The sequence below is a fragment of the Haliotis cracherodii genome, unplaced genomic scaffold (assembly GCF_022045235.1).
Source record: "Haliotis cracherodii isolate W230 unplaced genomic scaffold, xgHalCrac1.p SCAF_33, whole genome shotgun sequence".
Classification (NCBI taxonomy): Eukaryota; Metazoa; Mollusca; class Gastropoda; order Lepetellida; family Haliotidae; genus Haliotis; species Haliotis cracherodii.
In genome coordinates this window covers 2,766,508-2,910,686 of record NW_027266290.1, presented here as the reverse complement: position 1 = coordinate 2,910,686, position 144,179 = coordinate 2,766,508, and the positions used below count along the sequence as shown (strand labels likewise).

Genomic DNA, 144,179 nt, shown 5'->3' with positions numbered 1-144,179 from the left:
TTTTACAAATTATAAACGTTTGTACCAAAATATTCACGCGTTTTAAACCCACTACCTTTTTGCAAAACAGAATTATTATTTTTGTTATGAATTAAACATTGAATTCGTATGATTATGAAAAGAGTTTCATAGCTTTTATTTACTTGAAAACAGTGCAGTAGTCTTTGAGTCATCGTGTCTCGAAAATGCTATCCAATTCTTGCATGCAATTATGTCCAAAAATAACACTCTTGCGGTAAATTCAAGTGAAACATCACTTCACATACACCGAAATGACAACCAGACGTGCAGTTTTAAAAAACACTAATTAATATTTATCCGTCATAATGTAAAATGTTGTATGAAGCACCAAAAGTGAAACGCGCACATGCACATATTTTTATAATATGACTAAGATAGTGTTTTCGCCCATTGTTAATTACTTTCGCCATTGGATTCTTTCTTCTTCTTCTTCTTCTTCTTCTTCTTCTTATTATTATTATGATTATTATTATTATTGTTGTTATTATTATAATTATTATTATTGTAACCTTGCGCACAGAACGTTTTACTATCAATTGCTACCATTGCTGCAATACTGTAAAGTGTATTCACACTCACTCTTATAATAAAAAAATATACTCATGCATATGTGTACACGTGATCACATATTTCTTAAAAAGGCTTAAGAGCAAGGGAGGTGGCTATAGGATTTGCAAAATACAATTATACATACGCAATTTGTGAAGTCCATTCCTGATAAGAACTTCCATGATAGTGTCCAATATAGACTGACATAGTCTATGAAATCTTATATTACACAGCATTTTCTCAAGAAATCCGTTTTGGTTTTTTTAGAGCTGACTAGACTTGCATTTGTATAATCTGTACAGGACTATGTCAAATACTTGAGCACACGTCATTCCACGATGTTATGATTATAAAACACATGGTTATATAAAAGCAAATTATGTCACCACAGTTATAATCATATAAACGTATAGATACAATATTTGAGTAGCACCGTAATTATTGAAATATAAACACTTTTTATACATATATTAAACAAAATAAATTGAAATTTGAAATTCCGATTCATCCACGCATCCTTGGTTTTGAAACATATACTTTTAACATAGCTGAAAATACCAGTACTTGTAAAATTAGTTATTGTATTATCGTATATTTTCTTCTATTGTCGGGAAAGTATTCAGGTGTAAGTCATTAATAAGGGGGTAAAAATATGGTTGCAGGTGATTGTGCAACTATTGAACCTGAAAATAAAATGTAAAATTTGAATTAAAAATCAACCAAAATATTCGACCAAAACAAAATATTGATGAATTGACAATCACTTCTATTAAAACGCTGTAAGCAAAATTATTCTACAACATTTAGAAATCCAAGATTTGTAAACAATCTAAATATTTTATTTGGAAAATTCATTGATCATTGTGTCTACCTAAGATTATGGAGCTAACATTTAAACTAAACTATAGCATCCTATCCTCAGGGAAGATGCGGATGACAGTTCGTGGAACCGTTACTGCTGTACTGTTGTGAAGGCACAGACTATCCAACAGGAGGAATAGAAGATATTCAAAAAATGGCAAGTAGGACATATATGTTGTAACCTAGTACTTAACTCATGCTAAAATTTGTTTTTCAACCTTTCAACGCATCCGTAGGGATAAATTAGCAGATATCATTATTATCACTGTATCAATGATTTTTAAGACTTAAGCATGGCAAAAGAATATGTAATATTCCTGAAACTAAATCTAATGTTATTTTTGTGCTTTTATGGGAAAATATACCGAACAAATTACCACGTTATATATCCGAAAATGCGTGTTTTCCTATATTTTTACAAGCGTATTTTCTCAGAAACGGATTCATTTTTTGAAAACCTAATGTACGAATTTTTGTTGGCGTTTACAAATTTTCGGCACTTTATGGGTTTGCGTTCCCTGGAGTATGCTAGAAACAGATTCAACTAGTGAACCAAATACTAGCTTCCCTTTATCACATATTTGAAGGTGTAACATGGCTTGCGGGAAAGGTCAGCATCGACGCTGTTTTATAGCAATAGCAAACATATGTTCATTTCTCGAGTCTTTTGCAAAAACATCTTCATATCCATAAAATTTGCGATAGCTGCAATAAATCGTTATCGGACATATCCCCGCCGACTGAATCGTCCAAGAAGCTTTTACAACTTCTTTGACAACTCTTTCACAAACACGATATCCCCGTAACTTCCCATACAGTATTCCCGTTACAACTTCATATGATGATAAAACTTGCAAATTATTATCTACTTCAGCAATAAAACCTTCCTGCTACGCCATCGCATTCGCTTGACTCTCTCTGTGAAGAGAGCCAAATAGATTTAACAGAAATGATGTCTATTTCTTACTACGAGGTAAATGGGCATGCACTGTATCCCCAGCACGTGATGATGGCGTTAGGGGGGCGGGAAGGGGGAGGGGAAGGAGGAGACTGTTCCAACAGACCTAACGCTGAGTGACGAATCCCGTAAATTGGACACGTGATACCTGCGCGCGCCGCCTTCTGACAGAACCCGACTGTAAATGCCTTGGTAGTCGTGTCTCGAACCCTCCCGGACCACGCAGGGCATGTAAAATCACATATTTCACGGTTTAGCTCTTCCTAATAGCCTTGCCACAAGTTTATTGTTTCGGCTCGTTACTTCAATATGTTTTAGAGCTTAATAGACGCTCCCAGCTCGACAAGTGCGTCCCTGGCGGGATTTAACATTGTTGAGAATCTTCAAGTATGTTCACAATGTTCACAATGTTCACTCTTCATTCTCCCCGTCTTTCTGTGATATACTGATATCATAAATATACACCTACGTCCACAAGCTATGCCTCGCACAGAATGGTGGATGAATTTACTGGCGAATTTCACACGTTTTGTAAGACTGACACGAGTGCTCAGCAGGTGCACTGGATTCTAACCCAAATATTTTCCTTTTAAATAATTTTCAAATAGGGTCAGTAATTCGTAACGTTACATGTATGATATTTTGTTAGGAACGCTGCTTTGCTTAACGTATTCGGAAAAGAATCTGTTATATTTCAACATAAAACCTTTTCGAAAAAAACGAAAGATTTTGAAACGTTTAGCACAGCCATGACATACACACGAGTGGCTTGACATTTTCCTCCGAATCCCCTCACCACATTTCTCTTTATACACATGTTATCAAACAAAGTTTATTATATAATCCTACTTCGCAGCTTAAAAGGAAATCGGAAGTTAAGTATCAACTCCACTTAAATCCGTTTTCCATTAATTGATCCTTTACAAACATGCCCAAGAATCAAGAATGTCTATTGTACAGAACAACATCGTAGTGCAAGGTACAAACTTCTAATTTTGGAGTAAATATAATTGTAAACATAAAAGATATTACATGTTTTTAACAAGATACATAAAGATTTATATGCATCATAAACTGATTGATGAGGTACACGTAATGAAATAAAGTAGTGATAAGTTGTCACCATGTCACAAAACGTTTTTGTAAAAGTTTTGCTTTTACAGAAAATGAAGTATATTAAGTAAAATTCTTTCCATAACATCAAATATGTTTCAAACTAAACCAATATTATCTGTTCCTGTTTATTCAATTTTGCAAGATAAAAAAATGTTCCTCTACAATATTGGTAATATGACCATATCATGTACGCCAACATATTCGTTCCATTTAGTCTTGTTTGTGTTTGTTTATGTCCATGTAATGTAGCAAGTTTTGCAATCTGTCTCAAATATGGGATGTTCCTTGCAATAAATATTTTATCTTATCTTATCAATGGTCGATTTTAATCAACACTAATCACTATTCAACTTGAACTCCATAACATCAGAACATTTTATAAACTTTTTGTGATTAAATGTTGGTAACATCTGTGCAACTGATTAGGGAAATCAAACCTTTTCGCACATTCGTTCAAATCAAACGATTGGAATTACTTTTCAAACTGCCATCATATCAACAGAAGGAAGCGGTTTCAGACAGGGCACCTGCTTAGAAATACCACCCTTGCTGAAGAAATTGACTTTCCATTCGACCATGAAACTGCAATCTCCTCTTTATCAGCGTTAGTTGACATCAAACAGGCTGAATAACAAACAGCCGAGTTGGTATCCCACCAACCATATCTAAAACCACTCGTATAAAACGATACGGCTATGATTGCTCGAATACCGTTTGTGTGTTCTACGCTTAAAATAAACGTGCATGTAAACCATATCCTTGTCTTACTGTTATAACTACTCATCCGCATCGCAACACAATAAATGACAGTTGTAGTAAATGCTGTTTATATCCTGTGGCGATTTTCCCATGGATAAATTCTATTACATGGTCCATTTTATCACTGTCGTTCTGAATACTAAGTTATATGAAAACAGACATCTGGTACGGTCAGAAAAATATAAAACGAGTAATACGTTAAAAACTCCAGTCATGCATTGCGAAGCTGTTGAAAGGGATACTTTTATCAACGTGGGAAATGATCACATTCCCACACTGTAGTCTACCATGTTCAGTTAAAATTCTTTCCAAGCTTTAATCTCAAAAATGTTTACAGACGAAGTTTAAGGTGAAATGACATATTACTCATAATTAGCACGTAGTTCATATTTGTTTAATATTAAATTTATTTTAAATAGTGAACGATAAATATATTTTCCTTTGAAAAGAAAGTATAATTATTTATTGCGTCGACTTATTAGTTTCAATGCCCACGTTTTCAATCAACGAATTTCACAATCTCATAATTTTATTGGGTGCTAACAACTGTGAATGAAATGGGTAGAACCTTGGATTTTGTAAATTACCGGAAAAATAACAAAAAAGGTTCGGCACCTTTCATAGTATTAATTGTCTTAAAGCAGCGACCACATGTCAGCGACCGAGGAATATGGACGAATGAATAGATCGACAATACTTGTGCAGTTAGCCTGTGTTATTCATTGTTAAAAGACTTGCATTACCATAAATAAATAACCAATCGATGTCAAAAAACATATTAATGTGTTTATGTTTACACAAAAGTATAGATTGTTTGCATTTAATGCTACTCAAAACAGACCATATTAAATTGTTTCGTTGACATAGCGTCAGTGCAACAATGTTACTGTGACAAGACAAAACCATGCTACATCAAATAATCTGTATTTGTAAACATTAATGTAGCCATTATTTTGACGAACAGTCAATTTATAGACTTTAACTTTTTCTAACCTGTACTCCATTATAGACTTAGCCTTGCATACAGCGGAATGCCGACAAAGCGACCTAGACCACACGGCGTTACACATCACCTTGCCCTTCTCTGTCATCGGTCTTGTTTTAGTATGGACACCTACAGTGACCCTGCGACGGTACACAGTTTGCTTGATGGTGTATAATAACGAGCACAAGTGAAGAGTTGACGTCACCGAGCAGATACATGTTTTGTTTGTTGTTTTACGTCGCACTCAGCCATATTCCAGCTATATGACGGCGGTTTGTAAATAATCGAGTCTGGACCAGACAATCCATTGACTGATGTCTTGAGCATCGATCTACGGAATTTGGATTTGATGACATACATCAACCAAGTCAGCAAGTCTGACCACCCGATCCCATTAGTCGCCTCTTACGACAAGCATAGTCGCCTCTAACGGCAAGCATGGGTTGCTTAGGACCCATTCTCTACCCAGATATGCAATAGTTACAGAATATATGAGCGGTCGGGTAGCCTTGTGTTTAAAACATTCGTTACTCATCTAGAAGGCCCTAGCCCGGGTTCCATTCTTCATATGATAATAGTGATCGTGAAGGACGCACTTCTGTAGAGGCTAAACAGAAGAGGTTGCGCTACTTTGTGACGATGTGGTCTGTTCAGTACGTACTGTTTAAAGACAAATCTCTTGCACAGGTTCCTATGTTAGCAGCATGTTCGTATTGTCACAAGGCAGTGATGAGTAGTAAAAAAGCATTCTTGACAATTCAAAAATTGCTTTAATACGACAGGTTTTATAGAATGCAAAAAATAGCAGCAAGCCCTTGGGTAAGCAGCGGATGGTTTGTTTTGTTTTGTTTAGTGGAGGTGGAGACATTTGTATTGTTACTAATAATTTATAGCTGATGGATTTTTTGTTTCGTTTTGTTTAGTGAAGGTGGAGGTAGTGACCTTTATTTTGTTAATAATAGTTTTATAGAATTCACAAAATAGCAGCAAGCCCTTGGGTAAGCAGCGGATGGATTGTTTTGTTTCGTGAAGGTGGAGGTAGTGACCTTTATTTGGTTAATAATAGTTTTATAGCATTCACAAAATAGCAGCAAGCCCTTGGGTAAGCAGCGGATGAATTGTTTCGTTTTGTTTAGTGAAGGTGGAGGTTGAGACCTTTATTTTGTTAATAATAGTTTTATAGAATGCACAAAATAACCCCAAGCCCTTGGGTAAGCAGCGGATGAATTGTTTCGTTTTGTTTAGTGAAGGTGGAGGCAGAGACCTTTATTTTGTTAAATTTAATATAGAATTCACAAAATAGCAGCAAGCCCTTGGGTAGGCAGCGGATGGATTGTTTTGTTTTGTTTTGTTTAGTGAAGGTGGAGGCGGAGACATTTATTTGGTTAATAATAGTGTTTATAGAATTCACAAAATAGCAGCAAGCCCTTGGGTAAGCAGCGGATGGATTGTTATGTTTTGTTTTGTTTAGTGGAGATGGAGGTGGAAACCTTTATTTTGTTACGAATAGTTTTTTATGGAATGCACAAAATAGCAGCAAGCCCTTGGGTTAGCAGCAGAAGGGTTTTTTGTTTTTTTAGTGGAGGTGGAGGTGGAGACCTTTATTTGGTAACTAAGGGTTTTATAGAATGCACAAAATAACAGCATGAATAAACAGAGGACAACTGATTTTGTGGAGATGGAGATGAAGATAGAGAAGGTGTAGATGGTGAGGATGAATGGTAAATGAAGGACTAGATTCCTGTACACGTGTTAGTGATGAAATATAATAACGACCACAAGTGAAAAGTTGGCGTCACCGAGCAGATATATATAGAATACTATACGAGCTGACGTGTTTTTGAAACGCGTGAATAGTTGTGGTCTCTGACTCGCTTTCGCTCGTCAGAAGCCACAACTATTCATAAGGTTCATAAAATTGGTTTTACACGGGAGCGAGTTAAGTATTTTATTTATTACTTGCCATTTATAACGTTTTTAGAATTATACTGTTAAGTATGAATAGGCTGACACTTACACGATCCACGGCATAGTCCAATTGAGTTTAACAGAATAATACTTCAAACACGTCAAAAGTTGAAACGTATGAATTTAATACCATGCAACGGTCCACCTTTAGAATTCACAAAACTATCGTAGGGCTAAGACTATTGCAACTCACATACTTTAACTTAGACCAACGACTGTCGTTGCGATCGCCTTGTGGAACGAGCCTTGCACCTCAAAGTTTACAATAACGTCACAATACCCGATGACGTAATTTGAGGAATTTTGTTGCAAGATCCATCGGCGAAACAATGCCATGTGACGTCAGCCTCGCAACACGGTTGCTGGGGTCATCGAGTGTGTATAAGCTCCTCTCAGTGATCTATCAACTCCACAAGCAATGTCGTTGAATAAGCCAAGGAATGTTGAGAGCTTTCAATATTTGTTCGCGAAACGTGTTTCGAGAGTACATAAGCACGCGTTTTGGTATTACACAATGTGTAATACAGCTGTATGTTAATTAAACGGGTGATCTCTTCACGGGCAAGTAATAAATGTAGATATGCAATAGTTACAGAATATATGAGCGGTGGGTAGCCTTGTGGTTAAAGCATTCGCTTGTCATCTCAATGGTCCGGTCTCCATGCTCCATATGGGTAAAGTGGGCACGGGTGGCCCAGTCGTCTAAGGCACCGCGATTCGCTGTGCAGAGTTGCGTCCCTTGGGCACGCCAGAAACCTATGATTGTGGGTTCGAATCCCGGTTCGCCCCGATTATAGTTCGAGGTTTGTCAGCACCATACCCGTGCTCGTGGGTTTCACAGAAGTGGTAAACGTCGGAGACCTGCATCACTTCGAGCTTTCCTCCCACATCAAGCTGACATCAAACTCAACTCAATCACTCACCATATGGATACAAAGCACATTTCTGGTGTCCCCGCCTTAATATTGCTGGTCTGTTTTAGAAGCGGCGTAAAACCATACTCAATGACTCAATGACTACAGAATATGTATTATTCAATAATATATCTGGGTATATCACCGTGGGGAAAAGCACTAAGATGTTGCGTTTTTCAAGTGGTACTTTTATGCAAAAGGTCTTACTCGGTACATTTACAGTTTGTGTTATATGTCGGGTCCAACATCAGCCACGACACAACGGAAACAAGCAACAACTGACATCTTCTAAAAAAGCACACACTAAATGTACAGTAAACTATGTTTATAACGAACACGCTTATAACAAACTGTCGGATATAACGAAGTGTTTCTTGGTGCCGTCCATTTTCTGTATAGATGTTGTACATATGCTTATAACGAACTACGGTTATAACGAATTAAAATTAGTGGTCCCTTCGAGTTCGTTATAACCATATTTCACTGTATGTTATTATTATTAATTAGCTAAAAGAAAGTTTCAACATGCGACAGGTTATCCATACAAATAATCTAAACACGGAAAGTGCATTGCTGTGTGGGAAGACGGCAGCTTTAAGAAGTCAGCTACCTGCCAACAATCTTATCATTTGATTAACTCCGACTTCCCAATCATTCGGACAAAATCGTAGAGGAAGATCCGCGAAGTTACGATAGTCACGTAACAGTGTAGAGAAGATCATGCCAGATCAGATGTGGAACAGAGCACTTCCTTGATGCTTCTCTATTCATCACTAATTGTTTTAATTTCTTTTAACTCAAGGCCTACATTCACTCAGATGTGTGTCAGCAAGTAAAATGGGTTCATTGTCTTGATGACGCACTAAGATGATGCGATATTTACGACAAATTATTCTACAGTTTTTATGTATCCGTCATCATGTACATATGAGCGTATATCAGTGTCTGTCAATGCATCGCCGACATTCGTAAGATTCATAGTACATATGCACTTAGATCTAAGATAATATAAAAGATTTATTTTTTTTAATTTTTTATAGCTGTCATCGGTGATATTAACGTCATTGTCTTATACCCAACCGTGGCGTCCAATTAATCATTTGCAGTTATTTATTTAATTATTTGTTTAGTTTACAGATGTTTACAAACATCACTCTGCCGCTGTCTGTATCAACCGCCACCATCTTGAGCGCGAGGAAGGGAAGGTGTTCGGAGCAGGGGCTTCGGTACAAGCCCTGCGTTAATGGCTAGTGTTCATCACACGGTGTTACGTTACAACGCGCACGTCCGAGCGACTGAGGGACGTTTAGCTGTCGCTGCAGCTACGATACGAAGCACCTGGAATCCCTTACTCAGCGCCTATCAGGCCCATACCTCCCGCTCTCCATATTTCATTAGCAATGTGTAATTTATCAGCGATGTCAAAAGTTAATATGGGCTGATAAGATCGAGCTGGTAACTGACAAGCTCCCAATTCCACTTGACTCGAAGTGATACTGCCAAGGGGAGATCACTCTATTTGACAAGAAGGCAGTCAGGAAATCCCCTAACATGACAGCGGGTGTCAAAGTTCCCATGGTATCTGATGGTATGTTTATGTGACGTCACATATATCTCTAAACAGCTGAGGTTGTCATTTCACAAAGACATTTTCGCTATTGTGATTTGGTGATAGTATCCCGAAAACGCCACAATGGCAGAATTATTTGTTTTTCGGTTAAAATTCTAAAAACAAAATCCACGATAAGGAGCTTTTTGATAAGGATTTTCTTATTCTATTATTTTCAGAATGCAAGTTTTTTCGTTCCCAACTCGAAGACATACAAAAGATATGCTAATATCTGCCTATTGTTTACTGGTGCATGCATCTTATTCATTGAACCCTGTTAATACGGACAGTACAGTTTGCAGTACAATCCGGTTTAACAAATGGTGTATGGAGTAGTATTTTAGTTCTGGGGCGACTTGGACCATTGAAGGACTGTTTGCGCCCTACACATCAAATATAGACTTGCACAAGTCTCTTAGGTAATAATCATTAGTTTATATAATTTCTAGATGATATAAATAATAACTACAAGAAGTCCCTATAAAAGACTATCGAACTTTCATCTATAAGGATAGAATTACTATAAACCCATGGACTTATTCATTATATACTTGGAGAAATGCTACATCAAATGCAACAAAAGAGAGTAATGAAAATGTGTCGATTAACCAATCTGCTTAATTGTTTAGTGTATTTTTTAAAACCGTTAGTAAACACTATTTTTTCTGAAAATTAAGTACTCTTTCCATTTAAAAAACAGATCAGATAAAAAAGGAAAACCGTCAAAATACACCATTCACAAAAACTCAATGCACAATGTATGTATATATAACGTATCACATTTTCCCGATGCAGACAAGAAGTCTTATAGTCTGGGGTAGTTAGAGAATGGGTGCTGCTTTTCTCAAGTATTTGATTTCTTAAATTTAGTCTGACACGATTGTGGCCTGGGCATTCAATTATATAAATCATACAGACCCTGAAACAAATATATCCAATACAGCCCATGCAATTCTGTAATATTTGGCAAGTCTAGATTACGGCAGTATCTGAATAAAATCTCTCTCCTTTTAATTATATTTTATAACTATAATTAAGCAACTGTTTCTTCTGTAAAATATGTTCATGTCAGAGACTAGATGTTAGTCTATATCTCGGGAGTATTTATTGAATTGTATATAAGACGTAAACCTTTTCCTAGTTCACCATAATGGCATGCCCAAAGACATGCCAAAAAATATAAATGTCATTTCATTGGGGGTTAGAGGGAAATGTTGCAAGATTCGTGTAATGGCCGCTTCACACTGTCGGCAGCGATGACACCCTGTGGGTAACGAAGGTGCCACCCGCTGGGATGGAGCTTGGTTGCATACATACAAAGGGACATTACTCCTTACACATGTTTCAACGGATCAGTGCGCACTCGATTTTCATTCTCAGCTCCATGAGGAGTATAGGACCCAAACTTCCATTGAGGCGATAGACGGTGACAGTCACATCACCATCTCATCCTACCGTGGACCTTTTCCATTGGGTGAACAGAGTGTGAAGGTATTTTGTTCAAGAAGACGTCATATGATACTTCAACACTCCAACAGAAGAAAGATTATGTACCTTCTGTGATTTCGATGAAACAGAAGTTGAGGAATACTTCCTGTTGCGATGTCCTCTCTACATAGATCTGAGAGGGGAACTAAATTCATCACCCGGCTTTGCTATGCACCCACTATCGCTAAAATTACTATTAAATCCACCAGAGCACTTTGCAAAAATTATCTCTAATTTCATTCACAAAATGTTCAGGGCAAAGAAAATCTGCATCTCCTCCCTAACAATATAATCATAGCAATATTTGTATTCTGTTTTGTATGTCAATGTTTTAATTAGTCATGTTCATATTTTGTACCCTGCCCCCTGTGGGTGTTTATGTACAATAAATATTATTATTATTATTATTATTCTCCTTCTTCTTCTTCTTCTTCTCCTTCTTCTTCTATGTGCTGCAGATCCCTAGAAACCCTCAAAGGCCAAACTGTCGAACACGGTCTCCCATCAAAGGACTCACCGCGACCAACGATGCTTAACTTCGCCTGATTTGTGCTGTACACAAGACCACGTGCCACCCCAAATATGCTATTCCACCCATCGCATGATAACAACATGTACATTTTTACCCCGGTCATTGGATGAGTGTACATTTATGTCACTGGTACATGTCCGTCAGCAGCCCCCGGTTGTCATCAGGTACTGCTGATGCTCTGGCAATGATTGACGGCAATTGTTCTGCTGATGGACCGTCAGTGAGTCACATTTTCAAAGTCCATCAAACTACACGTTGTTGTCATCTGCACACGAACCTGGGTCTAAATTTCTGGGATACTTCTTCATTAAGAATTGACGTAATTTTCATATACATTTCATCACTGCTTTGCCCCTTACGACCGATGGAAACTGTATCAGCAGGCAATGGAGATGTCTGGCGATGACGTTTTGAATTTCATTTTGAAAGATTTCATTGACGTATGAACCTTTATAACATGATGAGTGAGTGTTGTTTTACGCCGCTTTTAGCAAATATTCCACTAGGCTACCCGACTGCCCCCATAACGCATGGGACCCGTGAAGATCCGGGGTAGAATAGGTCTTCAGCAACCCATGCTTGTCGTAAAAGGCGACTATGCTTGTCGTAAGATACGACTAAGGGATCGGGTGGTGAGGCTCGCTGCCTTTGTTGATGCATTGCATCGATCCCAATTGCGTGGAATGATGCTCATGATATCAATCACTGTATTGTCTGGTTCAGACTCGATTACTTACAGATCGCCGTCATATAGCTGGAATATTGCTGAGTGCGTTGTTGAACAACAAACCAACCAACCATAACGTATTGAACAGAGCTGGCACAATGAAGCTGGTACATTTCACGTCATACGATTGTGTTGATGCATCGGTTGATGGTGATGGCGAAAACACTGTCGATGATAAAGCTGAATTATTTTCTCCTTTATTGTACATGATCGTATCATAAACGAGGAAAAGAAACAGAAAAAAAGCGAAAATTTGTAAATATTGATTTTCAAAAGTAACTTTGAACTTCACTCAATAATAAATGAAGAGCTTAGAGCTAAAAGGGGCCGAAATGTGCTTTGGCCCTTTTGGCATATTATTGCAAACATAACATCTATGAGTTCTTGTCTACCTGTAGAAAAACTATTGTATGCTTTCATTGATGCGTTTTTGAAATATAGCTACTTAGAATTCTATAAAAGGGCCAAAGTCAAGTTTCTAAAAGGCCAAAGTCACTTTTTTAGATTTTGGCCCTTTTAGCTCACATTTCCGGGTGTGGTTGAGACTGGTTGTCTGAGAGAGATTTTGAAAGTTTGTCACCTTATTATCATATGTCAACTATTTCAACAAAGTTGCCATGAGTTTAAATCATTTAAAAGTACTTCAATAGTATATGGTAGTACTTCCAGTAGAAGTTTATCAATCTCACTTGTTAAATCCCATAGAAATGCCTGAGGGTAATTAAACTGCCAAAATACAGACATTGGCCCTTTCCACCCTTAAACAAATTAAAAACATAAGTTTGTTTCCTTTTTTGAATGTTTTTTTATAACAATATTTATAGAAGGCTACCCCATCGACACTAAACAACACGAGGAAGACAGAAGGGTGAGCATGAGAGTGAAACATATTCACATCAGTATAATTTGTGTTTACGGATAGGCATGTTATGCATACTTTGTAATGGAGCACACTTAGAAAATGTGTCAAATTATGATATATACACCAGAAGACACGTGCCAAAATAAAACATTGAAACAGTGATACTATCAATTAATACAGATTTAACAGGTCATCGTTGTGTCATTTGGCGGCTAACCAGGTTCTAAAGATTATGAAATCTGAAAATCTTAATTGGTTAAAAGAAGGAAATCTGTTTCCCAAACAAATTAATAAATTGTTTTTAAGATAATTTAGATAAGTTGTTTTACGGGATGCAGATAGTGTTCCCATGCACTGAGTGCCTCTTATATATAAAACTGCATTCCTTTATACTGAAATACTGTGACAGTAATTTTCGGCGTTAATGCAAATAGTACGTAAGTCTTTGATGGGCATTCGTTTTTTTCTTAAAATTTCAAGATTCTAAGTTGAAATCTCAAGATGTTATGTTAATTCCAACTTATTATCTTGAAATTTCAAGATATTTTGTTGAAATTTCAAGATGTTATATTAATTTCAACTTATTATCTTGAAATTTCAAGATACTAAGTTGAAATTCCAAGATGCTATGTTAAAATTGCAAGATACATAAGTTGAAATTTCAAGGTATTAACTTGAAATTTCAAATTAATATCAAGAAATTTCAGAACATTATCGTGAAGTTTCAATTTGGTATGTATCTTGAAATTTCAACACAGTATCTTGAAATTTCAACACAGTATCTTGAAATTTCAAGAAAAAGACAAATTGGCCTGAAAGGCTTCCGTAGAAATACTACTGCATTAGTGTATTCACGTTTATGATAGGTTAGCCTGCAGAATCTAAACTTATGAGTGAGCACGGGTAGTCCAGTGGTGTGGGCACCCCAATTCATAGTGGAGAGTTGCGTCCCTTATCCGAGACAGGTGCGCTCCTGACGGGTGAGGAGTCCTGGGTCGCCTCGTTTATGAACTTGGTATGTCAGCATAGAACAAACGCTTTTGAATATTGCCAAAATGCATTGCATTCCCCTCGCAATATTTGTATTATTTCTCATAAATAAAGCGCTGCCTAGTCGAAAACACAAAGGTTGACAACTCTCCAACACTGAAGCCTTCTGCATTACTCACATTGTCAGAAGGGATGTATTGAATGTCGAAAACCAAACCCGGACTTTCTCCAGATCAGGAGGTACCAAATCTGAGGCAGTGAGGACAATGGGGAATCGAACAACATCCTAATTGGGATGCAGGCGTGACATTTCATACGCGAAGTTCGCACATATTTGCCACAGACGTATCCAGGCCAACAAACCTGATCCTGTTCTTTTTTGATAATTCAAATGAAATCATTTATATCATTGTTTTTCTGTCTCTTTTGTCACTGATGTGATAGACAAAATTCAGGGCAAACATGGTAAATATGCGGACCTTGGCAATGCTTTCGTGCTCGCTTGCATCCAAAATACCAAGTTGTCCGACTCTCCATTGTTGCCTCAGGTTTGATTTCTTCCTAATCTGTTGACTGACATTGGGAGAGTACCCGGGTTTGCTACCGGGAACACAGCCCATCTGACAATCTGGGTAATGCAGAAGGCTGCAGTGTTGGGGAGTCTTCACATTCTCCGATAATATCTGGGTGGGTTTGACTAGGCAGCGCTTCCTGGGAGAAGTCCCATTCGCTGTTTGGGCTGCTTGTGGAGGGGATGAGCTGACGATGAACCTAACCAGCCTGACAGTGCCAGGACCACTCAAACCCTCTTTGCTACATTTATTTTAATCAGTAAATAATAATAAGAACTGTGCAGTCAAATTATTTCAATCTTCTTGGGTAAAACTACAAAACATAAATTTCAGAAAAGGTGGTATTATCTGACGGTAATGCCTGATAATTTAGATATTAGTTTCAAACATTTCAAATGAGAGTGTCACACACAGCTTACCTTCTCCAAATAATCAGCTTTAATAATTAGCTTTGACACTGAAAATATCAAGATGAACTCTAGATCTTCTTTTGTGAACTATGAGAACTAAGGACAACAAACAACACACACTCACACACGCGCACAGACACACACACATACACACATGCACACACACACGCACACAGACACACACACTCACATACACACACAAACACACACACGCACACACAGACACAGATTTACACATACACACACAGGCACACACACACGCACACAGACACACACACTCACATACACACACAAACACACACACGCACACACAGACACAGATTTACACATACACTCACAGGCACACACGCACGCACACATATACACACAGGCACACAGGCACACATAGACACAGATTTACACACACACACACAGGCACGCACGCACGCACACAGACACGCACGCACACAGACACACATATATACACACACACACACACAGATTTACACATACACACACAGGCACACACGCACACACAGACACACATATACACACACAAGCACACATACACACACAGGCACACACACACGCACGCAAGCTCACACACACACACACACACACACACGCCACCGGGTCAGATTGCGATACTATGCTTTATATTTATTCACATGGACATAACTATCGCAGTTTGTTATAGTGACACATGTATGTGTGTGTAAATAAGTTCACGCAATTATGTTTTGACTCATGCTTGTGGGTCAGTATTTAGTCATCACTTTAAACGTTTTTCTTATTTCAAAAGGTGAGTGTTGATGTACCATGGCCCAGTGTTCATTTTGAATTATTTTATGAATTTTATTTGTTTTGGTGGGTTTTTAAATTTATCGAAATCGGATGGCTGAGATTCCAATACACACTCTATCATATCTTTTTAGCATTATTGTATCAACTGTCTGTAGTCAACATTCTGGGTATGCCGGCGGAATGCAGATATTATAAGTTTAGAGAGATCACAAATCACCAAGAATTCATACGTGGCCTTTCAAAACCATTTTTGCTGTCGATATCGCCCCTGTTAATCTTTCTGAAATGCTCACAGAGTCCAGTATTTTGATAAATTTAAGGTGTATTTGATTGCGGTACATTTACAGATAAATGAACGAAGTGTATTTACGTATTGTCACATCTAATTGAATTCGGATAACCACCGTGTACGTTCGTGTACAGGATTCTAATTAATTATATTAATAGGTATCAACTTTTGACATGTTATAAGTATTATTCTTTAGAACTTATTGGGGGTAAGCTGAGGATCGTGCAGCTGTCGGCCTATTCACACACGACCTGTATCATTTCCGTAAAAAAGTATTGGGAAATATGGAAGTGACTATTTTAAAATAAATGTTTATTAATGCTATATAATTTATTGATAATTTAAGAATACTTTTTATCATACGTTACGTTTTGTTTAATAAATACATAGATTTCCAGGTTACTTTAAACATTAACTAATCTATAAAGAAATTATATGTAAAACAATCATTTCCTGCCTTTAATCCACGTTGATATCTAATATAGCCACGGCGTTGCTCCCGTGCATTCCAGAGCTGGAGTGGTTGAAGATACATACAGGTGGAATTTGTACACAACATCAAGACGTGTCAACAATTCATTTTAGTTCCTGTTAATAAGCATTGAAACAATCTATCTCTGATGTTTTGACAAGAGATATGTAATTTACTTTATTTCTAGACCAGTGTCATCCAACAAGACATCACGCGGCTTCCCATATCTGGGAGACTTCAAGATGTTGCACCTAACCGTCTCCAGTCGACTTTATCTCGCCAAGACTTCGGCTACCATCGATTAGGGAATACCGTTCTTTCAAAATGAGCAAATCTGAAGCAAAAATCTTTGTTGGAAGGTGCTCGCGAAAGCTAACCTCGGCCTTTGTAGGTCAGGGGTTACGTGAGACGTGACTGACGGCAGGATTTACGAAGAGTCGGCACTACTTTAGGGCAGAATGCCATTTTTACCGCTGATAAGGAAATGCCAAGAATATAAGTTCTTGGTATAAGATTACCTTTTATATTAAATTTGAATTTTCATTTTTCAGAACATTTCTTTGTTAATACGAAGTTTGTAGCGTAATTCTACAGCACTTCGTCTCATTCACCCATTTATTCTTGCTTCTGCGGATCCCTGAAACCCCCACGCACACATGCAAACATCCATTCCTGACTATAAAGACTAAATACCTGATCTGCGATATGGTTTGCCGGTCAACGGCCTTACATCACGTGTTTCCCCTTCTTGGCATATATATATATATATATATATTAATATACTTCACATTCGTAGCTCTTCATGCAACTGTAAAGGATATGCTTCTTTATTTTCTGTCTATCCGTACATATCTGATATATAATCCAGGTTAGTTAGTTATTTTATTTTTTATATATTGGTAAATAACTGCCGGATGAACCAAACAAGACATGGCTATTCGCTAGTGATGTATTTGACATAGGTTTCAAGGCGATATTGCATGTATTATACCAACGAGTTTCTCACTTCAGGCCAAAGTTTTCAGCCAAGTAACTTTTGTAATTTTGTGGTCAAATCCAAATTGTAGTCTTATCCTTTCTTTTCCCCGGCATTTTAGTTCGTTTGTGTTATACAAGACTAACATAGAGTCTCTGAAATGGACTAATTTACAGAAAATACAGTTGTTAACTTACAGTTATGAAATATATGGAGCGCAGAGACCTTCATTTTCAGATGATCTAGATCTAGATTTTCAGTACCTTAGACTATATATCATATACTTTCATGGGCTGTGTTGGATATATGTGTTTCATTGTCTGTGAACTAGACCAGTATTATACCATAATATATCGGGATTCGAACCTCGATTCACGATGAGCCAACGATTTAACCACTGGGCTTCCATCCCAGCCTACCGCAGACGATTGATTGATTGATTGTTGTTTGTTGTTTAACGCGTTACTCATCAATATTCCAGCTATATGACGTCGGTCTGTAAATAATCGAGTCTGGACCAGACAATCCAGTGATTGACATCATGAGCAATAGGGATGCGATGACATGTATCAACCAAGTCAGCGAGCCTGACCACCCGATCCCGTTAGTCGCTTAAAGCTTCTTACGACAAGCAGTGTCGCCTTTTACGACAAGCATGGGTTGTTGAAGACCTATTCTACCCCGGATCTTCACGGTCAACCGCAGAAGAAACACTTCAAGTCTTCGGTTTATCTTTAACAACGACCGTTGCATTTGTTTCCGTGTGAAAAATGGGCCCTCGTTATAAATATTAAGTTATTCTTATCCTTGTAAATCAACTTACAAAAATCAAAATAAGAAATTCAATTCAAATTTATGCAATATATAAGTGAAAGATCATTGTTTTGAGATAATGAATACAAATTCAAAAACAGTTTTTTTACCATACAAAGATATCTAGCGTTAACTTTAAGATGCATTCCCAATACGTGTATTGGCTAAAATTACATTTATCTGACTACCACCCCGCTACACTACCCCCACCACCCCTCTAGACTACCTCCACTATCCCACTAGACTACCTCCACTATCCCACTAGACTACCTCCACTATCCCACTAGACTACCTCCACTATCCCACTAGACTACCTCCACTATCCCACTAGACTACCTCCACTATCCCACTAGACTACCTCCACTATCCCACTAGACTACCATCACCACCCCTCTAGACTACCTCCACTATCCCTCTAGACTACCTCCACTATCCCACTAGACTACCTCCACTATCCCTCTAGACTACCTCCACTATCCCACTAGACTACCATCACCACCCCACTACACTACCCCCACCATCCAACTAGACTACCTCCACCACCCCTCTAGACTACCATCACCACCCCACTAGACTACCTCCACCACCTCACTACACTACCCCCACCACCCAACTAGACTACCTCCACCACCCCTCTAGACTACCTCCACTATCCCTCTAGACTACCTCCACTATCCCACTAGACTACCATCACCACCCCACTACACTACCCCCACCATCCAACTAGACTACCTCCACCACCCCTCTAGACTACCTCCACCACCCCTCTAGACTACCTCCACTATCCCTCTAGACTACCTCCACTATCCCACTATACTACCTTCTCTATCCCAATAGACTACCTTCACTATCCCAATAGACTACCATCACCACCCCACTAGACTACCTCCACCACCTCACTACACTACCTCCACTACACTACCGTAACCATCCCACTACACTACCTTCACAACCCCACTACACTACCTTCACCACTCAACTAGACTACCTCCACCACCCCTCTAGACTACCTCCACCATCCCACGAGACTACCTCCACTAGACTACCTCCTCACCCCTCTAGACTACCTCCACTATCCCAATAGACTACCATCACCACCCCAGTATACTACCTTCACAACCCCACTACACTACCTTCACCACTCAACTAGACTACCTCCACCATCCCAAGAGACAACCTCCACTAGACTACCTCCTCACCAACTACACTACCCTCGTTGTTGTTGTGAGCGTTGTCCTGCTGGAATACACCGTTGCCGTTGGCTGCAATTGGGAGGACGTGTGGTGGGAGAATTTCGTTGAAGTATCGTTGGGCCGTAAGATTGCCCTGGATATGGACCAAACCTGTCCTGCCATGATGAGAGATAGCCGCCCACATAATAACGTTACCCCACCAAACATGTCCACTTCCTGTACGTAGTTGTTGACGATGTTGTCGACCCAATATGACGCGTTGAACAGGACGTCTTGCTCGTAGACCTGCTGCTCTTAAACGGTTTCGTACGGTCTTGTCGGAGATTCTGTGCAGTCCGGGTATTTGGGATGCGGTTGAGGTGGCTGTGGTCGTCCTTTCACGTAGGTGGCGCAGTCGGATGTAGCTATCTTGGGCGAGGTGGTTACCCTTGGTCGTCCTAACCTTGGCCGATCACGTGTTGACCCATGCTGTTGAAATCGACCCCATAGTCTTGTGGTGGTGCTGGGCGCTACATTGAAAACCCTTGCTACAGCTGATCGGGAGTCCCATGCCTGCAAGCGGACTATGACGTTGTTTCTTTGCACTTCTGTTAATCTTGGCATGTTGTTGAACTGTCGCTGTTCGATTGACGCACTGCACTTTAATACCTTTAATAGTGCTGATGCACGTGCGGTGCGTGCAGCTCCATGGCCCTATTGTTAATACACTGGGTGTGTTTTTCCGAATCGTACGTGTTTCCCGACGAATGGTTTGCATGTCCTTGTTGAGATCATTTTGATCCGGAAAATTTGTCACTGAAACTATATCACATTAAACCTCTTCATTTCGCACCTCTTGGTCCGCTAATTTTGCTTTTATGGACAAAAATATCCGTATTGCGTTCCATTTCATTTAAGAGTATACATTGACACTACCACATTCGTTTTAACGGGGGTGGGAGGTGGGGGGGCACGGGTGGCCCAGTCGTCTAAGGCGCCCCGATTCGATGTGCAGAGTTGCGTCCCTTGGGCACGCCAGAAACCTATGATTGTTGGTTCGAATCCCGGTTCGCCCCAATTATGTTTCTAGGTTTGTCAGCACCATACCCGTGCTGACACGCCGTGATATGACTGGAAAACTGTTAAAAGCGGCGTAAACCCAACTCACCCCCTTCTTTTTCACGGCAAACTCACCGGAATCACTGGAGTTGCACTTAATTCGCTTCAACTAAAGTGCCGCGCATTATAAAAGTGTACGCATTGAAACAGACTTAAGTAACAACGCACAACCCGTGGATTTAGAAGATATACCTACAGCAGTGAAAGCACGCCTAGAATGGTATAAAATGCAATGGATCGATGCCAAACGGACTGGCGACCGATTTTCAAAGACGTCATCAGGCGCTTGACGTCATCGATGAGACGGCGAGTCTGGGCGTTCTTTGGTGCTCGTGGTTGTCATACTCACTATTGAGAAAGTGTCTGGGAACCAACTCAAGCTGATCAGGACAATACCGGCTTCTCTCTGCTCAGTACTTTGCGCTGTGACCTCCGTGTTACTTGAGAAGTCATGTGCACGGCACCTGTTGTGAGATACTCATATGATGCATGTACTATCGCCTGTGAGACCGTATGAAATAAATCACTTGCGAATAACCATTTCTTGCTTGGTCTATTTTAGCCACTTTCAAACAATGGGTGTGTACTTTCTTTTGCAGTTTCTTCAAATATAGGTTTTAGGAAGTTTGTTTGTTTGTTTGCTTGTTTGTTGTTTAACACCGCACTAAGCAATATTCCAGCTATATGACGGCGGTCTATAAATAATCGAGTACGGACCAGGTAATCCAGTGATTTATATCATGGGCATCGATGCACGCAATTGGGATCGATGACATGCATCAACCAAGTCAGCAAGTCTGACCACCTGATCCCGTTAGTCGCCTCTTACGACGAGCATAGTTGCCTTTTAGGGCAAGCATGGGTTGCTGAAGACCTATTCTAACCCGGATCTTAACGGTTCATTTAGGAAGTGGCTAGCTTAGACCGACATATACAATAAGCGGTTCTCAGTGTTTTTCCCAGATGCATTTTGCTAGTTTTACCTTATTTATTGTTTTGGTAAATGTATCTTTGAACACTAAGTATTTTAAGTTGGAAAATATAACTGGAAACACATCTCCTAGACACAGTAAGTGTCAATGACTCATTAACTGTATGCATGTTAATACGATAGAGTTTTCTTACAGTGTTGAATACACAAACATCAGTGAAAACCTATCTCATTCACACATTATGTAATTATAAATATATTTTATTTGAAAACAAATTTATAATAAAGCTTTGACAAATATAAACATGATCGCGAGCACACATAAAAATATCGTACATGTTATGAATGTGTTAATAGGGTCTCATTATAGTAGGACTTTTTCATATGTATTTGTTTTTCTTTGTAGCGATGCGTTTTTAATGTTTTGTGTGTTGCTGTAAACAGATTATAGTTATAGTAAAATGAACGAATTTAACGTTGCGGGAGTGAATATGGTTTTACGCCGCTTTTAGCAATATTCAAGCAATGTCTCGACGGGGGACACCATGAATGGGCTTCACAGATCTTCGTACCCATATGGGGAATCGAACTCGGCCCATCGCTTTGACGAACGAACGCTTTAACCACCGGGTTACCCCACCGCCCCATTTATATTTAGTTCCCGTGTTATTGATACAGTTATATCGATGAAATGATATCCAGTTTCATAGTGTTTGTTTGTTTGTTGTTTTACGCCGCACTCAGCAATATTCCAGCTATATGACGTCGGTCTGTAAAATAATCAAGTCTGGACAAGACAATCCAGTGATTGACATCATGAGCATCGATCCACGCAATTGGGACCGATGACAGGCATCAACCAAGTCACCGAGCCTGACCACCCGATCCCGTTAGTCGCATTTTACGACCAGCATAGTCGCCTTTTACGGCATATTCGCTGGAATATTGCTGAGTGCGACGTTAAACAACAAACCAACCAACCAACTTAGTATCAATCACTGAATTGTCTGGTCCAGTCTCGATTATTTACAGACCGCCGCCGTATAGCTGGAATATTGCTGAGTGCCGCGCTAAACAACAAACAAATAAACAAAGGATCCATGTTTTACTTGTCAATGAAACACAAGAATATAACATCCATTTTCTGAGAAATGTTATTCAGTATGAGTGCGGCGTCAAACAAAATAAACAAACAAACAAACACATGACAATCTGAATGCTAAACAGGGCCTCTGCATTACTGCAGTAAACAAGAAACAAAGGAAACAAAATTTGAAGTTGTATGGCTGGCTACGGCACTGACTATACCCAACTTCATCCAATCATACGCTAGTGGCCGTGTACCCGTGAAAATCCGGGTTAAAATAGGTCTTCAGCAACCCATGCTTGTCGTAAAAGGCGACTATGCTTGTCAGACGGGACCACCAACGGGATCGGGTGGTGAGGCTCGCTGACTTTGTTGATGCATGTCATTGTATCCTAATTGCATAGATCGATGCTCATTATGTCAATGACTTGATTGTCTGGTCCAGATTCGATTATTTACAGACCGCCATCACATAGCTGGAATATTCCTCAGTGCGGCGTAAAAAAACAAAAACCGCTGACTGTGGTTGGTTTCAGCTGCAAAAGACCCATGCCATGCCTGCGTAAGTACATCGCTTCTCTTCTGTTTAAAAGTTTCCATTTTACAGTGACAGTATCACATCGTCTCTGTTTATAACACAAATGGATACCTGTATCTCCCTCAGGCAATCCACTCAGCGCCCCAACCACCAAGGAATATATTAAAAAAACACTCTAGTTGGTAAAGACTGATATTTTACTGGCGCTTCGCCCAATTAACATCTCAAAAGTTTTCAAGATCGTTTCACTCCTGCACAAACCGCAACACCGGTTAATAATACTGATATTTACTGTTAATATACGTGATGTACATCATCAGTAATGTCCTAGTATTAAGAAACTCTACGGGTTATAAAGGACACGACCCTGTTCATTTGAATGAAAAGAAAATGGGGCCGTTCCGTGGCAATAGCCAATACCATCCGTCGGGACAAACCTTGAAACATAATCGGGACGAGCCGGGATTCGAACCCACAATCATAGGTTTCTGGCGTGTCCAAGGGACGCAACTCTGCACAGCGAATTGCGACGGCTTAGGCGAATGGGCCCATCTCCAAGGAATGTGTCCCAAATTGGAATAGTCTTATGATCTTGTCGTCTTAAACATCAATATAATCAATTTAATGGATTCAGTACACACACGTCATCAATACATCATTGTCTTGTATGCACTGGGTTGCTGTATTGTTCGTGAGTACAGTTTAGTATGCCGCGCGTGCAAGTTTAGCCAGCTAATCACTCCGCTAACGTTTGCTGAACGCTGTGTCACTATATATGTAATCCTCCAAACACTTAAGAGGTGACTGTGCTTGTCGTAAAAGGCGACTATGCTTGTCATAAAAGGCGACTATGCTTGTCGTAAAAGGCGACTAACGGGATCGGGTGGTCAAGCTCGCCGACTTGGTTGATGAATGTCATTGATTCCAATTGTGTGGATCAATGCTAATGATATCAATCACTGGATTGTCTGGTCCAGACTCGATTATTTACAGACCGCCGTCATATAGCTGGAATATTGCTGAGAGCGGCGTTAAACAACAAACCAACCAACCAAACACTCACATGTTCCGATTTTCGCTTCAAAATGAGTGACTGAGTAAGGTTTTAAGACTTTTTTGGCAATATTCTAGCAATGTCACGGCGGGGACACCAGAAATAGGTTTCACACATTGTACCCAATTTGTTTTGGTATGAAGACTGGATATTATGTCGGCTACAATATCAATAACTATGAGCCCAAATATTTTTTTTGACTAAACACATCTTCTGTAACAATGTATTGTCTTGTGGCAGACAATTTGTTTTCAACAGCCTGAAGCATAATTATTTGTTTCAGTCATTATTAAGGGACAATGTTTTCTTTCGATGAAGGGGGCACGGCTGGCCCAGTCGTCTAGAGCGCCGCGATTCGCTGTGCAGAGTTGCGTCCCTTGGGCACGCCAGAAACATATGATTGTGGGTTCGAATCCCGGTTCGCCTTGATTATGTTTCTAGGTTTGTCAGCACCATACACCTGCTCGTGGGTTTCCCCGAAGTGGTAAGCGTCTGAGACCTGCATCACTCCGGGCTTTCCTCCCACTTTAAGCTGACACGCCGTGATATAACTGGAATAATGTTAAAAGCGGCGTTAAACCTAACTCACCCACTCACTCTTTCGATGAAATCCTATTCCTATTTCACAATACCGAAGCGCTTGTAAAATCGTTCCCAACAAAGCCATAAAACTGACAATGTTGGTTGGGGAGGAGGGTTGTGAGAGTGTGTCGGTTTAAAATACAAGAGGCGGGGGACACAAGAAATGGGCTTCACACATTGTATCCATGTCGGGAATCGAACCCGGGTCTTCGGCGTGACGAGCGAACGCTTTAACCACTAGGCTACCCGACTGCCACCTTAAATACAAGAGAAGGTGGATGGAAGTGCTGCATGTCCGGACAAAAAATGTCCTGTGAAAAATGGAATTGTATTCTTGAAGCAGGGGCCGAATAAATATGATGTCTCTAGCAGACATTCCTGTCCTCCAAGGATATCAACCTTTCCGTCCCTTAACCTTGTCAGCCTAACTGATGTCCCCAAATTGGTGGCCAGTGAAGATCCGGGTAGAATAGGTCTTCAGCAACCCATGCTTGCCGTAAAAGGCGACTATGCTTGTCGTAAGAGACGACTAACGGGATCGGGTGGTCAGGCTCGCTGACTTGGTTGATGCATGTCATCGCAAAAATCACTTTCTTTCTTATTTTAAACAAAACGCAATTTTAGGAATGATTAGTATCATTGTTTGAAAATGTACACTCATTTTTCTCACAATGAAAATAGGAAGCTCACAAGCGTGAAAATGTCATGCGGTTATAAGGCCTTCGTTTTCCGAGCTAAACAGGCCTGAGTTATCCCCCTTAGATAAATGTGAAAAATATGAACTGATTCTATAAATAAAATGAATTAGATACTTGTGATATTTTTATTGTTTTGCCTCTGAAACTGCTATGTAAATACTTTTCATGATGAAAAAGAACAAGAATAATTGGTTTATTTTCGTGTGAACATGCCCTTTAACTGAGTATAAATTCGTTCACTTGTTTCTTATTGGTAAATAAGAGCGCGATGGTAAATTATGAACCATTTCAGTAAATTTATTATCCAAACGTAAACCAGAAAAAATAACCTCAATTTTCGAGGTCATCATGTCAGTTGCAGACATACGAACATTCGGGTTAATCTTACGTGTCACGTTATAAAATTTGCAGGTAAAAATTCATGACTCATGAATATTCAACAAATTCTAATTTCAAGTGTTTTGGTTGAATATTTACGACAATACAAATACCGTGTCATGATGGTTGCAGACGTTCGAAAAGCAAACATGGCGCGCTTAACCCGACCTCGGCATAACTTATTGTTATTCTAATATCAACAAAGTTTACATTGCCTTCATATATATGCCTTGGCGAAGTTAACGATCTTCTCAATCGAAGCATGGTTCATTTGTCATTTTCCGTTTAATATGAGAAGAGAGAAACGAAAATAAAGATCGTGAATTCTGACAGCTAATTTCAGGAAGTGCAAACGACACCAGATGTGTTGTCACAGACAGGGGTAGTCTGCTGATAATCTTTCGTTACAAAATAATTACAGTCAATTTTTAAATATTTCGCCTGCCACATGCAGAATAAACACAAATCACTACATATTATCAGTAATCACCACTGATAAGAAATAACAAAGTGATTTTCACGATTTAATTGGCGTAATTTATTAATCCGTTTGACCTTGCATGCTCCCCCGACCCGGAAACGGTAAAACTTGAATCAACACGCCACGTGCAAGTTTCTCGGTATCTTTTATTTGAACTTTTGTTGATGTATAAGGATCACCATTCGATGTTACGTTCAATATAAAGGGATATGATTCATTTATCTGCGATGTACACGCTGATGATTCTGTGTTCACTATAATAATGGTGTCCCAGGCAATAAGTCTATAAATATTGTCGATCGGCAATTATCAACCTCCACAACATGTGCGTGAAAATAGGCGTGACAAAACGTGCTGAAAAATAGAATTCATGCAATGCCGAGTATGATAGGATATACGCAGGTGCGTGATGTATATATCAATAAAATACTACATACATATTTTCAGTGTTAGTTTCTAAATAAATGAGGGATAGTTAAAGAATTTTTCCTTTTATAATATATTTAACCATTCCAGCATGATTTTAGAACAATTTCACGGAGCATTTTAAAATTTATTCCATCAATATAGAGACCACCATGATTGCGTATTGATGATAGATTTGTTAATGTTTAATTATTAACAGCTTTTCACAGCTTCTAAAATATTAAGTTTGGTTTTTTTCCACAATGATTATATGGACACTAAATATTGGTCAATGTATCAGCACAGTGTAAATGTTTAAATATCAACTATTATCTTCAGTTTAAACATATTTTATTCAACAATTATTATCTTTCACCTGAACATCAATTATGTGAATAAGTACCTTGTTTGATGTCATTTTTTAAGTTTAGCATTCCATAAAAAATAAAGAAATAGATAAGATCCTTGTGAATATATACATACCCAACTCATATGGACATTAATCTTGTGTATGAAGTGGTTTGTTTCCAAACAAAACAATTCTTAAATATAATTGTAATATGAATACGTACATTAATTTCTTGTAACAGTACGTGAGATTATGTTTGTTTAATCACAAGAACCAGGGTGGCACTTAAGCTGGTGAGATAGCTATATATTAATAAGAGAATGCTATCTTTTGAAAAAGGAATAGGGCACATATACGTACATTGACAATTCTTGCAGTTCTGTTCTGTTGGAGAAAGGTACATGGAAATATATCCTACCTTATGTATTTTTCAGGGTTCTCACCAATGAAATAATGTGTAATTAGTCTGGCAGGACTTTCCAGGTTTGTTGCAGTATGCTCAGGTGTTTGACAGTGACGCTCATACATGTCCCCTAAAGGAACATGAACCATTGTGAAATGTGATCAACAGGTTTTCGTCTATCAGCCAATGTGATGTTCAAAAATTCAAATTAAATCCAGATCATCACCTGATTTGGATCTGATATCCTTGATCATTTGATGGGTTTCTGAATATCCAGTCAGTACAGGTCCGTTATCAAGTGAAAATAGTGAAAGGAAATGTTCCTGTATACAGTAAAGTACGGTTATAACGAACTCGAAGGGACCACTAAGTTTAATTCGTTATAACCGTAGTTCGTTATAAGCATATGTACAACATCTATACAGAAACAGATCGTTATATCCGACAGTTCGTTATAAGCGTGTTCGTTATAAACGTAGTTTACTGTACATGATTACCCTTGTTAGATGTATTTTATCCTGTCAGCCAAACACCCTGACTTCTTGTCACCTTATGTGATTTATTTCACAAGCATGTACTGCTGCAATCCTGTTTTCCCTTGTATGCAATCACAGTATCAAACTTCATCAGCTGGTGTGTCACAAGTTCCACAGCTGGTGTGTGTAAAAGTGCCCTTGCCATCATGAAACAAGAAATGGCAAAATCAAAAGTATTTGCAATAAAAACACACACATATGTCTTTCCTTGAATAATCTTAGGTTTAGTGCTTGAAATTTTCAGTGTCTTAAATTATTTTTTTGTAATTTCATTAGGACTTTTCTTTGATAGGCCAACGTCAAACCATCTGACAAGTTAGATAGAATTATAACTTTAAAAGCACTCATTTCTGAGGTGTCCATACTTTTAAGATTTTTTTTCTAATTTATGGACAAAACATGAGCCGTCTACCTGAGTTTGGTGACGTAAACAAATACTAATTTTAAAAAGTGAAAAGGAACTCATCTGATGAGAATTTTTTTTATCCCATCGTTCCATTTTAAATGTGCCTTTTGTACGTAAAATGTCTTAAGAGTTTGTACCCAAACCGGTATGTGCTTTTGTACCCAGAATAATTTTGTATTACAGTTTTGTAGTTTCAAAGATACACATTTCTTTTTGTATGAAAAAGTAACTGTTATTTCTTATCACTTTCAAGTCAAAACACTTCAATTAACTTACGGTTTACCAATTTACTGGCCTCTTCTTCAGTGACAAGAATTTATTACTTTCCTATCACAATCAATCACAATTGTTGTGCCAATGTGGACTGACTTCACTCAAGGACCACGTACATTTAGGTAAGTCATATTGTGAACTTGATGAAATGTCTTATATCATAATGTTCAGCTCATTGATTGCAGTAAACATGAAAAATATAAAGATCATACAGATTTAGTTCAGTTTTCTTGGGTACAAAATCACCAAGTACTTTGGTACAATTTTGTTTTGGGTACAAAATCACATAGACCCAACATACATCCAGTCGACGTGTACCTACTTTCATCCGTTCTGAAGATTGGGGAGGGGGAGTAAACGTTTTAAAAACAATCCTTAATATTCTAAATTGTCCTTCCTGCAATGACAGACCGATAACAATATTATGTTGTTATTATGGCATATAGAGAATTTCACCCGTGGGTCTTTTGATATCAAATATATCAACACGAGTTGATAAAAGTGGAAAAACTCCGAGGCTTGCCCAAACGTGTCACTGACGTTTGTCGGCTTGTCAATGTGCCCGAAGGTTTATCAAACGAAATCATTGGCAAATTCTATAAAAATGAGATATTTTTAAACAAAGATTTATACATCGGTGTCAATAATTCTAGAAAATTAAGTTAGATGTTACAAAATTATTGGAATAGTCCTACGGGGTCACTATGCATGTGGCGTTGTTTGTTTTCCGCCGTTGCCATGATCGTGTACGTTCCATCAAATAGATGATGTTACGATTCCGATTGTTTTTCGTTTGAAATTAATTACATTCAAAGTTGCTAATTTTTAGAAATTAAGAAATTTGAGTGTTTTCCTTTCGCCAGCAAACAAACAATTATGATCGAATATGAAAAATGATAAAATTATACAGAAAATATCGGACTGCATGCTGTTCAACGAGAAGTGCCGAAAGTCAACATTGGCCATTTCTGGTATTTGTGTGCCGATAAATTTGGCCGATACTTTCTCGCGATGTTTCCTTTTTGAGGTAAATAAACTACCGAACGTTTTGATAGTTTGCAAGCTGAGCATTTATGCATACCATACGTAATCTAAAATATACGCAAAGCCTACTCGTTAAACAGTTATAGCGAGTTTCATTTGGGGGTGTCCTTCGAATATGCGCCTGTCGAATTGGTTTGCCAGTAGCATTGGGAGCATTAATAAGATGAAGTTGGTGATTGTTTTGTCGTTATTCTTGCGAGAACCTGTTTACATTAACTAATTATGTTTCGGGAGCAATGTTCGAAATAGACATCGGCCCGTAGGCCCGAGGCCGACAGATTTGTTCTCGGACTGATAGTTTTAAGTTACAGCAGGCTCTTACAGCCTGCTGTAAACATGGTAAATTAATCATAACACAAAGTACAGTAAACTACGTTTATAACGAACACGCTTATAACGAACTGACGGACTTTTTTTGTCCCGACTATTTCCTGTAGTTAATGCTTATATCGAACTACGGTTATAACGAACTAAAATTAGTGGTCCCTTTGAGTTCGTTATAACCGTAATTTACTGTACTCTGCTTGTTAACTCTTTCAACACCGCAGGACGGTGTACCGGCCACACGTAGCCACATAAAATGATAGATAGTTTCATGAACCTACCGGCCATATCATTTATATATATATATATATATATTAAATCTATCACTATTCACAAAGGCAGAAAATACGTATTTCATTTCAATTTATCATATTTATCAACAGATTTAAAATTATGAACTATTTCACGCAATGTTATTGAAAAAAAACTAGGACACATGCTTCGACAACGGGTTAATATCGAACATGTCAAAAAACAATCCAAAGATGTTTCAAGCAAATTGTAAATAAATTAAATAAAGTAATAAATCAAATCAAGAAACGTGCTTCTAAAAAAATGTCAAACTTACATCTAAGTGACGCTTTCCATGTTTTTCTGCGATCGCGAAATGTAGGTCAAATGACATCTCGGCATTTGTCATCTCCATTTTGTAGGGTTGGACACGATGTTCTTTGTCACAGGCCGTAACCCTTCATGATATGTCCACGAAGTTTCATATTTTAAACATAGGTCGCGATTTCCTTCTAAAAAACGTTCATGGTTGGCCCAGTCGTCTAAGGCGCCGCGATTCGTTGTGCAGAGTTGCGTCCCTTGGGCACGCCAAAAACCTATGCTTGTAGGTTCGAATACCGGTTCGCCCCGATTATGTTTCTAGGTTTGTCAGCACCATACCCGTGCTCGTTGGTTTCGCCGAGGTGGCAAACGTCTAAGGCCTGCATCACTTCGGGCTTTCCTCCCACATCAAGCTGACACGCCGTGATATAACTGGAATACTGTTAATAGCGGCGGTAAACCCAACCCACTCACAAAAACGTTCAAAAAGCACGACTTATCCAACGACTTTCGTCTGAATCTGAAATGAATCACACACGAGTACGGTATCCATAAATGTAATTTGATTCGCTGCCTCAGTTCATGTGCTTGATTTTGACCAATCATGATCCTTATATCAGATTAGTGCACAACGTCATAAGAAACCAATTTCTATCCAATAAATTCGCATGCTACAACGACGAAAATACTCCTGGCGAGATTATTGTAATATTATTGATGTTCAAAGCATTCTGACGATACCAAACATCGAACGAATCTTCGCACGTGTTATTTATACAAAGCTTAAAAACGGAGGTATGTTTTGAATGTGTTAGGTCATTTTTTTACTAAAACCGAACTTAATTCAGATATAAACGCATTATTTAAATAATGTGATAAACATCATATATAAGGTCTGGGCTGTACAGTTAAATCACCCACCCTACAGCCAAGACTTAGCCCCCAGTGACTATTTCCTCTTCCGGCAAATGAAATCTGCCCTACATGGAAGACGCTTCCAGGATGACGACGATATAAAGGCTGCCACAGAGGCGTGGTTAGAGGGCCAATTTGCGGGTTTCTATAAAAGTGGTATTAAAAGCTTGAAGGACAAATGGAATAAGTGTATTGAGGCGAATGGAGATTATATTGAAAAATAAAAGTGCAAAAGATATTCTACGACTTGGTCTTATATTGAAGTAGCAAAACTTATTGAGTAAAAAAAAGTAGTGAGTGAGTTGGGTTTTACGCTTTAAACAACACACGCACGCACGCACGCACGCATACATCCACACACACGTGTGCGCTCACACACACACACACACACACACACACACACACACACACACACACACACACAACAATAACAACAACAGCAAGAACAACAACGTGAACACGACACAGCGCCATTGCAATACTGCCTTACAGTTTCTATTTAGGATGTAACTGATTACAGCGTCACTATATGATGTCAACCCCAGCGAAATGTCAGTGTCTATTATCCACCGGAACAGATTTCATTGGGCGAAAAGGAAAACAGCGGTGGAAATTATATGACTGGTTCACTGAAAATCAGTATTGACAAAGAGTGTTGGAGAAAAGCTTCTATTTGTTCAGACTGACATTCCTATTTATTGATCATGGTAAATAAACAATGGTAGGATTCTGGTGCTTTGATCAACGGATGTGGGGACCACAGTGCAGAGTTGCGTCCCTCCAGCATACCAGGATCCGCTGGTCGTGGTTTCGAGTTCTATTCTTGCTCAGAGTATGATCCTTGTCCTATCAGCACCATATCTGTATGACCTGCATCACTTGGCGATTTACCTTCACATTAAAGGGGCACTGATCTAAAGCAATTCCCCGGGACTGGTTGTTGCCTATGTTATTGTTTTTCCCCCGTGAGTACCCGGATGATACGCAACGCAACTGAGCGTGATAAGAGACTGGGCTACGGTCTGCATCGACGGCAAAATAAAGTTGGCGGCAATATTTGTTTTACCCATTTTTGAACACTGATTGGTTAACCGTGATCTATAAAGATTTCGACAAAGGGCGCATGTTAATTAATTTCTTCAGCCTAAACAAATAGACAAAAAGAACGGCGGAGCTCATCGGTTGTCGTCGTTTGGAAATACCCCTGATTTATTATAGTTTATTAAAAAAAGTATCAATGCAGTGAAAGCATTTTCGGATTTCGGATTGCGTCGATAATACGATTACTACTCCCTTGTTGTCATCCACGTTTTCTGGTATAACCCTACACTTGTGTATTTGTCGTCATTCACTTGATGCTCAGTTAATGAATTTATTACAGGTGTAATTAGTGGTAGCACCACTCCGAATACCTGGGGAAGCTTCCCATTTGGCATTTATTGTGTCTGGGGTATTTATTCAATCTAAATCCAGGTTTGAAGTGAGGTGAAATGTGTGTTATGTGATATGCACGTGACAGCCCAGCAAGAGATGAATGATCAGTTGATTTACTTTTTTTTGTAAATCAGCGGATCGTTCGTAGTCATCAAAGGATTAACAGAAAATACATTGATTGATTAATCACTGTTATCTCATATCCTTGCGTGAAGTGCTGATGTAAAAACAACATACTTTGTTCAAAGGGTTAACCGATAATACGTTGATTAATTGCTCAGTGTTATCTAAGTCAATGGATTTTTTTAGGAACCGTGGACGTTATGAAAATAGTTGTCACGTGGGCTTTCTAAGCCGACCTTTGAGACTTGACACCTATGTGAAACACCTGAAACAATCTAAGTGATTAGTTGAGAAACGAACACGGCTTATAATATCCCGAAACGATATATATATTTTAAAATATTTGATTGTTACAGAGACACGTGACATCGAACACGTTTCTTTGTACAGCTGCAGACGTTTGGGATATTGTTCCTTTGTGTGGATATTCACGGATACATTCCTCGAACAAGGACGCTGCCTAAAATTATACACATAAATTTGGTAGGTTGTAATTATGATATTCGCATTTTGTTTTCCTTCATTTGCAGTAGCATTGGACAGATTCATTCTTGTTCCTCTACGTCTTGGTTGAGAAATTCTTCGATGCGAGATAGACGTTGTTTTCACAAGTCTTTTCCTTTGTATATTACAGTCAATTTGTAAAATGGGATTCTCTCAGGCAATTTATAAAATGTGTAAATTTCTTTAACGGATTGACCAAAATTGATTAAGACGATCAATAGGGCCTAAAAACATCACAATAGATTATTATGTAGGATTAGAAGCCAAACAATATAGAAATGTACTTTTCATCGTAACATTTTCAGTCTCTTGGTGATGATATTAAACATTAAAATGTTTGGAATTCGTTGTCATAATAATACAGATGGACATATTTTTCAGTCAATTTGTAAAATAACTGAATATTAAGGCATTTAATAAATTTCCTAAGTGAAAATTTTGCACATTTTGACTGTAAAAATATAAACACGATAAAATAAGCAATGCTCAGGAAGAAATATTTACTTTGTGTTGCAAGTCAAAATAGTGTAAACGAAAATCGCACAATTACCAAGCAAGTGACTTATCAAACTTTCGTCACCATTAGCGATGCTACCCACAAAGATACCTACATGTCCTTATTATTTCCAAAACTGTATTTCATTTTGTTGACCAATGTGACCATACGCCCTTATACTATCAATAAAAGTGACAAATGCGCTTACGAATTGCGCAGCACAGGTTGCGAACTACTCTAGGTTTCTGCTATATCATCCGGGTACTCACGGGGAAAAATAATAACAAAGGCAACAACCGGGGAATAGCTTTATATCAGTGCCCCTTTAAGCTGACACGCCATGATATAACTGATATTGTGTTCAATGTTAACCCCGTCATAAAGAGAAATAAAACGTCAACGCCAGAGACTAACCAGTCTCGATTATCCGCCGAAACAGATTCCATTGGGCGTAAAAGCCAAAATAGGAGTGAAACTAATATGAATGGATAACTGGGTATAAAATAACAGCACTCCTGCCATGCGATGGCGGCATGTAAATAAAACGCTTTCCATATAAAATTTAAATAAGATGGTGAAATGGGGTTCAATGTCGCGTTCACGATTGTTTCACTTGCCGGTTTTATAGTGCTAGATCACTGAGATACCATGCCGCAGTTTAACATGAATTGAGTTGAATATACTGTGCATGCATGGGTCCCAGTCAGCATGTCAGTGCAATGGTGAGTTATTGTCCAATTGTAGTGCAAATGTGCAACTCTATCCATGCATCGCAGAACATTATTTTCTGTTACTATGGTGACAAAGACTAAAGAATCCGGTAGTTTGGCATGGTTGCAAAAATCATTTCACTAGGAAAATATAATGTTGTCAAAGAAGAGGCATCTGAGTCACGGGAGCTGACGAGCAGCCTAACATAGAAACATAAAACAAAAAACCACCGATCAAACGAAAGTATAGAGGTGAGGTGGTAGAGACACGCCTTTTCATCATCAGTGGAATTTTGAATCCAACACAGCTACAAACACGTGTCGCCTGAAAGAGAGCTACAGTTAATGAACAGACAAAATAACCACATTCTTCTCAGACTTGCAGTTTTTGTCAATAAGATATTTGTAAGAAGACATATTTGACATTTATATAACCCAAATATGTTTGTTTGTTTGTTGTTTAACGCCGCACACAGCAATATTCCAGCTATATGACCGCGATCTGTAAATATTCGAGTCTGGACAAGACAATCCAGTGATTGACATCATGCATGCATCAACCAAGTCAGCGAGCCTGACCACCGACACCCGTTTCTCGCCTCTTACGACAAGCGTAGTCGCCTTTACGGTAATCATGGGTTGCTGAAGACCTATTCTAACCCGGATGTTCACAGGCAACCCAAATCAGAACATCTATTCAGATCCAATATACATATGGCGTTCCACGAAGAATTGTAACAACATGTCATTGTACTATTGTCCACATGGCCACATCATATAGGAAATAAATATGTCTGTCTGATGCTGAGGTGATGTGAAATGGTTGTTGGTTGGTTGGTTGGTTGTTTAACGTCGCACTCAGCAATATTCCAGCTATATGACGTCAGTAAATACTCGAATCTGGACCGGACAATCCAGTGATTAATATCATGAGCATCGATCCACGCAATTGGGATCGATGACATGCATCAACCAAGTCAGCGAGCCTGACCACCCGATCCTATTTGTCGACTTTAACGACAAGCAGTCACCTTTTACGGCTAGCATGGGTTTTTGAAGACCTATTCTACCCCGGAATCTTCACGGGTCTGAAATGGGGTTTAACGAATCGTTTTACAGAATTCGTTACGCGCGAGAATTGTAAATGATAATATTTAGTAAATTTAGGGTCTACTTTTGAAATTGTTCTATGTTACCGATGATATGTTATATATGATATGTCGTCCGGTCAAGACTATATGTGCAGGGGATGTATTTGAAATTCTACCATGAGAAGCGCTCGGTTCCACGTTGAAATAAGGGGCATCAAATTTTCAGATAGACTCCCCCATATTTCAAAACACTGTAGGTTGGTCTCCAAAATGTCTCTGCTTTCATAGCTCCCCCTTTTGGGTGGATTGACTTGCCTTTGCATGTGTTTGTGACCGGTGACGTCGGGGCATGATATGATTACTTTTCGTGATACTATGCAGGGAATCATCACTATTTCACATTGATTTAATAAATAGATGCTTACGATATAGTCGGAATCGTACAAATGATGAATTTTGCTTTTAGCAGAGATTTCTTATGATCATGGAAAGGGCTTGGTCGCTTTTATTTCATATCTTAATGGCGGACGGTTGACGCCAATGTCGTGGGCGAACTAATTGAGTTCTTAAATGTCATTGGTCAAAGAGAATATTCGTACTCAGACAGCCATTCTAGGGAAACAGGTAGCAAGAGACAATAAGTGACATTTGAGGTTCGTTAATTGCAGGTGTCTGGATGAGGATCAAGCATAGATACTTAACCCGCCGCCTATCACACTAGAAAGCACCAGACAGCTTGAGGGGGAATAACCAGGTACATGGATCCACTGCTCAAGCCCTTTACCCCTACTGGTTTTCAAGTTGACACTGTGATATTACCATAACACTGTTGAAAACGCTTTCTTTCACTGTTAACTTATCCCATATATTTGCCCAAAGTTTTCACCGCTATCGAGATACTTCCAAGCATGTTCAGCTGTGAAATAACCCGATAGCTTTCAGAAGATGGATGGCTCCCTTTTCCAAATATAACATTCCAAGATATTCCAGAATGTACAAGCCAAAATTGCAAAAAAAAACATCTTATGACTTCGTTTCAGAGCATCTATTTTTTTGCTTCACCTATTTTAGTTAAAGAAGAATATACTTTTCGGCAGGATACATTGCATTGAGCATTTCGTTTTCCGATAATAGTCGGCTTGAACCTAATGAGTCTACAACACATGTTCATATTCTAGATAATAATGATTTTAAAAACTTTAATTTTAAGTATTGACGTATTATTTTTGTGAAATTTTAAGACATGAATTGACAAGAAACCTCTGAAAGACACTCCTGTGTCCATCATCTTCAGCGTCATGTCTGAACCATCGATACAAATGTCCGGATGCATTCAATCTCATTAAAATCAAATCTTAGTTCTCGCTACCGCTAAACAAAGCTTTGTTTAGCGGTAGCGAGAACTAAGATTTGATTTTAATGAGATTGGGATGCATTCAACGTCCCCTATGCCCCCACTACAAGTGTAAGACTGTGTCCACTGGTCGTGCATCATTACACTGGCTGATTCCTAGTCAACCCTCCTTGAGTTCCCCTTTGAATTTCCTATTAACTGTATTGGTGCTCATTATCGATATACTGATTGCAAAATTCATTTCATTTTCTAGGTTAGTAATTGCGCAATTCTGTTTTTTTGTCAAAGTATGGCTAGTCAAAAATAATTGTTTGTAGTGCATCACTTCCGTCATATTACACAGCTGGATATTTAAAAAAATTATTTCAATATCATGAAGTTGGCATTGCTTGATAATTAGAAATCAGAATGTCATATGTCCGAACTAAACGATACTCAATTTTATATGCAAACTGTAACTAATCTCAACCCACCGTGTTGAAGCCGTGAGTGAATATTACGGGTTGATATTATGAGCAGAGTTTCACGCCATCATGCCCCGCAAGCAACCGAGTCAAACTTAATGAGATTGAGTTTCCAAGGAAACGATCTGGAAAAGATCGTGTAAATTGGCGCTCGTCACAAGAAAATAAGAATAACTTATGAAATACCTTCTTCGACAGATGAATCCCTCCTTGATGCTTTTTGTTATACAGTCTTCATCTTAAGTAATATCGGAGTTACGGTCATTAAAATTGAGCCCTGCTGATTATAAACAGAGGGCCTGATTTTGCTTGTCGAAATAGAAATTGTGCCAGTTAAAGTTGAGCTCTGCTGATTATCAACAGAGGGCCTGATTTTGCATGTCGAAAAAGCAGCTGTGCCAGTGAAAGTTGAGTGGGTGAGTTTGTGAGTGACTCGAGTGGGTGAGTATGTTGAGTGGTTGAGTGGGTGGAGTGGGTGATTCAGTAGTGAGGTTGAAATTGGTGAGTGGCTGATTTGGTGAGTGGTTGGAGTGTTCTCATTGTGGGTGCACTGAAACTGTTACTAGGGCCAAATCTACTGTCAGGCTAGCTCAAACTTCAAAAACAAGGTATCTCTCGGTCTTTTCTAGCATAGCTCTCCCTTTCAGATGGATTGACTTGCCATTGCATGTGTTTATGATAGGTGCAACATGGGCACCGGATACGAACACCTTTAGGCGATTGGATACACTTAGTCTATATGATGGTGATTCATAACACATGTTATGATACTGTCGGTATCGTACAATGGACACTGCATTTCTTCAGATTTCTTAAGATTATGGAAAGGGTTTTGTCGCTTTTATTTATCTTAATGATGGACGGCTGACGCTGATGTGGGCGAACAAATGAGTTCTTAAATGTCATTGATCAAAGAGAATATTCGTTCACAGCGACAGTCATACGAGAGAAACAGGTAGCAAGACGAAATCAATGAAATTATGTCACATTTGAGGTTCGTTAATTGCAGGTGTCTGGAAGCGGATAAAGCAAAGGTACTTAATGCCGCCGCCTATCACACGAGAGAGTCTACTGTTAGAGGAGGAATAACCAGACTTTTACAGCACATGGATCCATTGCTGCAAGCCCTTCCTTGCAACCGTAGGTTCATACGTATATTTTTACAAAATAATAATGAACACATTGATATCGTTGTGCTATCGCCCAGTCACTCTAGAGAATCATTTCACATTCTGTGTGTCGGGTAGCCAAGTGGTTAAAGCGTTCGCTCGTCATGCCGAAAAGCCGGGTTCGATTCCCGACATGGGTACAATGTGTGAAGCCCATTTCTGGTGTCCCCCACCGTGATATTGCTGGAATATTGCTAAAAGCGGCGTAAAACCATACTCACTCACTAACTCACTGTGTCGATGGGAAGTAACCAGCGGGTTTTTACATATGGTCGTTGTATGACAGTAGTACTGATGTGTGGTGTAAGACAACAAACACATATTGTTTAGACAAAAAATGGTTGAGTGGCGGCTGCTACCGGTAGACCAAAATATGCTTAAGTTTCGCTAACACCTGGTGTCATCACAGATTTTCAGTGATAAGGATAATTTGACGAAACTGATCCAGTACACGCAATTGTCTAGGACTCTGCACTAAAAGTGAGTGAGTGAGTGAGTTTGGTTTAACGCCGCTTTTAACAGTATTCCAGTCATATCACGGCGTGTCAGCTTAATATGGGAGGAAAGCCCGAAGTGATGCAGGTCTCAGACGTTTACCACTTCAGTGAAACCCACGAGCACGGGTATGGTGCTGACAAACCTAGAAACATAATCGGGGCGAACCGGGATTCGAACCCACAATCATAGGTTTCTGGCGTGCCCAGGGGACGCAACTCTGCACAGCGAATTGCGGCGCCTTAGACTGGGCCACTCGTGTCCCCTGGATATAAAAGGAACGACGTACTGACCATTCACACCCAATTTTTTAACAGTAACAAAAAACAAGATTAACGGTACAGCAAAGAGAATAAGCCGTTGGCATGATACACCACGAGCGACGCATGTCCTAGACACAAGGAGTTTTGGCTGAAGCCGAATGGCAGTCACTTCGAGACGTAACGCTGACACCAGAACACCAACATCGATGGGCTCGAACACTTCAATGCTGGTGGAGCCGAAACTGGCATAGAGGCATGTTTACAGGAGAGAGCAGATTCAGAGCAGATGGAAGAGTTTGTGTCTACCGCCGAAAAGAACGAACGTCGCGTTGTTGGTTCTAGATGTCGAACCGTTTGGAGGTCGTGGCATCATTGTTAGGGTTGGCATCTGTAGCCAAGTCATGGCGGTATCTGTAGCCAAGTCAAGGCGGTGCCTGTAGCCAAGTCAAGGCAGTAACTGTAGCCAAGTCAAGGCGGTACCTGTAGCCAAGTCCAGGCGGTACCTGTAGCCAAGTCAAGGCAGTACCTGTAGCCAAGTCAAGGCAGTACCTGTAGCCAAGTCAAGGCGGTATCTGTAGCCAAGTCAAGGCAGTACCTGTAGCCAAGTCAAGGCGGTACCTGTAGCCAAGTCAAGGCGGTACCTGTAGCCAAGTCAAGGCGGTTTCTGTAGCCAAGTCCAAGCTGTACCTGTAGCCAAGCCCAGGCGGTACCTGTAGCCAAGTCAAGGCGGTGCCTGTAGCCAAGTCAAGGCGGTACCTGTAGCCAAGCCCAGGCGGTACCTGTAGCCAAGTCAAGGCGGTGCCTGTAGCCAAGTCAAGGCAGTACCTGTAGCCAAGTCAAGGCGGTACCTGTAGCCAAGCCAAGGCAGTACCTGTAGTCAAGTCAAGGCAGTACCTGTAGCCAAGTCAAGACAGGCCACGTGATGTTGGAAGGAAGCGTCACTGAACAGCGTCACAGCCACTGATTCCTCCACCCTGTTGTACTACCGTTCTGGCAACAGAATCCCCGAACCCTGTGCCTGTAAGATAACACAAGGTCCATACAGCGTCTTGCCTTGGCCGGTACAATCCCAAGTCTCATGGAACACTTGTGGGGCTACCTTGGCTGTCAAATTAGAGCACGACCAGGCCTCCTTACACCAAGGACCAGTTAGCACCTGTAGGCTCTCCTAGAAGAATGGGGTCGAATCTCATTTCATCCCAGACGCCTCACATCGACCCGTCGTCGAGTTGGGGCGAGCAATGACGTCCGTCGGGGACATACATATTGACTGAAAGGTGTGACATTCTGAAGGATTAAAGAGTGTGATTTCAGTGTTGATGGTTGACTCATTACTGAACCACTGACCTCATCCTCCAAACTGTGGACACAGTATCATCGTCTTTGTTCTCATTCACGGCACAACTTGTAGTGATGTAAATGCGTGACTTTTAACAGTGCAGGTATCTTCCTTGACATCCATCCTGTTCTGGCTTTAGGAACAAACAATGTCGGTTGGTAACGTGTCTTTAGTTCTGTATTGCGATAACCTAAACTGCCGAGCAAAAGAACGTTGCCCAAAGAACGTTACCAACTAGATCTTTATAAGTGGTGATATTCACTAGTGTACAGTAGCGCATAAATGTATGTCACAAAATAATCCCACGACACGGATTGTTCCCTTACATGTTTCAACTTTGTCTTCAGGGAGAGGATAACACAGGCTAAGTGTTTATGTTATGGAAGTAAAGAACATTTCACACACAACCCTTCCGGAAAGCATATTGTCCGCTCCTTAGTCACGCAGGTGAATCAGCGTGAATCTTGGATTCGAACTCACGATAACCCGGATCCAGGATCCTGATACAGAAAAGGTACGGAAATCTATACGTCTATCGCACGGGCGTGATCAAAGATCTTAATCAGGATGAATCGTGGATTCGAACCCTGGAAGATGAGGGACGATACGCAACCGGGAATCATTGGGTTTTCCGTTCAGATCCAAACACACACACATGCACACGCACACACACACGCACGCACGCACGTACACATACACACACACACACACGCACGCACACATACACACACTTAAGCACACATACACACACACACGCACACAGACACACAAACACGTTCACACACACGCACACACTTATACACATACATACACACACGCACAGACACATACACAAACACACACGCACACATATACACAAACACACACACGCACACAAAAGCTTCCTCACGCACACACACACACACACACACACACATATCTCCACACACACATACACACACACACACACCACTGTAGAGTAGGTGACGCTGACACGGCGGCACGACACAGCCCCTAACAACGTAACTGTGCTGTCAAACCGAACAAACGACGACAGTTCGTCTCACTAGTGTAAATATAGCCTCCTAACGACATCAAAAACAGTTTAGAGACAAATGTCAGCACGGCTTGTTCGTCCTGCTGTAACCTAACTGATTAACTCATCGCAAGCGTTAAATACAGTTTTATGCCTTCAGAGACAGAAGCTGATACAGACTGGAGATCGGTGATGGATTATATCCAACACGGCTTACTGCCCGAGTAACATTCTGAGTGAGGTTGTGATTTGGAGTGACATTTCTCTAACCCTTTGGCCGGGCACTTGCTCGGCTACTGGGCGGATTAGCTTAGTAAGCCTCGCGTATTAGCATGTGAGGAGGCCAAGTAGCTTGGTCTCTCTGCCCTTGTGTTTAAAGCCTGGTAGACTGTGGTATGACGCTAATAGGGGTAAATGTATTAGGATTATTACGAATTCTCCATGGCAGGTTATGTAAAAGCAGTATTGTAAAAGCAATTGTTTCAACAGCATTGCATTGCATGATGGCAAATATAGATTGTGACAAATCCACGTATCGCTTTTAAAGATCATTTGCTTTACGTATTTTTCCTAAATTATTCCGTGGGTGGTACATGTATATACCCTTGGAACACATTAATGTGTATAACAAGAAACGTATTGTCGTAGGAAAGAGAATTGCTCCGACTCCCGTTTTCGTGACTAAAGGTGGTTATCTTTTTCCGTTTTTGTTTTTAACGCCGCACTCAGCAATTTTCCAGCTATGTCACAGCGGTCTGTAAATAATCGAGTCTGGACGAGACAATCCAGTGATTGACATCATGAGCATCGATCCACACAATTGGGATACGATGACATGCATCAACCAATTCAGCGAACCTGACCACCTAATCCTTTTGTCGTCTCTTACGACAAGCATGGTCGCCTTTTACGGCAAGCATGGTTTGCTGAAGACCTATTCTATCCCGGATCTTCACGGGCCCTGTCACAATGACTAGATCATGCGTTAGCGTGCTCTGCCCACGTGGATCGTTACTTATTCTGCCATCTACTGGATTGCCAGGCCCCGTGTAATTAGAGACCGCGCATATGGACCAACTCAGTTTGCATTTGGAATAACTGAATATGTTCTTATGCCTTTTTTAAGCCTCTTGGGGACACCAGAAATTGGGTTCACACATTGTGTCCATATGGTGAATCGAACCAGGGTCGTCGTGTAACGAGCGAACGCTCTAACCACTAGGCTACTCACCCCCCACCATAAGACATTGGTTGTAATTTAACATGCCTATGATGGTCAAATGACGATGTTCGCAAAAACGGCCTCACAGTTTTAACGCAGAGACGTTTTCGAGTCGGAATGGGTCCATGGTCTACCGACAACAATGGGGATCGAGGGGCAGGCTCTGTGAGGCTGATGTCGTTTTGTTCTCCGCTGGTGTCGATCATTGTTCAGCCAACACTCGGTCAAGCGTCGTTTAGGCGTGCCAGAATCCTGCGATCGTAGGTCCGAATCACCATGGTAACGATCCGTGGTCTAGTGGTAGAGCGTCCGCCCGGAGAGAAGAAGGTCCGGGGTTCGATCCCCGGCCGCGTCATACCAAAAGACGTTGCAAGATGGTACATGTTGTTACCCTGTCTGGCGCTCGGCATTAATGTGCTAGAAAAGGGACTGGTCGGCTCGGAGTCAATATACTGTGTCTGAGCGGGATATTGATGTTAAAACTGCGGCATGGTATCTCAGTGAGCTAGCACTATAAATCGGCATCAGTCCGGACTAGTACAAGCAGCCACACACACACACACACACACACACACACACACACACACACACACACGTACATGCACGTCGCTATATAAGTGCAATAATCTTGGACGCGACGTCAAACCCCAGTTCACCTCACCTCACCTCACCTCATCCTCACCTCACCTCACCTCACCTCACCTCACCTTGGTTTGTCAGCACCTTACCCATGCTCCCGTTTCGTGTTGCGCGCCGAAGGTGGGTGAGTATTTTACGCCGCTTTTAGCAATATTCCAGCAATATCGCGGCGGTGGACACCAGAAATGGGCTTCACACATTGTACCCATGTTCGGAATCGAACCCGGCTTTTCGGCGTGACGAACAAACGCTTTAACCACTAGGCTGCCCCACCGCACCATCGGTGACACGATGTCGTAAATATATGGACTATTGTTCAATGTTGCGTAAAATAATTTGATCCACTTTCATGCGAATAAGCAAAGATGACAAATATGTAAATTTTAACAATTAATTTCATATTCTAGCCATCGAGCCAGGTAAGGTACTATATAGACAATTTAGTATTAAATACTGAACTACTTGCGAGAACACGTGCATTGTAATCGCAATGAAACGTAAATGATTTCCAAATTTGTTCCATTTTACAATCGGGTGGATTATGTTTTTCGTCACTGAACAACTGGTCGTGTTGTTTCAAATCTGTTCCCATAGCATAATTAGGGCTACCTTAACTCAAATTTGGTTTCCATGGCAATCGGCAGTATTTACTTATTCCATCTCGCATGGTTGTCTACGTCTCGTCAACCTCCTGCAGTGGGCGTGATGGAGCTGGAACAGTATTTGTTCACCCTACTAGCACTTCAGAAACTGGCGTAATTCTACAAGAGACCTCTCCTCGCGTGTCTTCCGGAGCCACTCCGCGCTATCAATGGCAGTATTATCAATGCCACATGTTTTCTCTTCTCGTTCGCGATCACACGCCGACAGAAGACAGTTCTGAGATGGTCAGGTATAGTGGGTTATTAACGTCAATGATTCTCCTGTAACGGCAGCAGAATTCAAAAGAGGTCCCCGTGTGACATTTAGCCAGTATCTGAAAGTAATTCCTATCTTCAAATATTCTTTGATATTCATCACAAAGGTTGTAGAGTAATTTGTGACACTATACTGAAACGCATAAGAAACGGTCATTTTGTTTGTATAAGGTGCTTGTGACTTTGCATCAGTTAGAATTGTCAAATGTGAAAATATGGATACTCTCAACACCGTCTTCATCAGTAATTGAGTTAAATTTGACCTGTATTTGACCAGTATCTAACAAGTATTAATCCTGAATTTGATTAGTATTTGACATGCTAATGTATTACCAAACCCCTGTCTCGAAGATTAATCAAAATCCTTAAGACAATCAAGGAAGCACGTTTTTACATTCAGAGAAAGTATTTGAGACAAGAGTGGAATTATGACCCTGCGAATTCTCAAAACTACAAAGGGTTTGCTTGAATTGCTCAATGAAAAGTTCTGTCAATTCTTTCCCATCCCTATACAGCACTATCAGACAGGACAAATTTAATGGCACACTTCATTCCTTGATCTATGGGGCATTTGTCACCAAACGTGATTACTATAGTTTCATCTTCAAATCCCCAGGACAAGTTGTCAAAAATGAATGCATATGTCACGTGAAGTTTACTGACAAGGCAATAAGTGAAATACTGGAATTTCCATTGATAACATCAATGTGAGGTGAGGTGAAATGGAGTTTAACGTCGCGTCCAAGATTATTGCACTTATATGGCGACGTGCATACTCATGTGTGAGTGACTGCTTGTACTAGTCCGGACTAATGCCGATTTATAGGGCTAGCCCACTGGGATACCATGCCGCAGGTTAACATGAATATCCCACTCAGACACAGTATACTGACTCCGAGCGGACCAGTCCTTGTTTTAGCCCCAAAATGCCGAGCGCCAGACAGGGCAACAACAAGTTCTACCACTAGACCACGGAGGCGGTCACATTGATGTGAAGCCTATGTGACGATAAGGCAAACAAAGGCACATTGATGGACACAATTTGTGCCACTGTTCTTTATCTGTTTCTTTATGCATATGAATCGGGCCTTCTGCTCGGGTTGGCAAAGTAAAATATGAAATTGACCAAGAGTTTTACTGGAGCTTCAGGTGTATCGATGATCTGATATCGAACAATAATGTTCAAATATCAAGTTCGTGAACTAAAAATAAAATGTCAACACCTCATCCTTTTCATTTTTAGTTCCATGCAAAAACTTCAGAGTGACAAAACATGACTATCCTCAAGACTGTATGACAAGAGGGATGACTTCAACTGTCCAATAGTCACCCTATCATGTATGCAGAGAAATATTCCAGCAGCTCCAGTCATTGGAGGTGCAATCAGATATTCTCTTACTACGAAGATTTCAAAGTGGGTCATACGACTCTTGCTCAAAGGCCGTTTGACCTGGGTTACACCATTAAAACAAACTGTCGCATTATTAGGGGTATTTCCAAATTTGACGCATCATTTACATAATGATGTCTGCTGCAATTCCTTATTTTGACTTGTGCCATATGTTGCCGTGGGATTGTTTCAGGTGAACAATGGACTTGCCTTTGCGTGTGTTTGTGACGGGTGACGGAGGTAGGATACGCTCGCCTTTTCGCAAACACCTGGTCACTACTTGATGGTGTTTCATAAACACATCTTCATGTTGGAATCGTACAAACGACACTGCCTTTAGCAGAGACCAGGTTGCCGTTGTACAAAACAACCTTAGCGCTACGATTGTCGTAATTCTATGTTAAGGTATGGGAGTTACGATCACCTTAGCGCTACGATTGTCGTAATTCTATGTTAAGGTATGGGAGTTACGATCACCTTAGCGCTACGATTATCGTAATTCTATGTTAAGGTATGGAGGTTACGATCACCTTAGCGCTACGATCGCTTTGAACATCGCCCTACCATGAACTTTAAAGGATTTTTTCGCTTTCTTTACCCGCATATGAATCGGAATTTCTCCTCGGATTGGCAAATAGAAAAGGGAATTTGGCCACCAAGTTTAACATGAGCTGCAGGTGTATTGCTGATCGGATATTCGTCCAATGAATTTCAAATAGCCACATCCATCCTACCCAGTCCCCCTTCCTTTCTCGTTCATTGCGTCTAACGTCGTTATATGGCTGGAACATTGCTTACAGCAGCTTAATTCGTTAATTCACTCACTTATCACATGTCTGTCGTTAAGCGCCTCTCCCTTTTATTTCAGTACTAAAACGATTTGGTGTTATTTCCAATGACGTCAATATCGGTTCGAGGTGTTCGAAGCAACTTGCACTGTCAGCGAAACACGAAAGGCTCGATAACATTGCGGTAATACACATGACTGATATTTACCTCTAGAGTAAGGTTAAACGAAAAGACACCATAAATAACTTTCCAGGATCTGAAATAAAGTACGCAGAAAACCGTTCAGCGCCACCAGCACGTTTTATTGTATCCATGTTCAGGGCAGATGGACCAGCTATAATTACCCTCACCAAGCACAAGTATACGAATGTCCGGATGCAGTTGTTAATAGCTTTAACTGGTTTCTTGTCATTACGCGCAGAAAGCTTTGCATTAAGTGGTGTTTGTAGACAGTATCCTAGTTGAGGATCTGCCCGAAGTGATTCTACAAATCTTGGCTCACATTATGATGCGCAGCTTGCCACGATACTTTTCAGTCTCGCTGACATTTCCCTTGGTCTAGCCTTGAGGGGAGTAGCAACTAGATGAGTTTAGCATCTTTACTTCGCTCATCCGGCGAAAAAATGGATCTTTTAATTACTTCCGATGCCATTGATGCTCTAACAAGTGTGATACCTTTTTCCCCGAGAAGAAATTTCTTCCCAAAAGGTTACAGATATTGATTTTCAAAACCAAACAAAATATTGCTGGTCGACTTTTCAAAAATGTGTTAAGAGGGCTTCAAAATAGCCATGGCCTTTACCTTGTATTCATTCTTAATATCTGAAGGCGAATCGATAGAGACAAACTTTTAATGTTTCACAAGATGATGATCTCTTTCATAGGTGAGGTTAGGTGAGGTGAGGTGAGGTGAGGTGAAATGGGGTTTAACGTCGTGTCCAAGATTATTGCACTTATATAGCGACCTGCATACACGTGTGTGTGGCTGCTTGTACTAGACCGGACTGATGCCGATTTATAGTGCTAGCCCACTGAGATACAGTGCCGCAGTTTAACATGAATACCCCACTCAGACACAGTATACTCCGAGCCGACCAGTCCTTGTTTTAGCCCCTTAATACCGAGCGCCAGACAGGGTAACAACAAGTACCATCTTTTAACGTCTTTTGGTATGACGCGGTCGGGGATCGAACCCCGGACCTTCTTCTCTCCAGGCGGACGCTCTACCACTAGACCACGGAGGCGGTCGATCTCTTTCGACTATCGTATTTCACTTCGTAACCACGTTTCAATTTGTACCATTAATACCGGCCCCATTGTTCACTTATAGATGATCGATGTGACCACTGGTGACCAATCAGTCATATGACTAGAATCAGCTCAAGTAAGTGGGTTTGACGACGCTTTCAACAGCGTTATAGCACGGACGTTAAAAGATTGTACTTGTTATCCAACATGTCGGCAACACAGATTGACCGACTCCGTGGTCTAGTGGTAGAGCGTCCGCCTGGAGAGCTGAAGGTCCGGGGTTCGATCCCCGACCGCCTCATTCCAAAAGATATCAAAATATGGTACTTGTTGTTACCCTGTCTGACGCTCGGTATTAAGTGGCTAAAATAAGGACTGGTCGGCTTTGAGTCGGTATACTGTGTCTGAGTGGGGTAGTCATGATAAACTGCGGCATGGTAACTCAGTGGGCTAGCACTGTAAACTCGGCATTAGTCTTGTACAAGCAGACACACACACAGATACACACACACGCACGCACGCACGCACGCCCGCACGCACGCACGCGCGCACACACACACGCACACACAACCACACACACACACACATTACATTGTTTGAGTAGTTCATTGCAAGTGTATTTGGTCTGTTGAGGCCGTTTGTATATGAGTGACAGCCAGTTGAACGTGATGGTGGTCTAAATGAAATGGAAAAGAACGAGTACGGAGCAGTCATCAAGTGTTTTACATTAGAGTAAAATACTCCCCAAGAAATTTATGACCGCATGTCACAAGCTTATGGGGATACCTGCCCAAGCTATCCCACTGTTAAACGTTGGGCAGCTATGTTTAAGGCTGGGAGAACAAGCCTTGATGATAACCCTAGGTCTGGACGTCCCTCAACTTCAATCAATGACGATTCAATCAAGGAGATAGTAAATTTTATACTGTCAGATAGACGTATTGCCACTGCTGAGCTTGAGGAAGACACAGGTCTAAGCCATGGATCCACTGAAACTATTATTCGTGAACATTTACAGATGAATAAGATATCTGCTCGTTCGATGCCAAAGTTACTAAATTCTGATCTTTAGGGAAAACGATGTGACATGGCCAAAGAAAATGTAAAGCTAATTCCGGAGGATTTCGTCAAATTCAAAAGGAGATTAGTACCGGGTGATGAAACATGGGTCTACCGCTATTATCCCGAGTCAAATGGCACAATTCCACTTCTCCGACATCAAAGAAATTCAGGTCTTCAAGATCAGTGAACAAAGTTATGGCCACTATATTATGCGATGCAAAAGGTGTGGTCCTTGTTGATTACTCACAAAGTCAAAAGACGATTACCGGTGCCTGCTATTCTGATTTGCTTCATCGCCTGAGAAATTCTGTCTTAGAAAAGCGTCGAGAGATGGTAATTGCTGGAGTTCTAGTACTTCATGGCAATGTGTGTGATGACATGTATATGTGTGTGATGACTTGTATATGTGTGTGAAGACATGCATATGTGTGTGATGACATGTATATGTGTGTGAGGGCATGTATGTGTGTGATTGCATGTGTGTATGTGATGGCATGTATGTGTGTGTGTTGACATGTATGTGTGTATGTGATGATATGCTTTTGTGTGTCATGGCTTGTATGTGTGTGGTGACTTGTATATGTGTGTGATGACATGTATATGTGTGTGAAGACATGCATATGTGTGTGATGGCATATATTTGTGAGTGATAGCATGTATGTGTGATTGCATGTGTGTATGTGATGGCATGTATGTGTGTGTGTTTACATGTATGTGTGTATGTGATGACATGCTTTTGTGTGTCATGGCTTGTATGTGTGTGATGACATGTATATATGTTTGGTGACATGTATTTGTGTATGATGACGTGTATTTGTGTGATGGCATGTATATGTGTGATGGCATGTGTATGTGTGTGATGGCATGTATTTGTGTGTGATGATATGTATTTGTGTGTAATGATGACATGTATTTGTGTAATGATGACATGTATTTGTGTGTAATGACATGTATTTGTGTGTGATGACATGTATTTGTGTGTGATGACATGTATGTGTGTTTGGTAACATGTATTTGTGTGTGATGACATGTATTTGTGTGTGATGACATGTATTTGTGTAATGATGACATATCTTTGTGTGTGATGACATGTATTTGTGTAATGATGACATGTATTTGTGTAATGATGACATGTACATGTATTTGTGTTTGGTAACATGTATTTGTGTGTGATGACATGTATTTGTGTGTGATGACATGTATTTGTCTGTGATGACATGCATTTGTGTGTGATGACATGTATTTGTGTGGGATGACAAGTATTTGAGTGTGATGACATGTATTTGTGTGTGATGATGACATGTATGTGTCTGTGATGATATGTATTTGTGTGTGATGACATGTATTTGTGTGATAATAACATGTATTTGTGTAATGATGACATGTATTTGTGTGTGATGACATGTATTTGTCTGTAATGACATGTATTTGTGTAATGATGACATGTATTTGTGTGTGATGACATGTATGTGTATTTGGTAACATGTATTTGTCTGTGATGACATGTATTTGTGTGTGATGACATGTATTTGTGTGTGATGACATGTATTTGTGTGTGATGACATGTATTTGTGTAATGATGACATGTATTTGCGTGTGATGACATGTATTTGTGTGTAATAACATGTATTTGTGTAATGATGACATGTATTTGTGTTTGGTAACATGTATTCGTGTGTGATGACATGTATTTGTGTGTGATGACATGTATTTGTGTAATGATGACATGTATTTGTGTAATGATGACATGTACATGTATTTGTGTTTGGTAACATGTATTTGTGTGTGATGACATGCATTTGTGTGTGATGACATGTATTTGTGTGGGATGACAAGTATTTGAGTGTGATGACATGTATTTGTGTGTGATGATGACATGTATTTGTGTGTGATGACATGTATGTGTCTGTGATGACATGTATTTGTGTGTGATCGCATGTATTTGTGTGATAATAACATGTATTTGTGTAATGATGACGTGTATTTGTGTGTGATGACATGTATTTGTCTGTGATGACATGTATTTGTGTAATGATGACATGTATTTGTGTGTGATGACATGTATTTGTGTTTGGTAACATGTATTTGTGTGTGATGACATGTATTTGTGTGTGATGACATGTATTTGTGTAATGATGACATGTATTTGTGTAATGATGACATGTATTTGTGTAATGATGACATGTATTTGTCTGTGATGATGACATGTATTTGTGTGTGATGACATGTATTTGTGTGTGATGACATAAATTTGTGTAATGATGACATACATTTGTGTAATGATGACATGTACATGTATTTGTGTTTGGTAACATGTATTTGTCTGTGATGACATGTATTTGTGTGTGATGACATGTATTTGTGTCTGATGACATGTATTTGTGTAATGATGACATGTATTTGTGTGTGATGACATGTATTTGTGTAATGATGACATGTATTTGTGTGTGATGACATGTATGTGTCTGTGATGACATGTATTTGTGTGTGATCGCATGTATTTGTGTGATAATAACATGTATTTGTGTAATGATGACGTGTATTTGTGTGTGATGACATGTATTTGTCTGTGATGACATGTATTTGTGTAATGATGACATGTATTTGTGTGTGATGACATGTATGTGTGTTTGGTAACATGTATTTGTCTGTGATGACATGTATTTGTGTGTGATGACATGTATTTGTGTGTGATGACATGTATTTGTGTGTGATGACATGTATTTGTGTAATGATGACATGTATTTGTGTGTGATGACATGTATTTGTGTTTGGTAACATGTATTTGTCTGTGATGACATGTATTTGTGTGTGATGACATGTATTTGTGTGTAATAACATGTATTTGTGTAATGATGATATGTATTTGTGTTTGGTAACATGTATTTGTGTGTGATGACATGTATTTGTGTGTGATGACATGTATTTGTGTAATGATGACATGTATTTGTGTAATGATGACATGTATTTGTGTAATGATGACATGTATTTGTCTGTGATGATGACATGTATTTGTGTGTGATGACATGTATTTGTGTGTGATGACATAAATTTGTGTAATGATGACATACATTTGTGTAATGATGACATGTACATGTATTTGTGTTTGGTAACATGTATTTGTCTGTGATGACATGTATTTGTGTGTGATGACATGTATTTGTGTCTGATGACATGTATTTGTGTAATGATGACATGTATTTGTGTGTGATGACATGTATTTGTGTAATGATGACATATATTTGTGTAATGATGACATGTATTTGTCTGTGATGATGACATGTATTTGTGTGTGATGACATGTATTTGTGTGTGATGACATGTATTTGTGTAATGATGACATGTATTTGTGTAATGATGACATGTACATGTATTTGTGTTTGGTAACATGTATTTGTCTGTGATGACATGTATTTGTGTGTGATGACATGTATTTGTGTGTGATGACATTTATTTGTGTGTGATGACATGTATTTGTGTAATGATGACATGTATTTGTGTGTGATGACATATATGTGTGTTTGGTGACATGTATTTGTGTGTGATGACATGTATTTGTGTGTGATGACATGTATTTGTGTAATGATGACATGTATTTGTGTAATGATAAAATGTACATGTATTTGTGTTTGGTAACATGTATTTGTGTGTGATGACATGTATTTGTGTGTGATGACATGTATTTGTGTGTGATGACATGCATTTGTGTGTGATGACATGTATTTGTGTAATGATGACATGTATTTGTGTGTGATGACATATATGTGTGTTTAGTAACATGTATTTGTGTGTGATGACATGTATTTGTGTGTGATGACATGTATTTGTGTGTAATAACATGTATTTGTGTAATGATGACATGTATTTGTGTTTGGTAACATGTATTTGTGTATGATGACATGTATTTGTGTAATGATGACATGTATTTGTGTAATGATGACATGTATTTGTGTGTAATGACATGTATTTGTGTGTGATGACATGTATTTGTATGTGATGACATGTATGTGTGTTTGGTAACATGTATTTGTCTGTGATGACATGTATTTGTGTGTGATGACATGTATTTGTGTGTGATGACATGTATTTGTGTGTGATGACATGTATTTGTGTAATGATGACATGTATTTGTGTGTGATGACATGTATGTGTGTTTGGTAACATGTATTTGTGTTTGATGACATGTATTTGTGTGTGATGACATGTATTTGTGTGTAATAACATGTATTTGTGTAATGATGACATGTATTTGTGTTTGGTAACATGTATTTGTGTGTGATGACATGTATTTGTGTGTGATGACATGTATTTGTGTAATGATGACATGTATTTGTGTAATGATGACATGTATTTGTGTAATGATGACATGTATTTGTCTGTGATGATGACATGTATTTGTGTGTGATGACATGTATTTGTGTGTGATGACATGTATTTGTGTGTGATGACATGTATTTGTGTGTGATGACATGTATTTGTGTAATGATGACATGTATTTGTGTAATGATGACATGTATTTGTGTAATGATGACATGTATTTGTCTGTGATGATGACATGTATTTGTGTGTGATGACATGTATTTGTGTTTGATGACATGTATTTGTGTAATGATGACATACATTTGTGTAATGATGACATGTACATGTATTTGTGTTTGGTAACATGTATTTGTCTGTGATGACATGTATTTGTGTGTGATGACATGTATTTGTGTGTGATGACATGTATTTGTGTAATGATGACATGTATTTGTGTGTGATGACATGTATTTGTGTAATGATGACATGTATTTGTGTAATGATGACATGTATTTGTCTGTGATGATGACATGTATTTGTGTGTGATGACATGTATTTGTGTGTGATGACATGTATTTGTGTAATGATGACATGTATTTGTGTAATGATGACATGTACATGTATTTGTGTTTGGTAACATGTATTTGTGTGTGATGACATGTATTTGTGTGTGATGACATGTATTTGTGTGTGATGACATTTATTTGTGTGTGATGACATGTATTTGTGTAATGATGACATGTATTTGTGTGTGATGACATATATGTGTGTTTGGTGACATGTATTTGTGTGTGATGACATGTATTTGTGTGTGATGACATGTATTTGTGTAATGATGACATGTATTTGTGTAATGATGACATGTATTTGTGTTTGGTAACATGTATTTGTGTGTGATGACATGTATTTGTGTGTGATGACATGTATTTGTGTGTGATGACATGCATTTGTGTGTGATGACATGTATTTGTGTAATGATGACATGTATTTGTGTGTGATGACATATATGTGTGTTTAGTAACATGTATTTGTGTGTGATGACATGTATTTGTGTGTGATGACATGTATTTGTGTGTAATAACATGTATTTGTGTAATGATGACATGTATTTGTGTTTGGTAACATGTATTTGTGTGTGATGACATGTATTTGTGTAATGATGACATGTATTTGTGTAATGATGACATGTATTTGTGTGTAATGACATGTATTTGTGTGTGATGACATGTATTTGTGTGTGATGACATGTATTTGTGTGTGATGACATGTATTTGTGTGTGATGACATGTATTTGTGTAATGATGACATGTATTTGTGTGTGATAACATGTATGTGTGTTTGGTAACATATATTTGTCTGTGATGACATGTATTTGTGTGTGATGACATGTATTTGTGTGTAATAACATGTATTTGTGTAATGATGACATGTATTTGTTTTTGGTAACATGTATTTGTGTGTGATGACATGTATTTGTGTAATGATGACATGTATGTGTGTGTGATGACATATATTTGTGTGTGATGACATGTATTTGTCTGTGATGACATGTATGTGTGTAATGATGACATATATTTGTGTGTGATGACATGTATGTGTGTTTGGTAACATGTATTTGTGTGGGATGACATGTATTTGTGTGTGATGACATGTATTTGTGTTTGGTAACATATATTTGTCTGTGATGACATGTATTTGTGTGTGATGACATGTATTTGTGTGTAATAACATGTATTTGTGTAATGATGACATGTACATGTATGTTTGTGTGTTGACATGTATTTGTGTGTGATGACATGTATGTGTGTGTGATGACATGTATTTGTGTGTGATGACATGTATGTGTGTGTGATGACATGTACATGTATGTGTGTGTGATGACATGTATTTGTGTGTGATGACATGTATATGTGTGTGATGACATGTATTTGTCTGTGATGACCTGTATTTGTGTTTGGTAACATGCATTTGTGTGTGATGACATGTATTTGTCTGTGATGACATGTACATGTATGTGTGTGTGATGACATGTATTTGTGTGTGATGACATGTATGTGTGTGTGATGACATGTATTTGTCTGTGATGACATGTATTTGTGTGTAATGACATGTATTTGTGTAATGATGACATGTATTTGTCTGTGATGACATGTATTTGTGTGTGTGATGACATGTATTTGTGTGTGATGACATGTATTTGTGTGTGATGACATGTATTTGTCTGTAATGACATGTATATGTGTGTGATGACATGTATTTGTCTGTGATGACATGTATTTGTATGTGAGGGCATGTATTTTAAGCGACGATATTGATGGGTTTGCTTATCTGTTTTCCGTTCTTGCTGACCAATGCTGGTTTAAATAGACCCCAAAGAAGACACAAAGCATAATCCGATGAGGTCCTATCCTAAACAGTACATAATTATTTTGTGCACTTGACCCTGAGTAGACTACGATGTTGTTACACAAAGTTGCCTCCTATTTTATACACACACTGCCTCATCTATCAGTTCCAGGTCTGGGAATTCTACAGACAGTTCTCTTTATGAATAGATTATGTCTGCGTGATCTGGGCGCCGTTTGCCCTGTAAGTGATGGCCTAATAATATGAGCAATATTGGCAGTAACGAGGTATGTGTCTAACAAAGCGTGCTCACTTGTTGAGTATGTAAGTAGAGTGAGACCTCTTTAATCCGGACCCCGTTAAGCCAGAATCCCCGGATTAACAAGGTTTCACTTTGACATTTAAATCAGTGTGCTGCTTTGAAGTGCGTTTGAGAGATTGATAGTATTGAGTGTGATCTAAATTGCATAATTAGCACGTGACAGGTGTTATGCGTGACATGTGTTAAGCGCGACAGATGTTGGGCGTTGTTATATGACCTGTTAGGCAACGCCACCTATTCCCACTTTTGGCTGATAGATAGAGAGAAAGATGGCTGAATGGATGGATGGGTGGGCTGGTGAGTGGATGGATGGATGCATGGGTGGGTTGGTGAGTGGATGGACTGATGGATTGATGGAGAGAGGGGGGAGGGAGTGATGGGTGGATGGATGGGTGGGTAGGTTGGTGGATGGGTTGGTGAGTGGATGGATGGGTGGGTTGGTGAGTGGATGGAAGGTCGGGCTGGTGAGTGGATGGATGGGTGGGTTGGTGAGTGGATGGACTGATGGATTGATGGAGAGAGGGGGGAGGGAGTGATGGGTGGATGGATGGGTGGGTTGGTGAGCGGATGGATGGATGGATGACAGATTTTAAAAATAAAATTCTCTTGAATCCTTTGGTCTGTTTCGATTGTTAAAATATTTTAATAAAAGCGACAAAATCGTTTCCATAGCCACAAAAAAGCTCTGCTGAAAGCAGTGTCGATAGTACGATACCGACTACATCATGAGCATGTGTTTATGAATCACTATCAAACATTTCTGACATGCTCTATTTATTTCTGTTCCAAAAGGTGTGTTACTGTCCATTTGTACAATTTATTTAGACGAGGAAAAAATACAACTACTTCCTCACCGTGTAAATAGCGTATTTATTCTTTATTTGAACTGTTCCTTCAAAGGGAGAACCATATGTTTCAGGACACTTTTTGCAATCAATCACAGTACGAGTAATGATTGCAAGCAGTAAACAGTGAGACGGCTGCAGCGGAGGTGTCTAATTACTCGGACCCTCCGACGCTAATCGGGGTTGATGAACCAGGTGAGCTTCAACGTCCAGACACGTCGATATCGAGACAAACTGACCCAATCTGGAAGTCTTGCTTATAACCACGACTGTGATATTAAATCCGTGGAACAAAGCCTGTATCCCTTCGCCTGATAACGGTGATGACAATCACAGCCGATAGCTTTTCGTTCAGTCATCGCTCACGTGGGAAAATCGAAGCTGATGTGACATGCGCAGAAGGTGTGTCGTCTGCTACGGGAGCCGCTTGCGCGTGGAAAGCGAGATCAACAACGCTTATCGAAGCCGGAGGCTGTCAGTTGGAGCTTACCTGGAGCCACCCGGAGCCATCTGGAGCCATGAACAACGGCCTGAATTTGGCCTCTCGGATGTTCAAGGACTAAGGCTTCAGTTTTGAGAAGGGCAATTTCGGCCACCCGGGAGCATGGCAGGTAGGCGCTAACTCTCAGTACCATATGACGGGTAGTTGTCTGCATCGTTCTTGTGTTCTTGTATGTGGGAGGGGTGTTTCTGTCAATATTTGATTAAATGTAGCATGTGTCCTCTCTAAGTTGTGACAAGCTTGTTATCATGCTTTTCTATTTCAGCGGTCGATTTAAGGGTTTTGACGAAAATTGATAAAGCCGAAAAAAGTCATTAGGTTAACATTGACGTGGGGTGGAGTTTGAAACACCATTTTATTTTTCGATCTACATCGGATTCAATTCAAGGAAGGGTTCGACGAAATGAATGATGGCTGTGACGTGAATCTCATGTAACATCAATGCTTGTCAATTGCAATGGATTGATTGTAAGCAGAGGTGGATCTAGGGGTTTGAAAAATGAAGCAGGGTGACACATTTTACCCTAGTCACGAAAGTAACTCTGCCGATGAAGAAGTAGACATGTTAGGTGTTTGAAAAAAGGGGATGAGCTCACACATACACAACCCACCAACACCACCACCCCCACATCTCCCCCAAATCACCCCCACCCCCCAACCACGTGCACCATCCCCTCCCTCACCACCACCCCCTCACCCGCCCAATCCTCCGAGTCCTGGTTTATGCTACGCTTCACTTAGATACAATGTGATTCGACATAAGAAATGCTATTTTACTGAGATGAATCATCAGCTACATGCATTGTATAGAACTAATAAAGTGTGTATGTGATGTTCTTATGCCGCCAGTCGCCTAGATGACATTTGTCATCAGAAAGCGTGGTATTCAATGCTGTAACCGAATACCTATTGCAGGAAATGTCACTCACTTACATGCGAGAGTTTGAGATTCCGAAGACGACAATGCTAATTTTGTTTTTAAATATATCTTCGCTCATGTATTCAGTGAAACATCGTAAGTTCGCTCCCCGTCTTTCCGGAAACCCCATCTCCCGACTAATGTTGTGAACGTCTATTTGTAATAACAGGATAACACTGTTACCTATCTTTCTGACGATTAATGTTGTAAAAGTCTGTGTGTAATAAACATGACACCACTGTTACCTATCTTTCTGACGATTAATATTGTGAACGTCTTTATGTAATACAGCTGTTACCCATGATTCGTTAATCCGGACACTTGTTTATTCGGAGGATTTATTCGGGCGGTGTGTCCAGACTAGTGGGATTTTACTGTGCATCGTAATTGTGTTTATTAATATTGTATTATTAGTAATATTTGAGCAGACTTTACGATACGTCTTCAAACGACTGAACTCAATTTTGCTTACATAAATCTCAGTTTGATGGCTTCAACAAAGGTCTCATTTTCTTCGTATATCTTTGCCTTTCGAAGGTCAGCCTATAACCTTTGGTTAGAATGGCGAAATATGAAAGTACCCGTCTCGTAATTCAGTTGTTAATCCTCTGTGTTGATCGTGTCGTGTTTTTCCGCTCACGATTATCCCCAACACGGGCGCCATACGTGATCTGGTCTCCGGAACATTTATCCCTAACCAGATGACCAAGTTGCGGTTAAGGATTTATTAGATGAGAAGACGAAAGGATTTCATCCGTTGCTTAAGGAGTAAGTGGCAGTGTTGTAGCAGTTACTAAATGAGGTGAGGTGAAATGGGGTTTAACGTCGCGTCCAAGATTATGGCACTTATATTGCGATGTACATGAACGGACGTGTGTGTGACTGCTTGTACTAGTCCGGACTAATGCTGATTTTAGAGTGCTAGACCACGGGGATACCATGCCGCAGTTTAACATGAATACCCCACTCATACAAAGTATACTGACTCCGAACCGACCAGTCCTTGTTTTAGCCCCTTCATACCGAGCGCCAGACAGAGTAACAACAAGTACCATCGTTCAATACTTTTTGGTATGACGTGGCAGGGGATCGAACCCCGGACTTTCCGTTCTCCGGGCGGACACTATACCGCTTAACCAGGGAGGCGGTCCGTTACTAAATGAGCAGGTAGCTAGTGGTCTAACGGTTATTATAGCGACTAGTTGTTAGTGGTATAGCCGTAACTAGATGTCAAGAAGCTAGTGGTATAGCCAGTATTAGGTGGGCAAGTAGCTAGTGGTATAGCGGTTATTATATGGACAAGTTGGTAGTGGTATAGCCGTCACTAGATGGGCAAGTAGCTAGTGGTATATCAGTTAATATATGGACAAGTTGGTAGTGGTATAGCCGTCACTAGATGGGCAAGTAGCTAGTGGTATAGCGGTTAATATATGGACAAGTTGGTAGTGGTATAGCCGCCACTAGATGGGTAAGAAGCTAGTGGTATAGGCAGTAATAGATGGGCAAGTAGCTAGTGGTACAGCGGTTATTATACAGTAAACTACGGTTATAACGAACACGCTTATAACGAACTGACCGATATAACGAACTTATTTTGTAGTCCCGTCTATGTGTGGTATGTATGCTGTATATATGCTTATAACTAATTACGGTTATAACGAACTAAAATAAGTGGTCCCTTTGAGTTCGTAATAACCGTAGTTTACTGTATGGACAAGTGGGTAGTTGTATAGTCATTACTGGAGGGCAAGTAGCTAGTGGTATAACCATTACTAAACGGGCAAGTAGCTAGTGGTATGGCCATTACTAGATGGGCAAGAAGCTAGTGGTATAGCCATTACTAGACGGACAGGTAGCTAGTGGTATAACAATTACTATATATAGCTAGATGGACAAGAAGCTAGTGGTATGGCCATTACTAGATGGGCAAGTAGCTATAGGTATAGCCATTTCTAGACGGGCTCGTAGCTAGTGGTATGGCCATTACTAGACGGGCACGTAGCTAGTGGTATAGCCATTACTAGATGGGCAAGTAGCTATAGGTATAGCCATTTCTAGATGGGCAAGTAGCTATAGGTATAGCCATTACTAGACGGGCACGTAGCTAGTGGTATAACCATTACTATATATAGCTAGATGGACAAGAAGCTAGTGGTATGGCCATTACTAGATGGGCAAGTAGCTATAGGTTTAGCCATTACTAGATGGGCAAGTAGCTGTAGGTATAGCCATTACTATATATAGCTAGATGGACAAGAAGCTAGTGGTATGGCCATTACTAGATGGGCAAGTAGTTATATGTATAGCCATTACTAGATGGTCAAGTAGCTAGTGGTATAGCCATTACTAGACCGGCACGTAGCTATAGGTATAGCCATTACTAGACGGGAACGTAGCTAGTGGTGTAGCCATTACTAGATGGGCACGTAGCTAGTGGTATAGCCATTACTAGACGGGCACGTAGGTAGTGGTATAGCCGTCACCAGATGGTCAAGTAGCTAGTGGTGCAGTGGATACTAAACGGCCGAGCAGCTAGATGTAAAGCGGTTGCTAGATGAGCAAGCGGTTAGTGGTACAGCCGTTGCTAGATGAAAATGTGGGCCATGGTATAGTAGTTAGTAGATAGGCACGTTGGTAGATGTATAAACGTAACTAAATAAGCTATCTAGTAATGGTATAGCCGTTCCTAGATGGTAATTTGGGCAGTGGTTCGGCCGTTAGAGTGAGTGAGTTGGGTTTAACGCCAGTTATATAACGGCGTGTCAGCTTAATGTGGGAGGAAAACCCGAAGTGATGCAGGTCTCAGACGTTTACCACTTCGGTGAAACCCAGGAACACGGGTATGGTGCCGACAAACCTAGAAACATAATGTGTGGTCGTTACAGGATGAGCAAGTCTAGTTACAAGATACATACGTTGTATTAGATGGGTAAATAAGTTGTGTCATGGCTATTATTAGTGTAGAGCCGTTACTGGATGGGTTAACGTGTAGTCTTTAAACAGCTGATAGGTAAATGGATAATGATTAGTCTCTGCTGGATGGGCGGCACGGGTGGCCCAGTCGTCTAAGGCGCCGCGATTCGCTGTGCAGAGTTGCGTCCCTTGGGCACGCCAGAAATCTATGATTGTGGGTTCGTATCCCGGTTCGCCCCGATTATGTATCTAGGTTTGCCAGCACCATACCTGTGCTCGTGGGATTCACCGAAGTGGTAAACGTCTGATACCTGCATCACATCGGGCTTTCCTCCCACTTTAAGCTGACACGCCGTGATATAACTGGAATACTGTTAAAAGCGTTGTAAAACCAAACTCACTCACTCACTCACTCTGCTGAATGATTCAGTTGATATTATTATTATTAAACTGTTGCCACCCAGCTGTTGCTCCAAGGGGTTGCTGGATGGGTCTGAGCCTAACTATAATGGACTGCGTTGATGGACATAATCCTTTCCGAGGTCGGAACACCTCTGCCAACCATACTAGATTTGTTTGGATCCAATTGGTGAAGAAGGCTTCCTTCTGGTGGTGTAAAAATTCCCCCACAGTAGAAATGACCTGCCGCTCTCCGGGCGGAAGCCCTGCCACTTGACCACGAAGGCGGTACGTCACTAAACGAGCAGGTAGCAGGTCTTGATATTCTCACGCCATTTATTGTCTGACATGTGAGGATGTAGTCCTTTGGAATCCCAGAAAACCGAAGCCATCGCCTTGACAGCATGCTTTGTCGTCTTCCTCCGAGATGTCTGGTACTTCTACTTCTTTGACCGCTTATTAGTCTCTGGCGGATTATGATGCCAGACTCATCCAAGGTTACAAATATCGTCCCACAAAATCAGCTGGGTCTGCTGAAGTCTATCATACTCAGTTCTTTTCTCAGAATGTTCTCGTGTTTTTTTTCAGGTGAACAATTGACTTGACTTTGCACGTGTTTGTGACGGGTGCCACCGGTGGGGCAGGATACGCTCACCTTTTCGCGGACAAATGATATCATTACTATACTGTTTGATAGTGATTCATAAACACATGCTCATGATCTAATCTGAATCGTACATTCGAGATTTCTGTTGGATATGGAAAGGGTTTTGTCGCTTTATTAACTCTCTCATGAGACATGTCTACTGTAGTGGCCATGTGCCGTGGTGGGTCGTCGGTCGTCCATTATCACATCATGTATTTTATCAACATTTTCCTTCGTGGTGCAGAGGAAAGTATTTCTGATCTTGGCTCATCTACGAGACTCTTTCTTCCCCTGTCCGCATGGATTTCCAGTTCAGTGGAAAATACGTGAAAACAGCGCGGTAGCGAATATTGTCCATTTTCAACAGAAAGGAATTCTCTTCTAAAACCTCAAGCCAGATATACACAACAGACACACAATGTGGCTTCCCCTGTGGCACTCGACGAGGTAGTTACTCTGCATTACATTTTCTTTACAAATCTAGCCGCTTAACTATCCTTGATCCATTTCATTTCAAAACCATACCAATCACCGACACTGTAACATCTTACTGTAAGATACATCCAAGTACATCCAAGTACCATCCATGCTTTGTTGTTCAGAACCATTCTCGTCTTGCAGCAAGACCGCCAACACCTGCCAACAGAAAATGATCATCACCATAATGAACAGGATATAAACATAAAATATACAGACCGCACTGTAACGGCGACATCACAGGAGAGATTGAACTACCCGGGCTTTACAGTTCCTTTATATACCCCTTCCTCCAGCGCCCTCTACCGTGGATAACCTCCCTTTATACCTGTCTTTACCTCCAAGAGAAATCAATTTCATTCTAATTCACTCTGTTCAACCAAATGAAATTTCATTTATAATTACCGTCACTTTGATGTCTGTAGACATATGCTGCCTGGTTGTGTATTTAGTTCAAATGGCGCCTGGCCGTTTCATATTTGGATGCCTTGGATTTTGTATGAAGACTGGATAAAAAAAAAAAAATTACTTTCTTCTTTTTAAATACCCGAAGCATAATTATCGCATTCAAGGAGTTTCGAGGGCGAACTATTCTAGCATTGATAAAATCCAAGTTTGGCGATGTATTATATTTAGTGTTAAGTGATATGGTCTTCCTTTGGTTCGAATCCTTCACCGCGATGTCTTGGTCCATACCGTTGTAACAACTCTTTGAGTTGTCGTCATTAGCTGTATTACATCAATATCTTCAAATAAATATATTTTGAACACAAGCTATTTACTTCACAGACGTCGCTGCAGATCAAAGTCGAAAAGGAGGAACGTTCCTCTGTGTGGAGATAGAATCAAGTTTTTTTAGCATTTAATTGGGAGTTGAAAAACCCATTCCAGGATTTGCATTGTCACCAGAAAAATAAAAAAGCGACAAAATCCTTCCATAATCATAATAAATCTCCTCTGAAAGTCCATTGTACGATTCCGATTGTAAGTCGAGTGTGTGTTAATGGCATTGTTCTGTTTAAGGTGAGGTGAAATGGGGTTTAACGTCGCGTCCAAGATTATTGCACTTACATAGCGACGTGCATGCACGTGTGTGTGTGTGTGTGTGTGTGTGTGTGTGTGTGTGGCCGCTTGTACTAGTCCGGACTGATGCCGATTTATAGTGCTAGCCCAGTGAGAGACCATGCTGCAGTTTAACATGAATACCCCACTAAGACACAGTATACTGACTCCGAGCCGACCAGTCCTTGTTTTAGCCCCTTAATGCCGAGCACCAGGCAGGGTAACAACAAGTACCATCTTTCAATGCGGCCGGGCATCGAACCCCGGACCTTCCGCTCTCCGGGCGGACGCTCTACCATTAGACCACGGAGGCGGTCTTGTCCTGTTTAAAGTCAATAGTTACACGTTGATACTGTTACACGTGCATTACTCATTTTGTATCACGACATGTTCTTGTTCTGAAGACTTCTGTAGTCTTAAGCTGAAAGGGTAATGTTGTTGTTGTTGTTGTTGTTGTTGTTGTGCATTACACGTGCATTACTCATTTTGTATCACAACTTGTTCTTGTTCTGAAGACTTCTGTAGTCTTAAGCTGAAAGGGTAATGTTGTTGTTGTTGTTGTTGTTGTTGTTGTTGTTGCTGTTGTTGTTGTTACTGCAGCATCATTTATTTAACAGAGCATTATATCTCCATTTTTTGCAATCAATAGTCAAAGAGCATTTTGGGGCGAAGTGACGTCACCGGCTCCATCTCACTTATCACGAATTTCTCTCGGCCATGAGCTTGAAAAAACAACCAAATAAATTGTCTCTTCTAAACGCGAGTTCGGCATATATCTACCTACCAAATCGCTGCCTAATCCCAGCGAGCCCTGGGTGTGTTTTTTACTTATCACAAGATTCTTCTTAATGTGTTTACCTGCGTACTGAGACAGCATTGGGAGGGGTCTGGAAGAGGGTGTGGAGAGGATTGGGAAGGGGTAGTGTTTATGCTACAGAACGTTCCGATTATATTAATAATATTCTTCTCAAAAGAAGTTAAAGAACACCCGATTCTTTTTTATAACTTTAGTTTATCTGTCGTGCAAGAGTAATATGCAAGAATCGGGAGTTATTTAACTTCTTATGAGTAGTATAGAATGTAGATATGATGTTGGTGCAGTGTTGAATAGCATTAAACTGTGGAAGGGAAGGAGTGAGTGTTTATGGCCGCGTGATTTGGGAAGGAAGCCAAAGTAATGGAGATCTCAGTCGTTTATCATTTTAGTGTTGGTTGGTTTGTTGGTTTGTTTATTGTTTAACGCCGCATTCAGCAATATCCCAGCTATATGACGGCGGTCTGTAAATAATCGGGTCGGAACCGACAATCCAGTGATTAATATCATGAGCATCGATCCACTCAACTGGACATCGGGGTACAATGACACGACTACCCGATATATTCGCCTCTTCACGACAAGAATAGGTTGTTGCGGACCTTTTCTAAACCTGAAACCCAACGGGATGATAAACAAATGGATGCTACCTGTTTTAATACTCATTTGCGCTGGCAACGTGTCTAATGTTCACAATCACAAACACGACTTTACGAACCAGGGGCCTACGGCAGCCCGGCCACTATGCACTTTTGTTCAGTCCTGAATTTCCTGAAAAGATTTCAGACTTCTCTCTCGTAAAGTATGTCCGAAGGCAAACCTCAGACATGGGCTGAGATATACCATGAGGGAATGTCTAACGCAGACAGTGTGGGTTATAGGTGCCCATCATTTCATATTATCTGATCAGGCTATTCACGCTATCCTTAAAATCTGTCTGGGAGTCCTGACCTCAGTGGTCCCCTTTGGTGTTAGCTCATTTGATCAAACATGTCAGTACTGTATTCCACATATATATATCAGGTGACGTGGAACTTGGGGATCATGGAATTATCTGGTTGGGTATATTTGTTTAACACGGAGAGGGTGCAGAATGAGTTTAATTAGAGTGAGTAGGGTATTAGCCCAGCCCCGAGCCCAGCACCCCCATTCCAGCACCCCATATCAGCACCCCCATTCCAGCACCCCCAATCCCCACAACCCCACACCAACACCCCCATTCCAGCACCCCATACCAGCACCCCAATCACCACAACCCCACACCAACACCCCCATTCCAGCACCCCATACCAGCACCCCCAATCCCCACACGAACACCCCCATACCAACACCCCACACCAGCACCCCCGTACCAGCACCCCATACTAGTACCCTCATCCCAGCACCCTATTCCAGGTACCCTATCCCAGCTCACCCAATACATTCACCCTCATCCGAGCTTACCCCATAGTAGTACCCTCATCCCAGCTTACCCTATAGTAGTACCCTCATCCCAGCTTACCCCATAGTAGTACCCTCATCCCAGCTTACCCCATAGTAGTACCCTCATCCCAGCTTACCCCATAGTAGTACCCTCATCCCAGCTTACCCAGTAGTAGTACCCTCATCCCAGCTTACCCCATAGTAGTACCTCATCCCAGCTTACCCCATAGTAGTACCTTCATCCGAACTTACCCCATAGTAGTACCCTCATCCCAGCTTACCCCATAGTAGTACCCTCATCCCAGCTTACCCCATAGTAGCACCCTCATCCCAGCTTACCCCGTAGTAGTACCCTCATCCCAGCTTACCCCATAGTAGTACCCTCTTCCCAGCTTACCCCATAGTAGTACCCTCATCCCAGCTTATCCCATAGTAGTACCTCATCCCAGCACCTCATCCCAGCTTACCCCATAGTAGTACCCTCTTCCCAGCTTACCCCATAGTAGTACCCTCATCCCAGCTTATCCCATAGTAGTACCCTCTTCCCAGCTTACCCCATAGTAGTACCCTCATCCCAGCTTACCCCATAGTAGTACCCTCATCCCAGCACCTCATCCCAGCGTCCCCATCCAAGCACCCCCGGGCCCATCCCATGCCTGAAGATGCGTTGTTTGTTAAACCTACACGCCATAGGACCTGAACGATTATTAACGATATTAACAACAGTCAGAATCTCCGTGGGTGTTCTATTGAAGTCATAGTCTGTGGCTGGAAGAGACAGTTTATACAGCTCCATCCTCAAAACACTTTTATTCCAACAGATGGGCCTGGCACGCCACAAGCCGCATCCTGCTCCTCACAACAATTGACGCATAGTTCAGATTTCTCTGTAAAATGAATAATTCTTTGAAACAGATGGTAGGCGAGCAAGTTTCACGTACATCTGGAAGAAGTAATTGGATATTCGCATTGATATCAATGCCTTTGTCATTCAAATATTGGGTTGCATGCGCCAAGTAAAAGCGTGTTGTATTTATGAATCGAATGATAAAACAATAATATTGTTACCGTGTTATTACAGGAATCTAGATATCCATAATTAATCGATCTGAACGTTTGGCCCGGCAAATCAACGTGAAGGAGACTTTTTAGTTTTAGGTGTTCGCAAGGCGAATGGCGGTGCACTTTGAAGTTCTTGTTGCTTTGTTTGTGTTTTACAGATGAACATACATCGTGCCCTGTCCTTGTTTTTTATATGGTTATGTATCGTGTCTCTGTATCTGTCAGGGGACGAGTATTTAACATTTTGGGGGCAGGAGGTTGGAAATGAATTTAAGGTTACTGAAAGTTTCATGCACTGACAGAAATAGTTCGTGAAGTTTACTTACTTATTTAGTGTCCACTCAGACACTGACTTGTTGGGAGATTTTGCGAACCGGTTAGAAAGTATTTGCCAATTAGACTAGTAGTATACTAAAAGGATATATTGTAGACTAGTTCAGTTAAGTCAAGATCACATCCATCTTTCAAACAATCTTCTCTTAATTTACTAACTGCATTAGTATATTTACTGCGCTTGTAGTACGTTTACTACACATTATTAAAGGGTTTTTTTCATGGTCATTTTGCGATCCCTGATGTCAGCTGTTGAATACAATTGGCAAAAGACAAGTAAATAACATCAACAAAACAGTTGAGAGATAACATGATTTTCAGTGGCATATGACAGGTAAGGAAAATAAACAAATATTGGTTTACATTGGCAAACGTAACAAACCATCCTTCTTCACTGAGTACATGTTCTAAATCTGTCAGTCATGACAAAATAATATTAACGTTACAAAGCAAATATATACCAAAAACTCATTATCATCTACTTGTCTCAAAATGGCGAGCGTGACTCGGACCAAGGCGGAAGTGAGGAATGTCACGTGGTCTTGATGCCGAAACTGAATTATAACATTCTGTGCCGCCATTCCCTCCATTATTTAATAATAATGGAGCCGCGGCCCCGAGGATATTCCTCTTCTTAAAACACATCACTACTTTGGCTGCTGTTACCTATTTATTTATTAGGATTCACAAGACTTTTTGTCACAGTGTGGTAGACAGGACATGTTCCCGTGTGTTTCTTCTGGTGAACAATTGACTTGCCTTTCAATGTGTTTGTGACGGAAGCCACCGGTAGGGCAGGATACGCCCACCATTTCGGCGACACATGTTATCATCAGTATTTGATATCGATTCATAAGCACAGTATAATATTTATGAGTGAGTGAGCTGAGCGACGTGTCAGCTTAATGTGGGAGGAAAGCCCGAAGTGATGCAGGTCTCGATCGTTAACCACTTCGGTGAAACCCACGAGCACGGGTATGGTGCTGACAAACCTAGAAACATAATCGGGGCGAACCGGGATTCGAACCCACAATCATAGGTTTCTGGCGTGCCCAAGGGACGCAACTCTGCACAGCGAATCGCGACGCCTTAGACGACTGGGCCACCCGTGCTCCCCATAATATTTATGCATTGTTGGAATCGTATAATGAACTCGGCTTTTACGGAAATGGTTTTGTCGTTTTTGTGTTGTTAATAATGTTTCGGTAAGCTTCAAAAAACGCATTTTGTTTCTATGAAAAGAGAAACCGAACAATTTGAATAGATTTTGTGTGGATAACATCCTAGGCAATAATGTTCTTCAGTGCAATCTTGATCAATTTCTTTTTGCCAAAAGACCCGCATCCGCAACAATGATTCCCGATGCATGTTATGACTGTGTTTTATTGCTAAAATGAATTGTCGCTCTGAAATACGATTTTGGTAGAATATATCCCACCATGTTCCCACTATTATGAAACATGGATTCCAGGCTAGAATACCGTTTCATGAGGAAGGGGGTGATTGGGTGGTCATGCTCGATGACTTGGTTGATTGCATGTCCTATTCTACCCAGACGACACCGGACGTTGCTCATAATATCAGCCACGTGTTTGTCTGGCTTAGACTTGAATATAACACACTGTGGCGTAAAACAAGAAAATAAATAAACTGTAAACCACACCGTGTGTTTATCTGCACATCGTCAAGTATCACAGATCACGACAATAGCAACATATTGCTTTCAAAAGAAGGGACAGGAGTGGCCCAGTCGTCTGAGGTGTCGTATTTGACTGTGCAGAGTTACGTCCCTTGGTCAACCGGAAACCAATGATCGTTGGTGAGGTTGCTAGGGTATCGTCACCAAATAGTCGAGGGGTTTTCGTGGTCATACAAAGACTGGTGTAAACGGGTTTGAGGTGTCCTAGTCATTTATTCGATTCCCGGTTTGCCCTGGTTATGTTTCTAGGTTTGTCAGTACCATACCTGTGCTAGTGGGCTGTTTCAGAATGGTAAACGTCTAAGACCTGCATAACTGGCTTTCCTCCCACTTCGAGCTAACACGCCGTGATATAATTGGAATACTTCGGCCAAACCCACTCACTCACTCACTCACTCACTCACTCATTCACTCGGGGCGGTCGGGTAGCTTAGTGGTTAAAGCGTTCGCTCGTCACACCGAAGACCCGGGTTCGATTCCCGACAAGGGTACAATGTGTGAAACCCATTTCTGGTGTCCCCCGCCGCGATATTGCTGGAATTTTGCTAAAAGCGGCGTAAAGCCATACTCACTCACTCACTCACTCACTCACCACATCCATTATGAACTCACGGGGTTTCTTGAAGACCAACTCACCAACATGATACAGCTCTTTCAATTAAAACCATTGTTGCGCTGGACAGTGTAAACGATATCACGGCGTTCTCACGAGTCACACCATACCGCCCATCCATCACTGGTCCGGGATCTCAAAAGTCAACAACATTAGCCTATATCAGTGGGGTGGCATTGTTGGTGATATATGTTCATGACCTTTCTGTTCCGTGAAAACATGCTCTTTATTTCCACTGGGAAGATAATCACCCAGTTATTTAACCCACTGATTGGCCATACCACCGCAATGACAGCGTCAACCATGTTAGCGACTTCTGGAGTGGAATAATTAACTGTCACTGAATTTGTCTACATTCAGTAGGCGAACTCGTTGAGATGACTAAAACGTTTACAAAATAAACAATATCATCAAGAAATTTTAATCTAAATTTAAATTTAATGTACCAATTTGGCAGTACAGCGTAATAAGGTGTTTCCATATGAATTTAATTTTTAAGTGCCATATTCGCGGGTAATAATGCATAATAAAGTAGTTTTCCATCAAGTGTTTAGTATGATAGGGGCTGCGGGGTAGCCTTGTGGGTAAAGCGTTCGCTCGGCACTCTGAAGGCCCGGGTTCGATTCCCCACATGGGTATAATGCTGAAGGCTATTTCTGGTGTGATATTGCAGGAATATTGCTAAAAGCGGCGTAAAACCATACTCACTCAGTTAAAAGGTCAGTTTACAGTATCATGCATATGATGCCCCATACATAAACCAGGACTTCAGGTATTATAATAGAAAGGTACATGTGTAAGGGTGAGCGACTAACGAGATCGGGTGGTCAGACTCGCAGACTTGCGTCCCTTCGTCACGCCAGAAACCTATGATTGTAGGTTCGAATCCCGGTTCGCCCCGATTATGCTTCTAGGTTTGTCAGCACCATACCCGTGCTCGTGGTTTTCACCGAAGTAGTAAACGTCTGAGACCTGCATCAATTCGGGCTTTCCACCCACATTAAGCTGACACGCCGCGATATAACTGGAATACTGTTAAAACCCAACTCACTCACTCACTCACTTTGACAGGCCGAGATGTAACTGAAATACAATGTGAAAGCCTCATCACTCACTCACTCTCTGTCCAATAAAAGAAAATCACTTGACGTTAAATCATGCACCAATGATACGCGTCATCTGTGACGCATAGGGTTTGATTTGGGAATCGGTAAACCCGATGCGTCACAGGGTCAGGGAAATACCCACATAACTAGTTGCATAGGATATTGATGTCGGGGGTTGATCATTCAAAACGAAAAGAGGGCGGTCGGAAAGCCTAGTGGTTAAAACCTTCTCTCGTCGCGCCGACGACCCGGGATCCATTCACGACCTGTGTGAAGCCAATTTATTGTGTCCCCCGCCGTGATTTTGTTGGAATATTGCTAAAAACGGCGTACAACTATACACACTCACTCACTCAATACAAAAAGACATGATCCTTAAATGTTTAACAATTTCTTTGGGTTTTTTTGTGATAACGTTTCAGTGCTTCTTCTTGCCCCTTCATCATTCCCTGATTTAACGTTCGCTCGTCACGCCGAAGACCCGGGTTCGATTCCCGAAATGGGTACAATGAGTGAAGCCCATTTCTGGTGGCCCCGCCGTGATATTGTTGGAATATTGCTAAAAGCGGCGTAAAACCGTACACACTCACTCATTACTTGATTTGACATGACCTGAAGAAAGGGATAGACGTTGCCCTGACATGTTCCAAAAAATAAATAAATTGGTGTCCATAAAATGTTCCATGCCGTCATGTTCTTCCAACTTCGAAATGTCGATCAAAGACGTCATCCAATACACAAAGTTAGCATGATGCGTTTGTAGATACATACAACTAGAGTTTAAGTTCAGTTCGATGCACGCAATGTGTAGATTTGTCTGGAATTGCATCAAGCCAATCGCTAGCGCCGTTGGAGATGTACTAAATAATGGACGTACAACCGTCTTGCTGGCTGTAGAAGTAGACGTGTTATAGCAGTATTGTCGTAGTGGCAGTGTTGCAGTAGTAGTGTTGTGGTAAAAGTGTTGAAGTTGTAGTGGGATAAGTAAAAGTCGTCATTGTCGTAGTAGTAATCGTGATCAAAGAAGTTGAAATAGACGTCGTGAAGTTGGTGAGACGTTGTATTAAGTTGTAGTGGTAGTAATAGCAGCAGCAGTAGAAGTAGTAGTAGCGGTGCCCTCATCCTTGAAGATCCGGATTAGAATTGGTGTTCAGCTACTCAACTTTCCGTAAGAGGCGACTAACGGGATCGGGTGTTCCTGCTCGTCTATTGGTTGATGCTTGTCATCGTATCCAAATTGCGTAGATCGATGCTCATGATGTCAATCACTGGATTGTCTGGTCCAGAAAATATAATTTCCAGACCACTGTCCTATAACTTGAATATTGCTGAGTGGGCGTTAAAAAACAAACAAACAAACAAACAGAAGTGTACTAACAAAAGGTCCTGCTATATGACGGCGGTCTGTACATGATCGAATCTGGACCAGATAACGCCGTCGGGGAAGTCGTACTCGCCATCAACCACGTCACGGAACCCGAACACCCGATCCAAGTCGTTTTTGTACCACATGCATAGTCCCTGAGACCTCGTCAGATCCGGAATTCCGACGGGTACGCGTTCATGTCGTTGAAGTCTAACTGTTCTATTATTAAAATTCACTGTTTGTTTTATTTGCAGCATAATTGAAAAGAAATGTTTATGCGAAATACCTTCCGTTTGGATGACGTTGTCATGGAAACGTTCACATTTCATTGTCTCTTTAACTGGAACGCACTACTACTTTATATCGTCGTCATCTGAAAACGGAGTCTACTTGGACGAGATTATGTTTAACCACTTTGTGTTCTATAGTTTTGCGCTAATAAGCAAGGGCTCGTGTTCGGTTCCCGTAATAACATGGACTATGACAGTCATAGAAAGTGCACTTGTCAGGTTTCAGATTATAAATCTAACGATACCGGAGGCAGTGGAAGGAAATCGTCAAAAACATATTACGTGACGTACAAAACAGTTACATTTAAATAATTTACTAAGTTGCATTATTTATTAATCGGTATTGAAAAAAGCCAGGAACGATCACACGGCTCATGACAACGATACATGATATACGATGGAGGGTAGTGTGTACAGTATCTGTTTTAGTGATGAGTCACGTCGACACAGTACATGGCTATGATACATTAAAGGTATATGGTGTTGGGTAGTGTGTATATTATCTATTTTAGAGATGAGTCACGTTGACACAGCATATGACTATATTTGTTTATTTGTTGTTTAACGCCGCACTCAGCAATATTCCAGCTATATGACGGCGGTTTGTAAATAATCGAGTCTGGACCAGTGATTGACATCATGAGCATCGATCCACGCATCAACAAAGTCAGCGAGCCTAATCACCCGATCGTAGTTTTCGCCTTTTATGGCAAACATGGGTTGCTGAAGACCTATTTTAACCCGGATCTTCACGGGTCATATATGACCATGAGGTGAGGTGAGGTGAAATGGGGTTTAACGTCGCGTCCAAGATTATTGCACAGCGTACGTGTGTGTGTTTGTGTGGCTGCTTGTACCAGACCGAACTGATGCCGATTTATAGTGCTAGCCCACTGAGATACCATGCCGCAGTTTAACATGAATACCCCACTCAGACACAGTATACTGACTCCGAGCCCACCAGTCCTTGTTTTAGCCAATTTATGCCGAGCGCCAGACAGGATAACAACAAGTACCATCTTTGAACGTCTTTTGGTATGATGCGGCCGGGGATCGAACCCCACACCTTCCGCTCTCCGGGAGGACGCTCTACCACTAGACCACGGAGGCGGTCTGTATATGACTATGATACATTAAGAGTATATGGTTGTAGGTAGTGTGCATATTATCCGCATTTAGTGATGTGAGTCACGTTGACGCAGCACATTACTATGAAACATTCAGGGTATATAGTGAAGGGAAGTGAGCACTATACCCGCATTTAGTGATGTGAGTCACGTTGCCATGGCAACAAAACAGCCAGGATATGTCGCAGTGTACGCGTCAGCCACATTCAGATGAGTCTGACACGACACGCGGCTTTATAAGAGTGAGTGTACATATCACATTAACGGATTGCAGGTGATGAGTTTAATCACACTGAGCTTTGGGGCATGTTGTGTTGGCTATCAAATAAACCACCCTGGTGTTTAATAGTTTTAATATCTCGCAGCCCAGCACTTCGTGTCATGAATGCTATTGGCATAGACACCTGTTTTCCCCACACCTGCCCGGGTAAATACAATCTACACTCTTGCTCCTGAAATACCGAATGTATAAATAATAATTAAAAGGTATTACCACATGAGAGTTATCCAAGTCTCATGATTTAATTATTCGCCTGTACATTAAACACGTGTAACCTCCACTGAAAGTTTGTTCTGACAATATTACTGATATATGACATGACATTATTCACTGCAGTTATTCATTGTACTATTCTATCTGCACTTACGGCCAATGTATATTGAACCTGAGCAAGAGTCGTAGGACGCTCTTTGAAATCTTGGAAGAAGGAGCAGGCTCGATGGTGCCTCAGAAGTTGTGAAATGTAAACAACAAAAGCTCGAGCTGCTTGAATATTAAAGTTGGACGACTGGAAAGTTGAAGTCATCCCTCTTGTCAAACAGTCTCAATTTTGTTGCGTTATCTTTATGCATAAATCTAAATAGGAAACAGATGAGGTGGTCTCACTGGTCTCCTTCATTTCAAGTTCAGATGGGTCAATCAGTGGAATGGAATTGGCTATTTGATGGTTATTCAACCATATCAGATCATCGATATACCGTAAGCCTAAGTTAAACGTGTCGGCCAAATTACCTTGTTTTGACTTTGCCAATCCAAGCAGAAATCCAGATTCATACGCACAAAGAAAAAGATCCACAAGAAGGGGAACACAATTGGTGCCAATGAGGATGCCTTCCTCTGGCCTAAATGTCTTAAACCCCATTATTACATAGCTATTATCAATGAGAAAGCCAAGCAGACTAGCATTTCACATAATGTGTTTTCAGTAAACTTCAGATGGCGTTTACTATTATTTTTGACAAAATTGACCTGAACTTCTGAAAACACATATGCAATTGTGTATATGGTCACCACGTTTTATAACTAAAGCCCCATGGATCAAGGAATGAAGTCCGTAATTTTTTGTCATGTGGGATAGTAATGTACACAGTTTGAAAATGAAAATCTAATGTTTTGACAGAATTCTGTTCTGTGATTGCAAAAAGTCAAACAAATCCTTTGCGCTTTTGCGAATCCACATGGTGTTAATTCCACTTGTCTCAAATACTTTCTGTGAATATAAAGATTAAACTGTTTCCTTACTTGTATGAAGGATTATGGTTAATCTTTGCGACAGGAAGTTGGTGGTACATTTGCCTGACCCAGCAACATATTTTTCTCTGTACGGATTGTTTTGGAGCTTTGGAATCCAGTACAAAAGAGGAATGGACATGTCTTCATGTTTTATTAACATACTGGCCTTAAATGTGATATTACACATGACGCTTACATATAGTGGTTTGGTTATTTGGGTCCCCTTGAGTGGGAACAACTAAAACCTTTTCATGTAGGGAACCAGACTTTGGATGACAGCTGGCTGTGACAGAATGAGTTTATTACAATTGTGTTTTGTCGTTTTCAGTTTGTGTATTCTACCAATGTCGTCTTCCGGCATTTATTTAACCCACTCTGAAAGACATTCAGTAGGTTCCTCTTCTCTTTTGGCCCACTTTGGCACAAGCTTCGACATTCATATTGATTGATTTTTCGCGAAGAGTTTATTGAAAAAGAAGAAAAATTACTGCTTAATGAAAAAGTACCCTAAATTTTACTGCTTACTGCTTATGGGACCCACCCATCAGAACCCTCATATAGTCTTGTTCCTACTTTGTGCAGTCCCAATGGTTTCTGAGTCAAGAAATATTCCAAATGATTGGTATCATTGACGTCTTTGACATGCAGGACACAGACTCAGTACATTGGCTTTGGCAGTTCGTTGGTTAGAAAGACTGCCAACGGCTTTTACCTTGTCACTGAATCCTGCCATTGCTGTACACAACATTCAAAACCAGTGACTTCATCTGGACATTCTAAAAGGTAGATTGCATTAAGGCAGTTACACGTTTGGTTTATTGTCTCTAAGATTCTAACTTTCATGCAAACGGTGGAGCGATTTTCAGAGCTGTAATGTAGGTAGACACAATTGAAAACATTTCTGTTGATGTCCCATCTACGCTGGCTGACTCGTGTGTGTTATTCCTGTTGTTCTAATTAATCCACACAGGTTACATTCAGTGCTATGTTGGAAGCTTTAGTTCAATATGAGAGGTCTTCAAAAAGTTTTGTGCAATGTGTTTTAGCTGTAAAGTTAGATTTAAATTCAGGATCAGTTATCAAATATGTTATATTTTGTGTCCCACATGAAGAAATATTACATGGAGATGGGTTCGAAAGGAAAATGTCCTCCAGCTTTACTGAACATTTTTTACTGATGTTTGTAAATGAATCTCCGTTTTGAAATAGACATTTGTGACACTCATCATCAGCTGGTGTCACGCCGTTATATACAGCTCATGATAACTGAGCACTCCTCTGCAATCACGACACCACTCAGAGTACTGACCTTTTTCGCATCATCGTAGATCATACTTTGATTAGGTGGGAAATTATCCTGATGGCTGGGACAGATATTGATGTCACAGAAACACATTTTATACAACAAACGATTTTTATTGCATTTTTATCAAGATTGAATAGCCGGAACTGTTTTAGAAAAAACAAATGATTTGTTACTAAGTGTTATATCTCGACCAGATCTAAATTCACATCACCGACACACATACAAAGGACATCACATATTTATATGTGTTTTAAGTGGAGCACCATCCTGAATGTGTTTATATTTGAACAGCAATACTCTTTTAATCAACACAACATGAAAGAGGGTATACACAAAACGACAAGCAGATACATTTATTTTATTGTATTCAAGAACACGTTTCATTCATACATCTAGAAAAAAATAAGAAGAATAGGCAAGAAGTATTTTTTGAATTGAATTCCATTCATCTTTGTATTGTATATAAAACGTCAACGCCAGAGAATAACATGTCTCGATTATCCACCGAAAGAGGTTTAATTGGGCGTAAAAGGCAAACTAGCGGTGAACATTGTAGGATTGGGTCAGTGAAATCATTGATGACACCAGGTGTTCGCGAACAGTGTAAGTATGTCCTGCCCAACCGGTATCTCTCACAATTTGCAAAAACAATACTAACTGTTTGTTGTCTGATGCAACACAGCAGTACTCGTGCATACACTGCTACCATGTAAATGTTGATGAAAGATGGCACAATCTGGTTCCAGCTTTTACCGTGTGTGAGTTTGTAGGCGCCGCTTCAAGTAATATTCAAAAATGGTCTTCACACATTATACCCATGTGGGAATCGAACCCGGATCTTGGCGTCACGAGCGAACTTTTAACCAAAAGGCTGCCCGTAATCATATAATTATGAACCATCATGTCAAAAAACGTTTCATTTATTTGCTGTTTTACATTTGTTTGCATGTTTTGACATGTTTGCCCTTTTGTGAACACCTGGTGTCATCACTGATTTTCAGTGAGCCATTCATATATTTTTCACCGCTATTGTCTTTCACGCCCAATGGAATCTGTTTCGGCGGATAATCGAGACGTGTTATTCTCTGTCGCTGACGTTTATATTGACTTCACAATCAGCTGAAAATTGGCCTGTCACTACGACCTTAGACAACCGAATCTTAATTCCTAGAGCTGAGAGTTGGGTGAGCGTGCAATGGAAATTATTTTTCATACAATGTATGTTCTGGGGCCCGTGCGAGAGACTAGGGCAATCCAAGCATTTGCTGCTCATCACTCATACCACTGAGCTTGTACACAAGACACTTTAACCTTTCCGTATGTGTGTTTTCGCCGCCATCGATATCATAATTAACATACAGTAGGATATCAGAGATCATGCACTATTATTGGACTATATTATATGTTATGGACACTACACAGACTGAGATCTCCCCCCGGCAATATTGAATCCTCTATTGACAGTTATCATTAATGTTGCTGATGGGAGCCATTATAAGTCTGTCAATAAAAACGACATCAGATCGCGATAAAATGAAACAACGCATCGTGAGTACCATCACCAGACACAGCGTACCAGACGCAGGATGGCGTACCAACAATAGACGCAGAATAGCGTACCATCAATAGACGCAAGATAGCGCACCATCACTAGACGCAGGATGGCGTACCAACAAAAGATGCAGAATAGCGTACCATCAATACCAAAATAGCTAAAGTATTAGGGACTTGAATATACGTCTTCACAAATGACTTTGAAAGGCCACACTGGTTATCTTTGTGTAATACCTTGCCCAGACACCTTGAGTGAGTGAGTGAGTACGATTTTACGCCGCTTTTAGCAATATTCCAGCAATACCACGCCGGGGGACACCAGAAATGGACTTCACACATTGTGCCCATGTCGGGAATCGAACCCGGGTCTTTGGCGTGATGAGCGAACGCTTTAACCACTAGGCTACCCGACCGCCCCCCAGACACCTTAAACTGCTGTTGTATGGAGATCAGATTCAGCTACATCTTGCAAAACAAGATATCAAATATAAGTAGGATATATTACACTGCAGGTTTGGTGAAATGAAACGGGGTTTAATGTCGTGTTGAAGCTTATTGCACTTATGTAGTGACGCATGTGTGCGTGCGTGCGTGCGTGCTTGCGTGTGTATTTGCTTTTTAGCTTTAGTCCACCGAGTTACCAGGGTAACAACAAGAACCATCAATTAACGTCCTTTGATATGATGCGACTGGGAATCAGATATATATTTAAGAAATACACGATGAGCGGACGTTGTTTATCGAACACTGCAGGGAAAATAAACCGTTAGGGGCGCAAAACACTGCAGGGAGTATATATATAAACCATTAGGGGCGCCAAACACTGCAGGGAGAATAAACCATTAGGGGCGCAAAACACTGCAGGGAGAATAAACCATTAGGGGCGCAAAACACTGCAGGGAGAATAAACCATTAGGGGCGCAAAACACTGCAGGGAGAATAAACCATTAGGGGCGCAAAACACTGCAGGGAGAATAAACCATTAGGGGCGCAAAACACTGCAGGGAGAATAAACCATTAGGGGCGCCAAACACTACAGGGAGAATAAACCATTAGGGGCGCAAAACACTGCAGGGAGAATAAACCATTAGGGGCGCAAAACACTACAAGGAGAATAAACCATTAGGGGCGCAGTGAGTTGCGTGCGTGTGTGTGTGTGTCTGTGTGTCTGTGTATGTGTGTGTGTGTGTGATAGAGTTTATTGTCTAAGGATGGTTGCAAGGACTAAGGTCATATGACGCGATCAGAGGAAGCACTGAAAATAGTGGTCAAATAACTATTGTCAAGGAATGTATGTCATTAAAACACCAAATGTGATTCTTCAGAACACGAATACAGGATCCGATGTATTTAATGCTAATTTTATTGAGAAATATAAAGTCAACTGTACTTAATTACTTTCCAAGATATATAAGACAACCTATTCCCAACATGGAATTCATGTTATTTTCACCGTCATTTTGCCTTGGATTTGTTGCTTGTATTATCGAGACAGGATATTTTCTGGCGTTGACGCGTTATATTTACTGTCCGCTCGTTGAAAGCATGGATCTACACCATTCATTCCAGAGGAGCAGATCAACCTTATTTCATCTCAGCTCGTTGGTACTTCGACCGCCTCCGTAGTCTAGTGGTAGAGCATCCGCCCGGTGAGCGAAAGGTTGAACCCCCGGCTGCGTCATACCTAAAAACGTTAAAAGATGGTACTTGTTGTTACCATGTCAGGAGTTCGACATTAAGGGGCTAAAACAAGGACTGGCTCGGAGTCAGTATACTGTGTCTGTGTGGGATATTCATGTTAAACTGCGGCATGGTATCTCAGTGGGCTAGCACTAGCACCTCAGTCCGGACTAGTTCAGTTCTTTAAATGGTTCTTTGATAATTTACTTCACTGACATCCCGGGGTATTAAAAAAACAGAAAAACGTTTTGATTATGAACGAGACTATTAAGGACTTACGAGGCCGATTGTACATGCTGAAGCGGCGAGAATGACTATTTCGTTGTATGACACACTATTTACATTTAGGTATAGCACATAGCTCCATTGTCCATTGTTCTGCACGTTATTGTTCAAGCAGCGTTAACGGTCGTACAGGTGACTACGGCCTTGCTGATGGTACTATGATGTTAACAAGCCACCTGGAATAAACCCTCAGGTCGTTCAGCGCATTAGGGAAGTCATGTGGTGTAATGGGCCCTGTTAGGAATACAATATGAAAAGTATTTTGGAAGCTGCACCAATAAACCGTTGTTCTTAATGTACTCTGTGATATTGATCTGACACATAATGTATACATGTACGGGTCCATTGTACGACTCCGAGTGTACCATAAGCATGTGTTTATGAACCGTTATCACACAGTGAGGATACCAGGAATTCGCGAAAGGTTAGCGTATGCTGCCCCACCTGTTATGTCCATCACAAACACATGCAAAGGCAAGTCAATTGTTCAGCTGGAATAACATATTAACGTCAAAATAGGGAACTGCATCGGACCAGAGACAATAAAATATTGAATAACAAATAAATTATTTTATAGTCTCTGATCGAACGTCACATGAGTCATGTGACGCTTTTTGAAATCTCCGAGGAAAGAGTAGAATATGTTTGATTGTACCGCAAAAATGTGAAATGTAGACACCAAAGGATGGAGCTTATGGAATATTGCACGACATAAAGGTAAAGTTGACAATTTGAAAGATGACGTCATCCCTCTTGTCACACCGTCTTGTGGAGAGTGTTTTGTCACTCTGAACCTTTATAGGCATGGAGGGCACGGGTGGCCCAGTCGTCTAAGGCGCCGAGATTCGCTGTCCAGAGTTGCGTCATTTGGGCACGCAAGAAACCTATGATCGTGGGTTCGAATCCCGTTTCGCCCCGATTATGTTTCTATGTTTGTCAGTACCATACCCGTGCTCGTGGGTTTCACCAAAGTGGTAAACGTCTGAGACCTGCATCACTTCGGGCTTTCCTCCCACATTAAGCTGACACGCCGCGATATAACTGGAATACTCTTAAAAGCGGCGTTAAACCCAACTCACTCACTCACTCACTTTATAGGCCTCGATATGAAAATATGAAACAGATGAGGCGGCTTCTCTTTTCTCTTCATTTCTAGTTCAGGTTATATGTGGAATGGAATTGGCTACTTGACCATTATTGAACGATGTCAGATCCTCGATAGGCTTGAAGCTTAATCCGACAAGAACTCCCCTTTCATATGCATAAAGAAACACATCAGCAAGAAGGGGAGCACAATGGGTGCCGTTGGGTGGTGCCAACTTCTTGACAATACTAGGATTTATACGAGGCCCTCGGTGATTGTGTGTGATTCTTTTAATAATTATATACAATAAACTACGGTTATAACGAACTCAAAGGGACTACTAATTTTAGTTCGTTATAACCGTAGTTCGTTATCAGCATATTTATAGCATAATTACAGCAAATAGTCGGGACCAAAAAAGTAAGTTCGTTTTATCCGTCAGTTCGTTATAAGCGTGTTCGTTATAACCGTAGTTTACTGTACCACGCTCTCAGCGATTGCATAGGTCGTTATAAGTGATTCTATACGACTCTATCGGTGATTGTGCTTTAGGAGGTTCAGAAAAGCTCTTAAATAGTGTGAATGGACAGAAATAATTTACATTGCGAGTCAGTGTCCTAAAAGTAATTAAATTGTAGATATTGCATGTTACACATAACTGACTTCAAAATCCTGTTGAGAAAAAAATTCAAAGTTCAAATGGCAATGGTTGATTTTCTTCAGTTTTACATCGAAGTCCCATCTGTCACTGGCTAAAAAGGCTTATGCGTATGTGAGGTGAAATGGGTTTGGCGTCGCGTTCAAGATTATTGCAAGTGCAATGCTAATACATAATATCAATAATAAGTAGATAAACATGATGTTGTTGTTTTTCGAGTGTCACATATTGGATACAATGAAAGAACATAATAAAACAGTATACTGCAATAACCGGCCATAAAAGCCCACGGACACAAGTGATCATATATACACAATATTAAATATTAAATAAAAGGGTATATATATTAAAACACACATAGATTTATAAAATTCATAATTTAAATACAACATTGGGAGTCTAATTCCTATAACGTTAAATACATAATTACATTGCAGCTATGTAACGTACGCCCAGCTGGGCTCCTATGTTTCTGTCTCGGACCCCATACATTATTTCTGAGCGTCCGTCTCACGGACTCGTAAATAGTTGAACCTATGTAAATACACTTGGAAATTGGATTAAAAATTAGAAACGTTATCAAAACGTTACAAGGGGGTCCAAAACATACCTATGATACCCGTATCAAGCACATCTCCATCGAATAACATTTCTTGTTGGTTTCATTTTTAGCCACCATCAAAAATGGGTTTATAATAAGTCTTTTTTGGGGTCTCAGTTTAGCTGACATTGATAAAATAAAGTGAATACGACATTTCAGACGGTTTTATTAGCTCTTAGATCTCAACGACCCCTCGTAACGCTGTTAAAAACCTACATCACCTCATATACCAAATTACGTAAAAGTAAAAACATTGGGCGACCTTGTTCTTTGAGTTCGAGCAATCTGCCGCTGTTTAACATCAAGGAATCCATTATATTTTTTTCCTTCTTGGGATGCAATCATGCCTTGTTGGGCCCCACACCACCGCCCTTCCTGAAAAAAATGTTGCAGTTTTTTTTCATACAGCGCCTTGTCTTTCATGTCTCTGTCATCGAGATAAATTAGTTAACTTTAAAGTATTTCCTATCAGTTGGGCCATGTTCAATCCTGCTGGAGAGAATCAGATTACGGACACCCTAACAACAAAACCGTTATCAGTGTCGTTATTTCAGGAAAGGCCAAAGCTTACTACACTTGAAAGACTTTGCAGCATCGATCTTCGTAGCTTATTATGGAGCGAGGCGGTGTATTATTTCACCCTTAAAGGCCCTTGTAACACTGTTTAGAGGTGCTCTGTGATTAAACCGCGCGATGACAATGGAGAAGAAACATGAAGACGATCAGAAATATTTAATAGAATCTTGACACGAAGTTCGTCTTTGTATGTCTTTAGTATTATTTTTAATCTGGAGATTATAACTAATACGACATTTAATTTCGAGAGGATTAGTGCCGAGTTAGCACTTCTAATAATAATACATGTTATTTAGTTCTAGTATGGGAAATAACAGTGCTTCATCTTTATAACGGTTAAATTGTGTCCTCGGGATAAGTTGAAAGCGGTCTAAAGCGATGGTAGGGCTGACACGAGGCAAAAGCATTTATAAATACTTTCCGCTGACTAAGCACATTTGCTATCGGTTTTTATTCTATTTCAAGTTTGGTTTCAAGTCAAGCAGTGTTTCATCTTTAACTTAAGATAACACTGTGTCTGTCACATACGTTTAATGCGAATAAGAAGTTCGAAGGCGAAAATGCAGCTGTTTCAATGTTTGGTGCTCTGACGTTTGATGCAGGGATTTTATCGAAAGAAATATGTTGTATCAGATGTTTCAGACTGTCGAAAAAAATATAAATTGTCTGCCACATAAAATACGTTATTTATTTATTTTAAATATTTCGGCTCATGAATTTATATTTTTTTTAAATATCTGGTTTTGCAGCTGTAGCTATAAAATATATGTCTCCATACAAAATCCCTAGCCTCCTCATTCACAATCTTTTCATATAATTTTCACCACTATTTTGCCGATTTCGCCTAATGGAACCTGGAATATTCTTGCGTTGTCTGCATTACACTCAGTGTCGGTGACACTGATTTGCGAACAAAGACGATTTGCGAACAAAGACGTTTTATACCGATATTACAAATGGACACACCAGAAGTAGCCATGAAGTGTCCTTAGAAATATTCAAAGAAGATTCCATAACCCTTCACGTCTTCCAACGCCATTAAAGTCTAATGGGCAGTGTAACAGTAAAACCCAAAGCAGCGATTTCAAGTCTTGGAGCCAGCAGCATCAAGATCCATTTGGAGTCATTACGTTTCAGTCCAGGCAAAGATCTTGTGCCCAAACCTCTCTGAGGCGTCTTTATCGTTGCTGGTGTGTTCGGTGTTCCCATTTTAAAACACCCGATGTATCAATACTTGAACAGGAACCTAAAAGCCAATGAAGTACCATACTGGCGTGGAGATGCGTAGTTTTTCATTAAAGATGCAAGATTTTAAATAAAGTTGACAGTCGTCCGTTTGAAGGTCGTAGTGTAGCCTGACGGGTTAACGACGATGATATTTAGGTATAATATGTGAAGGCCTTGTCTGGTGTCCCCCTATGTTATATTCACTCATTCCCCGTATGGGTACACTGTGTGAAGCCCATTGTTAGCGTCCGCCGTCGCGTTGTTTTTGTCATAATGCTTAAAGCGGTGCACACTCACTCACTCATCCAAATCCATCCACTCAATCAATCACTCATTCGCTTTGATAAAGCGAGTCCAGACATAGCGAACTTTGATGGTCTGCAATATGAGTTCGAATAATCCACTATTCTCTATTCTATTACACTAGATTGTCTGGTCCAGACTCGATTATTTAAAGGCCGACGTCATATGACTGGAATATTGCTGAGTGCGGCGTTTAATAAGAACCGCACATTGAATGAGTATGGCTTCACGCCGATTGAGCAATATTCCAGTAATATTACGAGATAAGTTGGATGTACTAGATCTGGCTGCCATCCATGTCACTTAACAAGTGATTGTGGCCTATTTGAGGGGTTGCGCCGTGGTCGTTCTTTCGAAAACAAAGAGGGTGCATTCGTTTTCAGAAGTAACCTGTCTCCTTCAGAACCTAGCCATTGCCACTTGACTATAGACGACTTTGTGCTGCCTCTGAAATGACTGATCTATTTCTTCAGTCTGTGGAAATGTGACCAATGAGCAGGTACCTCAATCATCGGTCTAAAAATATACCCAAGACACAGTTAAGTGTGTTCAATCACACTGTATAATTCTGCACGTCCCGATGTGCTTTAAATTGCATCTGAAATATGTATATTATATGGGGAAATGTATGTAAACCATTACGCAACGAGTTGACAATTGTTTTAGGTGTGCCCGTTTGCGCTAAGACGGAACCCGGTCGCAAAAATGGCCATGAGAGGGGCACGAGTCGCTATTCGGCTTGTCCCGGAATAACACGAGTTGGTCACGAATGCTACCTGACTGTCCAACTTGAGGGTGTTCTGATGACAGTAGTGGCCATGGCTAGAGGCAGTGTGAGTGTGCCACCACAAAGGGATGGCCAACCAGCTCTGAGGACCCTCCCCACCCCATCCCTTTCAGGAGGAGGATGTCCCGAATCTGCATCTGGTGATGGGATTGTAAGGAGAGCAATTGCTTCGACTGGCTATCTAACCCACCATTTACAAAATAAGTGGCCACGCTATTTAGTAGTATGTATTGGTGAAATCACTTTTCTGTGAGTATAAATCCTGGTACTCATCCGTCTGCGTGGGATCGATGTAAGCGAGTGCGGAAACGAGAAACAATAGACAGTTTTGTCGTAGTGTTTGGCCTAGCAGGGGTTCACGATCACATCAATACAGAGTCAAGTAAGTCATCTGACCCGAATGGGTGAAATATGTCATCTAACGAATGTATGAGCTCTCTGATAAGTAATGCAAGTTGTCAGATATGCGATGCAATCCTCAGACAAGTGAAGCTACCCCCTCAATAAGTGAACTAAGCGTTCAGACATGTGATAGAGTCCTCAACCTAGTGAAAAAGTCCTCAGACAAAAGAAACAGTCCTCAGACAAGTGATAGAGTCGTTCTCAGCCAAGTAAAACAGTCCTGAGACAAAGTAACGCAGTCATCAGACAAGTGACGCAAGTCATCAGTCAAGTGACGCAGTCATCAGACAAGTGACGCAAGTCATCAGACAAGTAACGCAATCATCAGACAAGTAACGCAATCATCAGTCAAGTAACGCAGTCATCAGACAAGTGACGCAAGTCATCAGACAAGTAACGCAATCATCAGACAAGTAACGCAATCATCAGATAAGTGACGCAGTCATCAGACAAGTGACGCAAGTCATCAGTCAAGTGACGCAGTCATCAGACAAGTGACGCAAGTCATCAGACAAGTAACGCAAGTCATCAGACAAGTGACGCAAGTCATCAGACAAGTGACGCAAGTCCTCAAACAAGTGACGCAGTCATCAGACAAGTGACGCAAGTCCTCAAACAAGTAAAGCAGGCACGGAGGAGTAGGCATATACTCCGAAACGTTGCGTTCCTCATAATAAAGAAGTTAACATCCATACATTCTCTTCCTGACGTGTACCACTTCAAAATGTCTTTCAAAGACGTGACAACCAACACGTCCAACAGGTTGTTCGGCTTCCAGGTATATAGGTCAGACGCATCGATCAGATGTACATATGTTTAGGAAAACAGTATCGAACTGTTTAATGCTGTTTTAAGCCTTTATGACTACAGATCGATACGTACTCCATAAAGCTCTCAATGTTAAAATCGATCAGTGCGTCACCTGTGGTAAAAGCTTCATATCAATAGCCACAGTGCTATAACTGACGGAATTAACCCTCTTGTGACCCCATCCAGATTGCCTTCAATACCATGCACTTGTCATCAACAGCGGCGTTATTAGGATAACGCTTCGAGTATTGTTCGTCAAGAAGATGGCGTAACACCGCACTATAGCCTTACCGCAAGGCTCCTTTCTACAGCGTGATCTTAAACCACGGTGTGTGGGCTGAAATGGGGTTTAACGTCGTGTTGAAGATAATTGCACTTTATAGCGACGTACGTGCGCGTGTTTGCGGCTGCTTGTACTGGTTCGCCATAGGTTATATAATTAGTATATTTTTTCACTATTTTGCCTTTTAAGCCTAATGGAATGTGTTTCGTTGACGTTTCATGTTAACATGGGTATCCGATTCAGCCGAGCCGATCAGTCTTTGTTTCATTTCCGTAATCCCGAAAACCAGGCTAGAAGGTTAACCGCCACCATCTCATCCTACCGGGTACCCATTCGATGCTAGGAGGGGCAAAGAGAGGTATTTTTAGAACAAATCTATTTTCCCAAGGAGACATGTAAAACTTGTTCTGTGTGCAGCAGGTCCGAGGGTCTAGAAACGCTCAAAAGTCAAGATGCTGAACATGGCCACCCATCCACCTACTCTCCGCCTGATTTGTTCCCTGTGCGCTGTGACATGACCATTTTCCCCGCTTGTATATTTATGTCATTTATATATTGACATTAGTAAAACAATATTTTAGATATAGAATATCCACATTTGAAACTGTTTTCTATAATTGACAGACCGCCTCCTTGGTCTAGTGGTAGAGCGTCCGCCCGGAGAGCGGAAGGTTCGGGGTTCGATCTCCGACCTCATACCAAAAGGCGTTAAAAGATGGTACTTGTTGTTACCCTGTCTGGCGATCGGCATTAAGGGGCTAAAACAAGGACTGGTAGGCTCGGAGTCAGTAAACTGTGTCTGAGTGGGGTATTCATGTTAAACTGCGACATGATATCTCAGTGGGCTAGCACTATAAATCGGCATCAGTCCGGACTAGTACAAGCAGCCACACAAACACACACACGTACATGCACGTCGCTATATAAGTGCAATAATCTTGGACGCGACGTTAAACCCGATTTCACCTCGCCTATAATTGACATGAAAATATCGCACCGAGTACTTTCTGACATGAAGAAGAATTGTTTCTTTTTTTATTGTTGATTTAAGTAATTATTTTGGTAAGTTGACGAGACTGACAGTATCTGGGGGATGAAACTGAGTGGAGTTTAATGTAGTTTGTGAAGTGTTAGGTTAAATTTCTGCTGCGGTAAAGTGACACTGATCTCCTTTTCCTTGTAAATGTTCCAGTCTGCATGTGTCATATAATGGTGCCTGCGTGTCATCATCCCGCGACCAACTCTCTCTGGCTGGTGGAGAGAGTGAGTTGGCTTTATCGCCGCTTTTAACAATATTCCAGTTATATCACGGCGTTTCAGCTTAATGTGGGAGGAAAGCCCGAAGTGATGCAGGTCTCAGACGTTTATCACTTCTGCGAAACCCACGAGCACGGATATGGTCCTGACAAACCTAGAAACATAATCGGGGCGAACCGGGATTCGAACCCACAATCATAGGTTTCTTGCGTGCCCAAGGGAGGTAACTCTGCACAGCGAATCGCGGCGCCTTAGACGTCTGGGCCACCCGTGGCCCCGGTGGCGGTAACGTGTTTTCTACGTTAACAAACCTATAATGACAGAACGAGAGAATAATGCAGAATGTGTTCTCTGTGTACACATTGTTGAGAGACGTTTACCACTTCGGCGAAACCCACGAGCACGGATATGGTGCTGACAAACCTAGAAACATAATCGGGACGAACCGGGATTCGAACCCAAAATCATAGGTTTCCCCAAAGGACGCATCTACGACAGCGAATCGCGGCGCCTTAGACGACTGTCCCCTGTCTGGTTGAGGTTGGATTACAGGTCATAATGATACAGTCGTGAAGCTACCCCATCAGTTCACTCACGTACGCATTTTATCATCTTCCTGTTTCAACTGTCAAAGGCAATTCGTTGACGTACTTCAATTGCCCAGCCTCATGCGGAGAAACAAACGCTGTCGACTGGACAATAGGAGGCCTGGTAACCATGGCCATTGCTGATGAAGTCAAGATAATTTGACTGGCTATTGTAAAACATGAAGTGAAAATTATGTTCTTAGGCTTATTTTGTTCTTTGGTCCATGTTGTTAGTTCTATTCATATTTGCGATTACAAAGCAGTAAATTTTTGCGGGAAGAATTATGCTTCTCTAACACTGGTCCTGTTGGCTTGCTGAATATAATTTGTAAAATATTCCCAACCGTGAAAATTATATGCATTGAAAATTCGATAATGTGGTAAGGAAACCCTACTACCTTTATTGAACATCAAACGGAACGAAAATACGTAATAATGACATGTCTCATTTTTGGAAATTGGTGGGTTTCATCGTGAAATATTCATTTAGAAATATTTCTGATCATCATAATTCCCTTAAGTTATTATCAGGAACTTACCTTGACGTTTCTTTTGTCCTGGGAATCTTCATTCATGCTTTTTTGGGTCCTGGGCGTGAATCTCTCGCACACCTGTGGGCGAGAAACCTATTTGAGTTATGTTTGTTTGTTTGCTGTTTAACGCCGCACACAGCAATATTCCAGTTTCGTGCTCTGTGTATTCATTTACAATGCCTGGAGTTGACACCGTGTGCTTTGGTTGGTTGGTTGGTTGCTTTGTTGTTTTACGCCACACTCAGCAATATTCCAGCTATATGACGGCGGTCTGTAAAATAATCGAGTCTGGACCAGACAATCCAGTGATTTACATCATGGGCATCGATCCGCGCAATTGGGATCGATGACATCCATCAACCAAGTCAGCGAGCCTGACCACACGATCCCGTTAGTCGCCTTTTACGACAAGCATAGTCACCTTTTTATGGCAAGCATCTGTTGCTGAAGACCTATTCTACCCCGGAATTCTCACGGGTCCTATTTAAGTTAACTGGTATCTTACATGTGTGTGAGATCGAATATCAGGTCCGCGGTTGGTTACTCCATTGAGATAACCTAAAGGCAGATTATGACGGGCTACTTGTCTGATTATAATTCATTAATACGTTTCTCGTTCTTCAGCCGAATTCACCTGCGTCTTAATGGTTTTAGAATGTTTATAAAAATTTTGGGGGCACGGGTGGCCCAGTCGTCTAAGGCGCCGCTATTCGCTGTGCAGAGTTGCGTCCCTTGGGCACGCCAGAAACCTACGATTGTGGGATCGAATCCCGTTTCGCCCCGATTATGTTTCTAGGTTTTTCAGCACCATACCCGTGTTCATGGGTTTCACCGATGTGGTAAACGTCCGAGATGTGTATCACTTCGGGCTTTCCTCCCACATTAATCTGTCACGCCGTGACAAAACTGGAATACTGTTAAAAGCGGCGTTAAACCCAACTCACTCACTATAAAATGCTCTTTGATCGTATCTAGATAGCATTATCATCATTGCCTGATAATCCACTGATATGACTGAATTATTTTGTTTAGTGTCCATAAGGTATGAGTCGTAAGCAGTTGGATGACGTCAATCGTGATTATGTGGTTATATATTAATGTTAGACCACGATCAGGAGAACAAATAGAATATGCATCGAATCGATGCTAAAAAGGTGTTATTTTAGGGTGTTTTAATAAACAGATTACTGCACTCACGCTTGTCGACGTCATACCATATATATTACGATTCGCATTCTCTCGTTATATTCGTTTGGTGAGTGAGTGAGTATGATTTTACGCCGCTTTTAGCAATATTCCAGCAATATCACGGCGGGGGACACCAGAAATGGGCTTCATGAATTGTACCCATGTCGGGAATCGAACCCGGGTCATCGGCGTGACGAGCGAACGCTTTAACCACTAGGCTACCCGACCGCCCCTATATACGTTTGGAAACAAATCGGTGAAAGATAAATGGTACACGACAGACACTCGTGTGGTAATCTCTATGGGGTCCCCTTGTAAACATTGTACCAAAAACTATTATAGTTTGAAGCCTTACATTAGTTAAAGATTTTCTTTGTCTGAAAACGACCGCCTCCGTGGTCTAGTGGTAGAGCGTCCGCCCGGTGAGCGGAAGGTCCGGAGTTCGATCCCCGGCCGCGTCATACCAAAAGATGGTACTTGTTGTTACCCTGTCTGGTGCTCGGCAATAAGGGACTTAAACAAGGACTGTGTCTGAGGGGGGGATTCATGGTGAACTGCGGCATGGTATCTCAGTGGGCTAGCGCTGGCACTATAAAAACGGCATCAGCCCGGACTAGTTCAAGCTGCATCACACACGCATAAGTGCAATAATATTGGACGCGACGTTAAACCCCATTTCACCTCACCTCACCTTTTTTTTATAAACAACTTAATGACAGTGAGGAAAATCGGACATTGGTAGTATCACCTGTGGCTAAAACGAGTCAAACAAGACATATGTCTGCATCCCATTATACTTCTAATTACGGGTATTTCTTGAAGTCTTTCGTTCTTTTCATACTTGTGGGTGAGTGAATTGGGTATTAACGCCACAAATAACAGTATTCCAGCGTATCACCTCGCGTCAGCTGAATGTGGAGTGAGTGAGTACGGTTTTACGCCGCCGGTCTATGGCGTGACGAGCGAACGCTTTAACCACTAGGCTACCCGACCGCCCCTTGTGGAGGAAAGCCCGAAGTGATACAGGTCACAGACGTTTACCACCTTGGTGAAACCCACGGGTATGGTGCTGACAAACCTAGAAACATAATTAGGGTGAACCGTTCATACGTGTGCTATGGAAGTACTAATGTGAAACTAATTTAGATATATTGCCAGTTCTAAGTTCATGTGACCTGATATCACCTGAGGTTAAATTAACTATGTGAGAAGGTCGGGGGGATGACATGCGTGAGACCAATGCCAGTCTGGTACGGAATCAATACCAGCGCTCCCCCATGTTGTATAATTGATGATGCTTCATCGGAGCTTGGACATCTCTTTAGATTAATTAATTGTAAGTGTGGCGGCAGACGCAAACGACGTGATGTTGTGGTTTGATGGATAGTGCGTGCGTGCGTCAAGTGTTTAGACGTGTGGGATGGGATACCTTCATGGCCATGTGACTTTAAGTTGAGGGTATATTTTCACAACCTTGGGTAGAACGCAAATTGTTTATTTTCCAACAAACGAAAGACTTCCTTTCAAGTGACAATTGCGTTGGTTTGTTTTGGATTGTGTTGCGTTTGAAAAAGTTGATGTTATACGTAATTGTTTTTGCGTTGCGTGGGGTTGTTTAGAATTTCGTTGGATAGGGTTGGGGGTTTTTTTGCGTTTGTTGTTTGGGTTAGCGTTGGTTGTTCTGGATTGCGTTGGTTGTTTTGGTTAGCATTGGATGTTTGGGGTAGCGTTGGTTGTTTTGGATTGGGTTGGTTGTTTAGAGTAGCGTTGGTTGTTTTGGTTAGCGTTGGATGTTTAGAGTAGCTTTGGATGTTTTCGATTGCGTTGGTTGTTTAGGGTAGCGTTGGTTGTTTTGGTTTTGGTTGGTTGTTTAGAGTAGCGTTGGTTGTTTTGGTTAGCGTTGGATGTTTAGGGTAGCGTTGGTTGTTTTGGTTAGCGTTGGATGTTTAGGGTAGCGTTGGTTGTTTTGGTTAGCGTTGGATGTTTAGAGTAGCGTTGGTTGTTTTGAATTGGTTGGATTATTTTGGATTATATTTCGTTTGAAAAGATTCAGGTTATACTTTATTGTTTTGCGTTGCGTTGTATTTTTAGAATTCTGTCGGATAGCGTTGGTTGTTTAGGGAAGCGTTGGTTGTTAAGGGTAACAATGGATGCTTTGTTTAGCGTTGGATGCTTTGGTTAGCCTTGGTTATTTTGGATTGGGTTGGATTATTTTTTATTGTGTTGCGTTTGAAAAGGTTCAGGTTGTAATTAATTGATTTGCGTTGCGTGGGGTTGTTTAGAATTACGTTGGATAGCGTTGTTTGGGTAAGCGTTGAATGTTTTGGTTAGGGTTGGTTGTTTTGGTAAGGGTTGAATGTTTTGGATTACGTTGGTTGTTTTGGATTACGTTGGTTGTTTAAGGTAGCGTTGTTTGTTTGGGAATTTATGTGCGTTGATTTTGGATTGTGACACCTGATATTTTCTGTATGCTGTCTGTATAGATATGTACCTAAAACAAATATATGTTTTTATAGAAACATTACCTAATTCGAGTAATGTCAGCCTGGTGACCCATTCCTTTACTTACACTCGGGCTATGTCGACACACTGCCCCACATTCTTTACTTACACATCTATAATACACTTGTACATGAGTATGTCGAGGTTTCGAATTACTCTATACAGTACCCGATAAAGGGTTAATGTTAAATGTGAAAAATATCTACATATATCAGTGCTCACAAAGGCATGTACACAGTGCCAGTGTTTGAACGCATGGGTTGTTTATGATACTCAATTCCACACAACTGCTATTGTTTACAGGCGTGAATCCTGAACGACGGTATCGTTAATTATTAAGCTGTTTTCCTTGTATTCAGCTGGATTCTCCCGATGCGATGTTTTCGTTTTACCTATCGCCCATAGCTCACGATTCGGTTGTAGTTAATGCTCTTTACCATCTGGTGCCACGCCGTGCACACACGTCAACTGGTAATAGTGTAGGTTCGTCTGTGTTTGTTGTCAATCTCCTGTCGCTCTTTAAATACCGCCCAGTGTAAATGTGTTGCAGACACCCATTATGTATCCGTTCTATGTCACCCAGCCCTTAATAAAAAACCGGTTTTACTTCGAATTAAAAAATCCCACAACAAGCTAAAACAACAGACACGTTATAAGTTGTATTCTTCACCAAAAGCAGATTTATTTGTGTTAATTGGTCTTCAGCAACACGTGCTTGTCTTAAGGGGCGACTAACGGGATCGAGTGGTCAGAATTTGTGACTTGATTGCTGCATCCCAATTGCGTAGGTCTATCAACATGATGTCAATCACTGGATCGTGGGGTCCAGACTCGATTATTTACAGACCGCCGTCATATAGCTGGAATATTGCTGAATGCGATGTTAAACAACAAACTGTTTCCCGTCTGAAGCTGTGCACAGAACCCAAAAGAATCTTCAAGTGCACACAATGTGCTTTGTGCCGAGAACATAATTTATGATAGGCATGCATGTGGCTGAAGTTATTGTGCCATTTCCTGTACTGTGATTTGGAAGTTGAGATGAGGTGAGATGGGGGTTTAACGTCGCGTCCAAGATTATTGCACTTATAGAGCGACGTGTTTTTCTGGGGTTTTTTTAATGCACTGGGATGTCAGTGAAGTAATAATTAAAGAACCAAGGAGGTGTGTGTGTGTGTCTACTTGCACTAGTCCGGACTGATGCCGATATATAGTGCTAGCTCACTGAGATGCCATGCTGCAGTTTAACATGAATACCCCACTCAGACACAGTACACTGACTCCGAGCCGACCAGTCCTTGTTTAGCCCCTTAATGCGCCAGACAGGGTAACAACAAGTACCATCTTTTAACGTCTTTTGGTATGAACCCCGGACCTTCCGCTCTCCGGATGGACGCTCTACCACTAGACCACGGAGGCGGTCGGAAGTTACAGATTCTGAGTACACCAACTGATAAAAGACCGCTTTAGAAGCAGCTCTTACAAACGAGGGTACCGAGTCGCTGAATGGTTGTTTAACGCCGCAGCCACCAACTTTCCAGTTATATCACAGAGGCGTGTAAATATCTAGTGGCTGAAAACATGAGCATCGGAGCCCGATGACTCACGGTCGGTCGGTCAAGTCATTGACCACCCAATCCACAGTTAGTTGGCGTATATGGCCGTCATGGGATACTGGGGCTCATTGAGAATCTAAGAAGGCGGGGAGTGAGAGGGCTAGTTGCGTTTAATACCGCTTTGAACATTGTTCCAGTTATATCACGGCATGTCAGCTTAATGTGGGGGGAAAGTCCGAAGTGATGCAGGTCTCAGATGTGTAGTACTTTTTGTGAACCCCACAAGCACGGGTATGGTACTGACAAACCTAAAAATATAATCGGCGCGCACCTGGATTCGAACCCACGATTGTACCTTCCTTTGACTGTGAACTGCGGCGTATCTGACGACTAGGCCACGCGTTCCATGAGGCGGGGGTAGGTTATTGAACACCGTAATGAGCAATATTCCAGCATTATCACGGATTCCTGAAAATATTCCCGAGGAAGGATGGCGCGCAATCAGATCGCACATTGTAACCATCCGATCCTTTACGCGGCTTTTACAGCACAGGACCCGTGACGATCCGGGTTAGAATAGGGCTTCAGCAACCCATGCTTGCCGTAAAAGGCGACTCTGCTTGTCCTAAGAGGCGACTAAAGGGATCGGATGGTCAGGCTCGCTGACTTGGTTGATGTTTGTCAGCGTATCTGAATTATGTAGAACGATGCCCAAGATGTCAATCACTGACATTTGACTGATTGTCTGGCCCATATTCGATTGTCACAAACCGCCGTCACAAACAAACAAACGAGTCAAGGGTGTAATTGATGGATAGGAATGAGGGTGATCTTGTGATGAAGCTTAAGTAAAGAATTTATGAAGCCGTATAAACTGACGCAAAAGAAAGTACACACCCATAACTGTTGGTGGCTAAAGGTAATGGTTATTCGATGGTGATGTATTTGATACGGGTATCAAAGTTCTGTTTTGGACCTTAAATCTGCAGTGTTTCGGCGACTATTTTCACTCAAGTAACGTTTTGATAACGTTTGTTTTGTCAAATCGAATTTTCAAGAGTGAGTGGGTATGGTTTTACGCCGCTTTTAGCAATATTCCAGCAATATCACGGCGGGGGACACAGAAATGGGCTTCACACATTGTACCCATGTCGGGAATCGAACCCGGGTCCTTGGCGTGACGAGCGAACGCTTTAACCAGTGGCTACCCGACCGTCCAGAATTTCGTTAGTCGTTAGAGTATACTGTGCCTGTCAGTTTGTATCGTGGACAAATTATTATTTTTTTTGGTTTTTTTTTTTTGTTTTACTCAGCAATATTCCAGCTATATGACGGCGGTCTGTAAATAATCGAGTCTGGACCTGACAATCCAGTGATTAACATCATGAACATCAATCCACGCAATTGGGATCGATGACATGCATCAACCAAGTCAGCGAGCCTGACCACCCGATCCCGTTAGTCGCCTGACTGGTAGTGTACATGGTACTTATCAACAGTTGAGGTATAGATCTCGTAATTATGTAGAGGGAAATCAGTGAACAGTACATTGCGAAACAACGAATGGAATATTCGTGTCATGTGAAATGACATGTGAGTGAGTGAGTATGGTTTTACGCCGCTTTTAGCAATATTCCAGCAAAATCACGGCGGGGGACACCAGAAACGGGCTTCAGAAATGACATGTGACATGACATGTGAAATGACATGTGACATGACATGTGACATGACATACCCGGGAGGGCAGGACATGTTTCCTCTTTCGCGAACACTTTGGGTCATCGATGATGTTCACTAATCCATTCATGTAATTTTTACCGCCATTTGCCTTCTATGCCCAATGGAATCTGTTTCGGCAGATTTACGAGATAGTTATTCTTTAGCGTTGACGTTGTAAATTCTAGTTATTTTCAAAGCATGTCAATAAACCCGTCTTTGAACTCATATTGGAATGTGTGTCCGTTAGTTCCATAAACAGTCTTGCTGACGCAATGACTAAGTGTGATATGCCGATCATGTTATTTGGAGATACAAGATCTCCCGTCACATCCCCTGTAGATCTGACACGACACGTCTTCAGATTAACATGGGGTTTGATTTGTAGCAGTGATTGATGGGCAATAGTGTCAGAGATGCATTACAATGTATTGGAATCTGATGCATATTGTCAGATGCAGGCAGATTGCACGTTCGGTATATTGCATGTAGCACGACCCCCTGTAGATTTTAATTTCATTAACTAAGTTACGGGTGGCAATGTTCACGCTGCGGTGTCTATAATTCATTGACTTCTTGTTAACTTTATTTTAATAAACAACGATGCAAAGAGTTGAAAGACACCACTCTTTAATTCCCGGTCGTTCACGTCAAGTGTTGTAGGGATCTGTCTCTGGTGATGTATTAAGCAGGGTTTTACAGGATATCAAAATCTAGTCTTGGATCGCTTGGAGGCTCTCTCTTCCCCTCCCCGCCTCTTAGCAAGGGCAAAGGACGTGGCTACTTGAACGCCATTACAGAACTTTCTCGGCGATTAATGATCTGGTTTGTACTGGTGAGGTTTGGTTTTAAAGTCGCGTCCACGATTATTGCACTTACGTAGCGACGTGCATGCACATGTGTGTGTGTCTGCTTGTACTAGTCAGGACTGATGCCGATTTATAGTGCTAGCTCACTGAGATACCATGCCGCAGTTTAACATGAATACCCCACTCACACACAGTATACTGACTCCGAGCCGACCAGTCCTTGTTTTAGCCAATTTATGCCGAGCGCCAGACAGGGTAACAACAAGTACCATCTTTTAACGTCTTTTGGTATGACACGGTCGGAGATCGAACCCCGGACCTTCCGCTCTCCGGGCGGACGCTCTATCACTAGACAACGGACGCGGTCTGGTTTGTACTGAAAAACACATGTAATCTGCGTATACCACTATCCATCTGATTCGGATACAGATGTGAAAAAACGAATGATTACTTAATGCATTTTCAGTTTACTGACCACGTTGTAATTGGCAGCTATTCAAACGCTTGTACAGATAACAAAGGGTGTTTGGCAGGGGATGAGCCATGATACAGATTATACTGATGTGTTCAGAATATAACACAAACTTTTCAACGTACATTGATTATCTTTATGTGTCATACAGATTGCTATCTCACGAAATTAGTAAGAGTACAATGTATTGGTTACAGTTTTATGTTTAATGTTTGTGAAAATGCCCCAAAGCTGGAGAGAAATATCATCCACGCTTCCATGGCAACGGGCGGATAAAAAACGGAGTACACATGTACAAAATACGATGATATGAATCAGAGATGAAGCTCGGTGTCTTCAAAAAGAAGGATTGTCCACCCGGGAATACCATCGTAAAGATGCCCCAAAATACACAAGTTATCTCCCTTAGTAGATGACCGCGTTCGCTCAGTGGTGGAGCATTCCGTCAAGTGAGTGAGTGAGTGAATTATTACGAATCTAGTAATATCACGACGAGGGCACCAGAAATGGCACCAGAATCGAACCCGGGCCTTTAGCTCCAGACATGTAGTCACGTCCCAAAAAAGGTAGTGCACACATGTGTGAATTGACTGCACACGGTGTGAACCCATGAAGATCCGGAGTAGAATAGGTCTTCAGCAACCCATGTTTGCCGTAAAAGGCGACTAACGGGATCGGGTGGTCAGGCTCGCTGACTTGGTTGATGCATGTCATCGGTCCCAATTGCGTGGATCGATGCTCATGATATTAATCACTGGATTGTCTGGTCCAGACTCGATTATTTACAGACCGCCGTCATATAGCTGGAATATTGCTGAGTGTGGCGTAAAACAACAAAGCAACCAACCAACCAACCAAAGCACACGGTGTCAACTCCAGGCATTGTAAATGAATACACAGAGCACGAAACTGTTGTACATGTGTGTTAATGTATTACAAACAAATGGTCAGCTTTTAATCAATTCAAGGGTATTGATGTCAATAATAGTCCGCATGTAAACAGCATAACTCCATACGCAATTTATGCTCGACGCGCTACATTATTACCCTGGTCAGCGGATCAATGAGCTCTCGAATTTCATTCTCAGCGCCCTGGGGAGTATACAACCCAGGCTGCCTGTGTTGCTCTAGGTTAACTGTCACATTACCAACTCATCCTACCGGGTACCCATTCACTGCTGGGCGTGTAGAGACATATTTCGAACAAAGTCACTTGTCCAAGGAGACACCACATGTGCATGTGCTTCAGTGTGGGGCAGGGCCGAAGCCCTAGAAACTCTAGAAACTCCCTCCCTCCCTCTCTCTCTCCTCTCTCTCTCTCCCTCTCCCTACCTCCCTCCCTCCCCCTCTCTCTCTCCCTCCCTCCCTCCCCCTCTCTCTCTTTCGCTCTCTCTCTCCCTCTCTCTCTCTCTCCCCTCTCTCTCTCCCTCTCCCTCCCTCTCCCTCCCTCCCCTCTCTCTCTCTCTCCCTCCCTCCCCTCTCTCTTTCGCTCTCTCTCTCTCTCCCTCTCTCTCTCTCTTTCGCTCTCTCTCTCTCTCTCTCTCTCTCTCTCTCTCTCTCTCTCTCTCTCTCTCTCTCTCTCTCTCTCTCTCTCTCTCTCTCTCTCCCGATATCAAACGGCCGCGGTTGATGACTCGTTGACTCACTCCTACGCTATTGCTGGCTGGTAAAATAAACAATCTCCTTTTCCCCCCACATATTCATCAATCATGTTACTCCAGCCCACCATTATTAATACACTCACGTTTATCATCACAACGATTCACTATATTTTATCAGTTGAGTCTCCAAATGCAATCATCAGTTGAACAAGAAGCATTGTATTCTTTTATTGGCTACACGAAACCAAACGATTTCCATTGACTTCTATGGTAACGTTATATTTGATTTAATAACTACGCACTCAAGATCCTTTACACGTGCATGGATGCAGTCTGGTCTGAAATCTGCAATAAAAACGCAAAGTTGGGCGAGCTTAGGGTTACACACAACCAAATGTTTTCCCATAGACTTCTATGGTAACGTGATATTTAATTTTTTTAAATAACTAAGCATTCAACAGCTATTACCTGGACGTGTGTGCACAGTTTGGCCTTAGAGCAGCAATAAAAACATAAAAAAGAACTAGCTTAGCAAGCTCCTTTTCCGAGTACAGGAAGCTAAACCAGTTTCGCACCAAATGTCACCTACTTGAAAATAGCTGTGGTCACATTCAGCAAACGTCATCATGTTGAAAAAGACAGTACTAAATATAGAAAAACATGGTCAGTTTTAATAACTGGATGGATGTACATTTAAAAGACATAAAAATCTTACAGTATATCCTCCAATCACAGCCAGCAGATATCTCTCGATCTGCACTGAAGGCTCCTACGAAAACCGCACTGTCCAAACTGGTTCTGATTTGATGTAGTAGAACCTTAGCAAAGTTCTTTTCCTAGTACGGGAGCTAAACACACCAACTCCAGTTCCGCAACGAATGTCACCTGCTTGAAAATATCTGTGGTAACATTCAGCATAATATCCCACGAAATATTGAAAAACATGGTCAGTTTTAATCACTGGATGGAGTTACATTTAAAACACATAGAAATCTTACACAAATCATCAATCACAGCTGCCACATTTTTCAGTGTACAATCAAACTTACGTCAGCTGCTGCCGAACTGATGATGTGAAGAAGAACCTTTAAAGAGATTTTTTTTACAATATTTTTTTCTTACACTAGTATTAAATCAAGTGTCTTGGTGTTTGTGGTAAGCCCACTCAGATCGGGATTAGACGTTTATCACTTTGAAGAAACCCACCCAATATGGTATGGTGCTGACATACCCACAAACATAATCATGGCGAATCTGCCATTCGACCCAACGATTTCGGCACCCCTAAGGGGCGCAACTCTGTGCAGATAACTGCGGCGCTTTAGGCGAATGTTCAAGCATTTTTCTCCAAGTACATTGGTTCTGTCATAAGACCGCCAGTTCAAGCAATCATGGTGGATGCACTAAGTCACTCTTCGGATTAATTGGCGTGTTGCAATCACGATAAGTACCCTGAGCTCTGAAAACACTAAAGGAATTTAAGAAACCCAAGACGTAGGAATGTATCATACATATTCAACGCTGCAAACGTAATGCAAAATGTCTCGTAAAATCGTACGCATGTACCAGTTATTACAGGTCAAGTTCATACAAAGTTGCTTCTCGAACGGGTCACATAAAATAGCCACTACTCGATCGGGTCACATAAAAGCCACTACTCGAACGGGTCACATAAAATAGCCACTACTCGATCGAGTCACATAAAAGCCACTATTCGATCGAGTCACATAAAAGCCACTACACGATCGAGTCACATAAAAGCAGCTACTCGATCGAGTCACATAAAAGCCACTACTCGATCGAGTCACATAAAAGCTGCTACTCGATCGAGTCACATAAAAAAGCTGCTACTCGAACGGGTCACATAAAAGCCACTATTCGATCGAGTCACATAAAAGCCACTACACGATCGAGTCACATAAAAGCAGCTACTCGATCGAGTCACATAAAAGCCACTACTCGATCGAGTCACATAAAAGCTGCTACTCGATCGAGTCACATAAAAAAGCTGCTACTCGAACGGGTCACATAAAAAAGCCACTACTCGAATGGGTCACATAAAAGCCACTACTCGATCGGGTCACATAAAAGCCACTACTCGATCGGGTCACATAAAAAAGCTACTACTCGAACGGGTCACACAAAAAAAGACACCAATCAAACTGGTCTGAACTTAAAGCAACCAGTCGAACGGCTCAGACCTTAAAAAGCCACTACTCCTACGGGTCTCATCTTAATAACTACTACAGAACGGGGGCGGTGGGGTACCTTAGTGGTTAAGCGTTCGCGCGTCACGCCGAAGACCTGGGTTCGATTCCCGACATGGGTACAATGTGTGAAGCCCATTTCTGGTGTCCCCCGCCTTGATATTGCTGGAATATTGCTAAAAGCCCAGATCGTAAACAGCTGAACGCAATAAAATTTCCAAATCTCCTACTTAAAATACATTTGAGCTAAACTGTCGTGGACAAAGACAGTATCCTCTATGTTTGATGGTGGCTAAAGATGAAACAAACAAAAATGGTATTCGATGGTGATATATTTGATACGGGTATCATAGTCGTGTTTGGGGCCTTAATTTGCAGTGTTTTGGCGACTGTTTTCAGACTATTGACGTTTTGGTAACGTTTCTAATTTCTTTTTTTGTCAGATCCAATTTTCCAGTGTATAGTTTTCTATTGCCCGACAGTTTAGTTGTGACCCGTGAACATCCGGGGTAGAATAGGTCTTCAGCAACCCATGCTTGCCGTAAAAGGCGACTATGCTTGTCCTAAGAGGCGACTAACGGGATCGGGTGGTCAGGCTCGCTGACTTGGTTGATCCCAATTGCCTTGATTGATGCTCAGGATGTCAATCACTGGATTATCTGGTTCAGACTCGATTATTTACAGACCGCCGTCATATAGCTGGAATATTGCTGAGTGCGGCGTTAAACAACAAACCAACAAACACAATGTTGAGTTTAAGCTGATCGCGTCGAACGTGAAGAACACCCTGGACTTTGATATCAAAAGCATTTGACAATCAGGCAGCCCCGTTGTCCGATGTAAGGATAATTCGGTTGTCTCAGATAGTTGTACCGATGAGATGTTGCGGTATTTCGCTTGCGACGGTGACAATGACGGTCGTCTCTTACCGCGGTTTAAATGACGCTCGCTAGAAATGATACTCTAACTGATCAAAGATCTCAGTTACCATGGGAACCAGATGAAAATAGAAGGATTTTCCGTACTATTACGTTCTAAGATCAACGGAAAGGGTTTCTAGATAGAAACCATCCATTTGACTCATGGTCATGATAGGCTTTTGGAGACAGTTCAACTCAATGTGGCCTTTTGCATTGACGACTACGACAGCCCGTGGTGGAAGCGCGTTCTTTTGCTGTTCCCGAGGCGGTCGTTAATCGAATTATTGAATGATCGATTTGTCTGATTGAAATATCAGTCTATTAATTGGTTCTTTTATAAATCGTTAGTGAACACGATATTGGTGCTTCGTGGAAGAAATTGACTTGATTCCCTTATTAGAATTTCATTGTGGCATCCCACGTGTACAAGCTCGTGGCTGAGACATCTCTCTGAAGATATACAAAATACTGAAATATGAATACCGTCAATGTTTTGACATAAATAGAGTCCATACTCTCCTATAATGTTCCCTTGTTGCTGACAAAATAAAACCAAATACGGAAATATGAATACAGACAATGTTTAGACATAAATAGAGTCCTCACTCTCCTATAATGTTCCCTTTTTTTAACAAACTATAACCAAATACGGAAATATGAATACAGACAATGATTTGACATAAATAGAGTCCTTACTCTCCTATAATGTTTCCTTGTTGCTGCATACTAAAACCAAATACGGAAATATGAATACAGACAATGTTTAGACATAAATAGAGTCCTCACTCTCCTATAATGTTCCCTTTTTTTAACAAACTATAACCAAATACGGAAATATGAATAAAGACAATGATTTGACATAAATAGAGTCCTTACTCTCCTATAATGTTCCCTTGTAGCTGACAAAATAAAACCAAATACGGAAATATGAATACAGACAATGTTTAGACATAAATAGAGTCCTCACTCTCCTATAATGTTCCCTTTTTTAACAAACTATAACCAAATACGGAAATATGAATACAGACAATGATTTGACATAAATAGAGTCCTTACTCTCCTATAATGTTCCCTTGTTGCTGCATACTAAAACCAAATACGGAAATATGAATACAGACAATGTTTAGACATAAATAGAGTCCTCACTCTCCTATAATGTTCCCCTTTGTTGACAAACTATAACCAAATACGAAAATATGAATACCGACAATGTTTTGACATAAATAGAGTCCTCACTCTCCTATAATGTTCCCTTGTTGCTGCATACTAAAACCAAATACGGAAATATGAATACAGACAATGTTTTGACATAAATAGAGTCCTCACTCTCATATAATGTTCCCTTGTTGTTGACAAACTAAAACCAAATACGGAAATATGAATACCGACAATGTTTTGACATAAATAGAGTCCTCACTCTCCTATAATGTTCCCTTGTTGTTGACAAAATAAAACCATATACGGAAATATGAACACCGACAATGTTTTGACATAAATAGAGTCCTCACTCTCCTATAATGTTCCCTTGTTGCTGACAAAATAAAACCAAATTCGGAAATATGAATACCGACAATGATTTGACATAAATAGAGTCCTTACTCTCCTATAATGTTCCTTTGTTGCTGCATACTAAAACCAAATTCGGAAATATGAATAAAAACATGGATTTGACATACAGAGCATCCTCAGTGGCCGATATATCCTGTTGTGGCTGATTATAATTTTTGATCTGTAAGAATAGTCGCCATCGTAGTCGTAGATACCATGATTGAATTAATTCAATAGTGTTTCATTTCCATGTCATTATTCTCTATGCGTACATCAATTGTACCCCGGCACAAGCCGGGGCATGAATAAGTATGTACATACATATGTATGTTAATTGACTTCTCCATAATCAGTCATTTATTTGCTTCTTAATGTAGTTCGATTTTTTTCGATTTTTTGGTGTTTTATGTATCCGGGTTTATTTGTTTTGACAAATGTTGTTTTCTGCTGTATTGGAGCTGTGTATTATCTTAATCATGTTATGCGGGTATTGTAGAATTATTTTTTTTCGATTTCAGAATTTGTATTCACGTGATTGACTTTGATGCGTTAGGCGTTATAAGCGTCATTCAATGCATCCTTTGGAGATAGAGCCAAACAGTCTTAAGATGCATAATGTTCTAATCATACAATTATAGTGATAAGAAGAAAACAAAGCAATAAAATATAAGAACGTTAAATTGAAAAAGGGTGATTATTTGTTTGTTTGTTTGTCGTTTAACGCCGCACTCTAGATATATAACGGTGGTCTGTAAATAATTGTCTGGACCAGACAATTCAGTGATTGACATAATGAGCATCGATCCACGAAATTTGGATACGATGACATGCATCCATCAAGTCAGCGAGCCTGGCCACCGATCCCGTTAGTCGCCTCTTACGACATGTGTTGCTGAAAACCTATTTTACCCCGAATCTTCACGGATCGAAAAGAGGGTAATTAATTAGACTGTGACAACATTCCTTAATATACTGGTACTGCATATACAATGTTCTACATATTCAAAGGAGCGGTCGTGTAGCCTAGTGGTTAAATAGTTCGCTCGTCACGATTTCCGACATGGGTACAATGTGTGAAGCCCATTTCTGGTGTACCCCGCCGTGATATTGCTGGAATAAAAGCGGCGTTAACCCATACTCACTCACTTTACATATTCAAAAGGAAGTACTTCGTCTTGTGTTGGTAGATCTATACTGCCACATTACAGTATATAGATATCAATGGTGTTGTCATCCGAAACATGTCAATGATGAAACATTGTTTATCAATGTTTCTTGAAATATATACAAACAATTAAATGTTCACAGTCGTCACCCAGACATGCGGACTCGGCCTTACTTAGTAGGAGTGAGTGAGTTGGGTTTAACGCCACTTTTAACAGTATTACAGTTATATCACGGCGTGTCAGCTTAATGTGGGAGGAAAGCCCGAAGTGATGCAGGTCTCAGACGTTTACCACTTCGGTGAAACCCACGAGCACAGGTATGGTGCTGACAAACCTAGAAACATAATCGAGGCGAACCGGGATTCGAACCCACAATAATAGATTTCTGGCGTGCGCAAGGGACGCAACTCTGCACAGCGAATCGCGGCGCCTTAGACGACTGGGCCACCCGTTCCCCCTTACTCAGTAGGAATTCAGCAATTATATAGTACTTGTTTGTAAAATATATTATTTCCCCGTTCGTATTAATAGACGTCTCTTCAATGACGTTGCTCCTTCATTGTTTGCATTCATGATGCCACTAGTTTACGCCCATTAATAATAATAAGTGCGCTTATATTGCGCCAGATTCCATTCACCAAGTGGATGCTCATAGCGCTACACTATTATTACCCCGGCCAATGGATCAGTGAGCTTTCGATTTTCATTCTCATCTCCCTGGGGAGTATACAACCCAAGCTGCCTTCGAGGCACTAGAAGGTATCAATACCATCGCATCCTACCGGGTACCCACGAACTGCTGGGTGAACATAGGCACATTTCGAACGAAGTCACTTGCCTAAGGAGACACCACATGTGCTACATGTGCTTCAGTGTGGGGCAGGACCGAAGCCCTAGAAACTCTCAGGAGTCAAGCTGCTTATCTTGGTCACCCATCCAAGTACTCACCGAGACCGACGTTGCTTAACTTCACCTGATTTATAATATGTGCGCTGTGCACAGGACCACGTGCCACCACAATGTGGGATTCTGGGTAATGGTGATGCCAAGAACATAGACGATGCCAAGATCTCAGGTACCATTGGCTCTGGTTGGAAGATGGCTAAATGCTTGTCGTGGGAAGAAAGGATTAATCAGGTCGTCATATTTCCCAAGACGTGCGTGTGAGGCTTCTTTTGTTGTCATGGCAAGAACTATGGTTGGCCATTATAGCTGACGAGGAAATCAGGGCAGTGGGGGTGGCGCGCCAGAGAATGTGATGTACTTTCCAGGTTAATTGGTAAACCACGAATTAATAGTCGTTATGAACTGATGTGGTCACGCATGTTCGTTTGATGTGGGAGCTTTTCCGCTTCTGTGTATGTTGTTTGTTCCATCGCTTCCAAGAAACGTCCAATGCTTACTTGACACGCAACTTCATCACACTGTCTTAGTTTCCGAAACAACATTGGACTTGTGGTTGCTGTCTACTGTCCTATCTATTGAAGGAGGGGCGGTCGGAAAGCCAAGTGGTTAAAGCGTTCGCTCGTCACTCCGAAGACCCGGGTTCGATTCCCGACATGGGTATAATGTGTAAAGCCCATTTCTGGTGTCCCCCGCCCATTTCTGGTGTCCCCCGCTGGAATATTGCTAAAAGCGGCGTAAAGCCCAAACTCACTCACTATTGAAGGATATTCAACTTTGCAGTAGAGGCCCTGAAGAAATTGTTTGGAGCCTCCAAGATAGCCTTGGTGGCGGTAACAGTGAGTGAGTGAGTTGGGTTTAACACCGTTTTTAACATTATTCCAGTTATATCACGGCGTGTCAGATTTGTGTGGGAGGAAAGCCCGAAGTGATGCAGGTCTCAGACGTTTACCACTTCGGTGAAACCAACGAGCACAGATATGGTGCTGACAAACCTAGAAACATCATCGAGGCGAACCGGGATTCGAACCCACAATCATAGGTTTCTGGAGTGCGCAAGGGACGCAACTCTGCACAGCGAATCGCGGCGCCTTAGACGTCTGGGCCACCCGTGCCACCGGTGGCGGTAACATGTTTTCTACGTTAACAAACTTATAATGACAGAACGAGAGAATAATGCAGAATGTGTTCTCTGTGTACACATTGTTGAGAGACTCAGATTATATCTAGTTGATGGAATGTAAGTGTTTGTTTGTTTGTTTGTTGTTTAACGCCGAAGTATTCCAGCTACATTACGGCGGTCTGTAAATAATCGAGTCTAGACCACACAATCCAATTATTGACAACATCAGCATTGATCCACGCAATTGGGATACGATGATATGCATCAACCAAGTCAGCGAGCCTGACCACCCGATCCCGTTAGTCGCCTCTTACGACAAACATAGTCGCCTTTACGGCAAGCATGGGTATCTGAAGGCCTATTCTACCCCGGAGCTTCAAATGAATGTAAGTGAGTGTGATAGGTTCGACGCCAGTATTGCAGTTATATGACGACGTGATGACTTAAAGTTAAAAGAAAGCGGGTTAGTGAGTGAGTTGGGTTTAACGCCGCATTTAACACTATTCCAGTCATATCACTGCCAATCAGCTTTATGTTGAAAGAAAGACAGAAAAGATACAGGTATATGGCGTTTGGTACTTTGAAACCGGCTAACTGTGGTATGGTGCCGACAAATCAGGATTCGTAATCATAATCACATTCATATTCATAATCATGATCAAAGGAATCATCAAATATGCACATTGACAGCTAGAAGAACGGCACTGTTGACGAGGAACATAGCAAGATTTGGAAATCGTTCGGGCTGGAATGTTGTATGTTGACGGTCGGGAAAACTATACCATCAACTAGATTAGCTCGTGGATATTATGTTCGTGTTCAATCAGTGGTTTCCCTGTCCCAGACTATAGTGTACACTGAAGTCATCACCATTCTGCCTCCGGAGCTGGCCTGAGAGAATCGATATTTCCTTAGCCGTCAAACCAATTGTCACACCATATGTTGAAAGTGTCCTCGACTGTCACAGCGAGTCATCTCGCGGAGGGAACTCGTTGATATCGTTCCCTATCATACATGTTCTGAATACGAACGTCTGGACAGACACATGAGCTCTTGCTGTTCTGGGACAACGCGGATTCTATATCAAAATCATCGTGCATATGTTGGTTGGGAATGAGAGATGTTTTGAACAGTAGCGCAGTTTGGTCATAGTCATATCACGGTTATGTCACGTTTATATCAGAGCGGTGGGGTAGCGTAGTGGTTAGAGAGTTGGCTCGTCACGCCGAACACCCGGGTTCGATTCCCATTTTGGTACAAAATGTGAAGCCCATTTTCCGGTGTCCCCCGCCGATAAAAGCGGCGTAAAACTTTACTCACTCACAGACACAGTTGCACCACAGTTACATCACAGACTTATCACAGTTACATCACAGACTTATCACAGTTACATCACAGACTTATCACAGTTACATCACAGACTTATCACAGTTACATCACAGACTTATACAGTTACATCACAGACTTATCACAGTTACATCACAGACTTATCACAGTTATACCAAGTTCTTTGATCAAACAATTCATGTGGTGATGCTTACTTATAATGGTCTGAGGCCTTATCGATTGGAACAACGACAAACGTTTTGTGGATGTTGTGAAACGTTTTCCAGCCTTTGGATGACAACTAGCACGGACAGAATAGGTTTATCACAATTCTGTTTCCTATTTTAAAGTTTGTGTATTTTGTGCCAATGATAACATCACGCATTGGCGTTATCTTCTCTAAAACATATTTCAAAATTTCACTTTCTCTCGTGGCCTTTTTTATGGCATCTGCGCTTCGACAGCAAACATAATGATTATAAAGGTGACGAACAAATTGTGGTCCCAATTGGTAGCAGGTTGTTTACGATGTTTTGGGGCTGTATTTGAAACACGTATGGAGATGGTAACAGTGCAGGAGGCACCTCTTTGATCATATGATTAACAGGCTGGTAGCAGTATGATTAGTCTTAACAGTACTGTTCTGTTTTTAGGAACAAAAAATGTTGGTTTATAAAATTTGTTTTGCTCCGTCAGTTATTGCAATAAACATGTTTTATTTAATATGTGTATGTTGTAGTTAGACGATGCCCCATACCAACTCGATTGGATTCAGGTCGCAGTGATAAGGTGGCAGTCGTAAGACAGCGTGACCCTGACCCTTGATGTAACTGTCAACTTTATACACGGGGTCAGGTTTCACAGTTTTGATGATTTCATAGAGCTGTGGTTTCGTCGCTCGAGAAGGAAAGGTAATGTTCCCCCTGTTGCAGCCAAGTAACCATGTCTCCTCTACAGTTATTAGAGTTTGGAGTCTTGCTTTCTGGATCCTGCACACTATGATACGGTGCATTGTCCATGACAATGAGAGACTTTGTAGGCAAAGCAGGGACTAATTTATCTTTCACCCACTCCAGAAATACATTGCCGTTCATTTCTGTGTGGTAGTCCCTGTTGTCTTTGGCCTTGGCTCTAAAGACGAGGTGACAGTCTGGGAGAAAACCCTGACTAGCAGAACCAGCATGGAGAACTATGAGTCTTTCACCCTTTCCCATTGGTAACTTTCTACCAGACTCCTTACAGTCACCACTGGGTACCCACTGACTGCTGGCTGTACTGTGTGTGACGCATTTACCCATGTCTCATCTAAGAAGACGGGCTCATATCCATCTTCACGTTTCTGCTTGATGGTACGAAGGTTAATGATTTCGGAGACGAACAATGTCAGACCTTTCACACAACACAGCCCTATTTTCTCCAGTTATCTTTTTTTATTTGTAACCAAATGTATGCAACAGCTGCCATAGTTTGTACTTTGTAACACGTAAATCATGGTCAGTTTCAAGGGGTTTCTTTAAAATTCTTAGGGACAGGTACTTATTTTCTGAGTGCAGTTTATCAATTGCACGTCTGACTTGATCCCTCTGAAAACTGTCTAATTTATCAACCTTGCGTGGTTTTGACACGTTCCCTACCTCCTTGGCCTGACTATTTGTATCTCGTCGACTAACAACGTTTTTAAGTTTCTGAGGGGACATACCAAGAGCTTTTGAAGCTCGTTTCAAGAATTTATTAATTGCATAAAAAGGCTTTGCTCTTTCTGCTTCACTTCGAAAAAAATCATACACATTCAACATCAACTGTTTAACATCTGCTGAGTAGCGCATCTTGTCATTGAATGAACACGGTCACTGTGTAGCACCTGCAGACCGTGCTTGTGCTGTTCCTTCCACGGTTTGTCCCCCTACGTGTCATGTACACATTTCTATACAAAATTTCATGATAGTTTCTTAAAGAAATTCATCCGTCATGGGTTTTAAAATAAACAAAATTCAGATTTTGTTGGGTACAGGGTATTCATGGTCAAGTGCCGTATTGATGTTCCATACACTTTTCCGGATTTCGAGTTATTTTTCAATTCATCATTGTCATTTGGAGTCAAACGGACTGTAATCATATTGAAGCAAATGATTATGAAGTAAACGTTGGTCACAATTAGGCATTCAATACTTTCTGATAGGAGTCGCCTGACCATCCATAATGTCCAGCTCTACTGTAAAAGTTGAGTCTGAACAAGACAATCCAACCCAATGAACATCGGCCCTTTCAGTTTGGATACCAACTCGAGAAGACCGAGGTTCGATTCCCAATATGGGTACAATGTGTGAAGCCTATTTCTGGTGTCCCCCGTCGTGAAATTGCTAAAACCAAAGTAAAACCTTACTCACTCACTCGCTCACACTGATCACTCTTTTCAAGAAGTCGCCTCTTACGACTAGCATAGGTTGCTGAGGACCTAAAGTCGCCTCCAGAATCCCTACGGATTCAGTGCTGTCAAAATATTTAGTCAGTCAGGTCGATTGTCTCTAAATATGCTTCCTTCACTGGGCACACTGTAATCCGAGTTCTGCTGGCGATGTTGAAGTTACACACTTACTGTTGTCATGTCGACCAATAATGGCAGCCCTTGTTACAATAACCCAGTTGCATGTCGACATGCTGTTGTTAAAGTTGCTGTTGACTTTCAATCTAGCAGAAATTGAATAATGTCACAGCGCGAAATGTAATTCATCAAAGCTATGCTTGTACACGCAACACGGCACAGCAAGACCTGCTCCACGACTCAGCTTCCCATGACACATACCTTATATCTAACGTTACGCACATTTCATTAATATTTCAGTATGGGCTTTGTCCTTTTTAATATTTGAAATATCGTATATATCTACAAAAGCCTTTTGGGCATGTGTGGCCCAGTTGTCTGAGGCGCTGCAATTCGCTGTGCAGAGTTGCGTTTCTTCGGCACGCCAGAAACTTTGCTTTTGAGTTCGAATCCCGGTTCGCCTTGATTATGTTTCTAGGTTTGTCGGTACCAATCCAGTGGTCGGTGGTTTAGCAAGAAAAATGGTAAACGTCTAAAACTGCATCACTTCAGTCGTTCCTCCCACAGCTAACTGACTCGCCGTCATGTGTAACATTCTTTCCTTGGGTTAAATTTGAAATGTGACGAAATAAACAATTTCAACTCCCTTGTACGAAGAGGGGACACGGGTGGCCCAGTCGTCTAAGGCGCCGCGATTCGCTGTGCAGAGTTGCGTCCCTTGGGCACGCCAGAAACCTATGATTGTGGGTTCGAATCCCGTTTCGCCCGGATTATGTTTTTCTAGGTTTGTCAGCACCATACCCGTGCTCGTGGGTTTCACCGAAGTGGTAAACGTCTGAGACCTGCATCACTTCGGGCTTTCCTCCCACATTAAGCTGACACGCCGCGATATAACTGTAATACTGTTAAAAGCGGCGTTAAACCCAACTCACTTACATTCACTCATGTGACTTGAATACTGTTCCAATCGGTGTTAAACCTCACTCATTCAGCTCACCAACACCTTAATTGTCCACATCCATTAATATTTGTGCGGCGCCATCCGTTACATATACTCCTACATCGGCAATGTATCGATGTCTGTATATTGTTCATGTATTCGAATACTTCCATAGTTCTTTTGTATACGAGGGGGCGGTGGGGTGTCCGAGTGGTTAAAGCGTTCGCTCGACACGCCGAAGACACAGGTTCGATTGCCGACATGGGTACAATGTGTGAAGCCCAATTTCCGGTGTTTCCCGTCGTGATATTGCTGGAACATGGCTAAAAGCGCCCAAAACCATACTCACTCACTCACTTTTGTCTACGAATGTCGCTTTAGCGCCAATGTAAACGAAAACCTCTATACTGCCTGTGTCTACGAATAACGCCTTAGTGTTATGCCTACGAATACCTGTATAATACCTCCGTCTTAGAATACATTAGTTGTGCCTATGCCTACGAACACATTTTGAAGTCAATGTCTACGAATACTTTTATGCTTCCTATATCTACGAATATGTATATAATGACAATGTTTCGTTAAACCTTTATATCTTGCTATAGGGCAGTGTCATTTATTGTTGAAAAATGATTGTAAATGGTTCTGTTGAGATTCAGTAGACGTTCATTGCATTGTATTTGGACAATGATTAGTTGTCAGGAATGTAGGACCACACATGTAGTTATATTTGGATGCTCGAATCATCTGTAAACATTCGGAATAGCATGGATGGATGCCATGCGTTATAGAAACATGTTGAATATTCTGTGATGTTCTAGTGACACTGGACTGGCCTGGCACTGTGTGGAAAGTGCTGGATGCAAGTTAGACTAAGTGGAGCGGGGGCGTCCATGTCTCATCCAACATTATAGTGCCATTGTCGACGAATATTTCCATAGTGATGATGCATACAAATATCACTAAACATATGTCATGCCACGATCGATGAATACCTATGTATTATGAGTGAGTGAGTTTGGTTGTACGCCGCTTTTAGCAACATTCCAGCAATATCAGGGCGGGTGACACCAGAAATAGGCTTAACACATTATACACATGTGAGGAATCGAACTCGGGCCTTCGGGGTGTCGAGCAAACACTTTAACCACCAGGCTACCCGACCGTCTTATGTGTTAAGAATGTGCATCCCGTATCCGGTAGGGTTTCTGGGTTAGAACTGGTTTTGTTTGTTTGTTTGTTGTTTTACGCCGCACTCAGCAATATTCCAGCTTTATGACGGCGTTAGAACTGGTCCTGAACAACCTATGCGTGTCGTAAGAGGACGCGTAATGGATCGTGTGGTCAGACACGGTGACTTGGTTTTTAAAGTGTCATTGCACCTCGACGACACTGATTGTCGCTCATAATATCAATCACCAGTTTATCCGGTTTGACAAGATTATTTACAGGCCACTGAAATAGTCCTGAGCGCGACGTTAAAAACAAACACACATTAATTCTGTTTCCCAACGATTTCAGTTATGTCTGCAGCTGACCGACACTATTCCACATCGATCTGGTGTTTTTGTATTGGCCGCAGCCTATGAGTATTTGTTTTACGGATTCGTTCTCTCCTTGTGGATGTGTGCGCTGTGCACTCATTGTTCTAGGCTGCTAGGTTTTTTCCTCGTGATTTAAATCATAAATCACCACCAAAAATATTCCAGTTTGCCAGCGGCGATAGCGACGAGAAAACAGTCTACCGTATTTCCTCTAATAAGCACCAGGATCCAAGAGGCGCCAGCCTTCAAAAAGCGCTGGCTACGCCTGGTTTTATTACGCGCCAAGTGTTTTAGATTTAAAATACTTCCCCCTGAAATAAATACAAGCTTATGAAGGTCTTATGTCCATACATTAGTCGCTGTAGCTTATGGAACACCGGACCGCCTCCGTGGTCTAGTGGTAGAGCGTCCGCCCGGAGAGCGGAAGGTCCGGGGTCCGATCCCCGGCCGCGTCATACCAAAAGACGTTAAAAGATGGTACTTGTTGTTACCCTGTCTGGCGCTCGGCATTAAGGGGCTAAAACAAGGACTGGTCGGCTCGGAGTCGTTAAACCCCATTTCACCTCACCTCACCTTATGGAACACCATAGTTTAAATATTAAGCACCCGTACTCTAATTAACGCAAGACCTCCATTGCGCAAAGGGGTTTGGAAGCTTGTTAAGGAAATATGTAACGGGCGCTTATTAGAGCATTAGTATTATGTCTCGGGTAGGATAATTTGTTGGACTCGACGCACCTTGGTGGGCTCATGGTCACCTTCACACCACGGCTCGTTGCTCCCTAGATTGACATACTTTCTCTCAGCTAACAGCCCGAAAATGATATATAAATGCAAATTTCAGTGTTGAACATTGCATTTCATGACAGGAAATGAAAAATTCTGTAAATCGATCATCTTCCATTACGGTATCAGTGACGAATGATACTTCAGTGATGTCTTTGGGTACAAGTTCACATCGAAGTCGATTGTGCGGAAAATAATACCATCCATCAAAATGAATACAAATTGCTCAATTACCCACACCCCGAATCACACATGCATTTATAGTGCTTGCTGTATTTCCGAATGAATTCAGTCATACAAATTACCGGTAAAATGGATAGGGGTAATTCAAGTTTGATTTGTGATACTGAGATGGTGTGTTAGTGTTAGTGTTAGTGTGTGTTAGTGTGTGTTAGTGTGTGTGGTGTGTGTTAGTGTGTGTGTGTGTGTGTGTGTGTTAGTGTGTGTGTGTGTGTGTGTGTGTGTGTGTGTGTGTGTGTGTGTGTGTGTGTGTGTGTGTGTGTGTGTGTGTGTGTATTAGTGTGCGTGTGTGTGTTAGTGTGCGTATGTGTGTTAGTGTGTGTGTGCGTGTGTGTGTGCGCGCGGGGGTGTGTGTGCACGTGTGTGTGTGTGTGTGTTAGTATGTGTGCGTGCATGCGTGCGTTCGTGCGTGCGTCCGTGTGTATGTTTGTACTAGTCCAGTCTGATGCCTATTTACAGTGTTAGCCCATTGAGATACCATGCCGCAGTTAAACATGAATACCCCACTCAATTTACTGACTCCGAGCCGACCAGTGCTTGTTAAAGCCCCTCAATGATGAACGCCAGACAGGGTAACAATGAGTACCACCCTTTTACGTCTTTGGTATGACGGGATCGAACCCCGGACCTTCCGCTCACCGGACGGACGCTCTACCGCTAGACCACGAAGGTAGTCTTCTTGACACTGAGACGTCACATTTTGTTCTTACTGCAAGGCAAATTGTGTGTGTGGCAGGTTCTACGGGTGGGGCAGCACGCACTTGCTCTTTTTGTGATCCCTGATTATCAATGATCCATTCATATTATTTTTGCCTTTTACGCCCAATGAAGATTCCGGGGTAGAATAGCTTGCCGTTGAAGGCGACTGTGCTTGTCGTTAAAGGCGACTAACGGGATCGGGTGGTCAGGCTCGCTGACTGGGTTGAAGCATGTCTTCGATCCCAATTGCGTGGATCGATGCTCATGATATTAATCACTGGATTGTGTGGTCCAGACTCGATTATTTACAGACCGCCGTCATATAGCTGGTGTATTGCTGAGTGCGGCGTTAAACAACAAACAAACCAAACCAAACCATATCATGTGAGGAGACTAACGTGACACAGGTTACCTTTTGGGGAAAACTAAGGAGCACGATGTCATTGAAACCGTTAAGCCTCCAGGCTAATGAAACCTCCGTTAGCTCGTGAGTTATAATACTGCCCTTATTTCCTTGCTACACACGTCCAACTCCACTATAACATGCCAGTGTAATTAATGGCGATCGTCTGATACATTGTTGTGAGATGCTCTGGGCGTCTTGAAAGATGTGAGATATTTTAGTGGTTCTGGCGTAATGAGAAGCTCCAGGCTGCTGTTCAGAGTTGGCATTTCATCCAAGCGCCTCTCAGCAATGTCGAACGTGGCTATTCTCCGGTTTTTAGAGCTTGAAACTCAAATCGCTTAAGATTTTGATTGCCTAATTTCAGAGTCTACGACTTCCAGGACCTTGTATCTGTGATGTCTCCAGGTCAATATTATTCACGAGAATCACTCAGACTTTCATTTGGCAAACTTCTTTGAACCTGCGTTTTCTGAACATACCATGCCCTGGTCTTGTCGTCGTGTTGATTGATGCTCTGAAGGGTTGTCGGGTCTCAGTAATATCCGTAAGAAACATCGAACTTAGATCTTACTGCTTTACCGCGGGGGGTTATACAGCAATTCATCATGGCCTTCCGAATAGGGGTGGGTATTTCCATTTTAAATGACACGCAGTCAGTGGCGGTACAGACAATAATTCCTCTTGCTGGCCGCACCGATCCCGAATTATCAAATGTATACCGCTTTCGTGGTCTGAGGAATAGAGACTTTGCCCGTAGAGCGGATTGGGGGGCTTCGATACCAAAGAAGGTACTTGTTGATACCTCGCGCTCGGCATTAAGGAGGAACAAGAAGAGTGAGTGAGTATGGTTTTACTCCGCTTTTAGCTATATTCGAGCAATATCACGGCGGGGGACACCAGAAAAGGGCTTGACACATTGTACCCATGTCGGGAATCGAACCCGGGCCTCGACGTGACGAGAGAACGCTTTAACCACTAGGCTACACGACCGCTGAAAAGAGGTCCGCTCAGAGTCAGTATCGGTATCCATGTTAAACTGCGGCATGGTATCTCAGTACGCTAGTACTATAAAGCGCGCGCGCGCGCACACACACACACACACACACACACACACACACACACACACACACACACACGGGCGCTGTATAAGTGCCATAATCTTGAACGCGACGTTAAACCCCATCACACCTGCCGTGTATTATATCATTTACATTTTGATAACATCCGGGTTCTTGGGACTATGCGCATCCGGAAGTCACTCACAGAGAAACGTCCTTAGGTGTTGCAGAGCTGCTGTTCGTGGGTTCGAATCCCAGACTAGCTTGGATTATGATGCTTGGCCTGTTACCTCCATGACCGTGCTGTGGGTTTAACCAAACCTCAGCAAACTGCATCATTTTGGGACTTTCTCACTCCTACACTCCGAAACATACCTGAAATAGTATTATGGAAGGTTTGATTACACACACACACACACACACACACGCACGCACGCACGCACGCATACACAGTTTGAAATGTGTCAATTCTAGGATGTTTTTTTATCATTTCCATGGCCGTTAAATATAGGTACACACTTTACGAATATATAAATTATAACAGTGATGTCTCCGGAAATAACTGACAAAAAACATTAATATTGAAATGAATTCGAGATAACATGAAGAACAGTCATACTTTGAGAACAACCACATTATTCTCGTCTCTTATGCATTTGCGATCGTTAGAATATTCTTTACAAAAACACAACCTAGGCATACGAATGGAATCCTTGGGGGTATTTCGTGATTCTGGTCAGACAGCAGCAAACAGAGTCCCCCCTGGAGGCGTGGCAGGAGACCATACGGGGAAGCCATGGAACTCACTGTCATCGTTCTTGTTGAATAATGGATGTCTATGTAATCTGGCTTGCGTTACTGCATCTTGACAAGCCCTTATGGCATTGTAGGAATTATTTTTTTGCATCATTTAAGTCGTTCTTTATTAAAAAACAGATTGATATTTTCTTGGTGACTTATATGTTTTGAATGAGTCAATAGACTCATGAATATTCACTTTCATGTTCCCATGTGAAACATTCAAAAGATATGTCTTCTCGGTTTTGATGCATTTTTTGTTTAAAAAGTGAGTGAGTAAGTATGGTTTTACGCCGCTTTAAGCAATATTCCAGCGGTGGGGGACACCAAATATGGGCTTCACACATTGTACCTATGTCGGGAATCGAACACTGGTCCTCAGCATGACGAACGAACGCTTTAACCACGAGGCTACCCCGCCGCCCCTGTTTTAATAGACTTATTGACTTGGATACGCGAGGGAGTTCTGGGTTTTTTTACGGTTTCTCATGAAGGAAATAATACTCAAAATGTTCCTCATTTTGCATCGTCATTAATGCAATTATAACAGAGGAGTCTTCTAACTGAAATTGAACTATTTACTGCTAGCTCAAGGATGTTTTAGAGTTTCGGGGTAGAATAGGTCTTCATCCATCCATGCTTGCCGTAAAAGGCGACTGTATATGTCGTAAGAGGCGACTAACGGGATCGGGTGGTCAGGCTCACTGACTTGGTTAATGGATGTCATCGCATCCCAATAGCGTGGATCGATGCTCGTGGTGTCAACTGATCAACTGATTGTCTTGTCCAGACACGATTATTAACAGACCGCCGTCATACAGACAGCTGGAATATTGCTGAGTGCGACGTAAAATAACAAACAGAGTCTCGCTGTTCATATCTGGGCTGGGCATTGTACGGGTTAATAATGGCGTTAGCGCTCTGAGCATGCTTCCACGGATTGACTCCAAGCGCTGCCTAGTCGAACCTACCGAGAACCTTTCGGAGAGTGTGACACCGAAGCCTTCTGCATTACCCAGAGTGCAGAGGGGCTGTGTTCCTGGGATCAAACCCGGTTACTCTCCCAATGTCAGACAAAAGATTTGGAGGAACGAAACCAAATAACATTGGTGTCAGAAGGGACAGAGAATTCAATGATATAAATGATTTCCTTTGTTCTATAAAAAAGACAAGATTAGGTTTGTTAGTCTGGATAGGTTTGAGGCTGAAACAGGCCTATTCCATAGAATTTTATATTTATTATTTCCATGACGCCCTCTGCATATTCTGGGTCGTACTGTCATGGTGCACCTCTGAGTGGGTGAGTTGTGTTTAACGCCGTTTTTTAACAGCATTCCTGTTATATCGCGGCGTGTCAGCTTAATGTGGGAGGAAAGCCCGAAGTGATGCAGGTCTCAGACGTTTACCACTTTGGTGAAACCCACGAGCACGGGTATGGTGCTGACAAACCTAGAAACATAATCGGGGCGAAGCTGGATTCGAACCCACAATCATAGGTTTCTGGCGTGCCCAAAGACGCAACTCTGCACAGCGAATCGCGGCGCCTTAGTCGACTGGGCGACTGATTTGATATGGCGCTTCGCTTCGTTGACTCATTTCTGTACCGTCCAGCAGTACAGCACCATCAACAAAATCAAAATCCTTGGCCCGTGTAAAACAAACTGTGGAATGCCTTGTTTTCATCATGAGTCTTAACATGCTTCACAAGAGAAGCATCATACAAATAAATGTGTGAAAAAGAGCACAATAATATTCTGTCTTAAAATCCTCCCCTTTAATCAAATCACGCCCTCCCACTATTAATGGTAAATATAAGCGATTGAGGGTATTATCATTATCTTAGTTTTAACACCTCATGAAAAACGAAATGTGAAGGATTTCTTTAAATAAGTAAGAGCAAATGTGGGAAAGCTGAGTGAACCTAGACAGCGTGTGAAGGTATCACTATATCCACTTCGCTTTCTAATTCACGAAATATCGCTCTCGTCTCGCCCTTTACCGCGAGACTTGCAATGACGACAAATACTAGAGATATACAGAGACATATCTATTGAGTTCTCGTGACATCGCGCCGTAGACAGCGTCTAATTACTGTCGTCGAGTTTCTCCTCATCACAAAAACAGTTATGAACGGATTTAGATGACAGACAATGGGAGAATATTACTCCTCTCCGCATCAGCAGCAGGGGAGACATACCAACAAAGGATAGACGAGGGCTGAATGTCCCCGGATGTAGTACCAAGGTGTCCGCTTGCTTTAACAATACCAGTCTCAGAACAGTCTTCATGATATCGACGAAACAATTAATTTAAAGGTCGACTCATTCCTCCATTTATATTAATACACGAATGGCTGTAAGATATCATTGATATCACGAAGAGTTAATGTATCTAATGAGCGATCGCAGTGATGCCTGAATATATAACACAAAGTATCAGGTATATCTTTGGCTGTCAAAGCGATTATGATTATGCACCCTATATAAGATCATCAAATATATATTAAATACGCTAAATCATAGTTTTTCCACAAAGACGTTTCTTGGTGGGTAAAAAAAGCACAGCTCATATACAGTAAACTACGGTTATAGCGAACACGCTTATAACGAACTGACGGATATCACAAACTTACTTTTTTGGTCCCGACTATTTGCTGTAGTTATGCTGTATTTATGCTTATAACGAACTACGGTTATAACAAACTAAAATTAGTAGTTCCTTTGAGTTCGTTATAACCGTAGTTTATTGTATTTGTGTAAATAAATAACTTAACCCCCAACTGCTTGAAAAAATTCAGCCTCACAGTCTCGACCTCAATATGGCCATCCTCATCAATACAGAGTATTTCGTGGGCAAAGCCATAATCGCTGACATGGAGACATGACCATGAGAGATAGTATAGAGTAAACTACGGTTATAACGAACACGCTTATAACGAACTGACTGATATAACGAACTTATTTTTTAGTCCCGGCCATTTGTTGTATATATACTGTGTATATGCTTATAACGAACTACGGTTATAACGAACTAAAATAAGTGGTCCCTTTTAGTTCGTAATAACCGTAGTTTACTGTACCTGTAACGCTTATTTATTATTAACCATTTCAAGTCTTCCATTTCAAGAAACCATGTCATGCATATCACAGTGTTGTATCCTGGGACAAGGATATTGACTTGCCCCAGTTGTTTCAGTGATGTACTGTGAAATGCGCATTAAGCATCATTTACCCTTAACTACAACATAAACATATTAAATAAAACAAGTCTTTTGCAATATCTGACGAGCAAAGCAAATTTTATCAACCAACAATTTTTGTTCCTAAAAACAGAACACGACAAATGTCAAGGGAAATACTTGTATTGTCAAAAGACATTAAGTAACAACAGCATTACAAGCTATGTCGTGAATGAGAGCAAAAATGAAGGTATTGTGTCCACAGTTTGGAGGATTGGGGTCAGATGTTCGGCAATTGAACAACCATTAAAACTGCAATCAGCACATGAAAGAACAGGCAGAAGATGTGAGGTGAGGTGAAATGGGGTTTAACGTCGCGTTATTGCATTTATATAGTGACGTGCATGTACGTGTGTGTGTTTGCGTGCTGGCTTGTACTAGTCCGGACTGATGCCGATTTATAGTGCTAGCCCACTGAGATACCATGCCGCAGTTTAACATGAATACCCAATTAAGACACAGTATACTGACTCCGAGCCGACCAGTCCTTGTTTTAGCCCCTTAATGCCGAGCGACAGACAGGGTAACAACAAGTACCATCGTTTAACGTCTTTTGGTATGACGCGGCCGGGGATCGAAACCCGGACCTTCCTCTCCCCTGGCGGACGCTCTACCACTAGACCACGGAGGCGGTACAGATGTAAGACATCTATTCACAAAGCACGGGGACGCCTTTAATATCTGAGGACCTGTACTAGCTGATTATCGCCATAAGAGAGACCTGGTCGTACTCTAATTTGACGATCAATGTGATCCCACAAATGTTCTATAGGCGATAACTCTGGTGATTATATATACTTGCCAAGGCAAGACGCTGTAAGGGCCTTGTGTTATCCTGCTGAAACAAGGTCCGGGGATTCCGTTGCAATAACAGGGTAGAGAGATTGGTCAATGTAACCCTGTTTCCTTCCAAAATCACCAGATCTGTCTTGACTTGGATAATGATGCCGCGTTGACTTGGCTACAAATGCCACTCCAACCATAATGTCGCCACATCCAAGCGGTTCGACGACAACATGACTCCAAACCTGGACTTTGCTGTCTCCTGTGAACAGGAATCTTTTACCAGTTTCTGTTCTACCAGTGTTCGAGCCAATCGATGCTGGTTTTACGGTGTCAGCGTTACGTCTCGTAGTTGTCTGTGGGCTCTCATATAGTACCGACACAGTCTTCTGGACACTGTCCAGTGACTGACAGGATGACTGGACCATCAGCCTGGTGACTGTCATTCGGCTCAGCCAATACTCCTTGCGACGTGGTCATGCGTTGCTCCCTGGTGTATCACACCAACGTCTTGTCCTCTGTTGTAGCCGGTTCGCCCAAATTATGTTTCTAGGTTTGTCAGCACCATACCCGTGCTCGTGGGTTTCACCAAAGTGGTAAACGTCTGAGACCTGCATCACTTCAGCCTTTCCTCCCACATTAAGCTGACACGCCTGATATAACTGGAATACTGTTAAAAGCGGCGTTAAACCCAACTCACTCACTGTGTCATATGGAGGGGTGCAGTCAAAAGACAAAAATGTTTTTATTAATTTTCCATTTTTTTAATGAATTTTTCAAACCCTAACGTCCGTCCGAAAACTTTGTCTGCGCAATTTCTCTTAAACTATTCGGGGGATTCATCTCAAACTTAGTACATATAAACTGTGTCATATGGAGGGGTGCAGTCAAAAGAAAAAAAATGTTTTTATTATTTTTCCATTTTTTATGAATTTTTCAAACCCTAACCCTATCCCAGCTATTTAATTTGTAACTACTGACACACTAGGCGGGTCGGGGGTATTAGTGAGCCACGCTCACTTTTGCACTTATTTAATATGTTGTGTTGCCATTCTACACTGACCAATAACAGTCAGGGGTCATGTTAGGAATCCTTTAATGATGACTGAGCATATAATTTCATAAAATTATCCCCCAAAATACTCATGATCCCTAACTTTTGTTAAGAATATTAGGATAAAGTGCTGGAATCGTTAGTGACGACTTCAAGAAGCGCAACAGTTGTCAGAGACGAATTTCTCTTCCAGGCTGATGTCTAAACCGGGCTAAAAATCTAGGACTACCAAATTCAGGTTTCAGATAGATAGCACCATATTGATGACAATATCATGATGTAGATATTCTATACTGTACAAACGATGGTTGGTTGGTTGGTTTGATTGTTGTTTAATGCCGCACTCAGCAATATTACAGCTATATGACGGCGGTCTGTAAATAATCGAGTCTAGACCAGACAATCCAGTGATTAATATCATGAGCATCGATCCACGAACTTGGGAACGATGACATCCATCAACCAAGTCAGCGAGCCTGACCACCCGATCCCGTTAGTCGCCTTTTACGAGAAGCATAGTCACCTTTTACGGCAAGCATGGGTTGCTGAAGACCTATTCTACCCCGGAATCTTCGCGGGTAGTATAAACGATGGTGTTGGTGTTGTGTGTAAGGAGCTTTAATGACCCAAATTGCTAAGTCCCGCACAAGGTTTCTGATCTCCGTGAGCTCGCCACGACGCCCAGCGTTGACTGCTTCCTAGTCTCCGTATGACACGTGATCTGCAACAGTTCTGCAATGACTTAAATAAATCAACAGATTACAATTGGTATTGGCGTGAACGTGAAGCCACACTGTTAATCAATGCGTCACGGCGAGGGGAGAGGCTGCTAACGGTGTATATTTAGCGGAACGTCTCACCTGGATGTAGGATCAGGTGTAAACAAGGATTAATTTATCATATACGCCAACTTGGAATCGGCGTCTGGTTAGCTTTACAGTTTAGCAAAAGACGTTGGCTTCGGAGAAAAACATTTTCAAATAAAATATGTCAATGATCCTTTTAGCCTTGCAGTGTTGATCTTAAATATTTTAGTCAATATTTCCATAATAATTATAGATATTGGGATCCGTCATACCATCTGTCACCATTCCAATCCAATTCCCTCATTCGTGACTAGCTAGTGTTATTCCGAGACAAGCCGAATAGCGACTCGTGGCCCTCTCATGGAAATTTGGGCGACCGGGTTCCGTCTTAGCTCAAACGGGCATACTTAAATCAATTGTCAACTCGTTGCGTAATGCTTCACATATATTTTATATTGTAATATATTTCAGATGCAATTTAAAACACATCGGAATGTGCAGAATTATACGGTATGACTGAACACATTTAACTGTGTCTTGGGTATATTTTTAGATACAAGAAATATGTAAAATAAAAAATTCTCCTGTGGGATTCTTTGATGAAGAACGTGAAGTCATACGCGCATTCTGATTGGTTTGTCGTATTTTCGCAAATAACATGCATCTATAGGGGGACGAGTCTTCTTGAAGGTTACGGAAAGGGGCGAGTGGTGACGAATGCCCATTCCCTGTGCAGAGTTGCATCCCTTGGGTACGCTGGAAACATATGATCGGTTTGACCTGGGTCCCGTTCCACAAAGCGATCTTAGCGCTGAAACGATCGTAACTCCCATACTTTAACATAGACTTACGGTAGTCTTAGCGCTAAAATAGCTTTGTGGAACAGGGCCCTGGATATGTTTCTCGGTTTGTCAGCACCATACCCAAACTGGTCAACGTCTAAGATCTGCATCACTTCGGGCTTTCCTCCCACTTGAAGCTTAAGCTGACACGCCGTGATAATAGGAATACTGTTGAAAGCGGAGTTAAACCCTACTCACTCACTCACCATACCAATCCTAGGACTGGTGTTTTTTACGAGCCTCCCTGTTCTTCCTATGGTTGCGGGACGTTAGCCCAGAGGTAAAAGCGTTCGTGCGTTACGCCGAAGACCCGGGTTCGATTCCCGACATGGATACATTGTGTGAAGCCCATTTCTGGTGTCCCCCGGCTTGATATTGCTGGAATATTGCTAAAAGCGGCGTAAAACCATACTCACTTACTCACTCCTATGGTTGCATTCACTGCCGCACTCAGCAATATTCCAGCTATATGACGGCGATCTGTAAATAATCGAGTCTGGACCAAATAATCAAGTGATTGCCAAGTGACATTTACTGAGGCTTCTACATTGCACGTTATTAAACGCGTTCAGTGTTCTTCTGGCTTGAATTTATTAATTTTTAATTTATTAATTATTAATTTTACTCAAAATCATTCAATATTGGATATATTATTTTCGGCGAAATCGCACGTGAACTGATCGGCACATCGCACAAATTTACTGTTAATCAAATGAAGTACTATGAGACTGGGCTACCCCTACATGCCTTGAATAGAACCTTACTTCTCCGCTAATGAATACATATATCATAAGTGCCACAAAGTGACCTCGATTGGACAATAGATGTTATTTCAAAATTGCGATTCATTTTATTTTCATCAGCATAGCATGACGTCAATTTGGGCGATCGCCGATTACAAAATAGACGCGAAGGCCATTGTTAATTCTGAGATATTTTACGCGAACTTCACGCGCGAAAAGTGACCATTGACCTTTAATAACACCTAGGGTAACGAAAATACAAGTTGTGTCATTACTAACCGCGTCTAGTGCTCTTTTAATGCAAAATGTACAATAACATGTTAATACTGACAATTGGACCAATTTGGTCATCACCCGCTCGTTCCAGTCACTGGTTCATCTTGAGCCACAAGTAAAAATCTTTGACTGCCGGTTCAACACAAGACAGCATTTTCTTCACCCATAACTGTATCCAAAAATTAGGGATGTACATTTTGTCCATCATATATGTATAATGCACAAGATTGGTTGGTTGGTTTGTTGTTTAACGCCGCACTCAGCAATATTCCAGCTATATGACGGCCTTCTGTAAAATAATCGAGTCTGGACCAGACAATACAGTGATTAACATCATGAGCATCGATCCACGCAATTGGGATCGATGACATGTTTCAACCAAGTCAGCGGGCCTGACCACCCGATCCCGTTAGTTGCCTTTTACGACAACCATAGTAGCCTTTTACGGCAAGTATGGGTTGCTGAAGACCTATTCTACCCCGGAATCTTCACGGGTGTAATGCACAAGAAAGCGTTAATTTTAATGTAGTATACTGTCCCATATATATGTCCCATTTGCCACAAAGCATTAGCGGAATGTTAATTGATTCAAAGTGATGGGTCGGCTTTCGGTCGATATTATTTCATAGCAATAAAGAATTACGAGGTGCCATGTATGGAATCGATAGAATAATCACTCAGGACAAGATAGATATAAAGTTTTTGTGCCTCATTTGCGATTTCACTTTAGAAATAGCGAAACAAGGCGAGCGGTGCTGTACGGAGTGTCTTGTCTTGTGTGAAGGTATAATAGGATGCTGTATGTCTGACACACGTGATAATAACTGATCTAGAAATATTTAATCAACAACACAAGGGCGTGTGGTCTTTGCTACATATAACTTCCGCCTTGTTCCAGAGAGGGGATAATAAAAGGAAGCAGAGATAATTGCCTTGTGATGATTGCTTTCCATTTAAAATATTGTGTCAGAAAAAGTCTTTAAAAAACACCTTGAAAAAAAAAATATGCGTTTTTACTTTGGAGAGATGATTGATTGAAGGTATCTCACAGAACAAGGACTGGGTAGATATTACCCATAAGGGTAGAATGATCGTGTAATAACTTTCCGATATTTGCACATTTTAATTTTAGCGATTGTCAAAGCTCATTGGTCAGTTGAAACCATGACGCCACAGTGCTTTCATTGTTGAAAAAAGTAGGATATGACGTCATCTATTGTTCATGACGTCACAAATGAGTTAACTTCTGTGGTTTTTGTGTGGGGCTGACATTTCAAACGTGTTTCATATCCTTGAAACATTAATGACTAATGTAAAGATCGACCTTCTCTGAACTGCGGATTAGCTTTCCCTCGTGCATAAATGCTATAATCCCCTTGCCAAAGTCTCGATATTTACACTATTCATTCTCTCGGAACAGATAATCCGAAATTCTTTGTAATACGTTGGTTATTCTTTAAGTAATCCTCATAATGCTACAGATAGCACAATAATGTAAGCCTCGTTTTGGGAATTTAGCAGCGCTTGGAAACAGCTATCGATGACGACCTCTAAAAGGTTCGTTATGTGTATAATAAACTTGAGTGAATTCATTTTCAACTGAAGTCATGTAATAAAACGTAACCAAGTAAGAAACCTGCAACAAGGCTTATATGCACTCGATGTCAAAATATTCACACGCAAAACATTAGCATGCTGAAAACCATTACAAGTACCGCCGGTGACGGCCCTATCCCAAACGTCAGACGGAGTAGACATAAACTATGTATACAGCAACGTTCAACTTGTCTTCAGCATGCGATACAATTGTCCATTTACGTCCAACGCACACCAGGTCAAGCTATGTCAAGTTAAACAAGTCATTAAAATGCCCGCTGCCATGTAATAGCCGACCTATACGGTATGTCACATTGCTTCTGGACCACTTTTTATCCCGACGCCCTTAAACCACGGAAAATATCGTATCGTCATGGTTAACAGTTCCTAACATAATTGGAAACGACAGAAATTGAGCAAATGTCTTCAAAGAAGAAAGATGGCAATGACAAACGCGTGAACGTTGGTTGGACAAGGGAATAATTTCTACTGGCAATTCCTGCCATGTGTCACCGGTTGGACATTACCATGGTCGGTTATGTCTAATTAGTTGTAAGCTATGGGGCCGATGATTTGATGTGCTGGTTTCTGTTCCTGAAAATGCGCGGAAAATATCAACAGGTCTGTACCTGAGGGTGCAATAGCTGGCGGAAACCGTACCCGGTGGACCTACCAACCCGTCACTAAAATGATAGACATGACCGCATCGTGTTTCATACCTAGATCTATGCATAAAGATTCAGAGTGACAAAATAACTTCATTTTTCCGTGAACTTTAAGTCGAGAATATTCCAGCTCCAGCATTTGGTGTCCATATTTCACAACTTGGAGGTACATTTTTTGCAATGTAAACAAACACAAAGCAGTATTTCTAGCATTATTTAACGCTGGTAAAATTGTCATGGTAGCATTCACGGATACAAAACTACGGGGAAAAATTACAACTTTATCATGTTTCTCATTTGTAGATTATTTTCAAAATGACCGGTTCCTGGTTCCGCAAAGTGATCTTAGCGCGAGTTTCTTTAGTCTGTTTCTCAAAAAACACAGGCCCACAAAATATAACATTACTAAGCAATGTTCATAAAACTATGGTTTCATTTACATCCTTGATGAAGCGAATTATGTATATTCATCCCATTGTGTATAAACTTTGATAGCTGTATAATAGTAGTATTGCAATTTGAAGACATGAGCTGTACACACGATGCCAATGACGGATTAGAGTTGTATTTAGGATGAATGTATTTCATTCTTAGATCAGTGAAAGCATGACATTTAAGTAAAAGGTTAATATACTCATTTCCATTTAATCTCATATTAAAGCGACCGCCTCCGTGGTCTAGTGGTAGAGCGTCCGCCCGGTGAACGGAAGGCCCGGGGTTCGATCCCCGACCGGGTCATACCAAAAGACGTTAGAAAAATGGTAGTTGTTGTTACCCTGTCTGGTGCTCGGCATAAAGGCTAAAACAAGGACTGGTCGGCTCGGAGTCAGTATACTGTGTGTGAGTGGGGTATTCATGTTACACTGCGGCATGGTATCTCGGTGAGCTAGCACTATAAATCGGCATTAATCCGGACTAGTACAAACAGCCACACAAACACACACACGTGCAATAAGTGCAATAATCTTGGACGAGACATACATGTCACCTCACCTCATATTATAGCGAGCACAATATCTTCATCGGCGGCTCCCCTGGTCAATACCGATGCGCCTCCAAATTTCGATGACATCGCATCTGAATATCTGGCCAGTGCTTGCCTTGCCACGACCGAGGCAGCCTGTGTTAGACATGACTCGGTGTTTAATGCTGATTTATATGTTGAATGTGCCGTTAACTTAGAGTTGGTTGATTGTATTGATAGGTATCATCTCTGAATATTGCAATCGATTACACGTTCTTTAAACTGGGAAATAAGCACATCAGTGATGCCAACATCTGGAATAATCCAGGTATAACCAAATCCATATTGAAATAGAATGTTTCTGACATTTGCTGCAGATGACCTCGCCATACAATCCAGTTCATTTGTCATCCAAAAATGGCTGCTACAGGATATATCGCTTGAGTGAGATGCAATGAAATTGCATCACAACGCTTTGCAGACCATTATAACGCCATTGGCTACCATGACGTCACAATCCATTGACATCACTAACGGCCCTGCTACTGAAGATGTTAGGAGTACTTTTTACACATGAGATACTGCTTATTATTATCTGCAAACTGAAAAAAATTGGACGAATGATGTTGGATGATAAATAAAATCTCACCCTCGTGTCTTTTGACATCAAATATATCAACATTCGTTAATAGAAGTGGAAAACGCCATGGCAAGCCTCGGAGTTTTTCCACTTTTATCAACTCTTGTTGATATATTTCATATCAAAATTCTCTATATACCATCAGATAGGTTTTGTTTGGGCAATCGGTCATTACTCATAATGAGTAGATGTGTCCAATAAGCAATTTCATATTTATGTAACATATACTATGTTTTTCTGCTTTCATCCGAGAACAGCTCCATTACAGACATATTTTGACAGGTATTTTAATAAATAGTTTGCACCTTTTTCACAATCAGCTATTTCATAGCCCCATATTTCGGCACCGTGGGTTAATATTCGGAGTACCAGGCTGTCAAAGGTCTTCATGGCTGTAGTTGTGGACTGGCCACCACGCATAGCGGGCAATCTGTATATTAATATCATTAAGCATACTTTCTCGGTGTCCAACCCTACCGGCTGAAGGTCGGGTAGCGAGTCAGGTGGTCTTAGCGCACCCACAACCGTAAAAGTGTCTTACAGTTGGGCAGATTCAACAGGCCAAGAGCTCTGATCGTTTTGTTGAACTTGGTCGGGCCATGGTTGTTTTTTCTCATTTTGCAAAAATCTCATTCAAACTCGTCCTCAAACATGATGGCATAGTTTAGTCAAGGGATGAAACCTTTTTTTATGAAAATCCGATCATTCTTGACATTTATGGATCTAATATTTAAACAGGATTATTTTTTCGGGCAAAACCAAGAATATATTGACAGTCCAGCAAATGCATTTCCTGTCCTCAAAGAATGAAAACAGGACAGCACAATAAACAATTCTGGAATAGTTGGAGTGTTATTTTGAAATGAGATTACGATATAGAATTGGAAGAGTCAAAATTAACAATTGACAGACATAAAGTGGAAATATAATAGAAAGTAATTGAATTTCGTTTCAATCACTGATTTACTTTTTTAACATTTCGTTTTGTAGCAGTTACGTCTCCGTCTTTTTGCAATAAAATCATTTCCGCAAAGAGTCGGCATTCCCCGTCCTTCCGCCCGTCTTAGCCGCATTGCTGTCATCAAAAACACACGTCCGAGTTCCCGTCACGCCACAGAGCGTGCTTAACGTGATGGCAAAGATAGAAAGTCATTTATGTCAACCTGTTGATAATTTGGTTTTATTGAGTAGATGTATCCTTAGCCTACACCATTCAATGAGATGTAAATCTAGTTTACATTCAGCTGAAATGGGCTGAATGTGGCATTATGTTACTAGCAGATTCCTTGTATTGTAAAGAAATAGAATAAGCGACGCACACTTTTAAGGGACTATGGGATGGGCTTGTGGTTAAAGCGTCAGCTCGTCACGCCGAAGTACCGGGTTCGATTCCCTACAACGGTGTCCAGCGCCGTGATATTGCTAGAATAGTTCTACCTGCGTTAAACTATATTCACTCACTATTTTATATCATGGTGATGTGACGAAAATGAAAATAAATGTGCTTCTTTTGTGCCTGTTTTGTGATAATTGTTTTGTTGTTTAATCCCCAATTAAAACTTCTTCTTTTTTCCAGACTGTTTGTCGGAGACGAGTACCCATAATGCAATAGAGTTCTCCCGAAATTCCACTCTGGTTGTGTACCGCTGTCGATATCAGTTCTACCTCGCTTCCGGGGACCTAGTGCGCATGTGCAGGAATGGAACATGGACAGGATCGGAGCCATCGTGTCTTGTAGACAGTACGTACATATGTACATGAGACAGGTCAATTTCGGTATTATGCTCGACTAGAGAGTAGAGCTTAGGTTAGAATGTTAGGGAGCAAGCCATCTTTGTTTGTTTGGTTGTTTTGTTGTTGTTGTTGTTGTTTTTTGTTTGGGGGTTTTGTTGTTAGTTGTTTTTGTTTTGGGGTTTGGGTTTGGGTTGGGTTTTCTTTGTTTTTTTGTTGTTGTTTTATTTTGTTTTTTTATTTTATTTATTTCAATTTTTATTTTTATTTTTAGTAATATGATGGCGGCCTTTAAATAATCGAATCTCCAATGATTGACATCATGAGCATCGATCCGCGCATCTTCACGGTGATTGTAGTGGTAGTAGTAGTAGTAGTAACACGTGAAGATCCAGTTGAGAATAGGTCTTCAGCAACCCATGCTTGTCGTAAAAGGCGACTAACGGGATCGGGTGGTCCGGCTCGCTGACTTGGTTGATGCATGTCATCGTACCCCAAACGCGTAAATTGATGCTCAATCACTGGATTGTCTGGTCCAGAATAGATTATTTACAGACGGCTGCCATATAGCTGAAATATTGTTGAGTGCAGCGTTAAACAACAAACAAAAAGTAGTAGTAGTAGTAGTAGTAGTAGTGGTAGAGTTGTAGTAGTAGTAGTAGTCCTTGTGGTTATATTTGCAGTTACTGCAGCAGATGAAGTTGAACAATTAATGGCAGTTGCAGTATTTGTAGTGATAGTAATCATGCATGTAGCACATATAGCTGTGTCCATTTGTTATCCCCCTGCTACTAATGAGTATCGATGTAATTGCCTGTTCACCTGTCGAGAGAAACAATTCGCTGATTTGCATCCCCACTACCAATATCCCACACATCCTGTGTTTGCCATGCTCCTAAAAGTTATTCATTAAATACCGGAAACGCCATGTCAACTTATTGATTTCGAATAAAATATCCAAACTGCCCTCGCCTTATCACAATACTGATATATGGGATGAGCTACAGCTTCTTATTGCTTGTTCACAGGCGTTCTGCCCAAACAGCTGCTTGTCCTTCTCATCGTCGGGGTCACTGTGACCTTGTTCGCACTTTGCATTCCACTGGACTTCTATCGGTTCCGGAAACGGAAACGGGAATGCCGGGAAAAACAACAGCGGATCAATATGATGGTTCGAATCCAGCCCTTCCATGCTAAAATGATGGGAACCCAGGCCTCAAGCACCGATGAAGAAGATCCCCCGCCCAGTCGGAGTTTTGGTCTCGGATCTCTACTAGCTTTCTTCAGACTTGTCAGAAACAAGAGGAACCGAACAAAAAAAACGACTCCGTCTGAAACACCAACGGAAGAAGAGGTAAAAATGAACACCCCTTCTTCAACCAACAGCCAGCCTGTTTTAAAACGTAAAGAGGAAACTCCCGTTTTAAAGCCGCCATTGCAACCTATCCTAGAAACAAATCAGAAGAAAAAGACTTCTCATGACGCTTCAAGCACGAGCACTGATCGCTTTGGGAACGAACTTCCAACCTTCCCAAGGGCAAACTCTCTTGGAAGTGGAGTTGGGAAGGCTGTTTCTAAACCAGTCACGCCAAGGTCGGCTACTTTCACAGATTCACGGAGTTTTTTGACAGAACAAAAAAAGAACCATGTGTCAGGTAAGGGAAATAACTCTTCGAAGGGAGATAACTCTTGTCAAGCAGCCGAGAGCGTGGATGAGAGGGGTGATGACATTGTTGGTGTTGAAAGGTCGAACACCAGACACCCCGCTACCAGGCCGTCCAAGAGCCTCGTTTTCAATAACAGATATACTGTAACGACACGTGACTCAGACAGCGCCATCTCCCCATGTAAGCCTCTTCCGTCTGTCGGTTCAAGTCCCAGTCATGCACCGTTATGTGCAGTCAACATGGGATTTTAGTTTGACGTTTTTTAAATTAAAATTCCGAATGTCGAACCAATTGTACCAGTATTTGGACATATGTGTCAAAAACGAGTGTCAACCTTTTCGACAAAGGTATTTTGGAGCATTGTCGTGTCCATTAATATAATGAGTGATATTGATCAACCCAATCTTGAACCGTAGGTCGTAATATAGCGATTGTGAGAAAAATGTTTTAGTGAGTAGTATATTGGCCTATGAACTGAGTGGTCAGTAAGGCATTCATTCGTGACTCAAATGTGGTATTAGTTCCTGGCGCAGGTAAACCATGTTGTAAGCACCTGGTCGACTTTCGAGCTTCTTCACATGTGAACAGGCACCCGACAGTGTGTCCATGAAGACATTCCTGGTGTCAAAGGAGCAAGAAGTGTGATATGTCGGACCGATATGTCCACTTCCATAATACGCCGAACTTCTTATGGTTAATTCTTGCGAAAATAATTTCTTAGGTAAAAATAAGTTCCTATTGATTGAATGAGTATAGCTATATGCCGCTTTTATCAGTGTTTCAGACATATCAGGGTCGGTCGGGTAGCACAGTGGTTAAAGCGTTCGCTCGTCACGCCGAAGACCCGGGTTCGATTCCCGACATGGGTACATTGTGTGAAGCCTATTTCTGGTGTCCCACGACGTGATATTGCTGGAATATTGCTAAAAGCGGCGTAAAACCATACTCACTCACTCAGACATATCACGACGGGGGACAAACGTTGTACCCATTTGGGGAATCGAACCTTGTCTTACAGTAACGGGCGAACGTTTAACATGCTGCCAGCATCGCTCCCATTCCGTAGGTACGTAGGCCTATGTGTTGAACAACAAAACCTTTATTCATGCCAAATAGTTTGCCAAAGAAATGACTACAGTTTATGTTTTGCATCATTTTTTTATCCCTGACTCTATAAACATATCCTCGTTGAGATTCCACTCACCATCAAGATACTTAAAAGACATCAAAACATAGGGCGTGGCCCTGTGCACAGCACACAGGTCACAAATTAGGTGCACTTCAGCAACATTGGTTGCGGAGAGTAGGTGGATGGGTGACCGTGTTTCGCAGCTTGGCTCCTGAGAGTTTCTAGGGCTTCGGTCCTGCCCCACACTTAAGCACATGTAGCACATGCGGTGTCTCCTTGGGCAAGCGACTTTGTTCGAAAAAAGCATTGTTTACCTACCAGTGAATGGGTACCCGGTAGGATGAGATGATAACGATCCTGTTAATCTGCCAAGCAGCATGGGATGTACACTCCCCAGGGAGTTGAGAATGAAAAAGGGGACAATGATTACGTAGCGCTTCGAGCTTTCATTGCATGTTGAATTGTGGGCTTTGTACGTGGACCATTATTATTACAAACGAAGTTTGCAGGTGAGTGGGTACGCAAGTACTCCCTGATGGAGTACCTTGCAGTAATGTCACGTGACACGCTGAACCAATTGAATGCAGGTATGCGAGCTGCTCAGCACCGCGTGCATAAAAGTTTAATGGCGGCGTTCTTCAAACATGTGCCACTATTTATTTTAAGCAGCCAGCGAACAGACACTGTTTTGAAAAATTCTAACTGTACCTGTTTGCCAGCGTGATTTGGATGGGAACTGGTTTTTTGGGTTTTTTTATCAAACGTTTTAGTGGATTAACTCGTGCTAGGTACACCAGCAATCAATAACAGATTAAAAATTGACATAGCCTGAGATTCCTACCTATACAAGAAAGCCCCACCCCAGGCGGGTTTGAGTCGGTTCTCGTTGTTTAATTAACGACCAGTATTCCGTGGACAATGTATGCAGAATGGATTCAAACAAACACCTCTTGCCAACACAAACAGTCGAGTGATGGATTGTCTGACACGGACCTGTAATTGATTTCATAATAGTGTCGTATGAAATATTCATATTCCTGATAGGGAATTATATAAGCCAGAGTACGACGTCCCTATCTAACATTCCCTTTGAATGAGGAACGCATATCGGTTCCATTAACAAGCGTGATATCAACATGCTTTCATGTCTCACTTGCTATATTGATCAGGGTATGAGCTTCATTGCAATTGATAACTATTATTATTATGGATAACAACTTGTTTAGGATACATACACAGTGTTTCTGGGATAATAGTTACTCATCAGTGAGTGAGTTGGGTTTAACGCCGCTTTTAACAGTATTTCAGTTATATCACGGCGTGTCAGCTTAATGCGGGAGGAAAGCCCGAAGTGATGCAGGTCCCTGACGTTTACCACTTCGGTGAAACCCACGAGCACGGGTATGGTGCTGACAAACCTAGAAACATAATCGGGGTGAACCGGGATCCCAACCATCAAGCATAGGTTTCTGGCGTGCCCAAGGGATGCAACTCTGCGCAGCGTGTCGCGGTGCCTTAGACGACTGGGCATACCAAAAGACGTTTAAACATGGTACTTGTTGTTACCCTGCCTGGTGATCTGTATTAAGGGGATAAATTAAGGACTTGCATGCACGTCGCAAAACAAATGGAACAATCTGGAACAACCCCACTTCACCTCACCCGATAATCCGGACAGTAGCTGTTATGTGAATTTGTCCGGTTTAACGAATCTCTGGATTAAGCATTTGTTGATAAAGAGTAACGTCCCTTTGAATATGTGTAAAGGTCCCTGCAGTGAGGGCCCAGGGTGTGGGATTTTTTGATTAACTGACGTTTCATTGTATTCAAAACGTTAAAGCCTTAATATATTAATTATCTCAGAGACAGAACAAACAAAGTACAGCAAAGTACGGTTATAACGAACTCAAAGGGACTACTAATTTTAGTTCGTTATAACCGTAGTTCGTTATAAGCATATATACAGCATAACTACAGCAAATAGTCGGGACCAAAAAAGTAAGTTCGTTATATTCGTCAGTTCGTTATAAGCGTGTTCGTTATAACCGTAGTTTACTGTATTCCGGCTTTTTACAAGTCTTGATGAAACGCTCGAATATTGGATATAACCAGTTGGTTTGTGAAGTTGGACAGATATTTTAGTAGAGTTTTAATTTAATGCAAACGGACCAAGTGTAGCGGCCATAAACTTTCTGAGTCCGATGATGGCATTGGAACACGGACCTTCTGAAAGACGGACTTGACCGAGTGTATGCCTAATAAAGCATTGTACTAGACGTTATGTTGTTAATCTCAACGTGTGTGCTGTGTTATCATCCATTCGATGTTGCCAAGGTGGTCGTGACGTTCCTGTCACTGAAGAACAAAATTTATAACAAGTGTAACACCATCGTTGAAAATGCAGTTAGGAGAAATGTCATTTCGTATCATTTGTAGCACATGGTGACGTGCTCACCAACACTGACACAAATAGAGATTGTTTCGTGCTTTTTGTCCAATTCGATGTATATCTCATCGAGTGATGTTTGAAAACCATATTTTCACGAGCTGCGAAGCCACAGACTTCACGAGATGCGATATATATCGTTTTTGACAAAAAAGCTTGAAATAGTATATTCATTATATACATTTTGATACTAAAATGCCCCATTTTCGAAGATTTGTCAACAGCTCGGCAAGTCGCATTCTCAGTCACTACAGTGATCAACAGCGTGTTCACAAAATAGTTCCTAACACGCAAATTATGTTTTATAATTTTCAATATTTATTGTTGATTCTCCATGGTTGGAAGAACACGACGACTTAAAAAATATATCAGAGCTGTCATGTGGCGCGCCAGGGAAAGCGCACGAATACATGGATACAACAAAGTGACCATCATGGCAAAGATCAGTGACCTGCTTCCTCGCAAGTTTGTGGTACTGAAGTAAAAAAGAACACAACAAACACCATGGTGTCGGCGTTTTGTGATATGAAAGTTGTAAAACATCAAGTTGTCAACATCACAAGGTTACTCATCTCGACATTTTTAACGCGTGAGACGAACCAAGGGAGATAACTGTCAAGGGCGGTAACTCTGGACGAAACTAGTTACGTCATCCCAGGGCCATGAAAATAATGGTTTTTATTTTCACACAAGTGAAAATACTTGTTTTTATTTTCACACTAGTGAAAATATTGGTTGGTTTTTTAATATGTATTTTCATGAAAATTAGCCTTTTATTCGTGTATTTTGTAAACACAAATGTTATGAATTAGTGGTGAATGATATTGCCATGCTGATGTAAAGAGTTTGTAAAGTGAGTCGTAGTTGTGTTTAAGGATGTCCGTACATGAAGTTTGTTTGTTTGTTGTTTGACGCCGCACTCAGCAATATTCCAGCTATATGACGGCGGTCTGTAAGTAATCGAGTCTGGACCAGACAATCCAGTGATTGACATCATCAGCATCGATCCACGCAATTTTGATACGATGACATGCATCAACCAAGTCAGCAAGCCTGACCACCCGATCCCGTTAGTCGCCTCTTGCGACAAACATAGTCGCCTTTTACGGCAAGCATGGGTTGCTGAAGACCTATTCTACCCCGGATCTTCACGGGTCTCGTACATGAAGTAAATTGTTACAACTATTTCAAGATGGCCTGTCTGTTTATTTATGAGCGTGGACGCATGGCTTCTTGCGTGTCCTGTAATCAACAAAGTGGACAGCAAATGCTTTCGTTAATTACCTGTGGGACATTTAGTAAGTGACACACGCACGAACTGAATACATACATGAATGAGTGAGTGAGTTTGGTTTTTAGCTACGTTGACCAGTTTTTCAGAAATCTCAAAGTGGTGCAGGTCACAGACGTTTATCACGTTGATTGACACGTAAGAGCGGGTATGGTACTGACAAACCATGAAACATAATGAGATTCGAACCCACAATCATAGGTTTCTGGCACGCCTAAGGGACGTAACTCTGCACTGCGAATTCGAGCGCCTTAGACGGCAGGCTTACCGTGCCCTGAATGAATGAATGAAGCAAGGTAGGAAGGAAGGAAAGAAGGGAGGAAGGAAGGAATGACTGGATGCTGAATGAATGAATAAATAAATATGTGAATGAGTCAACTTATATTAATACGATTCTCAAAATTGATTTAATATTCAAATAACATAACGCGAGGAGACATGTGTATTGCTGACATGTTGTCAATTGGATTTTAAATAAATTAAATATTGAGACAGTAGGACATATTCATCCCCTTGAAATAACCACACGAATAACGCTCGCATGGAATGATAAGTGTCTGACTTAAGCCATAAGATTCATTTATTATCCTCATCAAGTTGATTTAAATGTATATAGTCCAGGAAGAAATATTTGTGGAAATCCATCACACTGTTCGATCTATTATTATATTCCTGGAACTGACTTAAAACGTGCGTTCTACATGTTCAAGTTCTTTCCAGTACATATGTATTCAAAGCACTGGTATCTCAGTGAGCTAGCACTATAAATCGGCATCAGTCCGGACTAGTACAAGCAGCCACATAAACACACACACGTACATGCACGTCGCTATATAAGTGCAATAATCTTGGACGCGACGTTAAACCCCATTTCACCTCACCTACTTACTTACTTACTTACTTAAGTTTGGGATTTTACGTGCTCTTTCCGACTGTAAGCGTACGCGTATGTCGCAAACCTGAAAGCATTTTTCTATGTACGCTTAAAGTATCAAAAATGGTTGTTCATAAGTCAGTGAGTGAGAATGGTTTTACGCCGCTTTTAGTTACATTCCAGCAACAGCACAGAGGGGGATAGCACAAGTGGGCTTCACACATTGTACCAATGTGGGGAATAGAACCTGGGTCTTCGACGTGACGAGCGAGCGCTTTCACCACTAGGCTACCTCGCCGCCCCTGATGTTGGACCGCCTCCGTGGTCTAGTGGTAGAGCGTCCACCCGGAGAGCGTCAAGGGTGGAAACTGGCCTTTTAAGTCAGTAAACTCTCTTGCCTCGGGAAGATGCTTGGTGATCGATGCTTTGCAAACGACGACCCAACGCTTTGGAACAACATTCCCGTCAACATCAAAAGTGCCAAAAATATCAACCAGTACCTAGTTTTGATTTTTGCTAAAATCTTCTTTCTAATGTACGCCAAATCCTATTTTGTACAAAATAACTGTAAATCGTCTAATGGTTTAGCAATAACAAATGAAAACATTAAAATGTCGGCAACAAAATGATAAAATGATCCTGAGTGAAAATCACACTATAGCTAGTCCTATCACCATATCCATCACTAGCTCTACAAAGAGAAAACAAATACGATTGGGCTGAAAATACAGCCTTGACGAACTCTGGATGCCAAACAAGCTCAAACTCGTTTTTTTATATTTGGTCTTGATAAATAAATAACTTTTTTTTAATTATTTGAAATGATTAAATATATAAAATAATTCTACCTATATCGTAAAACACCTTCTCATATCTATCATCCATTTAGTTTTCATAATTAATTGAGCAATATGGTTGAATAATTAATCGTATCCAGCCAGTTTTTGTATGCTTTTCTGTCTTTTTAGCAACACACTCAGCAATTGTTCAGCTATATGACGTCAGCCTGTAATTAATAGACTCTTGACCACCTAAGCCAATGATTGATAATTGATAAAGTGCAACCCTGTCGAGATACGACGACACGTAGTCATCATTGTCACTTAGCCTGACACTCTGTCCAGTTAGAGTGAGTGAGTGAGTATGTTTTACGCCGCTTTTAGCAATATTCCAGCAATATCACGGCGGGGGACACCAGAAATGGGCTTCACACATTATACCCATGTCAGGAATCGAACCCGGGTCTTCGGCGTGACGAGCGAACGCTTTAACCGCTAGGCTACCCGGCCGCCCCTGTCTGTCCAGTTAGAGGCCTCACACAACAAAGCCCAACCTTACACGGAATCCCTCCATGGGATTACAGTTTGTGAGTGAGTGAGTGAGTTGGGTTTAACGCCGCTTTTAACAATATTCCAATCATATCACGGCGTGTCAGCTTAATGTGGGAGGAAAGCCCCAAGTGATGCAGGTCTCAGACGTTTACCACTTCGGTGAAACCCACGAGCACGGATATGGTGCTGATAAACCTAGAGACAAAATCGGGGCGAACCGGGATTCGAACCCACAATCATAGATTTCTGGCATGGCCAAGGGACGCAACTCTGCACAGCGAATTGCGGCGCCTAAGACGACTGGGCCACCCGTGCCCCCTACAGTTTCTGACTCTGATTACAAGACATTTACATTTTTGATGGATCTACATCCATATCCATAGCATGTTATCTTTAATGGACGTAAATTAAAGTTTGCTCGAAATATTTAGACAGAAAGTATTAGAAAGCTTACTTTACAATGAAAACGCAAACACGGAATATAATATAGCATAGAACTTATTTAGAGAAGAACCATAGAGCTACGAGTAATTACGGATGATCTGGATTGAATTAACTTTCATCATTATCGCACGAGGACCACATAAGTTATTCCCCATAGCTTTTATTGTTTGCAAAACTACCGATATCAGCGTGGCGTCAAATCAACGCATTGTCGCCATATGTAAAGATGACGTCATTCATTTGTTCATGACGTCAAACAACGATTTTACGAGACGTCGCTCCAACAATATCTGATGTCACTACTTGTGATTGGGAAACAAACATATTTCTCCATTTTCACCCAATAAACATACCACAGGTAATATACAGAAAACAAGCAATATAGAGAATTTCACCCGAGTGTCTTTTGATATCAAATATAACAAAGTGGAAAAACTCCAAGGCTTGCTGAGAGTTTTTTTCCACTTTTATCAACGAGTGTTTATATATTTGATATCAAAAGACACGAGGGTGAGATTTTATTTATAATCAAACATCATTCTTCCAACTTTTTCAGTTTGTAGGCAGTAATAAGCAGTGTCTTTATTTGTAAAAAGGACTGCTGACAGCTTCAGTACCAGAGCCATGAGTGATGTCAATGGATTCTGACGTCATGGTAGCCAATGACGTTATAATGGTCTGCAAAGCATTGTGAAGTAATTTCATTGCAGTGATATCTACAATGTAGATATCACTTGGTCTCACCCATGCGATAGCTCCTGTGGGGGCCAGTTTTGGATGATAAATGCAATAACCTTCTCCCAACTCGCAAGAGTATTTAAGTCATACCACGGCGCGCCACCTGAATGTAAAGTCGGGGGAAGGCGGAAATGTGAAACACACAACCCAAGGATCATAATCAATGGGAATGTGAGATTCGAACCCAAGAACATTCAGAGAAAAAGATGCTGCCACCTTTTGAAATAGATTCCTAAACATGCAAATTGTCACCATGACAATCACATACTTCGTTTACAGATTTATGTTACCTGGATAAATACCCTTGTTATAAATACACTAACATCACTTTTACATCTAGACAAACACATTGACATGAAGAAACTTTAAAATGTGTGCATAACATCTTTTTATTCAAAGAGGCGTTCGTAAAATCCTACCGTCTCACCCCGCTGATCTGTTCGAAAGCACAAAGTTTATTGGTTGGTATGTTGGTAACGCTGCACTCAACAATATTCAAAATATTTGTCTGTAGTCGATCAACGCAACTGGGATACGATGACATGCACGACCACCCGACCCCGTTAGTGGCCTCAAATTCCAACCACTACGGTGGAAAGCGCTATGTATATATCTGACATTTGTGCATGACGTGGACAAAGAATGTTGTGTGTGTGTGTGTGTGGGGGGGGGGGGGGGGTATAGTGGTAGAAATCAGGGAATAGATAATAGCATAAATAACACACACATAGACTTACACACTTTTCGTGATTGTAACCGCAGACACTGTGGCTTGCTGCAGATAAAATAACTTCCATTAAATGTATTAGTATTAGAATAATATATTTTCAGTGTGGCATAAATCAACACCAAAAGTGTTGATGGACAGTCATGGTGCCACTCTGAAGATACGACAACAAACATTAAAAGACGTCATCAACGAGAACCGACCCGTTTTCGCCCTGCTTCACAAGACTGTCTTTGTATAGAGGGGGCGGTCGGGTAGCCCAGTGGTAAAAGCGTCCGGTCGTCACGCCGAAAACCCGGGTTCGATTCCCGACATGGGTACAATGTGTGAATCCCATTCCTGGTGTGCCCCGGAGTGATATTGCTGGAATATTGCTAAAAGCGGCGTAAAACCATACTCACTCACTCAATTTGTTTATAGTGTGGGAGTTACGATCGTCTAGGTAAAAGTGGAAATACAAAAACTGAAGATAAAACGCATATTGATAAACTTTGTTTATCAAAACAAAAGCCAGGATTTCGGGTTGACAAACCCAATTTAACAATCAGTAGAAACGCCAACACGTTGATTAATATTTTTTCTGGAATTACCTATGCGCCTAAATATTAGCGAAAAAAACAATTTCAATAATCATAGGAAAAAATTCAGAGAGACCCCATTGTACAAACCCGACAATAACAGAAGAGGTGAACAGTTCGACAAGTCATCTGCCCTACATTTCTAAACGTGGCGTTTTAAGGATTCTCCGTATTTTATATCGAGTTAACCTACCTAGCCAATGATAGGTTGTTTGCGAAAACTCGTATTTGGGGACAAGAATAGCATTCGTCACCACTCGCCCCTTTCCGTAACCTGCAACGGAATAACACGAGTTGGTCACGAATCCATGAATAGTTGCAACCTGTGAAGCATTCGTGACCACTCGTGTAATTCCGGGGGACACCGACACAGGACAAGAAGACTCGTTCCTCTATCGAGGAATGCGAGAATACGACAAAACAATCAGAATGCGCTTATGACTGCAGGTACTTCGGTGGAAGAATCCATCAGGAATAATTTTTAATTTTATGTATGTCTTGCATCTAAACATATGCCCAAGATACAATTAAATGTGTTCAATCATTCTAAATATTACCGTGTTTAAAAGGTGAACATTTTTTAAGCTATGCCCGTTTGCGCTCAGACGGAACCCAGTCTCAAAAATGGCCACGAGGGATTTTGTATCAAGAATAGATATTAATTTAATTCAGCTACCGCTACAAAAGCGGATATTATTTGATTGAAAACTGTCAGCTAGATGTCTTTTAAGAAAAACACAGTGGCGAGTGGTATTCTTGCAGGTCATTCAAGGGAGAAAGTTGATGATTGGTCATGTCAGATCGTATTAAGAATGTTCTACAGGCGGTGTAGTGGTTCGCTGGCTGGTTCTGGGATTTAGTAACGCATCCCCTCCCTTATATAACGACCAGCACGTGGCAAGAACCCAGCAGCAGCTGAAGAGTTCCCACTTCACAACACTCACATCTAGGAGACACTTAGAACTTCCGTAAGTTAAACAACTGCCAAACAAATTAACATGAAATTTACTGGAAAATAACTTAGTTACGTGGGACTTACATTAACATGTAGGTAATGCCCTGGTTAACCACTTTAGTTCCAATTGCATGTCGATGATGTTCTGGTTTAACCATTTTACTTGAAAGTACATGTAGATGGATCCTTGAAGAATCATCTTCCCGAGGCAATCGTTTCCACTAGCCTTCATCAAAGCCTAGTTTCAACCATCGCCCAAACAAGGCCACTTTCCTCGGCCCTGGATGAGGGACCTCGGGTAGATCACGAGTTGTGCCTCTTGTAATGAAAACGCGATATCCAATCAGATCGCTGTTCTTATCTCGTATAGTTTCACAAAAATGGCGACTACCATGGGCGACGACCTTGTCGATCAGATAACGAAAACATTCGCGATTTCACAATCGAGATGAAAAAGACATATACGTGTCAACAAAGACAATCACTTTCATTCGAAGGTGTAACAGTCATGGATGTTGATATGTGAACCGATCTCTGATTGGACTATCGATATGTGCGATAGTCCAATCATGTTTAACACAGGAACGCGGGCTTGATGTGGGAAAGGTGGAAATAAGACTTTGGTAAAAAGGCTAGTGGACGCTCTCGCCACGGGAAGATGGGTTAGAATAGGTCTTCAGCAACTCATGCTTGTCGTAAGAGGCGCCTAATGGGATCGGCTGGTCAGGCTCGCTGATTTGGTTGATGCATGTCATCGTATCCCAATTGCGTGGATCGATGCTCGTGATATCAATCGCTGGATTGTCTGGCCCAGACGCGGTTATGTTCATCGTTTCCCAATTGAGTGGATCGATGCTCGTGATATCAATCACTGTATTGTCTGGTCCAGACTCGATTATTTACACTACCGTCATATAGCTTGAATGTTACTGAATGCAGCGTTAAACAACAAACAAACAAACCATCAATAACATGTAG

General features: G+C 41.2%; 1 protein-coding gene across 1 annotated transcript; it reads left to right on the top strand.

The window, feature by feature from the left end:
* Positions 1–57,849: 57,849 nt before the first annotated feature.
* On the top strand, positions 57,850–135,939 carry LOC139477356 (uncharacterized). Its single transcript, XM_071259908.1, has 3 exons — positions 57,850–58,048; positions 130,867–131,031; positions 132,050–135,939. Exons 1-3 carry the CDS (start codon positions 58,042–58,044, stop codon positions 132,937–132,939), a joined length of 1,062 nt encoding a protein of 353 aa, XP_071116009.1. The 5' UTR covers positions 57,850–58,041; the 3' UTR covers positions 132,940–135,939.
* The last annotated feature ends 8,240 nt before the right edge of the window (positions 135,940–144,179 follow it).

What these genes read in the sequence shown, in the direction of transcription:
- LOC139477356 (XM_071259908.1), top strand. An exon ending in GCCATCGTGTCTTGTAGACA is followed by an intron (nt 131,032 to 132,049) that starts GTACGTACATAT and finishes GCTTGTTCACAG; the next exon opens with GCGTTCTGCCCAAACAGCTG.